Genomic DNA, 117,714 nt, shown 5'->3' on the forward strand with positions numbered 1-117,714 from the left:
TCACTGGCAAGTCTCTCAGTCATGGCTGTGCATTTTGGACCTGAGGAGCCCTCAGGTCACTTGCAAAGAAAACCAGAGCAGGATGGTTAGTCACAAGCCCACATTCACTGTGAGGGCTTTGCTCCTTGAAAGTCATCCTAGTCCCCTAGTTTTTCTCCACAGAGATTCTTTCCATGGCACCTTTAGTTCTGTGGATGAAAGGTGTGGCAAGCAGATTAAAAAATAATACACAGACACAAACAATTGGTTTGATAGGTCCATCTTTAATTTTGTCATTTTCTAGCATTCACACTTGGGTTTCTTTTAAAGGGGAGGAAAAGAGCCCTGGAGGAACTATGCCCAAAGAGGCTCTAGGACTATAGATATCACATTCCAAGAAAACCTACCTGGGGTAGATTCCGGGATGCAGTGTTTTGTGTACTTATATCTGTTTGATAAAAGGACTACTCTACTTCCTTTCCTTAAGGAACATGAACAAAAATTCTTTGTGGGGCATCTGGGTGGCTCAGTCGGTTAAGCTTCGGATTCTTGATTTCAGCTCGGGTCATGATCTCAGGGTCATGGGATCGAGCCCTGCATCAGGTTCTGCACTCAGAAAGGGGCCTGCTTGAGGTTCTCCCCTTCTTCCTCTCCCTCTGACCCTCCCCCTGTGCTTTCTCTCCCCCCTCCCCCCAATAAATAAATAAATAAACCTTTAAACAAATTCTTTGCCCAACATTCTAGTCCCTTATGATCATGGTACCCACTGACAAAAAAACTTACAAGCAATTTCCCCTACAAAATCAAGCTTGCTAACAGATCCTGCTGTGGTAAGTCAGGATTGTCATTTCCATATTCAGAAAGTGCAGAGAAGCTAGGTTTTAGAGTGACTCATTATTACTCAAAGGGGCTGAGGTAGAGGGGAGGTGAGAAGCTTCCACTCATCGGGAGAATCTGCAATGTCAGGCCTCATTACTATGGTGGTCTGGCAGGATACTTTGAAGCGTCTCTGCCTTGAGAAGATTAGGAGACAGAACTTGGGATCTGCTTTGGGGATTCCGAGAAGCAAATACGACCAAGGTTGGCTGAATCCAGATTTAAAGCAGGCAGCTATGGGTTGAATTACCGATATGAACAGTGCTACAGTTCAGGTCTTGTATATCAAGTATTCACGTTCAAAATAAGAATGTTTGGAGTCCCATAGATCCTGCTCTTTATGGTTCTGTGCTAATGGGAAAAACAGCACTCTTAAAGGAGTGAAGGTTTTAATCTTGGACTTGCTTCTTACTGAGTGATAGACGCTGCACAAGGTAATGTATTCTCTGGGCCTCGATTTCCTGAGGGGTAAGATGCCAATCCCCCGGTACATTTCCCAGGGGCTGGTGATGTTGAACTGGGAGCGAAGGCAAAGAAGTATTTAACTACAAATAGGATCCTGGAACCTGGGCTCTTGTAAATCAATCAAGCTGAAATCACGGAACCTTCTCAGAAGATAGTATCATGGGGTTTCTGGGGGGCTCAGTGGGTTAAAGCCTCTGCCGTCGGCTCAGGTCATGATCCCAGGGTCCTGGGATAAAGCCCTGCATCGGGCTCTCTGCTCAGCAGGGGGCCTGCTTCCTCCTCTCTCTCTGCCTGCCTTGTGATCTCTATCTGTCAAATAAATAAAAAAATAAAATCTTCAAAAAAGAAAAAAGAAGATAGTATCATGTATTTCTGAATTAAACAAAACAAAACTATACTTACTGGGACAGTCAGTGTGGTTTCATCAGGGACAAGTTAAACAACTTAATACATTTAGACAGGTACTATCTCAGTGACAAATGAACTATAATAATCAATTTATTTTTATAAGGTCTCAACACAAATGGGTCCAAACGACATCCCAAGGATTATAAGTCTAAGAATCTAAGTACTACTTTTTAAAAGGGTTGGGACAAAGGGGCTGGCTCAGTCAGTGGAGCGTGAGACTCTTGATCTCCAGGTGGTGAGTTTGAGCCCCACGTTGGATGTAGAGATTACTTCAAAACAAAACAAAACGAAAACATTTGAAAGGGCTGGGACACATAAAGTGAGCACCCCTAATAGTAGGTACTCCAGAAGGAGAGACAAATGATATCATTATTTGCCAAATTACACCTCAGTCACATCTGTGTACCTAAACTCAGGGTGAGGCGTGTGCCTCAAATAATTCAGGATTCAGAGAGTCAGGCCTTCTTTCTTTCTTGGCCACAGCATTTGCTGACGGGATTTAGAACGCCGCTCTATTGGAAAGTTACAAATTCTTATTGATCATATGAAGCCAATAATCCTGTGTACCAGAACTAAATGTCTCCAAGCCCATCATTTTTCATTTGGGAGGAAAGCTGCCTTTATTAATTAGGAGTGCACAGGCCTCAAGACATAACAACCTTTCTGCCATGCGGGGAAGCTTCCTATAGAAACCCCACCAATTTCTTCACCTCCTGGCACACGGGGTGGGCTAGTTCTTTGGCTTTGGTGGATCCCATCTGTAAAACCTTCTCTAGGTGGCCCCGGTCCATCTTCAGTTTCTCAATCTCCCTCTTGATGGGAGCAAACCGCTGAATCACGGCGTCGGCCACCAGCAGCTTGTAGCGAGCTGTGTCCAGGCCTGCACCCTGCTGGACCGCTTCCTCTATGGGGAGGCTGGCCACCGCTGCGTGAATGGCCACCAGGTTGGAGACCCCGGCTCGGCGAGTTGGGTCGTAGGTCACCTCCGATGTGAAGTCTGTCATAGCCTTGCGGAATTTCTGCACGATCTCCTCAGGGCTGTCTGTTATCCTGACCGTGGCCAGTTTATCAGGGTCTGATTTAGACATTTTGACAGAAGGATCACGGAGGGATTTTACCTTCTTCATGGATGCTAGAGAACAACGCCAGCAGATGCACACCGACACCAAAGCCAGAAGACAAGAACAGGATCAGAAAACATCACACCAGGAATATCAGTGTCTAGATCTTAGAAAGTGCCAAGGGGACCAAAGGGCTTTATTATTATTATTATTATTATTATTATTATTATTATTATAAACGATTATGGCTGACACACCTTGTTACTCCAATCTCAGTGTGCAACACTGATTTGACAAATTTATACATTATGTTATGTTCACCACACATGTAGCTACTGTCCATCACCTACAATGTTACCACCCTGACTATATTCCTTATGCTGTGGCTTTTATGTGCCTTTTATTCCCGTGACTTACTCATTCATAACTGGAAGCCTGTACTTTCCTCTCCCCTTCACCCATTTTGTCTAACCCCCCTCTTCCCCTCTGGCAACTATCAGTTTGCTCTCTGTTTTTACAGGTCTGATTTTGCTTTTTGTTTATTTATTCTTGCTCTTTTAAGATTCCACTCGTAAATGAGATATGATATTTGTCTTTCTCAGTCTGACTCACCCTCTAGGTCCACCCGTGTTGCCTCGGATGGCACAACCTCATCTTTTTCTATGGTTGAGCATATATGATTGAGCATGTGTCTAAATAGCACAGCTCCCTTATCCATCACCTGCTGATGGATATTTACGTTGCTTCTGTATCTTGGCTATTGTAAATCATGCTGCAATAAACACAGGGGTGCACATATCTTTTTGAGTTAGTGTTTTCATAGCCAGTAGTGGAATTACCCGATCACAGGGTATTTCTATTTCTAATTTTTTGAAGACTCTCCGTGCTGTTTCCCACAGGGGCTGCACCAGTCTGCATTCCCACCAACAGTGCTCGAGGGTTCTTCTTTCTCCACATTCCCACCAACACTTATTATTTCTTGTCATATGACCTTATTATTTTTATCTGATTATAAAAATAGGAAATACCCATTGTGAAAAATTCAAGCCATTTATATAAGCATGAAAATAAAGATCACCTGAAACATGTAATAAAACTGTTAACATTTGGTTGATCATATTTTCATGCATCTTTTAATGCTTCCATATACATACAATGTTTAATCTTAGACAAATGAAATCATTCTGTGTGTTAGCCATGCATACCTTTCTAAGAAGTCTGGTCTATGTCTTTCCTCTCCTCTCTCCTTTCCTCTCTGCTCATCCCTGTGAGCTAATTACCCTCTGCCTAGAACACTGCCCTTCCTCCCCCCAACAAATTTTAACAATCTATGGCAATCCTTTCATTTCTTTACCACAGTTATGTAAGTGTATACCAACACACACACACACACACACACACACACACACACGACTTGGTTATTGCTCTGATAGAATCAAGATGTTAAGCTGTGCTTTATAAACCAGTGTTATTAATAATTGCCTGTTTTATGGCTATGTTGAAATAGGTAAAATAATAATAGGCAAGAACATTAAACTATTACTTATTGCTAAAAGAAGCTTTATTTCAATGCATGGTAGGCCCATTTTTTGTTTGTGTGAATTACTGGAATAGCTTAGAAATTTTTACCTGCCTTATGCTTCTGAACTCATATACTGGGCCCATGTTATATGCCTATAAAATGTTGTCAGTTTAATAAAGATGGACAGCGCTTAGGCTCAATGATCTCTGCCCCTGCCACAAATCTACATCCCTACCAAAATGTTGATAGAGAAACACAGTTTCTTTCCTCCAGAACCTTCCAAACTTGTGTAGTCTCCCAGCTGCTGGTGAGGCTTCAGATCCAGTGGGGGGATTATACCTCCTATCAGTGTTGGGCATTTAAGAAAAGAGGGTGTGAGAATGATCAACTCCTTCTTGTTTTATCAACCTGGTGATTCAGCAGTTCTCCTTCTTATGACTTTTTTTTCTTGTGACTAGGGAAGGCAAGGTCCAATGGCTTTGGAATCAGATCTTTGCCATTAACTTGATATGTGACTTGGATGCAAAATTAGCCTTGCCAAGCCTTAGTTTCTCCATCCATAAAATAGGGAAGAATATATGTATATATCATATATAATTCATTATAAAGTATTGCATAGGTTACTATATTAATATTTAATATAATATTAATACATTACTTTATTAATATATATTCAATATAACATAATTTACTAAAGAAATATAATTGGTAAATTATATAATGCTTTACAATGAAAATGATTATTTTTCATTTTTAGTCTTTATAAAATATATATAAAGTATATATTTATATATATATGAAATATATAAAATATATATAAAGTCTATATAAAGTATTATATAATTTACCAATACATATACATGTGTGTGTTACATAATTTAATGAATTTGATTATTTTTCATTTTTAGTCTTTCCCATACTTTTCAAACTCTTTTGGCTATTTTATTCAATAATGTAATGAGATCTGCCTGTCCCACAGGACAGAAAAAGATGGGGATCCTAGTTCCAAATCCTGAAGCCAGTCCACAAGAAAGCCAAGTTTAGTCCCAAGGAAATTGCAAGCCCCAGTCCATTATCCAATCCCGTCTTGGAAACTGGCCTGATTTAACAGTGCTGTGTTTGTTACTTACTCAGAATGGACCTGGGCACCGGGAAGAACTCGCCATACTTCTTGTTAAACTCTCGTGCTAGCCCCTGCACAAGCTCCATGTGCTGGACTTGATCCTCCCCGACAGGAACGTGTGTGGACCTTTAATAAAAGACAGAAAAGCTCAGCAAGGCTCCTGCTTATACTGAAATGATCTTGCAAGCAGCTGCATTTCCTGTGCCTATTTCGCTGTTGGTGTTCAACAAATGTTCACCAACTACAGAGGGAATGTTGAGACCCAAGTCTTTATCTATGTATCGGACTAATGCCAAAGAGACATTTGTCTACTCTAGTTCTGTTTCTTCCATAGCAGAAGAATACAGCCATCAACACTGTGTGACAGGATCTTGCTGGGAGGGAGGAATGGTATCTCAAAGAGCATATGCTCGAAGCATAATTGTGTTTTAAAACCACTCCTCATTCCCTCACCCAGTCAGCACACATTATCCGAGCTGTGACCAGATGCTTTTTACTTCGGCGCTTGTGCTCACACTTGAAAGCCACTCCACCCCACCCTGCAAATCAAAGATGGCAGAAAGCTCTTCAGGCAAGAGTTTTTCCTCCCTGTCATAAGGGGAGTAACAAGATCTTTCTGGAAGAGGCTCCTTCGTTTTCCAGTAAATTGCAATCACAGTACAATTAATATGCCATGAGGAGCTTAAATGAACGTATTTATCAGTAAAGTACAGAGAGATCTCAAAAACAACGTTGAATGAAAAAAATATCAAGTTGTAGGAGAGAGACATGTAGAGTACACTGACACATAAACCTTAAAAGTACACAGGAAAATATATTGTTTACAGCTGCATGTGTAAGTATAATAAGATTCTGGAAGCTCCTCCCCAAATCCATGATTGTAGCCATCTCCAGAGAAGGAGGGAGGAAAATGGTTCTGGGAAAAAGAACAGAGGAGACTTGAATTTTATCCCATAATATTTTATTAAAAAATAAAGATGCGAGCCAAAAATATTAGAATATAGGAGTTCGTTTACCATTATTTTAATCTCATATATAAAATTTGTAGTGTTGGATCTCAATGAGGTACATCAAACAAGGGAAGAATTAACCATTACAGAGCAGTCTTGATGGAGAAAACTTTCTCCTGAAGTATTACTAGGGAGAGACAGGAGATTTTAAGTCTTTTATTTAAGATTTAAGATTTAAGTCTTTAATGCTTGGCTGGGGAGTTTACACTTGATTCCAAGTTTACACTTGCTAATAAAAAGAGAATAAATTGCTATCACTTCTTGATCAAAGGAGTTTAAGGTTCCTCCTGTGAAAGCAGCTGCGTGAAAGTCAACGTGAATATTTACATGAAATGGTACATTTTGAGTGGAAAAATAACAGCTTTTCAAAACAGAGAAGGAAAATTATTCTCCATTGTAATGGAGAGGAAAACCTCTTATACCCGGTTAAGGAGTGGTTCTCAAAAAACTGGCAGAGATCTTCTTATTTCCCTTGTGAATTATCGTCCACAGGCTACTGGTCTGCTTAATAAAGCTGTCTAGCATCCAAACTAGCTACTTTAATATAGTAAAACACTGGAGAGCATTTTGAAAAAATTTGAAAGATCCTTCATTATTTTGCAATTATTTTCCTTTTTGCAAATTACCTTCCAGTCTTTGTTCTTGTCTATGTGGATGTATAATTTTACATAACTGCAGTATAATATGCATACTATCTTTTATGTTAACCTAATAGATATTTCCCATGTTTCTAGGTGGTCTTCATTAACAGAATTTTTTAATAGCTGCATAAGAACATTCCTGTACTACAGTTATAGAACCTAAGGAATTTATATGATTTCATAGCAGGTTCTTTTGAATAGTCACATAGGGGGAAATTTTGATTCAAGTTTATATATTTACATTAATATTATTTGTATTCAATTTGATTCAAAATTATCTTTTATAATAACCCAGAAGTCCCGGGGAGACAAGTCTGGTGAATATATATTCAGTACTTCCTGGTCAAAAGTAAGTTATGGTTGTTAGTTAATGAAACTAATATTTGTTTGTGTCATAAAATAGTTCCATGTATATTTCCTAAGAAATGCTGATAAATGTTCTGAAGTTTAGAATAAGCAATAGGTTTAAAAGCAACTCCTTGACACTTCTTTTGTATGGAAGTAACACATTTTATTTATTAAAGAAAACCTCTGAACATTAGTTATGTTTTCATATAGCCCCTCAAATACTCATGTAGCTGGGCTGTGTGTGTGTGTGAGAGACAGAGAGAGAGAGATTGAGAGCGAGCACGAGAGATTCAGCATAGCACTCATTTAAGAGCACGGGCTTTGGGGATAGGCCAGTTTCAAATCCCAACTCTGACACTCGTTTTGTGTTACTTTGTGTAAATCATACAATTCTATCATAGGCAACTTTCTTACTGTAAAATGGGAATAATAATATTTACCCCATACTCTTGTTGTGGAGATAAACTGAGACAAGGCATGTATGGTGCTTAGCACAGTGTCTAAAATCTCATAACCCTTCAAATCACAGTAGCTAGGCAGGGAACAGAATTCTAAAATGGTATATCATTTTTCAGAAAGGTGTTCAAGGGGCGCCTGGGTCGCTCAGTCAGTTAAGCGCCCCCCCCCCCACCCCGCCTTTTTTTTAAAGATTTATTTGAGAGAGAGAGAGGGCGTGAGCATGCGGGTAGGGCAGAAGGTGAGAATCTTTCAGCAGACTCTGAGCACAGAGCCCAAGGCAGGGCTTGATCTCACAACCCAACCCCTGAGATTACAACCTGAGCTAAAACCAAGAGCGGAGGCCTGACAGCCACCTAGGTGCTCCAAGCTCCCGATTCTTGATCTCAGCTTGGGTCTTGATCTCAGGTTCCTGAGTTCAGGCCCCACACTGAACTCCGTGCTACGCATGGAGTCTACTTTAAAAAAAAAAAAAAAAAAAAAAAGGTGCTCAAGATGCATTGTCTATACAGCTAGAGGTTCATTCATTATGTGACACTGATTTCAACTCCTCTGGCCTGGAATGGTTTAGACTCTGTTAATGAGTGCCAAGTCCCTGACTCTTTGTCTTTGCTTCCTCCAACTCAGGACCAACCAGGGAAAGTCACATATACTCCCCAAACTAATCACATAAGAGTCTCCCTTCTAGTTGGCCAGCCTCCAGCCTCCCTGTGGCAACAACCTCAAATCAGAGCATACCTGAATCTTCCCTTTTGCCACCACAAAGCCTCTATGCTCCCCTGCCTGCCTTCAAGTCTCTTTGAAACATGAAACACGAAATCCAAGGGATGGTGGAGGTTTTCCCTGCTGTAGCAAGCTCTGAATAAATAGCCTCTATTTGTTCTCAGTGGGTGGTCTTCGTTAAAAGATGATCACTACTGGATTTAAACACAGAAAGCACACCTTTGGAATCATGGGAATAGGTAAAAGGAAAGAACGCTCAGTCTGTATAGCATGAGACAGACAACAAGGAATAAAAAAAAAAACCTGTCAATATTTAATGATGTGGAAAAATAGAAGACAAAACAGCAGGATATAAATTTGGGGGAAAATACATATAACCTGCACTCACGCCAAGGAGAAGCCACGGTGGTTAGAGTGGGGACTCTCGTCAGGCAGTTCTGGGGTCAGATTCCATCCTGACCAGCTGCATGTGCCCGGACAGGTTACTTGACCTCTTCACCCTTGTGTTTTCATTTTAAAACAACTGCCTACTCCTGGAGTTGTTTGAAGAGAGAATAAAATGATGCATGCAAAACTTGTAGCCTAGAGCCTTGTACGTGGAAAACAAAGAAGAGATATTAGCTTAAAAACTGATTTGAAGGAAATGCACTAAGATGTTCACAAGATCAGAAATAGTAGCAGTGATTTTTAATTCTTTTCTTGTTGAACATATGTAAGATCATTTAAACTACATTAGAACATTGAAATAAACTGTTGACTCTCTCTCTGCAAGACTATAAAGACAGTGAAATCATGTATCCTGGATAGCTTACAGGTCAAACATCTGAGGCAGGGAGTTAGGTCTGTGGAGATACTTCCTCTGGTCTACTAGAATGTTTCTCCCATACCTCTAACACCTTGGTTCCTTTATTTCGGGTCTAAGCTTAAATATCACCTCCTCAGAGAAGTGTTCCCTAAACATACTCTCCAAAGTTGGTTTCTCCCTCTTATTCTTTCCTTTTTCCCCCAACCAAGAAATCTCTACCCCCAATGCAGGGCTTGAACTCATAACCCCAAGATCAAGAGTCATATGCTGTTCTGAATGAGCCAACCAGGCACCCCTCCCTTTTATTCTTTTCCACATATCCTATTTCTTTTCTTTCTAGTATTAGTCCTAATCAAATTATTTTATTTCATTTGTTTATTTAATTGTATGTTGTTTTCTCTCCTGCTAAAAAATAAGTTTGAGAGCTTGTCTGTTTTGTTCTTAATTTCTAATCCCCACTACAGCTGCCCAGAGCTCAAGAAATATTTATTGAATAAGTAATCATTTCTTGACCTTTAGGCTAAGATCAAGTGTAAATATTTATTGAATAAGGGAATGATCTCAAGAAGAGGGCACTATGACCGGGATAGTTTTATAGCAATAGAAAAATCACAATGAAATCAGTTCGTCATCAGTTTAGAGGATCAGAGCCCAGACCCAGGAGTCAGACTACCTGAGCTTACACCACAGCTCCACCAGCTACAGGATGAGCCATCACAGGCCCAGCTTCCTACTTTTCTGAGCCTCTGTCTGGAGTTGGGGGTCATGATGATGCTTACTTTACAGGACTGTTTCAAGGATTAAATGAGATAACCAAGCAGAGTACTTGACAGTAGAGCTCAATAAACATTAGCTATTGATTAGAATATATATTCATTAATATCTGACCTGATGAAGGACAAAATAGTGAAAAACTGATCCTATCAGGGACCTCACTGTGAGGTCCACTGTGACTTTTTTTCAAACCAGGATCGTTTTCCTTTTTTGATTGGTGATTTACACCACAAACATAAATACTAATGTATAATCTCAGGGATAGTCACAGATCTCAGCAGCAATCCTGATACAGATAGAAAACATATTTGACCTATCTGATTAGGCAATCCCCAAATATGAACGGCATGTTATTAAGGAATCTGAGAACCCCTTTAATTTAAAGAAAACAGCAACAGAATAATGAATGGAAAGGGAAAAGCATAGGGGCCACCTGTATGGCTCAGTCAGCTAAGTGTCTGACTGTGGCTTTGGTTATGATCTCAGGTTCCTGGGATCGAGCCCTGCCATCAGGCTCCCTGTTTAGCGGGGAGTCTGTTTGTTTCTCTCCCTCTTCCCCTCCCCCTGCTTGCACTCATTCTCCCTCTCTCTCTCTCTCAAATAAATAAATATAATCTAAAAAAAGAAAGGAAGCAAGGAAGGAAGAAGGAAGGAAGGCAGGCAGAGCATAGGGACCATGACAACAGATCAGGAAGTGGTTTCTCTCCTTCTGAGGTCCTATATGAATTTAGGAAATTCAATATAACGAGCGTTAGGGCTTTGTCCATTGATCTCTTCCACACAGCCTGGATCAGAAGAAGGTCCCCGGCTTCATCAGTGGTAAAACCAACAATGTTCCTTTTTATGTTCCCTCAGTGCCCACAAGCCCGCATGGGCTCCTCTCTGAGGTACAGGCGCACAACCCCATCTTTTTAAGTCTCCCTCCTTTGACTGGACTCTGCTACTCCCGCCTTGTGATTCTAGTGAGGCTGACGTGCAGAGGTCACTCTGACTCCCCCAAACCAAATTAGCCAACAGGGCAGGTTAAAAAGCAATTACAGTAGCCCATAGGAAATCACAATGGACTGCAGCTAACACAGAAAAAACAATTACCATAATCAATACACTTTAGGCACATCAAAATGAATATTTCCACATGTCAAAATGGTTCCAGATCCACAAAGCAACCAAGCTAAACAGAAAACACATTTAGTTTTCATAATGACTCTACATGCATCTTTGCTTTCTGTGAGATCCTTGCCTCTTTTCTTACAATTCTGTGAGGTTTTGCCTTTTTTTAAAAAAAAAAAAAAAAAGGAGATTAAAAAATTTTAATTTTTTTCACCTGGTCCTATTGCTCGCCTTGGCTTCTTCATCTGATTTTAGTTTGTTTGTTTCTAGCCTTTCTTCCCTCTGCTCCTGCTGCTCTTTTCACCTCCTATAATTTATCTTGGCCCCTACTTCTCATCCACTGAGTTTACACTTTACATGAATTCAGCCTGTCTTTGATTCTGCTCACTTATGGGGCTTATTCTCTTCACATTTCCAACCTCTCTCCTCATCATCTTCCTTTCACTTCAAATAATTTAGAGCTGCTCTTTTAAAATTCATACCTACACAATGCTCTCCATATTAATGCCTTCTCTTTTCCCCCAGTTTTTCTTTTCTTCCCTTTTCCTTTCTTCCTCTTTTCTTTCTTTTTCTTTTTCATTTCTTACCTTTTTTTCCTTTTCTTTTCTTTCTTTTTTTTCTTATCCTGACTGTGCTTCTTTCTTAAACCCAACGGAAAACAAAAGCCTTTCATAATTTTGATTGTTATAACTTTTGTCACATAATAACGCATCTGGTCTTCTTCCTCGGTGACTAACTCCTTGTTTTCTTCTGCTTGTTTCCTTGTTCTATTCATGTTGACTTGGGATCTACCTCACCCTCCTGTAGAATTGGTGTCCAGATGAATCATCATTGCCTACATGTATCTGCTCACAGAGAGCGGGTCTCTTATTCATTCATTCATTCCTATTTTGGCTGTGTTTGTGAGTTTTCAGTGCTGCTGCCTTTAACCGGCCTGGGTTGGGTGAAGTTTGGTGCTGTTTTTCCTTTCGTGAAGGATGAACTCACCATCACTGGCTCCTTATTGGATATGCTTAATGACTCTCTAATTTAGGAATTATTTCCTGAACACCTACGATGTGCATGGCCTGTGCTAGGTCCTGTTAGAGATATAGTGAAGGTTTGTGCCCTCTAGGGAGTTACAAACTCCAGGAGTAGAGAAAACACCACACGAAGCTATAAATTCTTCTGGCTAGTCCTCTTTCAGTGTGATCTCCATGAATGGCAACAGCATCAATTCAACTGCACAAGTCAGAACGGTGGGATCACCTGAGACCTCCTTCTCATACCCATCCATCCATTATGAAGCTCTACCCCTTTTACCTCCTGCATTAGCTTACTGACTTCATCTTCACTGACACCATCATGACCCAAACAGACTAGTGAAAGAGCCTCTAGACAGCCCCAGCGGCTCTTGTCCCACTGCAAGTCATTCTCTGTATTTCAATCAGTTCCGTGTTAAACATATAAATCAGATCATCTCACTCCATCCCGAAAACCACAAAGCACTTCCCACTGCTTCCAGGATTGGGTTATCTGTGGACATCTCAGCGCCACCCTCTTCCTTCTGTGCTATTTGTCAATTTCCAGGGGCTCGCAGCCTGGAAACTACATTTCCATAGGCTTCTGGTTTACCGTAGGTTCTCACCCTCGAGCTGGAAAGTGATGGAGAGAAGACAGTCCTGCTTGGCATTTGTGGGTGAGTATGTGGATGGCGGCAGATGGCTACAATGAGGTTTGGCCAGCAGCTTTCAGGATCTCACAAAAATTTGGGACAGACCGGCCTCACAGAGAAAGGGTGTAATTCAAGAACCAGAAGTCCCTCAAGCAGTTTTAGGAACAGATGATCTCGATTGTCCTCGATGGCATTCTCAGACATTATGGTCAATTCATCTCTTCTCTGGAATTAGCAAGTGTGAAGCTTGCCAACCAGTCGTCATCCTCTCTACGCTCTGATTTTGGTTGGCTTTGGTTCTGTTTACTCACAGCTCCTGAGGCCTCTGTTTGCTCATTTTCCTACGTCATGTCAGCTTTTGCTTTCACTCTCTTCTTACCCCCTTCCCATAGTCCTCTGATTGTGTTCTCGGAGAAGAGACACTGGTTAGCCCAGGTGATCGCTCTTATGTCTGTTTGAGCAGACTCAGTAGCACTTCTCTCAAACTTCATTTCTTTATCTGTAAAATGGGGATGATATCCCTTACCTGTCTTGCAAAGCCGCTCGGAGAATCTGAATAGTTAGCTTGTGTGTAGTGCCTGACCACTATGCCCACCTCTGTTAATTCCTTCCTTCCCTTCGCTCAAGTCCATGCAGAGAGCCTTTCTCTGGATAAGCAGCACCGCAGGTACTTAACATGTATTTACTATATGTTAATAAAAACTGTGTGTGTATGTAGAGAGAGAGAGGAAGGGAGACAGAAGCCTTTACTTAATATATAGCCAGTTATTTGAAATTGGATATTCAGAAAAAGAATGCAGATGCAAAATAAAAACTTGGAGCAAATGCCATTGTTCAGTATCTTGCCCCTCTTCAAATATCTGCTATTTTATTATATTCTCAAGCCTAAGACAGTCTCAGCTTTCCATTCCTGGGTCTCATACCAAGTTCTACCAAAACAATGGAATAAATCTTTCACATGCTTATCTGGGAGGCTCTCCTTTCATTCCCTTCTCTTGTGTTTATTCTCTGGCCCACCATGTCCCACTTACTCCAGTGCTGTTATTGACAAAAGCAAACACAAAATCTACACACGGTTTGCATCAACATTTAGTAAAGAGGCTACAAAGAGGTTGGCTGGAGGGAGAAAATACAAATGTTTTTTGAATCCGTCTAACTTGCTTGTTTGTTATATTTACAACGTAAATATTCATAGACATTCCAGTTATGACCTGTTTCCAAATCTAGAACTATCTGAAACAAAAAATCAAACAAAAAATACCGCAAGTGCTTGAGCTGTGCGGTAGGGAAAACAACAGCACAGGCTAAAAACCGGACCTGGGTTTGAGTCCTGTCTCTGCTACTTAATACGAAGCAGTTAGGCATTTCTAAGCCTGGGAGGCGAAGCATAATGAAACAGGTAAGAAATGTACGTTAGCAGCATTAATGCTGCAGAAACCAGAACTGGTTTTATGGTACTTGTCTGCATACTTAGGAGGGGTCCAAAGGACAAACATGCCCAAGAAATGTGGGATACGTGTGTGGAGCAACAGCCCCCAGGGGGGCAGTCTGAAGGAGGAAGGCAGGAGAAAGGAGCCCAAAGGACCAGAGCCTACAAGCAGAGAATGTGCAGAGGCTCGAGGTCTGGCCAGAGAGCAGATAGGAGGCAAATGCAGGGTTGTTTCTCTTAAGAAAAGGAGCATGCTGTTGTCTGTTCCACACCCAGGATCTAATTATAGCGTTGCAGGTAGATGGTTGCAAGCTAAGGTAGGAGGCAGTCGTCTTGAACGTAGGTAATTACCTGGTCTTAATACTTTAAATAAATTTCTCTGCTTAATGAATTATATATAAAACATCAGAAACCTGATGGGGATACATAACAATCTGCTACCATAGCTACCTTTTAGAAAAGAGGAAAAAGAAAGGTATTGCATGGCATTCTTAGTGTATATGCTAACTACCAAATGGATCAGTAAGAGTTAAAGAAGGGATATGTATAGTATGGGAATTTCTTTGCTTCCCGGGAGTTGGCTGGGGGGTGGGGGGTAACTGAGGTTGGAAATTACCTGGGGGGCAACTTATCCTTGGAAGCATTAACTAAATGTGAGAAATAATTATCCAAAATTTCTTTTTGTAAAAGAAGACCTTCACAACCTCAGGCCTGGCTTGAAAACAGTGATCAGGAGCTACTCTTGCCGGGTGTCAGCCTCTTACAATGTTGCTTGTACTCTTGAAACATTTGTACTGAGCATATGGTAGGTGATACCAATTCATACATTCTCAATAACCCCTTGAGCTATGCCCCATTGGCTCCTAACTTTAAAGATGAAAGCAATGGTAACTTCAAAGATGAAAGCAATGGTAGGATGTTATCATTCTGCTAATTGTATTTTGGGCAATGAGCAAAAAATCAACTCATCATCCTTGTTGCTTATGTGATGATCTTGCCCCTGACTATAACTCTTGGTTCCTTAAGGAAGGTCAGCATAGGCTTCAGGAGACCATAACCAGGCCCAGATGCTCCACTGTCCACTGACTGGCTGTGCAGGTTTGCGTAAAGTGCTTACCCTCCCTGGGCTGTGTTTGTAAAGCTAGGGAACTGCAGGAGAGGACTGGCAAAGTTCCCCCCGACTCTGTGCTCCATAGTATCACAAAGGGGACAATCACTCTTGCTCAAGTTTACTCTCTTTCACAGCCCTGAGCTTAGAGGACTCTCACAGGAAAGCTCTTGAACTGTTAAGGAAATCACCTGTGCTCATGGGCTTCCGTTTCCTGGTGCTGACAAACTTCAGCCTTTGCTTCTATAAAGAAGTCCCCCAGGGGCGCCTGGATGGCTCAGTGCGTTAAGCAACTGCCTTTGGCTCAGGTCATGATCCTGGAATCCCGGGATCGAGTCTCACACTGGGCTCCCAGCTCCGTAGGAAGTCTGCTTCTCCCTCTGACCTTCTCCCTTTTCATGCTCTCTCTCATGTTCTCTCTCTTTCTCAAATAAGTAAATTAAAAAAAAAAAAATTCTGCAGGGCACCTGGGTGGCTCAGTCAGTTAAGCCTCCCACTCTTGATTTTGGCTCAGGTCATGATCTCAGGGTTAGGAGATTGAGCCCAGCTTCAGGCTCCACACTGGGTGTGGAGCCTGCTTAAGATTCTCTCTCTTCCGGGGCACCTGGGTGGCTCAGTGGGTTAAGCCTCTGCTTTTGGTTCAGGTCATGATCTCAGGGTCCTGGGACTGAGCCCCGCATTGGGCTCTCTGCTCAGCAGGAAGCCTGCTTCTCCCTCTCTCTGCCTGCCTCTCTGCCTACTTGTGATCTCTCTCTGTCAAATAAATAAATAAAATCTTAAAAAAAAAAAAAAAAAGTCTCTCTCTTCCTCTCCCTCTGCCCCTGTCTCCACTCACTCTTTCTTTAAAAAAAAAAAAAAAAAAAAAAAGGTCTCTCCTGAAAGTGAAATTTGACATAAGACTATGATCGTTAGAGACAATCATCACCAGACATGACCAAATGACAGCTCCCAGTCACAGCACTCCCTGGCCCATATTTCATTTTAATCTTTGACTAATTCTGTGCAACTATAATTAATATTCCCATTTTACAGGTGAGAAAACACACTACTTTGCTGGGAAATGTATTAGACCTTTATTAGACTTCCATTTGCTACTCCTGGAGAAAAAGATTTCCCTAGATTTATCCTAGATAAATCCTAGATTTCCAGGATAAGTCAAAAGTTACTTACTAAAAGTAATAAATGCTGCTAGGAATCCAACATTCAAATTAATACAACAAACACCACACAATCCTCATGTATATGTTTTGAGCAGAATTAAAGATAGCCTGCATGTATTAAAGGACGTTCCTGATTTGTGAAGCTAAGCACACAGTATGATGGTTGCCTCCATCATACTGGCACAAGGGCTCTGGGGTCATACGATGAGGTATCGATACTGTCATCTCCATGCTATTGTCATATTTACATGCAAAGAATTTTTTAGTTTTCCTAGGGAAGAATCACTTGCGCAGGGTTAAGGCTTCAGGGAAAAACAGACTGACAGAGTTTCTCCTTTTCCTCAGAAGTGAGGCTTGACTCTGTGAGCATGCTTATTGGGAAGCTTTATCTTTAGAAGGCTAACTGGCAGGGCAAGGGAGGTGATGTGGGGATGGCAGGAAAGGACTGGGAAAGGGATAGGGTCAGAAGTACAGATAGGGCAGGCTTCAGCATCCTCTGGTTGTAGGGTCTGAGACCTGTAAAGGGACAGCATTGGCTGACTAGAGGGATTATGGGTCCAGGAAAAGTAGGACACCCTAGCGTGTTGAAAAACTTGCTCTCAACAGCTGATCATACACAGTAGCCATCAGATCCAGGTGGCTATTTCCATTTAAATTATTAAAATTAAGTAAAATTTACAATTCAGTTCTTCTGCCAACATGTCCTGTGGCTAGCAGCTAAGGTCTTGGAAAGCACAGATTCATTTCCATAATTGCAGGCAAGTTCTATTACACAGCATTGCTTTACAATCTAGATTGCTTGAGAGAACAACACTTAAAACTCTTGAAGCTTAATTATTACCAGGGAAGTCTATACTGCAGAGTGGTTACAAGCACCACAATCTTCTACCTAAACTTTCTACACTCAGATCCTGGGCCCAAGCTCTGCTAGCTCCATGACTTTGGGCGAGTGACTAACCACTCCGTGCCTTCATTTCCTCATCTGTAAAATGCGGATGATAGTTGCGCAACTTTCCCAAGGTGGTTGTGAAGATTAATGGGGTGAATGTCTGCTAGGCACACAGACACAAACTGATTCACACAATCCTTTATATAGCTCCGTTCCCTGTGAGCCAAATCTTTTGGGGATGGGCTCGAACACTCTCTCGTCAGTATGCATATGACCCAGGGGTACACTCTGCTCCTTACTTGTACAACAGGATGTCAGCAGCCTGGAGCACTGGGTATGTGAGCAGGCCTACGGTCCCACCATGCTTCTGTGTGGCAACCTTCGCCTGGGTGGTGAAAAGAGAGGAGGGAAAGAAATCAGCTGTGAATCTAATGATACCACTACGTTAAGCAAACTTTAAAGCTACTGTACTACCATTATATCTCAGTTCCTTCTAGCAACACTGAAAGCCATGTGACTGCAGGGTTCCTGCTGCAGGCTGAGGCAGGAATAAGGGAAATCCACTTCACCACTGCCCCTGGAAGGGGTCCCACACTGCCCCTATTTCTGATGCATTTAATTAAAGCCCAGGGAGAAGAGTCTCTAGGTTCCAAATCAGAGAAACTCCATTATTAATTAATTTGACAAGTTAACATCGAAAGCTATATTGTTATAACCGTGGAAACCTCTTGAGAAGTCCCCCACGGTGCTGACAAAAATGTCATGGCACCCCAAAATCACACTTAAAAAAGGACACCAAAATACCAACAGTCATGGGATTTAAAAAATGAAACAAAGAGAAATTTTAATCGAACCAATTCTGAATTAGTCTTGATGTTCCCTCACTCAGGTACAAACTTAACTCTTCTGGTTACTTCTAGTATTTTCCGGCTTACAGCAATGAATGCTATAGGTCACTCAAAGGAAATGTGAAAGTTTGAACCCAGAATTCCTTCAGTACATCTCTTTATTGCAAAGTCCATGATAAAGCCCAGTTTGCAATCTTGGGATAAAGATAATAAAAGTTTAGTTTGGCCATGAGCAAATGGAAAAAGAACCCAATTTTTTAAAAGTACTACTGCATTAAATTTATAGTCTTTTTATATTAGAATATTTTTATATTAGAATACTTGAAATTACAAAGGAAGTGGGGAGATGTGGAGAGCATTAATATTTATTGAGTGCCTATTATGTGCCCCAGATGCCTCCCATATCTGTGTTACCCGCTGTGGAATCCTGCAATAACCATGACCTTGGTAGCCCAGATCCCACCTTTCTACTCTACTATTCCCCTCCAATCAAAACCAAGCTCTTAGATGCTCCTACAGTATGGAGACCCCTCCTTCTGATCACTTTTCACACTTCCTGATTGCTTGTGCAATTGTCTCTGCCCAAAGAGACCACAAGCCTCATGGAAGTGGCTACTTCCGTCTGTCCTACTGACGGCTGTACCTCCAGCCCTAGTGTGGTATGAGACTTGTAGAAGACATCGCCAATATTTGCTAATGAAGGGATGACCAGAGAAGGCAGTTACATGCTTTAGGATAAGGTTGGCATTTGAAATCCATGTTTTTACCCACAAATAAAATACCACAGTGGGCACCTAGGTGGCTCAGTCAGTTGAGGGACCCACTCCTGCTTTTGGCTCAGGCCATGATCTCAGGATATGAGATGAAGCCCTGCTTTGCCTCTGGGCTCAGCAGGGAGTCTGCTTCTCTCTCTCTCTTCCCCTTTCCCTCTGCCCCTCCCCCTGCTCATGCTCTGTCTCTCTAAAAAAATAATAAATAATTCGCAAAAAAAAAAATAAATAAATAAAAGAAATCACAGGCTGGTGGAAAGGCTTCCCAAGAATATAGGTTTCCCCTGCTACCTAAAACTTCTCATTACACCACTTTGCTTTTCCAAAAGACTGACATTAGTGCCCGCTTTCAGTAACTGAAAGAAAACGGAAGAGGATTTTGGCCTTTATGAAATGGTACTTGCTTCTTGGCTCTATTCCATTTCGGCTTATGAAAGGTTTCCTAGGGATGCGCAAGTTTTGGACAGTGGGGGGAAACCTGAGTTCGGGCATTCTCTAGTCACGTGTTATCAGCAGGTCCTCAGACATGATTTTAAAGTGGGAGCAATTCCCATTGAACTAGTATTCAGTTCTTCTGAAAAGGATTTTGGTATTCAACTTAGAGTATTTCTTGAAAATGAGAATGTCTTGGCTGAAACCAAAATACGGTAGAGAACATGACAGCATTTTGTTTGTAATCCCTCTGCAGCTTTACCCCTTAACCTCTTATTTCGGCACAGTCACTTTAAAACTCTTGTTTCTCTCTGCGATGGATCTGGAGGCTTCTGAATCAGCTTCTGAAGAAACCAATGGCCCTGAAAATATGCTGGAGAGAAGTTTGAAACTGAAATTCAGTGTTGACGCACTTGGGGGCTACCTACCCTCAGGTTATCCAATTGCAAAAATAAATGGAAATGAAGTACTATGAATTATCCAATTTATCTTTCTCAGTCGAACTTCCTAGAAAAAGTACAGCCTGAATTTTTCTGTGGGTTTGAACTGTTGCCTGGACTCAACTTGTTTAAATGTTAAATAAAATGTGCTGTTCCTTCTCTCCACAGTGAAAATATTTAAGCCTTACTGCCAGCTAATTACATGGGGATGGCAGGCAGCTTCAGGGTGCAGTAATCCAGAAATTGCGACTGTTTGTTAGTTATAATGTGGTAGGTCCAAGGTCATTAACAAATCTATTCAAAGGTCACTCTGATTTGGCCTACACAGATAAAATCAGTTTAAAATGTGGATATTTTTATCCTGTTTTTAAATTGGAATCCTGGTGAACCCTCTTATTTTGCATTTACTACCCTGAGGCAGAGAAACTAAGATGCTGTTCAGGCTACTGGTGAGTGACAGACCAGGGAGGCCAGTAAACTCAGGATTCCCAGAGCAGAACACGAAAATAAACAGGAGAAGGAAAAACAAAAACAAAAACAAAAACCAGTCACAAGGGGGACTTTGAATTTCTTTTTGTTTATTAATCAGATAGTTGGCATTTACCTTCCACTGGTGTAAATGCTGTAACCGGGGTAATCTGACCATGCAGGTAAGGATCCAACTTAATTGTGTGTGTTCAGACACCTAAAGAAATAAAACAGGACATTAGCGAAGGCAGTCAATGGTTTCTTACATATAAGGCAAGGCTCCACAGACAACTGGTATTACCTCAAGTGGCTGATATCACCCCAAATCAAGGTGATTTAAAAAAAAAAAATGACAGGCAAAGGGAACTGATTCTATAAGGCATGGAATTTTGGATGCAGAAGAAAATTTTAAAACTAACCAATACAATTACTATTGTAGTACTAAAATCTTCTTCCCAACATCCCTAGCAAGTGGCTGACCAGACTCTGCTTCAATCTCCTCAGGGAAGGGGTCTCATTTTGTCCTGAGGCATCTATTCCAGCTTTAAAAAGCCAAGGTAGCGATGCCTGGGTGGCTCAGTCAGTTAAGTGTCTGCCTTCATCTCAGGTCGCGATACCAGGGCCCTGGGATGGAGCCCCACATTGGGCTCCCTGCTCAGTGGGAAGTCTGTCTCTCCCTCTCCCACTCCCCCCTGTTTGTGTTCCCTCTCTTGCTGTGTCTCTCTCTGTCAAATAAATAAAATATTTTTTTTAAAGTGTAAAAAAAGAAAAAGCCAAGGTTATTAACACACGCACACGTGTGCGCGTTCACACACACTCAGACATACACACATTCAAGTTCTCTCTAAATAATTTCTAAATATATGAAAGCCACTCTAATAGCTCACATGTAAATAGTAGAGAAAGGTACTGGCCTTAAAATTAATGACTAAATCTTCTAGACCTGCAGTAATTTCCAATTTAGGAATCACTTTATCATCCTATAGAGTGTTTTGTTTTGTTTTGTTTTTCAGTTCCTATTTCTTCTCTCCCTTTTTTTTTCTTTTCTTTCTTTCTTCCCCATCCCCCCCTTCTCTTCTTCCTCTGCTTCCTCCTCCTCCTCTTTCTTCCTCTTCTTTTAAAAGGAGATCTAGTCAACAAGGAAATATAACCGTTTCTCAATCTGTTTTAACCAAATTTAATCAAGCAACCAAATCTGGCAACAGAGAGGGTGATTCTTGGGTCCAGGCCAGGTTCGAACTGATGACCTAGAATTTAAGGGCTATGTATTTCATTTCTAGACTCTGGGGATCCCAAGCCCATCATCCATCGTGGCGTTTTTGTGTGTGTGTCCATATGATTTCCTTAAAACGCAGAGACTGTTGCCAACTCTGAAAAGTGGCCCCAAATGTGTTCTTTGTGGGTTTTGCAAAGGGAACATAAAGGAACGGAGCCGAGTCAGCCCAGGCCTATTTTACTAGCAAGGAATCACCATCTGGTGTAAGATAGTTTCTCATTTTTTGACTCGAGTTGCGGAGAGGGAAGAGTTGTTTTTCACATGTTTGACAAGGAATTGCTTTTAAAGTTTTGCAAGTCGCTGGGCTGACTCTGTCATCTTTCTTCCAAGAGGCATTTGGGTTTCATTGAGAGCAGCATTGTCCATACAAATTGCTAACTGCTGCTGTAAACAAACAGCTATCAGACCAAAACAGTTACCCTGGATGGAAGCAAGAGGATTATAGTTGCTTCCAATCATCAAGCAAAACACATTTCCACTAGAATTAATAAAACAAGAGTTATTTTTTTGTCATGAAAAAAGTGGGAGAAAAATTTTTCTCTTCTTTACTGAATTAGGAAAAGGAATGAAAATATAGAAAATAACCACACATATGCAGAAAGAAAGAGACAAAATGACTCCTTCCCTTCAACTCCGGCTTACGTGCTCAGTTTCGGTGAAATGCAAGAAACCACCGTCATGTCTTCATGAAATCAAGTATTTTCCTTGGAGTAGCTTTTTATTTGAATGTAGAGAACGATACTTATTTAATATTCTGCAGAGATCTTCTTGGTATTTCCAAATAAGGGGGCATAAAACTAATCCAAATTATTCTTATGCAGAGAAAGGTAGGTAAAAAGGCAAATGTAACTTTCATAATTTATTGTTAATAATTATATAAGAAGGGATAGTATACTTCAGGATTTGGCTCTCTTAATTTATCCATATTCATGACAACTGTTTGGAAAGGTTCAGATTTCTATCTGGGGAAAAGTGAAAATGGTATCTAAATATAGTTAAACTGACTAAATGTTGCAAAACAAACAAAATAACCATAGGATCTGTTTTAGCCACAGGGGGGCAAAAAAAAAGCACGGAACATAGAAGGTGGCTTGTTGACCACCCACAAACAAGTCAGCAGTGACCGAAGATTCTGACTCCCTAACTATACCAAGTAAAGACATACACAACCTTCAGCTGTAGGCAGCTTTGCCTGGTTGGTTCACTGCAGTAAAGCAGTCTGGAACCGTGCTCAATAAATATTTGCTGAATGTATGGACAATATCAAAGGCTGCAGGAAGAAAGGTAAGGACTGAAAAGAATCCATTCGATTTAGCAACAGACATTAAAAGAAAAAAAAGATTTTATTTATTTATTAGAGAGAGAGAGAGCTTGAATGGGGTGGAGGGTTGTGGGGTGGGGAGGGGCAGAGGGAGAGGAAGAAGCAGTCTCCTAGCTGAGCAGGGAGCATGACTCAGAACTCGATTCCAGGACCCCAGGATCACAACCTGAGATGAAGGCAGACGCTTAACCGACTGAGCCACACAGGTGCTCTAACAACAGACTTGTTGGTGATCCAGGCACTCCAGGGGAGTGACTGGGAGAGAAGCTAAATTATAGGGGGTGGACTGAAGTGTGACAGGATACGAAGACTGATACACAAGAAGTACAGCAGAGCATTTCAGAGCTCTGCCTTTGGAATGAGGCTGTCTGTATCTGAATGCTAATTCTGCCATCTATGAGCTGGGTGACCCTGTGTAAGTGACTTTGCGCTGTGCCCTAGTTTTCTCACTTATAAAATGAGGTTAACAATAGTATCTACCTGGCAGTGCTTAGAACGGTACCTAGCCCACAGCAAGCAATCAATAAATGGTGGTTATTATTATAGATAACTTTTAGAAAGGCTTCTGTTTTAACTTTCTATTTTGAGATAATTGTAGATTCATGTATAGCTATAAGAAATAATACAGTGCAACCCAATATACCTTCACCCAATTTCCCCCAATGGCAAGATCTTGCATAAAAACTATTCTATAATATCACAACCAGGAAATTGAATTGGATACAATCCATCTGTCCCGGTTAGATTTCACAGTGTTACATGTGCTCATTGTGTGGGTGTATTTAGTTCCATGCAATTTTATCACATACGTAAGGAGAGAGATGGGAATAACTAGTAGGGGTTAGAGAATAAAAAAAACTTAGTTTTTTAAGGTGGGATAGACCTACTTTCTATAAGATGTCTTCCACTGAAGCAGGGGGAGGGGAAATAAATAGAGACGAGGATTTATCTTATGAGACAGGAGTGGAGAGCAGAAGTTAGAGAACTTCATATCTAATAGGCGCTGTTATCTCTGAAAATAGAGCAGATGGGTGAATAGAAACAAATAGGATGAGAAATACACTCAATGGAATTTCTGGGTTTGATAGGACAGAAGAAAAAATCTTCTGGAATTGAGTTATGTAAGGCTTGATGTTTGGTGGATGCTTTTGAGGACAGTTGAGTAATATTCCATTGTATATACAGTGACTAACACAACATAATAAAAAAAATAGAGTCTAAGACTTAAAAAAAAAGAAAGAGGACAGTTGTTCAAAATATACACTCTTGGGAAAGCACTGCTGATCTTTAAGGGAGACGAAAATGTTCTGCATAAATCATAGGTTTTTAAAAAAATTTGCAGGAAAAAAATTAAATCAGTTGGTTGCATTTGATTTCCTTGAGTCAGCACAAAATCCTAATGGGATCCAAAAAGTACTAACATAAAGCAAAAAATATTGACATATTAAATTACCACAAATTTAATAACTTCTCTTTATCAAACACCATCATTTAAAGAGGAAAAAGGCAAGTCACAGAGTGGAAGGAGATATTTGTAAACTCATACAGAATATATTGGTATACAGAATATATAAAGAATTCCTACAAACTGGGGCACCTGGGTGGCTCAGAGGGTTAAGGATCTGACTTCAGCTCAGGTCATGATCTCGGGTTCCTGAGATTGAGCCCGGCATTTAGCCCCACATGGAGCTGCTCGTCAGGCTCCATGATCAGTGGGGAGTGTGATTGTAACTCTCCTTCTCCCCTCAGCTCATGCTCTCTCTCTCTCTCTCACAAATAAAATCTTTTTTTTTTTTTAATTTAATTTATTTATTTAACAGAGAGAGAAAGATCACAAGTTGGCAGAGAGGTAGGCAGAGAGAGAGGGGGAAGCAGGCTCCCTGCTGAGCAGAGAGCTCCATGTGGGGCTCGATCCGATGACCCTGAGATCACAACCTGAGCCAAAGGCAGAGGCTTAACCCACTGAGCCATCCAGGTGCCCATCTCATAAATAAAATCTTTAAGGAAAAAAAGAATTCTTACAAATTTATTAGAAAAAAAAGCAGATAACACTATGAAAATGGGCCAAATGCATTAAGTTCAAATTAAAGTCATAATGTGATACCATAAAGAAAGATTAAAATGAAAAATACCAAGTGTGGCAAGGATATTGAGTAAATGTAATACTTATACACTACTGCGAGAATGTAAATTGGTATACCAACGTTGAAAACTGACTGTATCCACAAACATTTAACATTCATTTAACAAATGTCCCAGGTGTTTCATTTCTAGGTATCTATCTAACAAAAACGTGCACATATATACAAAGATATATGTGCAAGAATTCATTGTAACAACTCCAGATTGTAAGCAATCCAAATGTCCACCCAAGTAGAAGAGATAAATTGTGGCCTATTCATACAATGGAAAACTAGAGCAATAAGGATGAATTTCATAAACATAATGTCGAGTGAAAGAAGCCAGACACAAAAAAAATTTATACTAAATAATTCAAATTAGACCAAGTTTAAAAACAGGTTATCTTGGAGGAAGGGGTAGTTAGTGACTGGAAAGGGGCATGAAGAACTTTCTGGGTACAAGTTCACAGTGTGTTCAATTTGCGAAAATAGAATAAAAGGCTAGTAAATCTAACTACATTTGGTCTCAAATTAAAAAAAAAAATTTTTTTTCCGTGTTTAAAACAACCTGGAGGGCCCTCCGGAATGGCAGAGTAACAAGCTCTGAAAATCGACTCCTCCATAAAAGCAACGAGAAAAGTAGCAAAAAATGTCAAAGGCAGTTCTTACAGAACTCTGGGAAATTAACGAAAGGCCTGCCTAATGTGATGAGTACTTCTTTAAGAAAAATATTGGAAACTCAGAAGCAACAGCCTTTTGTGGCATTTTTTTTTTTAAGATTTTATTTATTTATTTGACAGACAGAGATCACAAGTAGGCAGAGAGGCAGGCAGAGAGAGAGGGGGAAGCAGGCTTCCCGCTGAGCAGAGAGCCCGATGCGGGGCTCGATCCCAGGACCTTGGGATCATGACCTGAGCCGAAGGCAGAGGCTTTAACCCACTGAGCCACCCAGGCGCCCCCTTTTGTGGCATTTTAACTCACCACCTTCCCATCATCCTTGCCCATGCCTGGGATAGCTATGTAAAGCAGCCTAGCAGGCCATTGGAAAGGGAAGACTGGGTTTGGAGCTTCTCAAAAAAATCATTCTCATCTGCAGAGAACTGTCACTACTTGAGCTGACAGTTCCGTAGAAAAACCCCATTTGCAGAGTGTGTTGTTAACTGACCTCACTTAGAGCACACTTGGTGGGAAAAACCCTATCCACAGGACATTTTCCAGAAGTAATCAGCAGCAGTGATTTTATATTGCAGCTGCCTGAGGTGTTGCTACCAGGAGAGGAAGGTCAGGGGCTAGCCAAAAACTTAAAAGAAAAAACTAGGAAATGATATGCCCATTGGGTGCTTTGGAAAAACCGGACATATTCGTGGGCCAGCGAAGAGGACACATACATGTCTGGGGCTATGGACGTGGCCAGGAGAGACCTGAGAAGACCCTAATCTTTCACCTCTGGTTCACCTTGAGGCCCTGTGTAAACCTCTCAGCAAAGGGTCAAAAATATAGGATTGAGGGGCACATGATGGCTCAGAGGGGTTAAGTGGCTGCCTTTGGCTCAGGTCATGATCTCAGGGTCCTGGAATCAAGCTCCACATTGGGCTTCCTGCTCAGCAGGGAGTCTGCTTCTCCCTCTCCCTCTGCCCCTCCTCCCTGCTTGTGATCTCTCTTTCTCAAATAAATAAATAAAATAAAATAAAAATTTTTTTTAAATTATAGGATCAAAAGGCATTTAGAAAAGTCTGAACACTAAGCTAACCCAACAGCCTGCAGCAGCCAGATGCAACAGCAAAGACACTTTGTATAATTTCTGCAGGAAAGTCACTAACCAATCAGCAATGACAAAAAAGAACCCTAAGTGTGTGTGGGGGGTTTCACTAGTGAATTCCAACAAACATTTAAAAAATAGATACCAATTTTTCATAATCTCTTCCAGAAAATTAAAAAAAAAAAAAAAAAGGATGGCATGCTTCCCTACTTAACCAGAGAGGCCAGTTTTACCTTGATAACAAAGCGAGGCAAAGGCATGACAACAAAAGACAGCTACAGACAAATAAATCCTTAACAAAATACTAATAAACCAAATGTGTGAACATATATAAAGAATTATATACAGCATGATCAAATGGGATTTATTCCAGAAATGCAAGCTTAGTTTAAAAGCCAAGAATCAGTCAGTGTAATAGTACAGTAGTCTAACAATGCACTATTGATATAAGGATAGAATATGTAGATCAACAGAATGGAACTGAGAGTCCAGAAATAAATCCATCCATCTACAGTCAATCCATTTTCTCTCACTTATTTGAGAGAGAGAGAGACAAGAGATAGCAACAGAGAGCACAAGCAGGGAGAGGGAGAAGCAAACTCCCCGCCGAGCAGGGAGGCCAGATGTGGGACTCGATCTCAGGACCCTGGCATCATGAGCCAAGCCGAAGGCAGATGCTTAACTGACTTAGCCACCCAGGTGCCCCCAGTCAATCCATTTTCAGCAAGGGTGCCAAGACAGTTCAATGGGGGAAGGCTCAATCTTTCAACAAATGGTGGTGAGGTAAGTGAATATCTACACGCACATATTTACATGTAGAAGGATGATGTTGGACCAGACCCCAACCTCTCACCATTTATAAAAAGTAACTCAAAATGGGTCACAGACATAAATGTATAAACTGTATTATAGCATATTATATTATAGTATAAACTATAAAATGCTTAGAAAAAAACATAGGAGTAAATTTCCATGACCTTGGGTTAAGCAACAGTTTGTTAAATATGACATCAAACGTACAAGCAACAAAAGAAAAAAAAATTAACAAATTAGACTTCATCAAAATGAAAAAACTTTTTTGTGTTTCAAAGGGCACCGTCAAGAAAGTGAAAGTCAATTCACAAAATGAAGAAGATACTTGCAAATCCTACTCATCTCATGAAGGAACTGTATCCTGAATATTAAAAAACCCTTTTTTTAAAAAAAAATATTTTATTTATTTATCAGATAGAAAGAGAGCATGAACAGAGAAATGGCAGGCAGAGGGAGAAACAGGCTCCCCACTGAGCAAGGAACTGGATGCAGGACTCAATTCCAGGACCCTGGAATAAAGATCTGGGCTGAAAGCAGATACAACTGTCAGGGCCATCCAGGCACCCCTAAAAAAAAAAAAACAAAAAACAAAAAAAACTTATAACTCAACAATTAAAGAGAGGGCATGTATCGCATGGAGCACTGGGTGTGGTGCATAAACAATGAATCTTGGAACACTGAAAAAAAATTAAATTAAAATCGAGTGCTCATGTGAAAATAACATAAAAAGCTGAACGATTCTGGGTGTTATGTGTAATAAATGTTCAATAAATGTTTTGATGAATTTCACTGAGAAAAAAATAAATTTAAAAAAAGAGAAAGAAAGCCAATTAAAATGAGCAAAGGATTTGAAAAGACATTTCTCCAAAGAAGTTATACAAATAACCAATAAGCCTACGAAAGGATGCTCAACATCATTAGTCATTAGGAAAATAGAAATCAAAACCATATTGAGATCCCATTTCACACTCACCCGAATAGCTAAAATAAAAAAAAAAAGACAGACAATAACAAGGTTTGGGAAGGGAACGGAGAACTTGGAATTCCTATACACTGGTGGTGGAACCCTCATACAAAGTGATGCAGCCACTTTCAAAACAGTTTAAAAGTCCTTCAAAATGGTAAATACAGAGTCACCATAGACCCAGCAATTTCACTCCTGGTGTATACCAAGATAACTGAAAACATACAAAAAACGTTACACAGATGTTCATGGCAGCATCATTCATGATAGCTAAAATCGGAAATAACCCAAATGTCCATTAACTGATGAACAAATGAACAAAATGTGGTCTATATATACAACAATAAAAACAAATGAAATACTGATAATGCTAAAACATGGATAAACACTGAACACATTATGGGAAATGAAAGAAGCCAATCACAAAAAGAACACTATATGATTCCATCTGTAGGAAGTGTTCAGAAAAGGCAAATCCACAAGGGACAAAGTAGATCAGTGCCTGCCAGGGAGTGGGTAGAGTAGGCAAAGACCACAGGGTTTGTTTCCGGAGTGACGAAAGTGTTCTAAAATTGATTTTGGTGAAAGATGCACCACTCTGTGGATGTACTAAAAACCAGTAAATTTACAATCTAGGTGAGTGAATTGTATGATATATCTCAATAAACAGTTTCAATAACTATCCCAGGGCATTTCATCACAAGTATGCCTTGAGACATCAGCAATTAATTATTCAGTGGCAATAAAGGGAACATCGTTTCAGGATTTTCTGATCTTTAGCATGATCTCTATTTTCCTCCACGTGTGAATTACTGGTCCTCAAGGCAAAGTCGACTCCCCATCCTTTCAAATCGGTTAGTGGGGAGAATGGCTTCACGTCAATAAAGAAAGATAAAGACAGTGGAGCTGCCACGGCGATGAGACTCCCCTCGCATCAGCCCATTCCAGTCAGGTTTTCACCTCTACCACTCCACGGCAATCGGGCACCACTGCCAGCAAGGGTAGTGGCTAGGATAAAGCATTAATATTATATTCGTGTCAATCAACATATTAGTATTGTCTTAATACTGCAGACACCCAGGTCTTTGTCCTTGATTTCTTACTGCTATTCTTTTCTCCACTCACACGTTTTGCACTTTCATCTCTTATCATGGCTTTAGATACAATCACAGCTTTAAATACACTCTATATTACTGATGAGTTTTAAATTTATAACCCCGGCCAGACCTCTTTGCTCAACTCCAGATTCATATATCCAACGATTGATGGAGCATCTTTACGTAGATACCTAGTGGACACCTCAAACTTAACACACCCCAAATTGAATCCCCACTCCTCCACTCTGAACCTGCTCTGTCCGTGCTTGTCATCCCTGTTGGTGGCAACTCCAACCTTGCAGTTACTTAGGCAAACACTTTGAAGACATTCTCACGTCTCTTTTTCTCTCACACTCCACGTTGAATCCAGCTGCAAATCTTGCTAATTCTACCTTCAAAAGATACTCAGAATCGTACTGCTTTTTACCACCTCCCCCAGCGCGCTGGCCCAGGCACCATCAACCCTTAGCTGGGTCACTGTAATAACTTGCTAACTGGGCTCCTTGTTTACACTGACTTTTCATACAGTCTATTCTCAACCTAGCAGCGGAAGTGATCCTTTAAATATGTAGGTCATGTGACTTCTCTGGTCAAAACCCTGCACTTCTTACCACCTCTAAGTAAAAGCCAAAAGACCTTACAATGGCCTGTCCGAGCAGGCACGATCACCTCCTCCAGCCAACTCTGTATTATCTGTGGTTCCAATAGCCCAACCCTCCCTCCTTGCTCCCCCTCCTCCAGCCATGCTGGCCTCCTCGTGTGCCCTCAACACACTAGGGCCTTTGCACTGGCTCTTTCTGTGGTTCAGATTCTCCTCCCCTGGATAGCCACATGGTTAACTCCTTCACCTTGTCTTTGCTCAAACACCATCTTAGTAAGGGGCTTTACCCAGACCACACTGTTTAAACCAACAATCTGTTTCCCTCAATGGCACTCCTAATATCCTTTAATTTTTTTTCTGTATTACCTATCACCATATGTTTGGCTAATTTATTATAGTTATTATTTATACTGTGTTACCCCAACAGAATATAAGTACCACGATGGCAAAGATTTTTGTCTCCTTTCTTCACTGTTACAATGTGAGTACCTAGCAGAGTATCCAAGACACAGTAAATGCCTAATAAATTTTGTTAAATGAATGCATGAATGAAATTAAAGATTTATTAATAGGGAAATGTTTAAAGTTTTCAGAAAAGTTTAAAGAAATGTTTAAAGCATTTAAAGTGTGGCATATTTATATAATAGCATACTACACAACACATGAAAGAAATGAGCTAGATTTATATGCATAAACATGAGATCACAAAAACACACTGCTGTATAAAAAAAGAAAACTGCTAAAAGGTACTCCAATATGGCATCACTTATATAATTTTTTTAAAACCACAGAAATGAAAATATTATATATTATTCATGAGATTATATGTGTAAAAAGTATCACAAATTGGCTAGACCGATATACATCAAATCCACAATTTTGGTTGCCTGGGGAGGGAGAAAAGAGACGGAGAGAGGAGGGGTACAGGTAGTAGGCACAGGGAGTGGGGGAAGGGTTAAAGAGGACTTCTCCTTCTTAATTATTTTTTATTATAATTATTTTAATATAAGAAAGTCAAGCAAATATGACAAAATGTTAACAATATTCACCCCTACTGTTGGGAACATGAGTGTTTATTATATCATTCTCTGTATTTTGCTGCATTTAAAATTTTTTTCTCAAAAAATATCTAATTAACAAAAAGAGTATGGAATATCATGATTCCCAAAACTATAGCTGCTAGATATCAATCAAACCCACTCAAGCAATTAGCTGGTTCAGTAAATACTGGATCAGTGTCTAAGATACCTTCAGTGTCCCTTACAACTTCACTACTTCCCATATAAACATTATCTTCCCAGGAGTCATGTCCTATAAATTTTGGTTAGAACACTTGGGAGACTACGCAGACTCAGAAGTTCCCATTTATCATATCTTCTTGAAATGAACGATTTCATGCTCAGTTATTTTTATTGGACTCTTTTCATCCCCATGACAAATCCCCTTAACAGAACCTTGTTTGGGGATCCGATCTTAATTAAAAGAATTATGTTATAAATAACAACCTCTCTTCTACTATCAGTATTTATGCTTGCAATGAATATCTCTGTGTACATATTTGAATTTTTCTATACTTCTTCTTAGTCCAATACTTCTAAAGCTAAATAAATAGCTTTTATCAGCCTGCTGTTGAGTTAAAAGTCACACCCATCTAAATTCTATTGCTTATTGTGTATGCTTGTGTATGTGTACGTATGTTTTTGAAAACTCTATTGCATTATATTAGTCAGCTATTTCTAAGCTACATTGAGTAACAACTCCAAATATAAATGGCTTACAGTAATGGTTTCTTTCTCATACACATTACATATTGGTAGCTGTAGGCTGGCTACAACTTTGCTTTATATACCTTCTCATTCCAAGACCCAAACCAAAGGAGTTCTCCCTCCCAGAACATGCAATTCTTGAGCTAGAGGAAAAGAGCAGCAGTTAGAACAAGCACGGAATTGCTTTTAAACATTCTGCTTAGGCATTGTGTCCAAAACGCCCTCTCACTTTCCACTGGCTAAATCAAGTCATAGGGACGAGCCCAACGTCAGTGGGATATGAAGAGACACTTCTCCCATACGATGCCCTCACAGCCACACGGCAATGGATGAGGACATGTGATCCTCATACGTGGGGGCTAGCGAATTACTGCTCACAGGCCGAATGTGGCGTGTGCATTGTTTTCATTCAGCCCATGTTTTTTACATTTTTTATTATTTTATTTTATTGATTTACTAACATATAATGTATTATTTGTTTCCGTTATTTACATTTTTAAAGGGTAGTCAAATAAAAGAGAGAGATAGAAAGAAGGAGAAGGCAAAAGAGGCATTAGAGGAGAAGAGGGGGTGGTGATAGAGACTGAATGTGGTCTGCAAAGCCTAAAATATTTACTTTCTATGCCTTTCCACAAAAGGGTGGCTGATCCCTGTTCTTACAGGAAATGAACATGGATAATTAAAATAATCACAGTCTACTAGAAAGCAACTTCCAAAACTAGCAACCTTGAGGAAGGAGAAGAGAGCTATTCTGTACAGAATTTGATGGCAGATGGTTTGTTTTTTTTTTTGTTTTTTTTTTTTTTATTTGACAGAGAGATCACAAGTAGGCAGAGAGGCAGGCAGAGAGAGGGCAGGAAGCAGGCTCCCCGCTGAGCAGAGAGCCTAATGTGGGGCTCGATCCCAGGACCCTGGGATCATGACCTGAGCAGAAGGCAGAGGCTTACCTCACTGAGCCACCCAGGCACCCCTCACCTCAAATTATTTTTTAAAAAAGGTCGGAGGTAAAGCTGGTCAGAGTTAAAAAGAAAAGCTCTGGGTTCAGATATGTTAAAATTGAGAGAAAGAGATGTCTAGAGGATAGGTAGGAGTGTAAGTCTAGAATTAAGGAGAAAGGTCGGGGCTAGTGACAAAAGTCAGGAAAGAAAATGGCTGAAACTTAGGGAAGGTGGTCAGACTTCAGGAAGGTGGAATACATAGATAGATTTTTATCTCAGGACGGAAATTCTGAGGAACTAAAGAAGAGGAGTCAATAAAGGAAACAAATGAACTCTCAGAGAAATAGAAGAAAAATGCACTACTGCTGTATCATTGAAGTCAAGAGAAAATCCTAACAGGAAGAAGCGGTCAATATATAAATGATCAGAGAAATGAAGAAGTTTAAGAATTAAGAAGAGACTAAGCCCAGGCGAAGAGGTCACATGGCCCTTCCTTAAAAACACAAGCACTTAGCACTTAGTTGTGTTCTTACTCCTGTGACAGGACACAAAGAAGTAGGAAATATGTTTGTAGGGGCTCCTGGCTGGCTCAGTCCTTGGAACCTGCCCCTCTTGATCTCGAGGTTGTTAAGTTCAAGTCACACAGTGGGTGTACAAATTATTTAAAAATAAAATCTTAAAAAAAGAAAATACATTTGTAAAAGATGGCTCTCCCTAGGTATTTTTTGTTTGTTTTGATTCGGATAAATAATGTTTAGACAAGGAAAGACATGAATTTCAAAACAAACAAAAATAATGAAAATCTTACATTATAAGAAGGTTTTCATATTCTTATTTAAGCTCTTTTTAGTTCTTGACTAAAATTTCTTGATATTCTTGGCAATTAAAGTCCTTTCAATCTAATTCAAAGCACTCTCCTAAGTAAATTTCTCTCTTTCATATTTTCCTTGGAGTGGGGTCAAAAGTTGCAACACTTGGTTTCACAGTGCTTCTGGTTGGTTTAAAATCTGTAATATTTGGGGGCACCTGGGTGGCTCAGTCAGTTAAGCATCTGCCTTCAGCTCAGGTCATGATCTCAGGGTCCTGAGATCGAGCCCCGCATTGGGCTCCGTGCTCAGTAAGGAGTCTGCTTCTTCCTCTGCCCTTCCTTGTGCTCTCCCACTCTCTCTGCCTCTAATAAATAAAATCTTTTAAAAAAATACTAAATTTTAGTAAGGCTATAAAGCAGCCCAAACTCTCATACATTTCTGGCAAGAGTATAAAATGGCAATTTCTTACAAAATTAGACATATACTTACCAAATGACCCAATAATTCCAGTGCTAGGCATTTACCCATGAGAAATTAAGACATTGTCTACAAAATGACTTGTACACAAATGCTCATAGTATTTCAGCTATAATAGCCTGAATAACCCCAAACATCCATCAACTGGTGAGTAGATAGACAGTTATAGAATATTTAGCCACTGGAATACTATTCAACGATAAAAAAGGAGTTTGTAACAACACAAAGGAGTCTCAGAAGTATTATGTTGATAGAAGCCAAGCACATTAGAGTTCATATTATATAATTATATTTATATGATATCCTAGAACAGGCAGAACAAGTCCATAATAACAGAAAACAGATCAGTGGTCTCCAGGAGCAGGGGTGAGGGATTGACTGCAAAGGGGCATGAGGGAGATTTTGGGGGACATTGAAATGTTCTCTGTCTTGATAGGTGTGATGATTACACACATGTGTGTGGATTTGTCAAAACTCAATGGACCGAGCCGCTAAAATAGGTCCATCTTACTGTGTGTAAATTATGCCTCATCAAAGTTGATGTAATGTTTTAAAAATTTTTTAAGTAACTAAGCACTTAGGATGTTGTTATTATCAAGTAGCTAAAATACTATGAGCATTTGTGTACAAGTCATTTTGTAGACAATGTCTTAATTTCTCATGGGTAAATACCTAGCACTGGAATTATTGGGTCATTTGGTAAGTATATGTTTAATTTTGTAAGAAATTGCCATTTTATACTCTTGCCAGCAATGTATGAGAGTTTGAGCTGCTTTATAGCCTCACTAAAATTTAGTACTGCCAGTATTTTTAATTTTAGTCATTAAACTAGGTGAAATGGTTTATCCCTTTGGTTTTATTTTGCATTTCTCTGATGACCATGATGTTGAACTTTTCATGTGCTTACTTCTTTATTTGTGAAATGTCTGTTCAAATATAGTGACCAATTATAAAATTAGGCTGTCTTATTATATTATTGAGATAAGAGTTCTGTATAATTTGGACACAAAGTTTTATCAGATATATGTGTTACAATATTTTCCCTTTATGGCTCACCTGTCCATCTTCTTAATGGGGTATTTTAAAGAATAGAAGCTTTATCTTTTCATGAAGTCAAATGTATCATTTTCGTTGAAGTTAAATGTTTTTTGTATACTTTCTAAGAAATCTTTGCCTACCCTCAAAGTCTGGAAGATTTCCCCCCCTGATTTCCTCTAGAAGTTTTATAGTTTTCACTTTCATATTTATTTATTTATTTATTTATTTTTAATTTTCTTTTCTTTTTTTTTTTTTAAATATTTTTTATTTATTTATTTGACAGAGAGAGATGACAAGCAGGCAGAGAGAGAGGAGGAAGCAGGCTCCCCGCTGAGCAGAGAGCCCGATGCGGGGCTCGATTCCAGGACCCTGGGATCATGACCTGAGCCGAAGGCAGCGGCTCAACCCACTGAGCCACCCAGGCGCCCCTCACTTTCATATTTAGATCCATGGTAGTTTTCAGTTGATTTGTTGCGAATGGTGTTAGGTAAGAGCCAAAGTTCATTCCCTGCCCCCACATAGAGATCCAGTTTGATACCCAACACCATTCGCTGAAAAGACTATCCTTTCCCCCAATGAAATGGTTTGACACTCCTGTTGAAAACATTTGGCTTCTGGATGTGGGTATACTTCTGGATTCCCTATTCCTTCCCGTTGATCTATTAGTCTATTTTTATATCAAGACCACACTCACGTGATTACCGTAGTGTGGCATTAAGTCTTAAAGAAAGGTGGTTTAAGTCATCCAACTGTGTTTTCTTTTTCAGCATTGTTTTGGGTACAGTATTGTTCAGTATTGTTTTCTTTTTCAAAATTCTTTTGGGTATTCTACGTACTCTCTGTATTGCCATATGCATTTCAGATCCAATTTTGTCAGCATCTACAACACTGTAATTGGATTATGATGAATTTATGGATCAAACTGGACAGAACTGACATATTAATAATGTTGAATCTTCTATGCTAGAACAAGCCTTCCACCTATGGTAATGGCTGAATAGCTCTGTATTCATCTGCTAGGGCTGCCATAACAAGACACCACAGATTGGGTGGCTTACACAACAGAAATTTATTGTCTCGCAACTTTGGAGGCTGGAAGTCCAAACTCAGGGTGTCAGGGGGGTCAGGTTCTGGTGATAACTCTTTCCCTGGTGTGCAGACAACTGCCTATCCACAAAAAAATTGGAGAAAAAACATCTAAACATTCTTTGCAGGGAATATGGATAAATTGTGATAGAGCCAGACAATGGGATACTGTAGAGCAGTCAAAATGAACAAATTTCAGCAAAGTAATGCTGAACACAAAAATATAGATGCAGGAAGTTATGTGTATGATAATGCTTATATAAAGTTTTAAAACATGCAAAATGAATAATATGGACCATTACAGCCAAATCCTATGCAATAAAAATATAAACACACACATTGGCAGGGTGCCTGGGTAGTTCAGTTGGTTAAGTATTAGACTTCAGCTCAGGTCACGATCTCAGGGTCCTGGGATGGAGTCCCACATAGGGCTCTGCGCTCAGCAGGGAGTCCGCTAGTTCCTCTATCCCTCCATCCATAGCCCGTGCTGTTTCACACTCTCTCTCACAAATAAATAAATAAAATCTTTAAAAAAAAGATAAACACATACATTGGAATGATAAGTCAAATTCTATAGTGGTTACCTCTGGGGAGGCATAACGTAGAATAGGATTAGAGAGAACCAAACAGTAAGTGTCCACTACACTCGCACAATTTTATTTCCTTTTTATAAATTAACATATAATGTATTATTTGTTTCAGGGGTACAGGTCTGTGAACCAAAGTAACCAAGTATGAAGCAAGTATGCCCAAAGGTTAGTATTTCAAAAAGCAACTGTTCATCTTTTCCTGCTTTTCTGAATATCCAAACTATTTCTTAAGAAGGTCCCCCAAAACCTTCAACAATTACCATTTCAGAAAATATTTTATTATTGAGTACAAAGGTGGGTACTGTCATTAATTTGACCTCCATTTTCCAATTCCACTCCACCCTTAAATCTTCACAGTATCAAGAAGCCTGGGTGGCTCAGCTGGTTAAGCCTCTACCTTCAGTTCAGGTCAAGATCCTAGGGTCCTGGGATCGAGACCCACATCAGATTCCTGCTCAGCGGGGAGCCTGCTTCTCCCTCTTCCTGTCCCTGCCCCCGCGTGTGCTTGCTCTCTACCCACCACCCATGTCAAATAAATAAATAAAGTCTTTTTTTTTTTTTTTTTCTTTAAAGAAGCAGCCTGGGGTGGGAGCAGTATTGTTTATAGTGGGGTAGGGATAGGGCAAGAGTGAAGGGTACTATTTACCAGTATGATATGTCACATTATTTAAATATCCATGTTAGAGATATTAGAACAGGGGTTAAGAGAACTTGCCCAGTCAAGAAGAAGTCACAGATTCAGGCCAACTATATAGGGTCACAAAACCTGTGCTTCTTTCGCTTTTGCTACGATAATAAAACAGAACTCTTCTTGAAAGTATTAGGGCAAAACTTCATCCTGTGGTCCAGGATGGAGGCAGCAAAACTACTCTAACTTGCTCATCAAGTCACATAGGATTATAGATCTAGGCAAGGAAAGTGGTGAAAACTTCTAGTGGATACTTCCTAGAGAAAGAAATACATGAGAAGTCTGGTTGTATAATGATTTTCCTAACTTCTCTTCATTATTTCTACCAGGGGCCATTCAGATCCTTTGTCTCTCCTGAGAAACTTTGGAGGAAATGCCAATTTTACAAATTGATTCTCCAAGTCCATTAATCCATGAGGACATTTGTTTGCTTCCTTTCTTTTTTTCAAAAAATTTAAAATTTATTTTTTAAGTAATCTCTATACCCAATGTGGGGCTCGAACCCACAAACTTGAGATCAAGTGTTCCATGCTCTACTACCTCAGCCAGCCAGGAGCGCCTTCTTCCTCTATTATGAGTTATACGTTGCACCTGTTGTTGGTAGCCTAAAGACTTTGAGAGTCCAACAAATATAAATCTGTACTCAGAGAAGCTTCCAAAATTACCAGGATAAGTGAAAACATGATACTGTTGGTCCAAGTTTCTGTGTTGCTGGTCTCACACCTCTGAGATAAGGGACGTGGGTCATGTACAACTTTGGTTTGTGTACTGTGAGCCAGGATTCATGCAAAAACTTGCTTACTATTTATTATTATCCATTATTGTTATTTTATTATTATTGATTAAAGTTTCCTGGAAAGCAAAGCATAACTCTAATTAGAGAATGAAGCCACCTTCTCAGGCTGAGGATTTTGTTCTCCTCCCTCAGCTCTTCCACGGACAGTTCTGGATGCCCTGTAATATGGTGTCTGGTGGTCAAAACTGTCCTTTTCTCCCAGACTTGGCATAAAGCCAGCGCCCAAAGCTACGAACTCCAGCTTTTATCTTCCATCTGTCCGGTGATTAGTTTGCAAGGAAAGTAACAACTAAAGATGTGTAGATGTGTACCTCAGAGACAGCTGTGGGAATCAGATGGGAGGTGCACTCAGGCCTGCTGGAAATAAAAGACCATTGACTTTGGCATTGGGATGGAAACCTCTGCCAAACACACACACAGGCAGGCTCTCTCTCTCTCTCTCTTTCTTAATCACCCCCCCCTCACACACACACACACACACACACACACACACACACGCACCTTTCAGAGGAGAGGCTCTGTAAAAATTCCCCACATATGGCAAACATATTTTAGGGGAAGCACCATGACTAGAGGCCAGTGGGAGAGAAAGAAAAAGAAAATAATGAGAAAAATCTTCAATAAGTCTAAATTGTTTCAGTCAGACTGCTGAGAAAGAATGCAAAGGATTGGAGATGAAAATTATTGGTAAAATAAGCATTATAACATAGCTAAATTCTTTCCCTACTTCAAATGATTGCTAGAACTTACTCTCTTGTACAACAATAGCACCTGGGGGGGAATTAGTCTTCATATTTAGCTCCAAGTACTTTGCTGAACACAACAGATACACATGAAAAGAGAACATTATACAATATAAATTTTTTTTCTCTAACTCACAATTTCAAAAATTCTTAATTTTACTTGTAAATAGCTGTGTGTGGAGCAGGGAATGCAGAGATATCTCATTTTATCTGACATTGGCTCACAACACTTTAAGTATAATTGTTTTCTGACTTCCTATCCTCTTGGTTACATTTTTTTAAAAAGATATAATTTATTTATTTTGCACAGAGAGAGACAGCAAAAGAGGGAACACAAGCAGAGGGAGTGGGAGAGGGAGAAGCAGGCTTCCTGCCAAGCAGGGAGTCTGATGGGGGACACTATCCCAGGATCCTGGGATCATGACCTGAGCTGAAGGCAGATGCCTAACGACTGAGCCACCCAGGCACCCCTCTTGGTTACATATTTAATGATCATTAAATGCTAACATGCATAACAAAACTCCCAGTAGAGAAGAACTAACAAAAAAACCATGTTAAAATGTAGACAACTGATCTCTGACTTACCCACTTCGTAAGTTAAGAACTGATTTATCATATTTTTCTCAAAATAAAAGCAGAACCACCCCCCCAACTCTTGCTTTAAAGAGTTATTAGCAAAAGTTAATTAGATTATCTGAACCAAAATAACCTCATGATTAGAAAGTGGTGGAATGGAAACAACACTGGCCTGTTGTTCTCAGGGGCATCATTTTTTTTTTTTTTCACTTAAAAATTTTAATTCTACTGTAGTTATATTAGTTTCAGGTGTACAACAGAGTGATTAAACACCTTCATACAATAGCCAGTGCTCATCATGACAAGTGCCCTCATTAACCCCATCACCCATTTCACCCATCCCCCACAGCCCTCCCCTCTGGTAACCATCAGTGTGTTCCCTATAGTTAGGAGTCTATTTCTTAGTTTGTCTCTCTCTCTCTCTCTTTTTTTACTTTGCTCATTTGTTTTGTTTCTTAAATTCCACAGGAGTGAAGTCATATGCTATTTGTCTTTCAATGACTTATTTCACTTGGCTTTATAATCTCTAGAACCATCCATGTTATTGCAAGTGGCAAGATTTCATTCTTTTTTATGGCTGACTAATATTCCACCCATTCCTCCCCCCCTTCTCTCAGGGGCCTCATTTTTTAAGGGCTTTCTAGAAATTGAGCTTAGATTTTTACCCTGAGGGTAAGGAGAGAGGTGCTGAGGTATCTGAGGTGGAAAGACGTGCATAACTACAGTGTGGGGAATGGACTGCTGCCAGGAGAGCCTGAGGCAGGAGTGAAGGGGAGAGAAGATTGTCCAGGCAAGAAATAATGAGGATCTTAAGGTTGGCTCTGGCTCTTCACTGCCTCTCTGCTGTCAGTTACTGAGGCAAAGGCCTGGTGGGAGGTAACATAGTGTTCTCTCCTAGGAGAACACCTTTTAAAAATGGTGTTTTAGGGAGAAGGAAAAAAAAAAAAAGAATCCTGGATCTGTCCCCTGGATGACCTCAGGTTAAATTAAGAAGATATATTTGTTAAGCATTTACTAAGTGCCAGGCACCATTCAGAGATGGTTTTAAGGACATTTTTATAATTTACTCAATCTTTTCATACCTCAATTTATTCATCTGTGAAAGAACAGTAATGCCTAACTCATGTGCTCTTTCGAGGATTAAAAGTGAGTTCATATACATGAAAAGGCTTTTTAGATCTTCCACATTTAAAAATGCCAGTTTTCTAATAACCACAACTTCTCATTTTTTTTTTTCTAAATCTGACAATGCTCTGAGTATTTTCTTTCCAGCCTTCATTTAGTAGAGACTCCACATACTGATCAAGACAGTTGTTAACTACTGCATGGTAAGACACAAAACATGAAAGCCATGAGAATTCTTTCCTACTAGAGCACTGCAGAGATGGGGTCAGCCATCTAGAATAATCACTGTTTCAGGGACACTAGCTTATCCGATTACACTCCTACCTGAGAACGGTTCTAAGAAGTAAATTCAGTACCTGCCTTCATATTTTCAAAATACAGCATGAGGAAGACCTTCTCAGTATCCTCCCGGAACAACTAGAAGCTTCACGGATACTCTGAAAAAAAATGATGTCTGGGCATTCTATGGGCCCTAGGCAAGCAGAGTTTCTATTCAAACCCCATCAAAAACGGGGATGACCAACTACGTGAATGGTAGTTTATGGCCACTAACCATCAGCCAATACACATGAGCATAAAGAGAAAGCAACAAAAAAACAAGGGTTATTTTTATGTTCAAAAGTGCTAATTTTATAGTAAATAAAAGAAAAGCCGATTAACATATCAAAGGCATGGAAAAGAGTGGGAGTATAAAAATCTAAGTTTTTTTTTTTTTTTTTAAGATTTTACTTATTTATTTGAGAGAGAGAGAAGAGCAGAGGGAGAGGGAGAAGCTCCCTGATCAGCAGGGAGCCCGATGTGCAGCTCAATCCCAGGACTCTGGGATCATGACCTGAGCTGAAGGCAGAAGCTTAACTGGCTGAGCCACCTAGGTGCCTCCTAAAAAACCCAAGTTTTTAATTCTTTTCAAATGCAGGATTAACTTTATGGGAAATAAAATAAAACTTGAGCAACAAACAAAAAGAAAGGAAAAAAATGTGATGTGTGTACCTTCACTGGATCATTATTTAAACAAGCCAAATATAAAAGACATTTTGGGAGAATCAGCATAACTTGAATACGCACTGGGTATGAGATGATCATATGGAATTATCATTAACTTTGTTAAGTGTGATGACAGTATTGTGGTTATGTAAGAACATTTCCTCAGTTTATAGAGAGACACACTGAAATTTTGGAGACTGAAATCCCATGATGTATGTTATCTGCCTTACAATACTTAAACCACAACCCGGGCACCTAAGTGGTACAGACAGTTAAGCATCCAACTCGGTTTTGACCCGGAGTCATGATCTCAGGATTATGAGATTGAGCTCCATGAAGAACAGCCCCCTCAAGCCTTGCACTGGGTTCCACGCTCAGCACAGAGTCTGCTTAAGACTTTCTCTCCCTCGCCCTCTGCCCCCATTCTCGTATGCACACTCTTTCTCTTTCAAATAAATAAATAAATCTTAAAAAAAATACTTCAGCAACAACAAAGAACAACATCGATGAGACAAATCACAAAATGCTAGCAAGTGATGAAGGTACAGTACGCTATTCTCCCGACTCATCCATACATTTTTAAGTATTAAGGAACGAAAACCCGATAAAATAGCCAGTCCATCCACTAAGTTGTCTTAAGGTTGGTTGCCTGAGTTAAAGCAGAAAATGGTCCAGACCAAATATGTCTTGAGGTCAGAAAGGCACCTGCAGAAGTCTTTTGTCCTGTTTTTGTGGGACAAAGTGACAAAGTGGAGACTGTGGGCAGATGAGTGCTTCACTCACGTTTTCCTGGCAGGCTACCCAAGCTCCCTGGAGGGAGCTACAGTCCGGGAAGGGAGCAGGGGACCTGTGAGATCCTGTGGAGGAGGCCTGAGGCCACCGAGGAAAACAGGCAACACCAGTGACCTGCCCTTGCTGAGCTAGACCTACAACCACCACGGGAACCAAGGAGCTCATTACATAATATAAAAAAAAATCAAAAGGAAGGGACTTCCGTGATCCCTCACGTATGAAGGAATTCTTACAGTCTCCCACACTGTGGGCGATACTTTCCATTGCTGTTTTGAACAACAAAGTACGACGTTGAAGAAGAGACCTCCATTATTGCCAATTTTAGAAGCTTGCAGAGGTCACTGCCAAAAATCCTTTATAAAGAAGGGGAAAAAATTATAATGTGGTGATCATTCCTGGGGGTATGAGCTCAAAGTGCAAGCACTGGATGTGGTTGAAAATGAGCCTTTAATTTTAAATGTCACTTAACAAAGCAGTCTGGCAACTGGTTGCTTTGTAGCGATGTAGACATTTTCGCCATCTAGAAGGATGGCAATAGGCACTGGGAATATGATTTTTAGAAATGGTATCACAGAAGGATCAAAAGGGAGCTTGTGTCAAAAACAGCTTCGATGAAGTGAAGTGATATCCAGTAATTTTACAAAGTGATTCTAATGATGATCAGCGTTATAATGTTGGAGACAGACTTGAAGCGTGTGAATAAACATTGTTTCATGAAATAGGACAGGCACATTCCTTTCAAACAGATGGCAAGAGTGCTCCTGCGGTGGGACAACCAGCTTGAAGAAGTCCTATGAGGTAAGGGCCTATAGGGTAAGGCTAATGTGGAACAATTATCTCTGAGTATATGAAGAGCAGTCCCGTGGAAGACAGAGTTGATTTACTTTGTATTTTTAGAGAGCAGAAGTCAAATGAAAGGATGGAAGTTACAGGGAGACAGGTATCAGCTCAACAGAAGCAAGTATATTTATGTATTTAAGACAATTAGATCAGTCCAAGATTGAATTTGAAAAGTTATGTGCAAGGAAAGGCTCTCTGACCAACTGTGAGGAAGGAAATGGAGGTAAATTGCCTTTATGGACATTTTAATGGTCAGATTCTATTATTTTATCATATTATTTCCAAACTAGAAACACACTTTAAGTTGATAAATATATTTATTTTTGAAGATATTCATTTCTTCCATATTTTTTTAAAGGGTCACTCTCTGGGAATCATTACACCAAGGTCTGTGGGTGATAAAACATACATAAAAATGACGATTGTCAGAAGTTTATGATCAAGGCAGGAGATACGCACATGAATAACCCATACCACGCATGCATACATGTTAACATGTAGCCAACATGTGTAACATACTGTTCCTGGGCTGTGGCTTTGTCACAAGGCTCAAGAGGGTATGTAATGAGGGCATGATCCAATTAAATTTTTCATCTTGGCTATGGAATCTCTTAAGTTCCCTGTCTCTGGTCCAGGCTATCTGCCTGTCCAAGAGTAACTGATTCATCCATAGTGACAGTATCAGTCAAATATTTTGGCTTTGTTTTGAAGCCTTTCTTGGCTTGGACTCAAGAGACTGGACAGTGTCTTCCAATTTCCCAGCTAGTTCTCTCAAGTCTTCTCAAAAGCTATTATACAAAGAAGGAACAATGGGAATGGTCCAATAGGTCTTCCAAATGCAATACCCAGTAAAGCAACAATGAAAGTACACAAAACTACTAGTTGCTAAATTCTATCCTTGATCCTGAGGAGATTAGTCAACACTATGAATTCAGCAATTTGGATGCAAACCAGTAGAGAAAACAGTATCAGATTTGTAAGTACTAAAGAGACACAACATTTTGGTATATGAAGCAAGAACAGTGGAGGAAAAGGTGAAACATACTTTTGCCCTATGATGACATTTAAAGATGTGAATATAGGGTGAATATTAAAATGAACTCACGGCATCTGATGAGGTCACTCTTGAACAATTTTCAAAGACTCACAAACAGGAGCTATATAAACTTTCATTCAAAGTTTTCCTCACATAATTTGAAAATGCAAGTTTTCTTGGTTCTAATCTGAGAAGCTGACCTGAGATTGTTGGAAAAGGATGCTCTTCTCTGGGTTTATGCCACAGGCAAGAAGAACAGCAGTCATGTCCAAGATGCTCTGCTGGAGGACAGCCGGGTCCTGGGGGACGGTGATGGAGTGTAGGTCAACAATGCTGTAGAGCACTGAGCTGTACTCTTCCTGCAACCTCACCCAGGTCTCAATGGCTCCCAGGTAATTGCCGAGGTGGGGGATTCCCGTAGGCTGAATGCCCGAGAATACTCGCTTCACAGCATCTTTCTGGAAGAGAGGAAAATAAGCATTTGCTTTCAAGGCAGACTCCATGAATCCTATGGCCATGTTACCATAGCAACAATAACTAGTTCTACTTTTTACAACTGCACTCTGACAGTCATCCTTATGCATTTATTTCGTGCCCATGCAAAGCTCTGTATCAGGTGCTACTAGGGACGGAAAAGGATATTTAAAATGTGGTTGGATTTTTCGTTGTTGTTATTATGTCCAGTTAGCCAGCATATTGTACATCATTAATTTTGATGTAGTGTCCAATGATTCATTAGTTGAGTATAACACCCAGTGCTCATCACAACACATGCCCTCCTTAAAACCCATCACCCAGTTACCCCATCCCCCCACGCCCCTCCCTTCTGTAATCCTCAGTTTGGTTCCCGGAGTTCAGAGTCTCTCATGGTCTGTCTCCCTCTCTGAGTTCTGATTTTTTTTTTTTTTTTTCACTCAGAAACGTATAAATAAAAGGCACATGAGAAAGTCTGTAACCCCAAGCAATGCAATCTAACCAGAGATAGAGGATAGGTTTACAAAGAGATACGTAACAATACAGCTTGGCAACATGATCAAAATCAGTTTGCTGACATAAATAGTGGGGTGCAGAAGGCATTCCCAAGAGGAAAAGATGACTGTGGATCTGGGGGTCACTGACAAAGACTTCAGACACAGAATCAAATTTCACTGGAGATTAAAGGGGCTTGCGGGTTTTACATGTGATTTCACTCATTTTATAGTTAAGGTAAGGAAGTCAACAGCATTAGGGCTGAAGGCTACTGCTATTTACTTAATTCAGTTTTCTTTAGAAGTCATTGCTGATATTACAACTTAGTGTGCAGGCTCTTGGGCTAGAAATTAGAAAACCTACACACTATTTCTAATATTGCTTCTTGATCAAGTTACTGAACTTTTTTGTGCTTTTTTTCCTTTTGCTTTTGTTAAATCATTCTTTCACTTCTTCAAAGGGAGTTTTTAAATTCTGTATGCCTTTTTTAAATCATAAAAACATTTTGTTAAGGGCATGTTTTCCTAGTGGTTTGTACTTTCTAATATTGAAGTGGTAGTCAGAAAATGAGAAGGAAAAAGGTAATACAGGATGAAAAAATGTTAATTTTCTCTTGAATCATTTTGCATCCTATAGCGAAACATGAAAAATGAATATATATCAGTAAATGTGCTATCATTAAGAGGTTCTGAAAGAATAAAATAAGTCATTATCATTTTTAACAATAGCAACAAAATATTAATAATGGCAGCCATAATTTGCTGACAACTATGTTGTGGTCATTTATGCTCAGGGCTTGCTATATACATCAATGTGTTTAGCCGTTACAATACCCAAAATGGCAGGCATTTTATTGCCTCCAATTTACAGATGAGATAACTGAGGCTTGCCGATCTTTAGAGATTGCCCATGGTCACACACTAGTAAGGGGTGAAGTTGGGGTATCAGGTCAGGTATCACTTACTTCAAAGCCCATGTATGTTCTTTCCACTAACTACTATCCAGTAAGGCTTTATGGCATTTGTTGTATTAATTTTGCAACTTTTTTATACACTTGCCAATTTCCAAAAAAATAACTTGAGGGGGAAAAAAAGAACATTTTTATACATGTATCTTTGTGTTCTGTGTACCAACTTTCTCTAGTGAAGATACCTAGTTGCTGGGTCCTAAGGTATGCATTATTTATCTTCAAGTGTACTACAGTGAACTAAACCCCTCCCAAGTAAGTAATATTTTGCAATTTTTACCATCAGTGTCGTTGCTCCTCATCCATATCAACCAGTATTTTTGTTTTGAGCTAATATGGTGGATACAAGGTAGAACCTCATGAGGGTTTAATAGCATTTCTTGGATTATTAAAGAAGTTGAGAACTCTTAGGGTTACTGACCATTTTTATTCCCTCTTCTGTGGAAAAGTCTACTGAAGTTATTTTGCCTCTTTTTCTCAGATTGGACTGTCTTTTTACTAATTTGGGTGTTTTTATATATCCCGGATACTAATATTTTATCAGTTATATGTACAGCCAATATAGTCTCTCATTGCGTAGCTATTTTTCTTCTTCTTCTTCTTCTTCTTTTTTAAAAGATTTTATTTATTTATTTGACAGAGATCACAAGTAGGCAGAGGCAGGCAGAGAGAGAGGGGGAAGCAGGCTCCCTGCTGAACAGAGAGCCCAGTGTGGGGCTTGATCCCAGGACCCTGAGATCATGACCTGAGCTGAAGGCAGAGGCTTAACCCACTGAGCTACCCAGGTGCCCTGCTATTTGTCTTCTTTATGTTATCTTTTGATGAAGAGATATTCTTTTTTTTTTTTAACTTTTTTTGTTTTTGTTTTTAAAGATTTTATTTATTTATTTGACAGAGAGAGATCACAAGCAGGCAGAGAGGCAGGCAGAGAGAGAGGAGGAAGCAGGCTCCCCGCTGAGCAGAGAGCCAGATACGGGGCTCGATCCCAGGACCCTGAGATCATGACCTGAGCCGAAGGCAACGGCTTAACCCACTGAGCCACCCAGGCGCCCCTGATGAAGAGATATTCTTAATTTTACCAAATATATAATTTTTGACTACAGACTTTTATGGCATACAAGAAATCTTTCAATACATTGAGGTCACGAAGACAAGAGTGTTTATACATACATACATACCTATATAAAGCATATGTATATGCATGTGTAAGTATGCTTTAAAGTTTTATCTTTCACATTTAAGTCTGTATCCATTTGGAGTTTTTTGCATATGGTGTAAGGTATGCATCCAGTTCCTTTTCTTCCTTTCCCCCTATATGGAGCTGTCGATTGTTCCAGTACCACTAATGGAAAAGGTTGGCTTTGACCATTATGCTGAAATATCACTTCTGTCATAAATCAAGCATCTCTTTATGCTTGTGTCTGTATCTTGTGTTTCTATTCTTTCCCATCGGTCTGTGTGTCTATCTCTGATCAGTACCACAGTGTCTTTTTAGTAAGTCTTGGGATGTAGTAGAGCATGTCTTTTTACTTTCGTCTTCAAGAATTATCTTAACCATGGGATGCCTGGGTGGCTCATTTGGTTGAGTTGCTGCCATTGGCTCAGGTCATGATCCTGAAGTCCTGGGATCGAGTCTTGCATTGGGCTCCCTGCTCAGCAGGGAGCCTGCTTCTTTTGCTGACTCTTCCTGCCACTCTGCCTGCTTGTGCTTGCTCTTTCCCTCTCTCTCTCTCTCTCTCTCTCTCTGACAAATAAATAAATAAACAAAATCTTTAAAAAAAAAAAAAAAGAGGAATTAGCTTATCTGTCCTTGGCTCTTTATACTTCCCTATACATTGTTTTTAAAGATTTTACTTATTTATTTATTTGTCAGAGAGAGAGAGAGGGAGAGCACAAGCAGGAGGAGTGGCAGGTGAGAGAGAGGGAGGAGCAGGGTCCATGCTGAGCAGGAGCCCGATGCGGGGCTCGATCCCCAGAACCTGGGATCATGACCTGAGCTGAAGGCAGACACTTAACTGACTGAGCCACTCAGGCATCCCTTCCCTATGTGTTTTAGATTCACCTTATCAAGTTCCAAGAGGAAAAAAAAGCACAAAAAACTGTTTGGGTTTTTGACTGAGATTGCATTGACTCTATAGATTGCTTTGAGTGTTTTTATAATATTTGGACCCCCAGTCCAGGAAATCATATAGCATATGAGGATCTAGGGTAAAGCAGGGGACTATAGTTAATAATACTGTATTGTATAAGTGGAATTTGCTAAGACAGTAGAACTTAAATATTCTCACCAAAATAACTAAATGAAGATAAACAGGTAAGGTGATGGTGTGTTAATTATCCAGGGGGAGGAAGCCCTTTCATAAGCCATAGGTATATCAAAATCACTGGGATGTACACTTTAAATATCTCACAATTTCCTTTTTTTCTTTTTTAATTTAAATTCAATTGATTAACATATATTATTGGTTTCAGACATAGACGTCAGTGATTCATCAGTCTTATATAATACCCCGTGCTCATTACATCACGTGCGCTCCTTAATGTCCATCACTCTGTTACCCCATCCCCCCACCCCCTCTACCCTCCAGCAACACTGTTTCCTAGGACTAATAGTCTCTAATGGTTTATCTCCCTCTCTGATTTCCTCTTGTTTTATTTTCTTCTCCCTTCCCCTATGATCCTCTGCTTTGCTTCTTAAATTCCACATAGGAGTGAGAGCATTTAATAAAAGCCACTAAAACAAATGAAATCTTGTGGAGCACCTGGGTCCGCTGGGTCGGTTAAGCATCTGCCTTTGGTTCAGGTCATGATCCCAAGGTCCTGGGATGGAGCCCTGAATTAGGCTCTTTGCTCAGTGGGGAGCCTGCTTCTCCCTCTCCCTCTGCCTCCCTCTCTCTGTCTCTCATGAATAAATAATCTTTAAAAAAAAATGAAATCATGAGAAAATATGGACTCTGAGAAACGAACTGGGGGTAGGGGAGGGCGTGAGGGGATGGGTTAGCACAGTGGTGGGTATTAAGGAGGGCATGTATTACATGGAGCACTGGGTGTTATCCACAAACAATGAATCATGGAACAATACATCAAAAACTAATGATGTACTGTTCGGTGAGTAACAGAACATAATTTAAAAAAGCAACAAAAAAAGAAATCTTGCCATTTGCAATGATGTAGATGGAACTAGAGATATTATGCTAAGCAAAATAAGTCTATCTTACAATTTCCTTTGTCAATTATACCTCAATATAATTGAGATATAGAAAAAAAAAGAAAGGGAACATAATAAAAAGATATACTCCTAACACTAGCTTTTAAAGGCTTTTAAAAGCTTTTAAAGGCTAATCTTCTTTAGATATGTGTGGGCCAAGGCTATTTAAGTTTTGCCTTTCCCCTTCCCCAAGAATTCTAACTCCTACAAATACAGCCTGTTTTCCCCATATCTGCTTATTTTCCTCTCTCCTTCTGAGATGACAGCTCTAAGATAAAATGCTACATTCTATTGACGCATCATTATTATACTAGATCCAAGCACTCAGGAGACCTGAAAGATCTGTGGCTCCAAGGATATGAAAAATATCTTTTAAGGAACTGAGAACAAATAAAATCTTACCTCTGAAAAACCACATGCACGTGTACACACACACACACACACACACATGGCCTTGGGATGACTAATATGACTAATTCCCCAAATCATAATTTAGAAATATTTTTGCAGAAAACAGTTTGAGGTTCTGAAGTGAAGCTGGGGGGGGTGGGGTCAGGGATGAGAGAGAAAGAGAGAGAGGGGATAGAATAAGCACATATCAGTGAGGCTTCTTTAGTACCTTGGGACCTCAATCAGCCCTGGGTTCCTGATATGGGAATAAGCAAAGGAGCTTTCAGTGAGGTAAAAAAATGATTAATGGGCTTTAGGGACTGATTGATGAAGAGAAAAAGCAAAGCAGAAAAACAAGCTCTGAACTTAATAAATGGAAGAGGAAAAAATCTATGCCATCCAGAAATACTTGACTTAGGATGAAGAGGGGCTATTTATGCTAATGTAAAGGGTTATGAAGAGTAGGAATATCAAGCTGGGAAAAAAAAAAAAAAAGACTACAGATATTTGCACATACATTCCTCCATGGTCAAACTAAGGAATTATTCCCCAGGAGAAACCAAAAAAACGTAATTCTTGAGAAAACTAAAAGAGAAAAGCACGACATAGGACAGAGTGTGGGAAAAAAAGAACTGTAACCACTGGGAACGGCCTAGACATGATCTAATATATCTTTTCCACTCTCCAGTTTCTGTGATTCTATACATCCACGCAGAGGGAATGATGTTATCAAGAAATAAGAGCGACCAGAAATGTTTTGTTCAATTTTCAAGGAGCTATTAAAAAAAATACAGCCCCTCAATGAGAGCTGGATTCCTGGTCTTAAAAATATACAGCGAGTATCCTGCTCTTCGGCGGTGAGTTTATGTTCCCATCTGGTCCCCCGGCAGGAGTCAGCAGGCAGCCTGCCGGCATGGCAGGGGGGCTCTGCCCGGTGCCGTGAAATCACAGGGCTGGAATGTGGAGTTTGGGTGGTGGGAGGACGGGGGTTCTGTGTTCAAAAGCACTAGCGCTGGAAAAGAATGAAAATGAGAGGCGCGTGGGCTTCCCAGGGGACAGGAGGCAAGCCACAAAAAAAACAGCTACAGCAGTAGCCCACTGGCCTTCACTCATGGGGACGTCTGGAGTGTCAGCCTACAGTCACATCACAGTGCGGGGGATTTAAAAAAAAAAAAAAAAAAAAAAAAGAGGAGCGCCTGGGTGGCTCAGTGGGTTAAGCCGCTGCCTTCGGCTCAGGTCATGATCTCAGGGTCCTGGGATCGAGCCCCACATCAGGCCCTCTGCTCAGCGGGGAGCCTGCTTCCCCCTCTCTCTCTGCCTACTTGTGATCTCTGTCTGTCAAATAAATAAATAAAATCTTTAAAAAAAAAGGAGCATTTTACAAAACGGGGCCCGGGTTGTATCTCAGGCGCTACTTTCTGAACAAATGCCACTTCGGTCAATATATTCATTGGCTCGTTTTGTAACAGAAACAGCATTATCAAGGGGCGACATCAGCCCCGGGGATTTGATCAATTCCAGAAGAGAGGGTAGAGGTTCAAATCAAAGGGCGAACATGCTTAGCAATCTGACAACCGACAACCGACAACCATAGCTAACACCAGTCCTGTCTTAAGGTAGGAAGCAGATCCAAAATTCACAATTACCTTCCTTTTAATTACGGCACCCAAAAGCAAGTGAAAAATCAGAAGCTGCTAATTCTAGCATGAGATGGTTTTCGTGATTAGCTAGAAAGAGCTTCTGCTTTTAATTCCAAGTGAATAAAATACATCAAAAGGAGGCTGCCTACTAGCTTTGAAACGCTTTCAGCTTGGGTTTGGTGTCAGGAAGCAAAGGTTTCAAGTACAAATTTCAAGACTCTTATTACCAAGCCTGCCTGTGACCAGATGTAACACCAACTGGGCACTCAGCTCACCTGTTGTAACTACAGTCAAAAGTGCCCCAAAGCCTTGGCTGAACAACCACTGTGTCTAATTGGTTCCATAAAGGGCATGTTCTCACAGAGTACGATTAAAAAAAAAAAAAAAAAAAAGAAAGAAACACAAAAAAACAAAACAAAACAAAACCCCCTAAAAGCCAAAACCAACATTATTAACTAATTGGGCTGAAAATCTCTTTTTGTAATTCTATGTATTTTGCTTTCATTTTATTTTATTTTATTTTTTGGCTATTTATTCTTCTAACTGTATATAAATAAAGATACATCTTCAGATTCTCACTCCTTAGCTCTCTGTCAGTGTTTCCCAATTCTATCATGTCTGTCACTCTACTATTTGGATCCTAGGCTCCTTCAGCATCTCAATGTTTGATGTTGCCGCTGTTGTTGTTTTGAAAGTGCCTTTCCTACTAGTTAGTGATTTAAGAGCTGAAACAGACTTAGCATAAAAAAACAGCACCTTGGGACGCCTGGGTGGCTCAGTTGGTTAAGCAGCTGCCTTCGGCTCAGGTCATGATCCCAGCGTCCTGGGATCGAGTCCCACATCGGGCTCCTTGCTCCACGGGGAGCCTGCTTCTCCCTCTGACTCTGCCTTCCACTCTGTCTGCCTGTGCTCGCTTTCGCTCGCGCTCTATCTCTGACAAATAAATAAATAAAATCTTTAAAAAAAACAACAACAACAAAAAAAAAAACAGCACCTCAGCCCTGGCTGGGAGGAGCCAGGTGCTTTCTCTGAAGCTTTCTTTGGCCACGGCTCAGCATTGTTCCGCCACAAGTCAGCTCTTTTCTTCCAGAAAGTACGGAGAACTCTGGGTTCTGGGGAGAAAATGCTGACTCAGCACCAAGAAAAATGGGTTCATTTCTGATTAGAAATGAAACCAGATGCTCAGACCTGGGAATCGGTAAATATTAATTCAATATAAGAGGAATTAGGTCTTCAATCGCCCCCCCACAAGAGGCAATATGTAAGCTGATAAATAAAACTGAAGGGAAAAATTATTTTAAAGAGAAAAAAATTACAAAGAAGTGACGAGCCCAGTCACTTGTGAGCCCCTTAAGGGCACAGATGAAAAACACTTAATATATATTGCTAGGCTGTGCAAGAGTTGAAAAGGGATAAACTTGACTTTTAAAAAGTTGCCTGCAGACTTATTTAAGCCTCTTCCATATCTCAGGAGCTGTGTCTATTTGTACTGTGGGCTCTGTGTGGTCCTCCGACCCTGTCATGGAAGGAAGGCTCATGCATGTATATTTCCTTCTTGTCATGAACTGCGACAGTCAGAAACACTGGCCTTACCTTCTAGGGAAGGACACTGCCCAGAGAAATCACAGGCAGGGGGCCAGCCCCTTCCTTCACACTAGGCTGCGGCCCGTTTAGAACTCGCTCTCAAGGTTGGTCTGGCATTTAAGTGCCCTCAGCCCACCAACACCTCCCCTCCCCCCACAGTCTTCTCAGAAGGTCAAAGCACATCCCAGAGACTATTTACCAAAAGGCCAAGGATACACAGCTGGCAGTAGAGCTAGGACCAGAATCCAGAACCTCAGAGCTCTGCTACAGACCACAGAACGCTCTTCCCCAGATTTGGACACTGACCATGTTCTTTTCTTCTGTAGCTATTTCCTTTGTACCTCAACATCTCTCTGGGCTTATATTCTCCAGGTCTTCTTCTTTTTTTTTTTTTTTTCCTACATGTTAAATGGCAACTCAACAAATGTTTCCCCATCAGACAGAGATAATAAAATATCAAGTCTGGGGACTTTGGCTTGCAGGAAAGATTGCCTTGTCACCTCAGGGCAGCTAAGCTATATTTAAATGCAAAGGTTATATGTAGGTTCAGCATAAACTGGCCAGTCCCTTAAGTTTTTATTGGAAAGGTGATTAAAAATAAATAAAATATTATCTGAAGATGATAGATAATTCTAACACAATGTGATATGTGGTAGGAAATATTTTAAATTCCTAATGATAACACCACTTGCTAAACCAAATCAGCAAGGGGGAAAAATTAAAAAACAAAACAAAGCAAAACCAAAGCAGCGAGGGTCAAATTTTTGACATCAACAACAACAACAAAAATTTTTTTGACATACACATCCTAACCACTACCACGTACTGTATTTTTATGTTGAATGGAGCAAGAAACCCAGGCAAGAGATCAAGAAGTACTAAACTTTTAAAAGTGTATAGAATAATCTGAAATGCTTAAGAAAAGATCAGTTTTCCCTCATAAGAAAATGCAAATGTTGATTTTAAAGTATGAGACCATCCTTGGGAGTGATGAGTTTCTCATTACCTCTTGTGCCCAACTCAAGGCTTTACCTCCTAAGTGCTGTCACTGGTTATCCAGCCACATCAGTGCCTGCCTGATGTCCCATCTGCAGCTGATTGTCCGAGAATATAATCTTTTTGCTCTCAATGGAGAGATCTAGCTACCCACACCAGAGTCCTCAGACTGTTAGGAAATGTGTGAGGACTAGATTACGGTGATTTTAAAGCCTTTCCTTTTTATTTATGTACCCTTATCCAAATGTAATATTCTTTTCTGAAAAGATTTTATTTACTTATGTGTATGTGTGGAAGACAGAGAGAGAGAGTATGAGGGGGTGAAGGTCAGAGGGAGAAGCAGACTCCACACCCCCACCTCCAGCAGGGAGCCTGATGTGGGACTCAATCCCAGGACCCTGGGATCATGACCTGAGCTGAAGGCAGGTGCTTAACCCACTGAGCCACCCAGGCACCCCTCAAATGGACTATTCTCCCTAGATATGCCCATCACGTAAAGCAGCCCAAAGAAAAGCTGTGTAAGGCGGTGACTAACAGGAGGGTGGGGAGTGCGGCCCTGTCTGCTCTTCTGCCCTCACCCCAGCCAGTCTCTGAGGGAGCTTCCCAGAGCACAGCTTTGAATACCACTGGATTCAAGACATTTTCTAATTATTAAAATTTTGTGGAAAAGAAGAGGTTGTCTTCTTCAGGGTAGTGGGAAACATACAGGAGAAGAAAGTTCTTTTAAAAAGAAGGTCTGAGGGTGCCTGGGTGGTTCAGTTGGTTAAGCGACTGCCTTCAGCTCAGGTTGTGATCCTGGAGTCCCGGGATGGAGTCCCGCATCAGGCTCCCAGCTCCATGGGGAGTCTGCTTCTCCTTCTGACCCTCCCCCTTCTCATGCTCTCTCTCTCTCTCTCTCTCTCTCTCTCATTCTCTCTCTCTCTCTCATTCTCTCTGTCTCAAATAAATAAATAAAATCTTCAAAAAAATAAATGAAAAGAAGGTCTGAGATAACAACGCAGTCTTCTCCTTTCTTCTTCTCAGTTAAGGTTTAAATTTTGTGTGGCTAGGAATGCCTTTCCCAGTCATCCTCCATCATCCTATGTGAGGAGCTGACCTTGTTACTTGCAGGTCCTGCAGAGCTCATTCCCAGTGTTCATTCAGACTGTTCCCAATGCCTTCACCCCCTTCTCTGCTGGGCAGATCCCCTGGGTCTTCAAGGTCTAACAATCTCTCCCTGATTCTAAACCGCTTAAACATATCTTCTCTTCTCCTTCTCTCCCTCTCTCCCTCTCTCCCACACACACAGAGTCAGCCCCCCTGCCTGCCTCCCCCATTCTCTTCCTCTCTCTCTCTCCTCCTGCCCCCTCCCATTCTCTGTCTCCCCTCATCCCCAGGGCAGAACAGATCCCTCCTTCATTCATTCATAACCATCACCCCTGAGATGGTTACATATTAATTCATATTGCACATATCACACTGGCAATTTGGTAAATATTTTCTTATTTGCTTAGAAAATATTTTCTCACCTAGAATATGAGCTGCTCTGGGGCAGGGGCTGCCTTTTTCATCTTTATATGCCCATATACTGCAGTGCCAAGTACATTGTGAGCACCTAATAAATGTTAGCGGAATGAATGACAAGTCTTCCCTACCCAACTTTGGCTCCAAAATGTAAAGGGCAAAATAACTATAAACAAAATGAACCAAATGTTCCGGTTTTAGTTAGTTCCTAAATCAGTTATGTTCTAAGAGTTCGTTTGAAAATTGGTTTTCTGAAACTGAAAAAACTCAATTCTTCAAATGCTGGTTAAGTTTCTGGAAGGCAGTACCCCGAAGACTCATTGAGCCCACAGTGTCCCTGACATTTCAACTCTACCTAAACACCATTCATAAAATTGTTTCTGTGGGAAAGTGAAATCCAAGTCTCACTTAGCGACACCAAAACCCTACCCAGTGGTGTGTCCGATTTTGATTGTACAAGGGGCTTAAGACGGGTGATCTGGAATAAGGGGGAGGTTGTATTTGCATTAAGGAATAGACTTTAAAGATTAGATTGCATGACGACTTGGAGGTGGGGCAGGATGCTAAGGCTTGCTCAAGCATCCATTTCCTCAGGTGGATATTGACAGCATGGGCTGCCTTCCACACAGGTGCCCTGGCCACTGCTGGGAAAGAGTAGAGCAGAGGGCAGGTGGAAAGAAGGCACTGGAGCAGATGTTGTTACCATGTGTTCCCCAGTACTGGTAACATCATCAGAATAGGGAACTTGTCATAAATGCAAACCCACCATACATGGGTCCTCACCCAGACCTCCTAACTCAGAAATGCTGAGTAGGCTTATCCCAGAAGAAAGAAGAGTTACATGATCTGGGCTTTGATAGCCTTCCAAGCGATTCTGGTGATTGTTTCAGTTTGAGAGGGATTTGGGGCCACCAATATCAAGTTTTAAAATTCACTCCAACTGCATAAAATGAAGTACAGATGAAAACGCTATGGATGAGGAGTGGGAGGAAGAAGAGAAAGAAGATACCTTCTCAGACAACAATTCCCAATCTTGGCCTCACAGTCATCACCAGGGAGCTTTAGAAAATACCCATGCCTGGTCCCATCCTCCGAGATTTGCACTTAATCAGCTTGGGATTTGGCGTGAGCACTGGGAGGTTTAAAAGCTCCCCAGGTGATTCTACTGTGTGGCCAAGATTGAAAAAAACATTGTTCAGAGCCAGCGACTACATAATTATTCTCTAAAGCTGCCAACCTGCTGGGAAACACACAAATACAGACTGTAAAAATGTTAAAAGTAAGTTCATTTGCTTATAATTTACATTTCAAGGTAATAAAACCCCTGAGATGGTTACATATTAATTCATGGTCAGAGGCCATTTGGGCATCAGGCAGTCCTGATCTCACATTTTGTAGCCAGGAAGCCTCGCAAAGCATGACAGTGTGGTTAGAGCCTCTATGTTGGTGAGAAAAGACCAGGAGTCTTTTCTGCACTAACAAGTAAGTGCACCATCTTTGATGCCTAGGAAGACTGACTTGGCAATGTCCGGGTCCATAAAGCCACATGGCTTAGAGATTCAGGAAATACAGGCAACCTGGACTTCACAGAGAAAATAATTCCACTAAGAAGGTGTTGACATCAGATTTGTAATCTATAGGAGACAAAATGATCTCTGCCTAGGATGCTCTTTTCTACCCATTCTCCTGCTGGGAAAACTCTGACTCCTTCTGATCCCTGTGAGAGAGCCTGAACTCAACACTCAAGCATTGTTGGTAGGTCTTACGGTGACTCAGCTGACCTAAACCTGGACAAGACACAGGTGGTATTGGCTACATGAAGTGGAAATGCCAGAAATTCTTAGACCCAGCACAGGAACTAATTCCATGACTAACTCAGTGTTCTGAATCTTTGAGAGAGATAGAGTGTGACTTTCTTACAAGGTATCACACTACTAATAGAGAATAAAAAATGTCTAAAGTTATTTCTCTGGCATAAAGATTGTCCCTTCCAAAAAAGAACCTCTTTGGCTATCCTGACAGCTACCAAGAGAAAGAAGTCTCACTTTCCAGTCACCCATGGGTCCCTTTCTCTTCATCCAACCTATGGACTGACAGAATTCTCTGGGTTGTTTTAAACACATTTGCTTCTGTCTACCCATAGAGTTATCTTAACTTGAGAATAAGTTAGAAAAACGACAAGGTCAAGCAGTAAAATAGGACTACAATGACTTGTTTGGTTATTAACCATGGTAACAAGCAGGCTGGCACCACATTGCCCAGGGTTAAAGTCCTAGCCCTACTACTTATATGGCCTTGAGTATCTATAAAATGGGTGATTGCGGGAGGGGACTATGGTATGTTTATTAGTGTAAAGTGCTTAGTGCCCCGCTTGTACTAAGCTCTCCATAAGTTATCTGGCCATTTACGGAGGTCAACATTTTAAGTGTTTATATATTTTGACCCAACCATTCAATAAATAGAAATCTGTCCTAAAGAAATACTTAGACACGACCCTAAGGATATCTGGCATTCCCTCCATGATTTAATAATGAATGAGCCACAAGCAACTACATGTCTATCAGTTGGAGGAACAGTAAGTAAGTCACAGTTGTATTTTTATGAAATGGAATCCTGTGGAAGAGATATGAATGTAAGAACTGGTTGTCGCACAGAGTGGGTTAAGGGCCCAACTCTGGTGCCAGACACTGAGTTCAACACCAGCTCTGCAGGGCACCCTGGATGTTTCCTGGTACAAGTCTCAGAACCATCCCAGCGGTAAAACGGGAATAATAATAGCAGCCCCCTGGCGGCTGGAGAACTATGCCTAGCCCACCAGGGTTCTATATAAATGTTTGTTAAGTAGATGAATTGACAAGGAAAGAGAATCCCTATTTAACAATAGCGGTTGTGACCCCAGGCGATGGGTGTAATGACCTCCTTTTTGATACTTCTGCATTGTTTATTTTTGAAGGGCAAGATCGGTTTCTGCAGCCAAGTTCTCAAAAGAGTTTTTGTGCATACAGCCTGATGATATTAATCAACCCGTAATTCTAAGACGCTCGTCCTAACAGGAATGAATGTCCATTAATACCATTCTCATTTTACATGATGGGAAATAAGGAAGTAAATAAAGTCAAGTGATGTATGAAGCTCACACATGAGTTATTTTAAAGATGTAACTGGATGGAAACAATGTAGTCAAACAGAAAGGGCGGGAGTTTGCAGGGTGGGGCAGTGCCAGAGCCAAATCCTTCTGCAACTCCTGTGACTTGCACCCATTATTTAATCTCTCTGAACCTCAGTTTTATTATTTGAACAATAATAATTAATGGCTAACGTGTATTCAGGGCTTATAATGTGCAAAGTACTACAGCAAGAGCTGTGGAAGCATTATCTCATTTAATCCTCACAGGATGCCCTATGAGCTAGATAATCATCTGTTTTACAGATGAAGAAACTGAGGCACAATGGGGTTCAGTGAATGGGGGATAGCCAGTGAGTGAGTAGTGGACTTGAACCTCCCTCATTCAACCTCAGCTGTATATGCTCAGAGGGAGACTGAAAATACAGTGAGGCAGCCAAGAAACTATTTGCTCTTACCCCTCTGATCCAATATACGATGCTACCTTTAGATGTATGGCCCCAAATCTGCTTGAATTTTAGGCTTTCAAGAACTTCTGAGGGGATGTGTGACTCTCTCCCCTGCACTGTTCCCTGTATAAAGAGAACTACCCGATGTACTCCCTGTTTTCATTCAGAAGTGGTGGCCCGTACCAGGGCAGGTGACAGGGACAGTGGTTCTTATTCATCTATCTGGGCAGCAGCTTCCATGCTAATTCTAAACACAGGTGGTGAGAGAGACAGCCAACAGGAAGGGGTTAGGAATCACTGCTGACATGTGCAACTGGGAAGATTGATGGTTTCCCTCCCTCTTTTTCCCCACTGTGTCGGCCTGGGGGCAGAGATGCAGGAGCTGGCGAGCCGGGACAGTAATATACACAGCGCAACGTCGACCTCGCCGCAGCGCTGATTAATGAGACTGAAATGACACAGAAAACAGGCGGCGCTTCGCAGACAGAATTCACAGGCCTTTCTTTCTTTAATGATTTCAACAAAAGCAGTTCCCAGAAACCGCTGGGTTTGAACTGGAATACCCCGTGGCTAGAGCAAGGCAAGGGGGTTACATTCGGTGGAATGCTGGAGCAAAGGCTGGGAGAGTGAGGGGGAGTTGGTCAGGAAGGAAATTGGCTCATGATCGGGTGGGGACAAACCACTCACCAATGCCTCTCCTCTTTCCGCTTGGCTGAAAAATGCCACAGAGTTCCAGGCAGGAGAGTCATTTACCTTCCCGACTTAAGGGAAAGAGGACAACAGGAGGATACGCTATCACAAAGAATTTCACCCTGTTCAAAGCGCTCTTCCTTCGTAGGAGCCGGGAGACTGGACCACTGATTTTTCCCTATCTTTCGCTACAGTTGCATACTGCATACATTAAAACGGGGTTTTCGAAAAGAAAGTAGATTGATTTTAACCCACCTAAAAGACTGGTTTTTAATGAAGATTATTCGAGTAGTTATTACAACTATCCGTTGGACATGGCCATTTGGATTTCCCACCCACAGCTCTCCCAGCTTAATATTATATGCAAAATCAAATGTACTGACTCACAACCTTCCAGTCAAATTCCCTACCCCGCCCCCCACTCCCCACTCTCTGCCCCAGACCTGCTGTGTTTCTGTATCTCAGTCCCAGCTAATGGGCTACTGACACAACCTTCTATTCAGCCTCCCGATCTCAAGAGTCACCCTCCCTTTCGTTCCCTTTGCTCCCCAGATTCTGTGGGTTAAAATCCTGGCTGCTCCCACTACTAGGCAGGTGATATTTGACAAGAAGTTGGGCCTCATCTCCATCGTCTGAAACCAAAATTTTAATAGTACTACTTCATAGGATTATTGCAAGAATTAAATAAATTGGTACATAAAAAGTGCTTAGAATGGTACCTGACACATAGAAAATGCTCAATAAATATTCACCTGTGATTGATCTTAAATGCTCTCAGCACACACAAGAAATTATAATTAATGTGAGGTGACAGATGTCTTAACTAACCTATTTTTTTAAAAAAGATTTTATTTATGTATTTGACAGAGGGAGAGACAGTGAGAAAGGGAACACACGCAGGGGGAGTGGGAGAGAGAGAATCAGGCTTCCTGATGAGCAAGAAGCCTGATGCAGGACTCGATCCCAGGAACCTGGATCATGAACTGAGCTGAAGACAGATGTTTAACAACTGAACCACCCAGGTACCCCTTACCTAACCTTGTGGTTATCTTTTCCCAGTATATACATCTATCAAATCATCATGTTGTACACCTTCAACTTATACAATGTTATATGTCAATTAATACTTTAATAAACCTGGAAAAATTAGCTATTATTAAAGGGTCTGTGGACAAAAGGACAAAACCGATACAAAGCGAAGGTCAAGCAAAGCTTTATTTCGCACCAAGCATCGAGAACCAAACCGACTGGCCGGTGCCGCCTCTTACAGAGAAGGCGACCCCTCCCTGCCTCACAGACTAACTTGTATAGAGCAAAGGCCATGTGGTTGAGCCTGGCCACACGCAGGTGGCCAATGAGATTGTAACACACAGAGAAAGCTGCACAGTCATACTAAGTCACACAGGGGTGGCCAATTGAATTACAATTCACCCCATAGTAGCTATTTGAACTAGCCTATTACCTTGGTCAGAACTGGCACCCAAAAGGCACCCAAGAGGCGGGGCCCACATTCTTTGGTGGTCAGGGAGACAGTATCCGCGCTCTACTGATTGGACGTCTCCACCTGGCCTGACTTGTCCTTGCATTCTGGGCTCTGTTATCTCTCCCTGACCTGACACGTCCTGGTATCTGGGCACTTTTATCAGGGGCTGGTCGGCCATATTTTACTGGTTTCCCAGACCCGTTTCTAAGAGGGTTCCTCTGGGGGGCAGGGCCAATCTAAGTTCACAGCATGAACAACAAAATGGCTGTTCTACCGAGGTGGGGCTGCTCAGGCTAAGTAGGCCCTTACATTATTATTATTATTATTATCATCTAATCAGTTACTAAGTCATCGGGATGTTACCCAATACAATTTTACTTCCCCAACTCCATCAATGTGGTCTAAATCCCACTCATCTCATCTGTTCGGTAGCTTTGATCAGACCACTTGAAATATCTTCTTGAAATAGTGAATCTCCACTGGTTTTTCCTTTCCTACGGGGTCAAATCCAAACACCTGAATTTGGTGTACAAAATCCTTCATAAGTGGACTTCACACACATGTAAATTACATCAACATGGTAGAGGCACATATCTCCATGAATGAGCCTTAATCAAGCATGTGAAAAAATCCTATGAGAAATTTTGGTTTAATGTTTAAATTTAACATTTTAAGACAAGTTATTTTTCACTAATTACCCTGGCACTAGAAGCCAATATCACATTCAACTGAAACTACAAGAATAATCTTTAGTATTTATAATTTAAAACCCAAAATGCAAAAAAAAAAAAAAAAAAAAAAAAAAAGTGACAATTGACATTATTCTAGATAAGATTAAATGTATAGTATTTCCATTGCTTGGTGTCATGGGTTGAATATATCTCCCTAAAACTCATGTCCACCTGAACTTCAGAATGTGACCTTATTTAGAAATGGATGTTTTCAGAAATAGTCAATTAAGAAGAAGTCATACTGGATTAGAGTAGGCCCTAAATCCTATGACTGATGTCCTTATAAGAAGAGAAGAGAAATGGGGAAAAGCCTATGTGACATGGGAGACAAAGACTGGAGAGATGGAGGGATGTAGCTACAAGTCAAAGAATGCCAAGGACTGCCCAGAGCCCCTGGAAGTTGGAAGAGTCATGGAAGGATCCTTCCCTAGACCTTCAGAAGGAGCGTGGCCCTGTAGACATCTTGATTTCATGCCAGACTTGTGAGAGAATGAATTTCTGTTGAACTGACCTGGTGAGTCTTTCAGGATCTGTAATCGGCGGGGGTTGGGGGTGGGGTGGGGTGCGGAGAGCAGGACCGACAAGGCAGAGTAGAACACAAGCTTTTACCATTGGCTATTGAGACGGATCAGACCCCAGCAAGCTGTGCGCAGGGAGTGGTGCTGAGATGCAGGACAAATTTTTGCATAGATCACGACAAACAAATGAATGAAGTTGCCCTTACTCTGTTCTGGAAAAACCAAAGTTCTAGGATCATACTTGCATTGATTTTGTACAATTATTGTGCAGGGTTGGCTCTGCTCCATTTATTTCTTACAGTTGAACGGTAGCTCTGAAACTTTCACCACTCTGTAATCACTCCAAAAAGGCAAATTTAAACTTAGCACATACTATTTTCCTTGGTAAAAATATGCTGTACCGTTTATCTGATTAAGGAGCATGACATGCGCTATTGAGCTGCTATGATCTGCTGTTTCCGCTGCAAGACTTTTTTATCCCCCTTTGAAACCTTAAGAGATTGGTTTTTGTTGTAATTACCCTAGCCCAAATGGTTCTGAGATACAGATTTTCTTAGATCATAAGCAATGAACTATTACTTTTACTTTCAAGGACAAAGTGAACACGTCCATGATTTCTCTTTGAAGCTGTTTAGAAAAAAATTCTTAAAATGCTTTGAATGGAATAAATAAATATGGAGAAAAAGAGGGAAATTTTCACATTTGGATGTCAGTGTCAGCCAATCATTAATTCACTATCCCTCTTTATGGTTGAAAGATTGTTATGATAATCTCTAGAAGCCCTTGATGACAGCCCATAATGGGAGAGAACAAATAGTCCAACATATTTTTGACATCCCACATGGCTTTCTGAATGTCCCAGCTTTCAGCCTCTTAAAGAAGTTTTTATTTTTGAAAGATTTCATTAAGTAATCTCTGTACCTAATGTGGGGCTCAAACTCACAACCCCAACACCCAGAGTCACATGCTCCCCTGACTGAGCCAGCCAGGTACCTCCTCTCTCTTAAACAAGGTTTGAAAAAATTGGCAATCTGTATGTAGATGCAAGGGTGTGGTGTCAAAGACGTGTGGGTACTGGGGGCATTTCAGAGTTCTCATTCCTCCACTCACCAATAAACCTTAGACTTTCACATAATCAAGTACTTAGCTCCTCCTCTAAAACTTTGCCACCACATTTAATTTTCTACTCATGTTTAGTGGCCCAATCATGGTTCTGATTTGCATTTACTCTTTGCTTGTGTGTGTATAAAATAACTCTCCATTCCTTAGTCATTTGTCTCCTGATGCCTATTAAATTCAAGAATATTTCTTTAATCAAGATAGCCTTTCCTTTCCTGATTGTTTATACAAATTGATGACATTGTTTTCAATCTGTTATTAAATTGTCTCATCATGTGTTATTGCATAAGCTGAAGAAACATGTATCTCATTTATACAATAATGCAGTTAACTGCAACAAAATGCGGTTTTGTTTCCAAGTCCTATGATTTCATTTGGAATTTGTGCATTCTTAAGGTAATCAAGCTGTAAATGTATAAACCAAAATAATTATTCTCTTTTATATTTTAACTTCATTTCCAACAATTCCAAAAACCTGCCTTTACTCACCAACATGTATTGCTCAAGTCTCTTTTGCCGTGAACACTGTTCTCCAATAAACTTTTAACTCTTCTTTTTATATATTTTTATGTATTTTTACATACTGTATATTTTTATATGGATATATTTTACTTTTGTAAATATGCTTTGAGCCAAAATGATAGTTTTCAATAGCTTCACCACAAAATCAGTACTCATGCTCAAACTGGAATGATGTGAAATGCAATTTACTTCTGAGTGTTTGGGACTCCTCTCCCCTCTCCAATTGGGAATTTTTTCTGTTGGACATAGTTCCCCTCTATGACCGAATTCTCCTGGGTAAAATAATCAGTGTAAACAATAGACTATTACTCTAATTTTCAATAATTTCAATCACATGATTTGAAAGTATACTTTGAAGTGTACTTTTTTTCTCATCTATTTACACAATCAATTACTGTATGCTGAGGAATTATTCATGATAAAATATTTGGTACCAACAAGTAACATGACTGCTTGCCAAAACTGGTAAACTCTGACATTTTTGTGAAAAATAACACTGACTTTTGCTTTGATATTACCATCAAAAAACATAGTTACTGAGAAAGTAACTGCAAATATTCATGCCTGAACCATCAAATAGGGAAGAGTGAGAAATGTATATACCAAGAGGAACAGGGAGCTATTTTGTGTAGACAGGAAGAAGCACCCCCCCAACCCCTGGTAAAGATGATGCTGTTGCAATGTCATTGACTGCTTTCCACAAAAGGGATTTTGTCTCTTTTCAATCTGGATGAGAATTAAAAAAGAGAAAAACAGTGTTGCAGAAAAAACTGCCCAGTCACCTCTCAGATGATTTATGTAACAAACTCAAGGGATTTTTGCAAGTTCTCTCTTGTTACCAGCAATTTTACCTTTTTTGCTGGCCCCCACCCCACCAGCACTCTGAGTTGGTGAGCCCAGGTCTACTTAATCAGCTTTATCCTTCCACCGTTCCATTCCATGAGGTGCAGATTCCTCTCTGCGCCCTGGAGAAGCCCTCCTCTTTCTAGAGACGCTAAGCCTCTGCACTTCTGTTCTCTCTGCCTTGCTGTGCCTTCCTCCACCTGACACATTTCAATTTCTCTTTTAAGACCCAGTTCAGATATCACCACATTTGTGAAGTGTTCTCCACCTTTCCAAGGCAAGGCGAGTTACTTGCCTGCTAGAAGCGCTGAAAATTTTCCGGTCTCCCTTGGTTGTAGCTCACGGTTGTATGTAATCTGCTTTTCCTACACATCTACTCCCCTCGCCAGCCAGTGAAATCCTCCAGGGCAAGAACCAGGTTTTTATCCCCAGCAGCAACAAAGTGGTGGTTCAGTACACACATTTTAATGAAGTAGAAGTGAACCCTAACTATATGAAGTTTATAGAAGGCAGGAGTCGAAAGTCTGGCGTTAAGTTCCTCTGCACTCGGTAGCGCCAGGGAGAGGACAATGAGAGGACCTTCGCAACAGTTCTCCAAATTCTCAACATACTGCAGTTTTGGTTGAATCTATAATGAAATACTCAGGATAAGATGTGCTGAAAATATTGTTCAACTCTCCTTAGAGTGCAGGCGATCTTATCTTCAGGTTTAGAGGGGATTTTATGTGGTAATGTCCTGATATTTTGTTTTAACAATGCACCACTGAAGAAGATTCCCAAGTAGACAGAGAGCTCAGAGTATGAATCCAGTTGGGTTTCTGAGTAGATATGCCTTAGGTCCTCAGGTTGAGTGTGTCCACCCTACAACCTAGCGCAACCTCCCCTTTTCTGGAAGAGGAGCAGTGCGTGCCCCCCATCAGGCACCCAGAAGAACATCTATCTGGCAGGGGCAGAAACACAGCAGAACACTGCCGGATCGGGGATGTTTTGGCTTGACTTAAGGGACAAGATTCATAAGAAAAACAAGTAGAAATATGTTTATGGGTTTTTGGGGTTTTTTTAATCTGAATCTTTCAAAAGGATAAGTTAAGAATCTCAAAATCAATATCAGATGTTGTGTGACGACTTCCCCATGACAAACAACCTCTTAAAATATTTTGAAACCGAGTTCCTCAGCCACTCAGCGGCTACAGCAATGGCTCAAGGGACGAGGCCTTCCTCTGTGACAGTTCCTAACCAGCAATAGCAACAGGGAGAAAAATGCTTTGGTCTGACTAGCGGACTAGTGTCCACAGTAATAATGAAAAAAAAAAAAAGAAGAAGAAACAGCCAACGCCTGAAGTGAACTGGTAAGGTGAGGGGAAATACAGGCTTTGGAATCAGGATCATTTCAACAACCCTTTGTTAGACAATAATCACTTCAGAGTGTTAGTTTACGGATTTAAAACCAAAACAATTGGGGCGCCTGGGTGGCTCAGTGGGTTAAGCCACTGCCTTCGGCTCAGGTCATGATCTCAGGGTCCTGGGATCGAGTCCCACATCAGGCTCTCTGCTCGGCAGGGAGCCTGCTTCCCTCTCTCTCTCTCTCTCTCTGCCTGCCTCTCCATCTACTTGTGATTTCTCTCTGTCAAATAAATAAATAAAATCTTTAAAAAAAAAAAAAAAAAAAACAAGCAGGACTGGGAGGCTCAGTGGGTTGAATCTCTGCATTCAGCTCAGGTCATGATCTCAGGGTCCTGGGATCGAGCCTCACATCAGGCTCTCTGCTCAGTGGGGAGCCTGCTTCCCCCTCTCTCTCTCTGCCTGCCTCTCTGCCTACTTGTGATCTCTGTCTGTCAAATAAATAAATAAAATATTTAAAAATAAATAAAATAAAACTGAAAGACAACCACGCTATTTTTTTTTTTTTTAAATAAAGGATAACCAAAAACTTTTCCCAGTAAATGAGTTGCAATTTACTAGCCTCATCTTAAGGAGACGTCCTCTGCATACTACGGGTGTTCAGTATAGAATTATTGGGTGAGTTAGAGTTTTATCATGGTTCCTTTTTATCTCACAGAAAAATAAAAGAGTGGAAGTCTTCTTTTTCAAGCAGTCTCTGTCCTCCTTTCTCTTCAAAGTCTTTTACCAAAGATAAGGCATATGCCATTGAATCTGGAATCTTAAGGTTCACTTAACAATCTGATACAGGATTCCTAACACAGGTTCCCAAGCCTCTCCAACACACACACTAGTAATTGAGTTTTAAACAGGGATATCTGAACTCTCTCAAAGTTACTGGAACATTCAGATGAGAATGCAAAAGCAGGAAGATCCAGGTTCCTCGGGGGGCTGCAAATATGAGCCCAAATATGGCATTTCTGAACTTGAGCCAGATTCCAGAGCCAAAAGCAGCAGAATAATGTGTGCTAGGTGTAACAACTCTCCCTTTCAGCCATACTGCTAAAGCAAAATACCACTGTTAACCCTCATCCTGCAGAAAGCCAACACACAAAATTCGGGGTGTAAAAAGGGGTACCTTTTATTTAATTCAGTCCTGTTTCCAAACTGTAGACTATTAGGTAGGCTTTGTTTAATGATGTTTAATGATTATATTTAATTTCCCCTAGGGATTAGGGATCAAGTGTATTTTAATTCAATAAAATAAACTTTCAATAAGCACATACTACATATCAGACCATCCATCCATCCATCCATTAAAATATTTATTGAGCACTAATCATGCACCAAACATTGTGCTGAGCAGTGGGGATACAAGAGTAATAAAACACAGTGTCTGCCCTTGAAAACTCTACAGCCCAATGAGGACTGTGCCAAACCCAGCTAATGCACTGATCCTTTTTCCTTAGAGTGAATTTTAAATCTCCAGTCCACGTAAGCCCTCAGGAGTTTCCCTTTTATCAGATGATCTTGGTTCTTGCTTTACTGAGTTTGGAATGTAATATATCTTCTCTACTCTGTATCTCCAAATATTTCCATGTAGATAGCCATCTTCTCTCTTCTTTTGTTTTGAAGGGAAATATCCATCTGAGACTAGCCCTTTCCCACAGCACTGATTCTGTCCTTTCTCGTGTTCTGCAGACTATTTCTCCATCAAGTTTTCTTTTTCTGTTTTCCACTTTTAACCTTTACACAGTCTTTCCTACTCTGTAGAAATAGAAAGAGGCCTGCCCCTACCTGGAGTTATTTCTCGCTTTATTCTACTCCTCCCAAATATTGCTATGAGAACTCTATTCTCTCCACCACCACTTTTATTTCCCATAATCTACCCTCTCTATAATTTCCCCCATAATCTGTGTTCTCAACCACCAAGTCACTAAAACTTCTCTAAACCCAGTAATGGTCCCCTAATCCTTTAATCTGATGGCATTTTCAGTCTTGTTGCTGTTCAATGATCTCTTTGAATCTGTCAACTGACACTGTTAATCATCATCCTTTCAAACACCCTCCTTTGATTTTCATGAAGCTGCATTGCCTTGTTTGTTATTTTAGCCTCTTGTTTCTCCAATTGTTTCCCTGTTTTTCCTGATCTTCTATTCTCACTCACCCCATAGCAGCAGTTTCCAACCTCTTGGCTGCTATGACAAGTAATGTTCGCTGAAAGGGGAACCTCCTTTCTTCCCCTGTTCTCATTCTCCACCTGGATCAAAGAACTTGTTGAATTAACTTCAAGGACCAAAACTGGGCCAGGTTTGTTACTAGACAAATCTTACCCTTTCTCCCTTCCCTCCAAGACTCTCAGAGCCAGGCCTGGCTCTCTAGACTCTCTTGCCTTTATTCAGGAGAAGATGTCCATCTCTGGCACCCTACCTCAGGCAGCTGGTAACTCACATCCCCACGTTGGGGTCCGAGTTTAGGGCAAGAGTCTTGGTCTAATCAAGGTTACCAGAACGATACATTGGGGTATCGGGCCTATGCTGAGTTGATAATAAAATAGTATTTTAATTCTCATATGCCACTGTCTTTGATATCTATCTAACCATCCATCCATCTATCTGTGTCCATTGGAATCTCCTAGAGACAGAAACCTGAAGTTTGAAGAAAAATTGATGCACTCCTGGACCTCAGACCATAATGTTGTCTTTTATTCCTCCTTGTCACTTTATTATATTTTTAAACAGTCAAATCACATAGAGATATATAAAGAAGGAAGTTAAAAAAATTCTTTCCTTCTTCATGTTACACCCAACTAAAGGAATCATCATTAAGACTCTGGGGTATATACACACATAGCTTTATAAAAAAATATGAAAAATTTTACATATGTAGGGTACATTTTTAAGCAAAATTGGGATCATATAACATATTACTCTGACTTTGCTTTTATTGCCACTTCAAAATATGCCATAGTCAATGTAAGTATCTGTAACAAATTTCTATCAATATTTTAATACTTATAATATTAGTATCCTTTCCCCTTCACAATTATATTTTTATAACATTTCTGCTGGTGTCCTTCTGTCTACTCTCTTCTTGAAAATCCCAGGACTTAGGAATATTAAAAATCATTAAGTCAAACAGCAACATTTTTTTAAAGACCTTATTCATCCATTTGACAGAGAGAGAGAGGGAGAGAGAGAACATTTAAATAGGGGGAGCAACAGGCAGAGGGAGAGGAAGAAGCAGGTTTCCCACTGAACAAGGAGCCCGGATACGGGCTTTGATCTCAGGACCCTGGGATCATGACCCGAGCCGAAGGCAGATGCTTAACTGACTGAGCCACCCAGGCACGCTGGTGAATCATTTTTCTGATGTATTGTTGGATTCTGTTTGCTAGTATTTTGTTGAGGATTTTGCATCTATGTTCATCAGAGATATTGACATGCCGTCTTCTTTTTTGTAGTGTCTTTATCTGGTTTTGGTATTATGGCAATGGCCTCATAGAATGAATTTGGAAGCTTCCCTTCCTCTTCTATTTTTTGGAATGGTTTGAGAATAATAGGTATTAACTCTTCTTTAAATGTTTGATAGAATTCACTGTGAAGCCACCAGGTCCTGGACTTTCATTTGTTGGGAGTTTCTTGATACTGATTCAATTTCTTTACTGATCATAGGTCTGTTCCAGTTTTCTATTTCTTCATGATTCAAATTTGGGAGGTTACTGGTTTCTAGGAATTATTCTAGGTTGTCCAGTTCATTGGCATATAGGTTTCTATTTCTGTAGTGTTAGTTGTCACTCCTCTTTCTTTTCTGATTTTATTTGAGTCCTCTCTTTCTCCACCCCCCACTTTTTTTTGGATAAGTCTGGCTTAAGATTTATTAATTTTATTGACCTTTTCAAAGAATCAGGTCCTGGTTTCATTGTTATGTTCTACTGGTATTTTAGTTTCTATTTCATTCATATCTGCTCTAAGCTTTATACTTCCTTCCTTCTACTGGTTTGGGGTTTTGTTTGTTCTTGTTTTACTAGCTCCTTTAGGTATAAGGTTAGGTAGATTATTTGAGATTATTCTTGCTTCTTAAGGTAGGCCTGCCTTACTATAAAAATCAATATACAGAAATCTGATGCATTTCTATATACTAACAATGAAACAGCAGAAAGAGAAGTTAAGAAAAAATATCCCATTTACAACCGCACCAAAAATAATAAAACACCTAGGAATAAACTGAACCAAGGTGAAAGGTCTGTACTCTGAAAACTATAAACCACTGATGAAAGAAATTCAAGACAGCACAAACAAATGGGAAGTTCACATTCCATGTGAATGGTTTGGGAGAACAAAGACTGTTCAAAGGTCTGTCTTACCCAAAGCAATCCATACATTTAATGCAATCCCTATCAAAATACCAACAGTATTTCTCACAGAACTATAACAAACAATCTTAAAATTTGTATGGAATCACAAAGGACACTGAATAGCCAAAGCAATCCTGAGAAAGAAAAAACAAAACTGGAGGTATCCCAATCCTAGATTTCAAGATACACTACAAACATATAGTAATCAAAACGGTATGGTACTGGCACAAAAATACACACAAAGATCAATGGAACAGAACAGAGAGCCCAGAAATAAACCTACGATTATATGGTTAATCTTTGACAAAGGCAAGAATATGCAATGGGAAAAAGACAATCTTTTCAGCAGATGGTTTTTGGAAAACTGGACAGCAACATGCAAAAGAATGAAACTAGACCACTTTCGTACACCCCATACACAAAAATCAATTCAAAATGGACTAAACACCTAAATGTGATACCTGAAGCCATAAAAATCCTAGAAGAGAACACAGACAGTATTTTCTCTAACATGAGCCATAGCAACATCTTTCCAGATAGGTCTCTTGAGGCAAGAGAAACAAAAGCAAAAACAAACTATTGAGACTACATTAAAATTAAAAGCTTCTGCACAATAAAGGAAACAATCAACAAAACAAAAAGACAACCTACTGAATAGAAGAAGATATTTGCAAATGACATATTTGATAAAGAGTTAGTACCCAAAATATTTATGGAACTTCTACAAGTCAACACCAAACCCCCCAAAAAATCCAATTAGAAATGAGCAGAAGACATGAACAGACATTTCTCCAAAGAAGAAATATAGATTGCCAATGGATACATGAAAAGATGCTTGAAATCATTAATCATCAGGGAAATGCAAATCAAAGCCATAAGACCTGTCAAAATGGCTAAAATAAAAAACAGCCAGAAACAATAAGGGTTGGTGAGGATGTGGAGAAAATGGAAAACTCTTGCACTGTCGGTGGGAATGTAAACTGGTGCAGCCACTGGAAAACCTGGAGGTTCCTCAAGAGTTAAAAATAGTTACCATACAATCCAGTAATCCTACTACTGGGTATTTACCCAAAGAATAAAAACTTAATTCAAAAACGTGGAGTACCTGGGTGGCTCAGTTGTTAAGCATCTGCCTTTAGCTTAGGTCATGATTCCAGGGTCCTGGGATCAAGCCCCGCATTGGGCTCCCTGCTCAGGGGGAAGCCTGCTTCTCCCTTACCCACTCCTCCTACTTGTATTCCCTCTCTCGCTATCTCTCTCTGTGTCAAATAAATAAATAAAATCTTAAAAAAAAGAAAAAGATGTGCACTTCTCTGTTTATTGGAGCATTATTTGCATTATTATAAGCAGCCAGCCCAAGTGTTGGTCAGTAGATGAATGGATGAAGAAGATATGGTCTATATTAATATATATAATGGAATATTATTCAGCCATCAAAAGGAATGAAATCTTGCTACTTGCAACATGGATGGAGCTAGAGTATGATGCTAAGTAAAATAAGTCAAAGACAAATACCATATAATTTCAGTCATATGTGGAATTTAAGAAATAAAACAAATAAACAAAGGAAAAAAGACACAGACCAAAAAACCAAAACACTCAGACTCTTAACTATAGAGAACAAACTGGTGGTTACCAGAGGGGAGATGGGATGGGTGCAATAGGTGAAGGGGATTATCATGATGAGCATGGAGTAATGTACAGAATTGCTGAATTACTATATTGTACACCTGAAGCTAATATAACTGCATGTTATCTATACTGGAATTTTAAAAATTACTTAAGAAAAAGGAAGGAGGGGGACACCTGGGTAACTCAGTGGGTTAAAGCCTCTGCCTTTGGCTCAGGTCATGATCTCAGGGTCTGGGATGGAGCCCCGCAGCAGGCTCTCTACTCGGTGGGGAGTCTGCTTCCTCCCCTCTCTCTGCTGCCTCTCTGCCTACTTGTGATCTCTCTCTCTCTGTCAAATAAATAAATAAAATATTAGGGGGGGGGAAAAAAAAGAAAGAAAGAAAGAAAAAGGAAGGAGGGGCACCTGGGTGGCTCAGTCGGTTAAGTGTCTGCCTTCAGCTCAGGTCATGATCTCAGGGTCCTAGGATTGAGCCCACTGTTGGGTTCCCTGCTCAGTGGGGAGTCTGCTGTCCCTCTCCCTCTGCCTCTCACCCCTGCTCATGCTCTCCCTTTTGCTCTGTTCTTTCTCTCTGAAATAAATAAATAAATATCTTAAAAAAAAAAAAAAAAAAAGGAATGGGACACCTGGGTGGCTCAGTCAGTTAAGTGGCTGCCTTTGGCTCAGGTCATGATCCCAGTATCCTGGGACTGAATCCCGCATTGGGCTCCTTTCTCTGCAGAAGCCTGCTTCTCTCTCTGCCTCTGCCTGCCTCTCTACCTACTTGTGATCTCTCTCTCTCTGACAAATAAATAAATAAATCTTTAAAAAAAATCAAAAATTAAAAAAAAGGAAGGAGTGACATGATCAGATTTTCATTTATAAAGGATTATTCTGGCCTCTGGATCAAGAAGGGATAGAAGGTGATCAAGAAGGGAAGCAGGAAAATCTCAGAAGGCACAGAGGTAAGCAGTGAGGGTAAGCAGTAAGGGTATTGGCAGGCAAATGGGAGAGATGTGGACAGATTTGACAAATATCTGGAAAGGAATTTCAATAAGTCTTGCTGATGGAATGGGTGTACGGTTGAAGAAAAGGGTTGTACTGGTAGCTGGGGCCATTTTTTTTGGCATTGTTTTGGACAAGTCAAGTTTAAGATCCTTACTTGTCTTCTACGTGCATATGCTAATTGGGTGGATGGATACAAATGTGAGGCCCAGGGGAGAGCTAGAACTGTAACTCTGGGAATCAGGAGCATATGCATGGAATCAGAAGGCACAACACTGTACAAGCTCACTCAGAAAGAGTGTGGGGAACTCAGGAAGTAGCTCAGGGGCCTCGAACACACAGAGGTCAGGGACAAGTGTAAGAGGACCCGGGATATGTGACTAACAAGGTACATCCAAGGAGACAGTAGTAAAATCAGGAGTGTGTGTCCTGAAAGCCAACATATAAAGTAAGTGTTTCATAAAGAAAGGAGGAATTCAGCTGTGTCAAACACTACTGACTGGTCAAGCAAAAGGATTACTAAAAATTGACCACTGATTTGGCAAGGTTACTGAAGACTTCAACAAGAACAATTAGATCAGGGAGGTAGACTAGACTCCACCTTGTACTAGGCTGTTTGGGGAGGTCGAGACAGCAAGTACTGACAATTTTGGAGGGAAGGTCTACCATGAAAGGGAGCAGAGAAGTGGGGCAGCAGTTAAAGGGAGTTACCAGGTCAAGACATGTGCTTTTAAGATGGAAAATAACAGAGCATGTTGTATGGTAACAGGATGTATCCAGAGGGGGAAACATTTATGACACAGGAGATGAGAGAGAGAATATAGAAACAGGTGAGTAGAGGGAACCAGGGCCCAGATGCACTGAGGAGCCGGAACATAATTTCCACTGCGATGTGAGACAACAGAAAACGTGGGCGTAGATGGCAAAACAAAAATAGGGAGTGTGTGTTTTGTTCTGTGTTCTTCATGAAGTAGGAAGTGAGAACCTTATGGGTTTGCCCGGAGGCAAGGTAAGGTTCGGGAGTAGAAATAACACAGACCCTCCGACAGTCTGCCCTTCAGAAAGGCCAACCAATTTACTAGAGAAACACAGTTACCAGGCAATAATAAGTGCCTGTTTGAAGACTTTGGCCAGGAATGTAAAGGTGAAGTGAGTAGCCCACTATGTAATATTCTGCAGCCACGCTGGCTGCTTGGGGATAAGTGAGAAGAAAGTCAAGAGTAGGCCGGGTTTCGCTGAGTACACGCAGCAGAGGGAGAGACTGCAAAGGAACTGAGAATATTTGCCAAGGAGCAATTTATGATGACAGTGGAGTGGAGTGGTGGATGGCGAGAAAGGAGTCAGGTCCATGGGCTGGGGAACACGTTGGGGTTGGAACACAGTTGGCGTGTGAGTGCCCGACGAAGCGAGCTGGGGGTCGGAGAGTAGAGCGCTTCAAATGTGAGGTTTTGCAACTATGCAACTGCCAGTGAGGACGAGATCTAGAGCTGAAGCCTTGACTGTGAGCAGCACACTGACTTAAGCTGACTAAAGTTAAAGGGACTAGTGAGCAGGAACAAGCCAGATAGGATGTTGCCACTGCCCCTGCATACTGGGTGGGGAGAAGGGGCTTATCCCTCTACCCCTTGCTCTTTTAGCCTCACCTCTGTAAGATTCAAAGCCGGGGCAGGTGAGTCCCACCTAGTGCTGGAGCTCAGGTCCTGTGCCTTTTCTTATTCATTCTAGAAATGGAGGAACCCCTCCTCGGGCTTCCTTAGGGATGGGCGTGGTCCTGCCTTCCACTGAGCTCACAGAGGGGATTCTCTAAAACTAAGAAGGGGTCTGGATAGATAATATCAGTGAAAGAAAAGAAATTTTTTTTAAGAACAAAAGGTAGAAGATAAATTTGTTGCTGTTGTTTTTTAATTGTGTAAGTCTGTGAAGGACTGAACTGCAGAGGAGACAGCCAGGCATTGTTCTAGATACTGGTGAGATGAAGGTGCAGGAACAGGTCCAACCCCTGCTCTCTGGGAGCTCATCTTCTAGTAGGGGATCTTTGTCCCTCCCAATGCCTGTTGCTATAGTCTTTCCTGCCGGCTAACCCCTAAATTCTTCCCGTAGAACTCACACTCTTTTCACCACAATAAATAATAAAGGGCTTAAAATGTTAAATAATTAGTTGAGGTAAAAAGAACCAAACCTATTTATACTAAAATAGACCCAATAATACCAACAGCTGTGGTAAATACAAATTAAGCACCCTGCTATGCCAGGCTCTTCCCGATCCTTCCTTTACTGTCACAACACATCTAGAACGTGGACACTATTACTAGTTGCACTTCCATGCATAGGTGACCAAAGCACTAAGGTGTTAAGTCACGTGGGGAGGAGGCAGCAGGGCCTGGAAGTCTGGCTCTGATAATGTCTTTGTACCACAGCCTTTCCTCTGTTGTTTCCAGTTTGTGTGGTTAAGTCGGGGAGGAGATCTGAAAGCAGGAAAACCCTACAGGACAGGCAAGCCACTGAGTGCAGAAAGGGAGAGGGTACCCTAAAAGGGGCCAGGGAGATAGAAGCCATGAGTATATGCCCAGAGCTCAGAGGGATAAGGTGGTCTGCCAAGAATCAGCAACCTTGTTTTGCCTGATTTATGGTTTGGAGGAGAGTCTTTGTTTCTTTCTTTCTTCCTTCCTTTCTTTCTTTCTTTCGAGGAGATTCTTTCTTTCTTCCTTCCTTTCTTCCCTCCTTCCTTCCTTCCTTCCTTCCTTCCTTTCTTTCTTTTGAGAGAGTAAGAGCGGGGATTGGGGAGGAAGCAGAGGGAGAAAGAGAGAGAGAGAGAATCTTAGGCAGGCTCCACACCCAGCTGCATGAGCTCGACGCAAGGCTTCATCTCACAACCCCGAGATCACAACCTAAGCCAAAATCAAGAGAAGAATCCTTAACCTGCTCAGCCACCCAGGCACCCCTTGTTTGTTTTTCTTAACCTAGAAGAACTACTTGCTATTCTCAGTATCAGGAGATCTGAAGGGAAAGACAGAAGAACAGAAAGATTCTGAGAGGAGAGTCCCTGAATGATAAGACTGGAGTGTGGACAGTTTGTACAGTTTGGAGCAGAATAAATAATAACTTTGGATCTACTGGATAAACTGAACAAGGTACAAAACCAGAGTGCTGCTTGTCCATGATGCCCCTTCAGTAAGCTGGCTGGACCCCAGCAAGGGCTTCTCCAGCTGTCAGCGCGAGAGACTTGGAAGCTGCGCTAGTCCGTAGGTTGCAGCATGGGGACCATTCCTGTCCACAGGAAGAGTCATGTCTGTGGTTAGGGTTTGGCAGCTCTTCCTACCCTCCCTTCCCAGGGTAAGAGACAGAATGGCAGCTGTCCTACAATTTTTCCCTATTGCACAAGCCATAAATTCATCCCTAAGTACATCCTGCAAAGATTCAAACCAAAGCTTGCTTTATCGGCGCTTAGAGTTAGATGGCCTTGAGCTACCTTAAAACACAGCCATATGCTCCCTGATATTACAGGTCCTATTATGCAAGGCTCCTCCCCAATCCCAGAGGAGACCAAACGACATGCCATTGCTCGCTGTTGCTTCCTATTCACATTTTTAAATAACAGAATAAAAAGAAAAAAAAAAAAAACCCAGCCACAATTGGCTCCAGTTGGTGTGAATAATGAGATGTGTTTGTCAGATTCCTGGAAAGCCGCCAGTATGGTCATTAGCTGGCCGATAGCAGGCCCACTTAGAAACAGGATAAGGAGTACAACGTTAAATGAGGTCAATTTTAAGGAGGCGTCAAGTTTGGCGTTTGGGTGTGGGACGAAACAATCTATGAATTAAAACCCTCCTTTCATGAAGTGCCCTCCCTCCCTAAGAAAAGGGGATAGACTGGGATGAGATGGGGCTTCCTCAAACCGAGTTTGCCCAATTAAAATCTGGTCCGTTTTTGAAGTCTCTGGTGGAAGAATCCTAGCTTTGACAAGTTGGCAGTAATCCTTGTGATCTATTTTACTGGGATATATATTGTCACTGCAAAACTCAAACATTCTACAAAACTGGAGAGCAGACCTGCCCTGTGATCATTAGACAGACTGGACCAAGGGCCTCAAGCCTTTGATGCCCCTGACATATTATTTTCTGGATGGTGTCCAGCAACCCAATGCAGAATAGCTTTTTCTCTACTGTATCCAGATGGCAAATGGAAGAGATCAAATTCAACAGTTTCAGAGCTAACCTTAATGGATGTGAAAGGCTGGATTCTCTACTAGCTGTTCAGAGATCTATGATATCCCCCCCCCCAAAAAAAAAGCCTTTGAACAAAGAGACAAATAATTGGCTTTTTTTCTCTCTCTCTTCAAAACTAAACCATGGATGTGGTAATCTGGTTCAAATCCATCTTCTGGTTGAAAAGGACAGCCAAATATCTGATCAGTTCTAATCACTGACACTCTCATGACACTTTCTGTGAAGTTCGGATGACTGTTGTTCTTAACCTTGTGGACATTTTTTTTTTTTCTGCCCTTCAAGCAGATATTTTCAATCTTGTTCTATTTCCTCCAAAACTTTAAGAAAATATATCTATCCTAAATGTATAAGCAGCAGCTTCTTAGAGTAAGATTCTCACACCCCCAGTAAAGACTGAATTGCAGAACTGGCTAGCGTGAGCCTTACATGTTGGTTACTGCATACATTAGAAGTTCACTTATAAAGCCATTCATACAGAAAGGAATAAGGTATGAAGGTCAACCTCACTCTCCAGACAAGAGGCTTTATGGATTGAAGTACCACAAACACTTCATGAGAAACCATTGCACATAAAAACCCAATGGCGTAGATCATAAGACCAGCTTTGTAACTGGTTAGAGGCAGCGAAGGCAAGGAGGAAAGCTCACTATTTGAAAGGAAGGAAGTCTACCTTTTGTGAGTTAAAGTAGGAGTTTTTAACCACGGTTTATGGGCTTCTGAAATGGCACACAAAGTTTTGAGAGTTTATGGACATATTTTTCTTGGTAGAAGGTCCACATTTTAATCAAAGGAAATAGTGACCTCCCCCACAAAAAGTATAAGAACTCTGAGGACAAGACTTAATAGAAACAGGATGAGATACATTAACATATCTAAAGAAAGACTATGTCCCCTGGAGGGCAGAAGCTTAGAAAAGCAGCTCTCTTGGGAAAACCTTGGCCCTGTGTTTTATTTTTATTTTTATTTTTTTTTAAAGATTTTATTTATTTATTTGACAGACAGAGATCACAAGCAGGCAGAGAGGCAGGCAGAGAGAGAGGGGAGGAAGCAGGCTCCCTGCGGAGCAGAGAGCCCGATGCGGGGCTGGATCCCAGGACCCTGGGATCATGACCTGAGCCGAAGGCAGAGGCTTTAACCCACTGAGCCACCAGGCGCCCCGGCCCGGTGTTTTAAAGAGTTGTCCATGGGAAATGGTGCTGTGAAAGAGAACAAGAATATGTTGCTCAAGGAGCAGGTATGTCCCATAATGGAGATGACTTGATTACACTAGCCAAAAAGGTGATCTAATGAACTCTCCTTGTTTTGATTCCCCACCCATCAAGCTACCTTATTTAATAATCTGGTTTTCTAATTAAATTTGCCTGCAAGTAGAGACTATGGTAATCAGTAAACAAAAGTGACTGGTACTCTCTCATTCTAAATTCACAGATGATATGTGGTCTGCGTGTGGGTATGTGCATGGACTTGAGTGTGTGTGTGCACATGTGCACGTGCATTGGTCTATGAAACATTTTCCTCATTTGGCTTGTGGGCAGTCACCTTTTCCTACTTTTCCTTCCACGCATCTGGATACTACTGTCTTGGTTGGTTCTTCTCATTATTCTAATCTCTTAATGTTGCAATGCCCACAGGCTTAGTACTTGGAACATTTCTCTTCTCTTTCTACAAACACTAGGTAAGTGATCACATCCAGTCTTAGAGCTTTAAGCGCCCAGTCTCTGTACCAAAATCTCACATACTTTCAGCCCCATCTAGACCTGACCCTTGAGCTTCGGTCTCATGAATCTTAACTGCTTACCTGACATCTCCACTTCGATGTTCCCTAGGCATCTAAATTCCACATATCTAAAACTCAACTCATCTGCGCCCCTAAGATTTGTTCTACTTATAGTCTTTACCATCTTAGTAAGTGACAAATTCATTTTTCCGCTTGCTCTAGCCAAAAGCCTTGAAATTGGTCTTGACTCTGTTCTGGCTTTCATCCTACATCTACTCAGAAAATTTTACTGGCTTTACCTCCTTCAAAATAAATATCCAGAATCTGACCAGTTCTCATGAAACCATTTGTACCACTCACCCAAGTTCGAGCCATCACTGTCTCTTGCTTGGATCTTGGATCTAGCCACCTAACTGGTCTCCTTGCTTCTATCCTTGCTTCTCTGCATTCTATTTTTAACTTAGCAGTAAGAGGAAGCTTTAAAACCTTCATCAGATCATAACATTCCTCTAAACCAAGTCCTCCAGTGGCTTTCCAACTCAACCCATGTAAAAGACAGTCATCATAATTGCTTCTGAGGTTCTACATAATTGAATCCCCACTTCTGTCTATTAGCCATCTGACTTCATGTCCTTCTCCTATTTTGGGCAGCATAATTGAACCCAAGGTTAGAACCCTTGCTCCCTCTCCTTTTTGGCTATGTGCATTTTGTTGCTCCTGTAACGAGTTACTTAACATCTATTTTTTAGATCCTCATCTGTCAGCACCAGCACTGGGTTTATACAGGACTGTTACGAGAACTACATGACTTAATATTTGCAAAGTATTTAGAGAAGTATCCAACACATACTAAGTACTCTATAATATTTGCTAAACGAAGGAAACACTCATTTTTCTTCAGCCATATGAGCTTGCTTGCTGGTCTCCAAACATGCCAGATTAGCCCGCTTCCATTCTCGTTTGCTCCACGTGGCATGCTCTCACCCCAGATACACACTTCATACATGCTCTTACCACCTCTGTGTCTTTCCTCAAATGTCACCCTTTTGGAAGCCTTCACTGACCACCTAATCTCAAACTGTACTTACCATCTCCTGTCTCTGCTTTATTTTTTTCTTCCATATCACTTTTTATCACCTAACACATTATATATTTTAATTACTTATTATTTGTTTCTGCCTCTGAAATGTAAGATTTTTGTTTATGTTCTCCAATGGTCTGTCTCCAACACCTTGCACATTTTAAACGTTCAATATTTGTTGAATACATCAATACAAATAAAATACTCATGACTTTATTACTCCCATGAATTAGAGATGAGGACACAGTTCACCAGGTGACAAATCCAAGTAATATTCCACTGAATAGTCTTTTAATAGTTCAGGAGACATTGGGCATAAATGGACCAAAATGTCTTACACGGCTACAAAACTCAGAGATTAACTGTTTACACATATTCAGCCCTTTGTTGTTAGGCTCCCACCTCTTGAATCCTCTCCTCCCATCAATTAAAGGCTTAGGAAGCTGGCTCTCTTTCTTCCCTAACTTCCGTTATCCGAGAGAGTTCAAGGATCAGGTACAGTATCCATGCAATACACAAGATTCGATACATCCGTTTGGTCTCTTCAGCTTCAAGCACCTACTCTTACAGTTAGCTACTGGACCTTGTCATCCCCCATGACTCCTCCCTTTTTGAAATAATAAATGTCAATATTCCACTCAGTCTGAAATCTTCTACCTTTCAACTCTTCATGCTTTTATTTCTCTTATACCTGCTCCCAAAGCTCGGTTAGGACTCAGAGCCTCTGATTTGCCTATTTTTTTTCCTGGTGCAGCAGTCCCTATTCGTCCTCTCCTCTCCCCTACCCAGCCCCGCTCCAAGGTCAATCATTTGGACTCTGGTCTCTTTGTAACCCTAACTGCTCTTGCCATTAAGTCTCAGTAGCCACATAAAAGGCCAACCCTGGATCAAGGCTAGAAAGCTTGTTCTTCACTTCTACACCTTGTTAGCTGAGCACTTTTGGTGAAAAATCTCAAAGCAATGCAGAATTTACCTATTAAATTTAATCTATGGTTTCTTATCTCATTTAGGCTCTCAACTCTCAACACTGCTTATTGAATCCTTTTTCTAAACTCATATAGCCCTCACAATATGCCCTGTACTGTTCTAGACACTTATAATAACTCATTTAATCCTCACAGTGGTCCTCTGAGGTAGATACTATTATTTTCTCTGTTTTACAGAGGAAGAGATTAAGGCACAGAAAGGTTAATACTTGCCACGCACTTAATGCTAGTTAGGGACTTAAGTGGTGGAGCTTACTAGCTCTGAACCCTAGAAGTCTGACCACAGAATTCAAGATTTTAACTTACAAGATGAAGAAAATGAGACACAGAGAGGTTCAGTAACTTGCCCATGGACATGTAGTTATCAAGTAGTAGAACTTGGATTTGAACCCAGTCAGACTTTAGAGTTCATACAGTAAACCACTAACCTATCTCACCTCCTCGGCTAAGCCCTCGGAGAATTATACCCCACAGGTTTTGAAGTCCCTGATTTCCCATCCTATTCCCAGAAAACTGATCTAGACACACAGTCAACTTTCCTTCAGTCTCGGGGTTGATCTGTCTCTCCTAGTGTGTTTAATCATTTCCTCTGGATTGCATTTCTTGTTTCTTTCCATCTCTTTCCTGTATCTTCAACCTCTCCCTTCTTACTGGTTCCTATAATCATGCTCAAGTCATTTCCATCTTAAAAGGCCCTACCACCAAAAACTTTGTTTGCTCAGACCATTCTTTATAGCTCTCTTCCCCCTCTCTGACACTTCCTTCTCACTCGGGATCCACAAAACAACAATCCCTACTTCCTTACTTCTTGTCTCACTGAAATTAATCTTTGGCACCAATAACTCTTCGGAAGCTGTGCTTGATTATATCTTTAGTGACATACCAATTGTACATGCCAGTGAATAATTTTTTTAAACTATTTTTTTAAAGATTTTATTTATTTATTTGACAGAGATCACAAGTAAGCAGAGAGGCCAGCAGAGAGAGAGGAGGAAGCAGGCTCCCTGTTGAGCTGAGCGCCCGATGTGGGGCTCGATCCGGGGCTCGATCCTAGGACCCTAAGATCATGGCCTGAGCCGAAGGCAGAGGCTTTAACCCAATGAGCCACCCAGGTGCCCAACCAGTGAATAATTTTTATTCGTTACTGGACCACACCACTATCTCGCTCTTTATTGCATCTTTGAAATCTTCTACCTCCTTGAAATCCCTAGATCCACACTCACCCTCCAGCAACTCTTCTCCTATCTCTGTTCAGCTTCATCAACTCTAGGCTCTCTCCTAGAGTTTGAGCCTACGGAGGGTTAAAAACCCTTGCTTTTTAAAAATTAGTTTTCCCACTTTACAGGCTTTTGAATCTTGATGATTTCACTAAAGAAGACACAAATTTAAGTGCTATTCATCTGGCAGTAATCCTAACAGCAGTCATGGCTTTGTTACTCCTTTTTGAAGATCCACTCCTTTTTCTCTCCCCATCCCTCCTAACATGTGGTCCAGATGGAAGCTGGATGACCCTATCTCCAATTCTAAAGGTGGGTATTTGGCCCTCAAGAAGACAGGTATCATGGGAGTCTGACTCCCAAGTCTCCTATTTAGACGTTAAGACTAGAGCATACGCTGTGTCTCTAGTTGAGTCATAGACATGTTAATATATTCCCAATCAAAATTAAGGACACATGTCTGCTAAAGAATTTTTCTTCCATTTTAGAATGTGAAAAACAATGTGGGAGATGTCATATGGATGCTGAAACACTGGAATTTGCAAGACATTTTAAAAGATTTATGGGTATAACCGGTCCCTGATTTAACAAGATGTCTGGCCACTGTAGTCACAGACTTTATCTGGAAGATACTGCAGTCAGGACAATGATTATGCTGGGTTGATTTAAGGTTTTAGTAAACATGTCAAGGATAAATTGGTAACAAATATAACAATAAAACTTTCCTTATCAACTACTAAAATACTACTGGCCACTTTAAAAAGAAGAGAATATAAGCTCTTTGTATTATAGATTTAAATTCTGCTTGAATCACACTGCTGTACTCTTAGTACGGTGCAAAGAAAAATAAATAGCATTAAACTGTAAGCTTACCAATGACTTCACTGTCTACATAGTATAACAGGACAGTGGGACCTAGGGCTATTTATCTATGAAGGGCATACCAAGACCAATAGAGCAAAGGTACTAGGCATAGTTTGACAGGTTGCTTTAAAGGGACTAAGGACGGACAATTAAGAAAAGAAGGTGATGTTGATATAATAAATGAGCTTTTTATTTCCTTCATGAGTTACATGAACTCTTGATTTATAATATTAGAAAACAAAACATCAGTTGTTGTATTAATAATACAGGACATTTATTGAACCAGACAGTATTCTGAGGCAAAACTATGCTCCAAATAAAAGGTTCTCATCTTAATCCTGTGTGTGTGTGTGTATACTCTTCTATATACAGAGGCAGCAAAATTTAAAATGATATGCATAGCAAACTGCAGTATAATAAGCTATGTCTATGAAAATAAATTTAGAGCTAGAGGAGCAATAAAAGTCGGTTATAGCAACAAGTTGGAAATGACAGCAGCCTTCTTGGAAAATCACTGAAAATAAAGTTGGTATCATCTTCCAATCACTTATAAATATCTGGATACTTAGGGCAATAATAAGATCATTTATGAACTGCAGCAAACACTGAACATCTTCTAAAATTAGATACATAGAAATATACATAAAATTGTATGGTTTAAATTCAACAATATGCTAAATGCCAGCGGTGTGCCCTTTCTCTCATCTGACCTCCTTGGCTTTACTTTTCACTGAATTCATTCAGTGAAATAATTATTGAGCTCTTTTTGTTACAGGAATCATTACGCCAAAGATTTAAGTAATAACTCATTTTCTCACACATATAATTATCATAGCCGAGGCTCAACAGGAAGAATCCTTCCCTCCCCAGCTTTTATGACTGGTGGAGGTCTCCATGAATTTACTTCTGGTAAGATCTGCCTGCTGAGTAGCAGCCTAAGGCTGCACCTGTGGAATCCTGGTATTAATTATAAGCCATTTCCTGCTGGAGTGTTCATAAAAGGTCTAAATAAAAAAAGAGCACACTCTCCATCTGTCCTAAAGCAAATGCTTATAAACAGAGACAGAATATAAGGAAGGATGTGTTAATTTCTATAAGGAAAGTACAAAGTCCTATAAAACTTCAAAATGGGAGCAACCATTTCCAACTTCAGAACAAAGTTTCCTGGAACCAATATAGAAGTTCTGTTTTTGTTGTTGTTGTTGTTGTTGTAAATTCCAGTTAGTTAACATACAGGCTAATATTAGTTTCAGATGTATAATATAGTGATTCAACACTTCCATACATCACTTGGTGCTCATCATGACAAGTGCCTCCCTTAATCCCCACCACCTATTTTATTCAATATCCTCCAACCCCCACTCCCATTAACCATCAGTTTGTTCTCTATAGTTAAGAGTCAGTTTCTTAGTTTGTCTTTGTCTCTCTTTTTCCCTTTGCTCATTTGTTTTGTTTCTTAAATTCCACATATGAGTGAAATCATATCTTTGTCTTTCTCCGACTGACTTCTTTTGCTTAGCATGATACATTCTAGCTCCATCCATGTCATTGCATTCTTTTTGATGGTTGAGTAATATTCCACATCATATATCTATTTTATACATATATATGTGTGTGTGTGTGTGTGTGTGTGTGTGTGTGTGTGTGTGTGTGAGAGAGAGAGAGACCTCTTCTTTATCCATTCATCATTTGGTGGACACAGGCTATTTCCAGAATTTGTCTACTGGAAATAATGCTACTATAAACATTATGGTGCATGTACCCCTTTGAATTACTGTTTTTGTATTCTTTGGGTAAATAGCTACTAGTGCAATTGCTGGTTGTAGGGTAGTTCCATTTTTAACTTTTTGAGGCACTTCCATACTGTTTTCCAGAGTGGCTGCACCAGTTTGCATTCCCACCAACAGTGTAAGAGCGTTCCCCTTTCTCTATATCCTCACCAGCACTTGTTTTTTGCATTGTTGATTTTGACCATTCTGACAGATGTCAGATTTGATTTGTATTTCCTTGGTGATCAGTGACATTGAGTATCTTTTCATGTGTTTGTTGGCCATCTATATGTATCTTTTGGAAAAATGTTTATTGATGTCTTCTGCCCATTTTTTAAATTGGATTATTTTAGAGATGTTGAGTTCAATAAGTTCTTTATATATTTTGGATACTAACTCTTTAACAGAAATTCCATTTCAAAATATCTTCTAGTTGAAGGTTGCCTTTTATTTTTGTTGATTGTTTCCTTTGCTGTGCAGAAACTTTTTTCTTGATGAAGCCCCAATAGTTTAATTTTGCTTTTGTTTCCCTTGCCTCAGGAGCCATACCTAGAAAAAGTTGCTATAGTCAATGTCAAAAAGGTTACTGCCTGTGTTCTCTAGGATTTTTATGGTTTCAGGTCTCACATTTAGTTCTTTAATTCATTTTGAATGTATTTTTGTGTATGGTGTAAGAAAGTGGTCCACTTTCTTTCTTTCTTCCTTCCTTCCTTCTTTTTTTTTACATGCTGCTGTCCAGTTTTCCCACTACCATTTGTTGAAGAGACTATCTTTTTTCCTTTGGATTATTCTCTCTTGTTTTGTCAAAGACTGACCATATAGTTGCGGATTCATTTCTGGGTTTTCTGTTCTGTTCCATTGGTCTATGTGTCTATTTTTGTGCCAGTACCATATTGTTTTGATTGATATAGTTTTGTAATATAACTTGAAGTCTGGAATTGTGTATTTCTGTTTCATTTTTTTTTTAAATGGTGGAATACAGACAAATAAGAATGGGAAGAAAGGCCTTTCCATGAAGAGACAGTGGCATTAACAAAGAAGTAACAGGGAAGAGCTCTGTGCAAACTTAGAAATTCTATGAACACCAAGACAAAGGATCCATGTAATGTAAGGCAGCAATGGCCTAGAGAAGTGTTTTGGATCCAGACTGTGGAAAGTCTTGTATGTGGAGCTCTAAGGGGACTAAATTTCATTAGAGGCCCCCAAAGGTTGCTGAGCAAGGGGAGAAGCCATAATTAGAATGCTGCTTTAAGGGGATTAATCTGGGAGAATGATTTGGGGGATGGGGAATGGAAGGGTAGGAAAGTATGGTGATGGGGGAATCAAAGGATTATTAAGATTGATAAGGGTAGAGGAGAGAAAGTTCACTGAGTAGAATTATATGTTATTGAAGAAATCATCATCATCCAGCATAAATGACCCACTAGGTTCTATGCACTGGCAAAAAGACTTTTGCGAAGAGCCATATATATATATATATGGCAGGAACTCGGATCCACATATTCCTATAAGCATTATTATGAGTACCTTACAGATGAGAAAACTAAAGTTTAGTGAGATTAGATAATTTGCGTGGCATCACAGAACTGGTACAACCAGGCCTAACTTGATCCCAAGAGTCACGTACCTTCTGCTTTATTGCACTTCCTCTTGAGAAGGGGCCAGTAAACTTTAAAATGACAAGTATAATGTTCATGTGATTGCTTATTCTCTAGACATTTGCTTCTCTAGGTCACTGAGTTTCACAGCTTGCTGGCATGGGGTTGGCTGGCCAGCCATTGGAGAAGCCAAAGTTGCCTGCCTGGAGAGAAGGATCTTCCTTCACAACCAAGATGGCCAGGTAACTAGTATCCTATGGAAGGCCAACCTGGCTCTCTCCCCGGAACTGGCAAGAGCTTCCACATAGCCTGGTCCTTAACATCTCCCTTCGGACACCTTTATGCCGCACACTTAGCCTCTGCTTAAGAGACCTCTTTTCTCTTCTAGCAAATTTATGGAATGGCTGCTTAGCTCATTCTCCCCATGGGAGGACAGGAATCCAAATCAGGGATTTGGGTAAACAGCTCCATATCCCTTTTCCATTACATTCTCCAGCTTCCTGAAAGGGGCCCAAGGTAACATAGTGAGTAAAGTGTGGGCCTGAACGACTATAAAGTAGAATGGCCCATGCAGTCTTTGTTCATGGGGAGTATTAGGAAAAGGTTATGAGGAGTCTTTTATTTGGCGTGTAAAATAAATTGTTCAATGTCGCTCATTTTAAAACCTCAACAGCGACCTAATTAATGTACTAACGAGAAACAATTCACTTTAATTCATTCACTGAATTAGAGGCCCCTTTAAAAGCTCCTTGGAATGAGGATTCCTTAGCATAACATTTTTACTTATCACTTGCAGAAATGGTCCACACCACTAATTACTTTCATCTCTCCTGTTTTCCCACTTTGCACCTCTCCTACTTTTGAAGAAAGTACTCTTGCCATAAATCCCAACTAGACCCTAGATAGTGGTCCCTTGGTCATCCATCAGCTTCAGCACTCACCACCTCCCCTCCGCCTGCAGTGCTGTGCGCAGTTTGACCTTTTAGCTATAGACTGTGTGTAAACAGAGCTTCCTACATGCACCTTGGGACTCATGTGTTTAAAGCCCTGATTTTATACACAGAAATTTTAGTGGCAGTAGCCAAATAGAGACATGGAGATAAATTCACAAGACACCTTTGCTCCTTCATCATAATTCATTGAGTCAAACAAGAGTGTAGAAGCAGTGACAACAAAGGATGATTTATAATTCTGCTCTACATGTCACCATGGCAAGATATATAAGTGGCTTTCATGAAACGGATTTAAAAGTTGCAAGGCAGTTATCAGAATGGTACCATGGGTAATTTGTTCCAAACTTTAATGGCATTTTATTACAGTTAGGGTACAGACTTTGGAATCAGGCTACCAGGGTTTATATCTTGGCTCTAACATTTGCTAGCTATGTGACCTTGGGTGAGTCATTTAACCTCTTACTATTCTCATCGACAAAACGGGGTTCATATTAGCACAAACCTCCCTGGATTAAATAAGCTAATGGATGTCAAGTGCTTAAAATCATGCTTGGTACATGGTAAACATAGATGTGTGCTAGGATCACCTCTACCATCACTATTGTTTATATGGTGTTTGTTAATAATGCTAAAGGATTTCAACACAAATATGAAAATAACATCCATTTAACCAAAACCTTAAAGAACACCGATATTTACTTAGATTCATCGTTATTACAATTGTTTAAAAAAAATTAGAAGATGAGAATGTAATCAGTGAGTCAAAATTTTAGGTGATTAAATAGTGAAACTTGGTATGCTGCACTCAGGATTAAAGAATATGTGAAGCATTTTGGAGACTACAAAGTGTTACGTTAGAACAGGATATTACAGAAGATAAGAGATTCCACTTGAAAATTTTTTGCAAGGTGAGATTTGTTATTTTATTTTAAGCTTTCACATACCCTTAATGAAAAATCTACAACTTATCATCCTAAAAACCTGGGATAAGCAGCAATGGAACCAAAGTCATTCATTTAGGACTCTAACCACAGTGGACTTGCCTGGCCCTATAGTGAGTCCCAGTCAGAGCATCAGGGCAGGAATGCAGAGAGACTGACAGCCCTGCATGCTGGCTCCTGTCCTAGCCTAGAGGGCAAGGGATTGAGAAGCAGAAGCAATGAGAATCTGCATTGGTTAGAAATCAGGGTGGCTTAACTCTGCCTTTTATTTATTTATTTTTAAAGATTTTATTTATTTATTTGACAGAGAGAGGGAATACAAGCAGGGGGAGTAGAAGAGGGAGAAGCAGGGTCCCTGCTGAGCAGGGAGCCCGATGTGGGGCTTGATCCCAAGACCGGGAGATCATGACCTGAGCTGAAGGCAGACACCCAGTGAATGAGCCACCCAGGAGCCCTTAACTCTGCCTTTTAGGAGACATAGTGGGCAGTCAAAAGGCAGTTCCTTAACCAACCAGAAGTACATTCAAAAGATGCCAGGATGACTGTGTGCCATTAAAAAAAGAAAGCTGGAGATGAATTTTGATAAATGGCTAGAGGCCCAACAGAACTCAGATGTCAGGGTGGTGTGAAAACCTTGACATGATCTTGACTCATCCAGTAAGCAGGGACGTTAAGAGAAAGTGTTATGCCTCCTATTGGGAATAAAAGATACGGTATTGCTAAGAAATGATATATAGAGAAAACTGTAAATGCTCAGACAGAGTTAAATTAAGTCAAGCTGGAGTCCATGTAGCACCTCTGTGCCTATAAATTATCTCTCTGCATCCAGTGTCTCACACCAGCAGAGCAGTGGCCACCCTCCATGAGTAAATGTCTCCTGTGGAAATTCAAAAAGACGCCTTAGGCCTCATGTTGCAGTCTCTGAGAAATTCCTGAACCCTGGAATCAAGAATGGAATCAAGAGCAGAGCTGGATAACCGTTCTTTATGAGGAGGCTAGAGGCTAGAGGCCGGGTTAGTTATAATAATGACTGAGGGAATCCAGAGAACCATCTTTGTGTACAATGATCAGCGTACTACGCAGAGGTAAGCTGGGTTTAGAAAGAAGGAAGGAAGGAGAGAGAGAAGAAGAAAAATCAACTACTATTATCTTTAGTGCCTGTGCAGCTTAAAATAAATGGAACATACGTTGCATTTTATTGATAAAATACACACATATCAAAGTGAATACTCTCAAACTACTTATTTTCTGTGCAGCTCCTAGAACACAATTCATCCATCATATGTGGTCCTCAGCCAGCAAACTTACTTGGATATGTTAGGAAGCTGAAGTATTTTTCAAATGTCATCATAAGAAATTTAAGATTGTGTGGCCTCATCTCCCAGGTCCTTGTTTATGTGTGGGGGGAGGAGATGGTTTGGGGAGTGGAGGTAGTGAGGTCAAGGAAGCAGGGCTCTAGCTACTCCTCTACTCCTGAAATCAGAAAAACTCTGCTTTTATGTTTTATCTAACAGGAATTGATACAAAATCTTATTTGGTAAGAGAAAAGACGACTGGACCGGTGGAAAAAGCATATATGAGGCTGAATTTGAATCCTGGTGCTGCCATTTACTAGCTCTGACCTAGGAAAGTTACCTAATCTTTCCAAGCCTTAGTTTCCTCTTCTATAAAATGGATACAATATTATTTGCCCAAGATAAAGTATGTATAGCACATAGCACAGGGACTTAGCACATAGAAAGTGCTAGCTACATATCCATTCTTTTTCTGAAAGACAGGATTTTGTATGGATATAGGCTTAAGTATATATATTTGGGTAAGTCTCTGCAGACAGTTCTTCTGTAACTTGCAGCCATGCAAAAGACTGAGAAAGATCTCAGGGAGCAGCCTTTACTCTCTTTAGCAATTCCTGGCTGTGGATGCCAAGAACAGTTACTACCAAAAATCCTCAGCATCTACTTACTATTCCTCCTCTTTGTTTTCATCAGTTACCATCAATAGTTTCCACTGTCTACTCAAATATACTTTTAAAAATTATTTCTAATAAGCTAAGTCAGTTCGCAAGGAAAACCAATCTAAAAAGGTTTCTCTCTCTCACTCTCTCTCTCTCAAATAAATAAAATTTAAAAAAAAAAAAATCTTAAAAAAAATAAAAGGGCACCTGGGTGGCTAAGTTGGTTAGGCGGCTGCCTTCAGCTCAGGTCAGGATCCTGGAGTCCTGCTCTGCAGGGAGTCTGTTTCTCCCTCTGACTCTCCCCCTTCTCATGCTCTCCCTTTCACTCTCACTCTCTGTCTCTCTCTCAAATAAATAAATTAAAAAAAAAAAAATCTTTAAAAAGGATTTTAAGTGAATGGACTCCTAGGCGAATTAAGCTTAAAAGGGCCATTCGAGTGGGTCCATGCAAGACCATTTAAGAAAAGCACAGAGATGAAATAGCCCCCATCAAACCAGCTCAGTTATTGTCTTGCAAAATGATGTCTATAGAAGCTCCTTAGAGCTATCCAAGCTGATTAGCTCTTGTTGCAAGTTGGATGAACAAAACAGAGCAGAGACAAGCTAAGGGAAAAGTCACTGGGAAAGCTACCCCATTTTAATGTCATTAAGATCACAGAAACCTACAACAAATATTAATTGCAAAATTAATAGGAAGGAAATCCCAATAGTAAATCTTACCATCCTAATTCCACAATTAATCAGCGTTGTGATTTTAAGCAAGTTACTTAACTAAAGTCAGTTTCCTCATGATTTAAAATAAGGTGTTAACACCTGCCTTAAAGCCTTGTTATGAACAGTTTCTTTTTGGTGGTATTCTTGCCAAAGACCTATAACCTAATCATGAGAAAACATCAAACTAGTAAATAATTAACCAATCCTCTTCAAAAGTGCCAAGGTCATGAAAGAGTGAGGAAGTGCCATAAATTGGAGGAGACATGCCAGCTAAATGCAACATGGGATCCTGGATTTGATCCCAGACCAGGACCTGTAAGACTAGTGGAAAAACTGGTGAAATTTGAAATGTGTCTTTAGCTAGTATTGTACCAAACTTATTTCTTGGCTTTGATCATTGTATTATGATTATGTAAAAGGAAGCTTAGTGAAGGAGGTAAATTTTGCTAATTTTGCAACTTGGTAAATCTGAAATCATTTAAAAGAAAAAAAGTTTAAAAAGTAGCAATTGTTTGAAAAGCCTAGTCATGAGAACTGAATACAAGAAAAATAATTTAATACATTGCCTTTTTTTTCTTTTTCTTTCTTTTTTTTTTTTTTTTTTTTTTTGCAGGCATGATTGCTTCATCTAATGGCTAAACTTGGTAGCCATTAACATTAGGAATGGTCTGTTAATACTGGCCACACCCTGCTTCGGACAGCTAAGAGTGAGGCTTGTTGTTCAACTGCAGCAAAATGTGGACATTTTACACTGAATGACTCCAGATATTCTTGCAAAAGTCTACTATCCATCAATATTTCACTCTTGGTACAACACCATCATAAGTTAAGGCTTCAAGAAGTGTGGATTCTGTATTTGGCCAACGATGACAGGCTTAAATTTACCTAATGCAATCACTATTTAAACGTAGCATGTCAAATCTTCATTCCTCTGACTCTGCGACTACTCTCATCTTGTCAAACATCAACAGTTTTTTGTGAGGTCACACCTGGCAAAATAAACAGCTTTCACATAAATTGTAGACAACTCACAATGAGTATGGCTTGAAACACTGTTATTCCCGGTTTCTTTCTATTTTTTATTTGAAACTTGAGTCTATCTCTAGACTTGAGGGGCAAAAGCCTGCCTTTGAGGTAACCAAAGGTCCTAGAAGCCAACCTTATTACTCAAGATTTTGTTTTTTAAAGAAAACATTGAAACAACCTAAGAATCAAAATACTTTATCAGTCATAGTTTCCAAAACAGCGCTGCCTTGGCTCACTCACTTTGGCCTCTTACCTCAGGGAGTAACTAGGTAACCAAACTAGTAACCAGCAACTTGGCTATTTCTTAGTTTCTGATAGAATCATCCATATGATAAAAACGTAGTTTCTATTAGACTATTCTCTTGCAAAATAATTTTTGTTTTCTACAAAGGTTATGAGATATCGTAAAAATGTCCAATACATCTGGTTTAAGAATCTAATTCTTCCTTCACATATTTCTGCATCTGTTCACAAAAATCGCTTTGACTTCAAAGGAAGCTTTTCAAGAGAAAAAGAAGATACATACAGGAAAAGTGGCCATAAATTTCTATTCCTTTTCTAAAGCCATTTTAATAATAGCACTGTGGGACAAGTATCTATTTAGGTTTTTAGAGATCTAAAATATCACAGATGATATTAATGACTATGCATTTATATGGAGATTTACGCTTTAACACTTTATTCTCAGTCTAAAAGTGATATATCTTCAATTTTGAACATGTGGAAAATATAGAAAGTCTAAAGAAAACTTAAGTGATTTTTAATCCACTATTTAGGAAGACCAAAGCAAAACAAAAAAGTTAAGACTGGTTGTTTCCTTCCAGTCTTTTTTGTGTGTGCATATATTTAATAAATAGTTACTTACAAACAATATTATAATTACACTATGAAAACATTTTTGTATCTTTTCTCAGTTGGTTTTTCAAAAGACTACATTAGCTTTTCAAACCATCATAGTTAATGACTGAAAATCACATGTAGATTTATACTTTAAAAAAGAAATGCTCTTGCTTACAATTAATTCTTAGTCTACTCAAAGATAAATTAAAGGTTTGGAAACACTGATCTGTTCTGGAAATTCTGCATTTTTGAAACTATCTAGATTAGTAGTTGATTAACCTTAAGATAACCATACTCCTTAATTCCACTGAAACAATACCAGAGGTTTAAGAACTTTTCTCTTAGCATTTATAATAACTTAGTGCCCTAAAACTCCCTGGGTAATCATTAGTGGGCTCTAGCTTATTTTCCTTTTCTCTCTGATTTTCTATTTCTCATGACATCCTCACCTCTTCGGTTTGGAAAGAGGAAGTTTGGAGCTAAGGTTTAGTTACTTTGGTACCACAGGTTTTAACACGCTGTTAGCTAGCTATAAAATAGTAATCAACCAATTCTGGTTCTGCAGAATCAAACCCTCAAACTTCAAAGAGAGGAGTACTGAATGGATTTATCTAATTTTGAATCAATTCTTACCTAAAAGTGCTGCCTGAAATGTAAAATAACACTTAAGTAGCTGTTTCGTTGACAACGAATGGTATTTGGTTGACAACAAATGGCATTTGGTATCTGGTATTTCCTTTATCCTTAAACTAATCTGGTGAGGCCCATCTCAAGGAGGAAAACTTAACTAAAGAACATTAAGTAATTTATGAGATGACTGGAAAAACAAGTTAAACTCAAATCTTGGTTTTCATAATTCATCACGTTGCCTTCCTTTGGTTTCATAATCATGGAGCCACAGATTTTCCAAAGCTTGAAGGAACATTAATGGGTCAATCAGTCCCACCCTTCCTCCACCCATTTTATTAAAGAAAATAAATCCGGGGAGATTGACTTGTCCTGCCACAGAACTAGCGAGTGGCAGACAAATCTCTTGAACTTCGATTTCTTAATTTCAGGTCTAGTGCTCTTTTCCAATACACCAGTTCCCACACAAAATCCGCACACCTATGCATTTTAACCACGAATATGCGAGGATGCCAAGAAATCATCTGATAACCACTGAATCTCAATTTTCTTCACAGCTCCCTGAAGATATGTCCCAAGAGATGTACAACAAAGTGCCTACCACCAAGATCGTACTTGTAAGACATTTAGTAAATGTCTGAATGAGTGAAGTAAGTATCTGAATGAATGAAAGGTGATATATATATATATAACCAGATATATAATATCACCTTTCACTCATTCAGATACTCCACTCATTCATTTACTAAATGTCTGAATATATATATATATATATATATATATATATATATATATATACACTGTATAATATATATATATATTTCCCTCCTCCCCCAAGAGGGTAAAATTGGAAATACTGACGGGGTGGGTTGAAGCTGGTGTTCATGCTCTCAGCACGACAGGGTAACGAAAACAGCAACTTTGGCAACTAATAATTTCCTTACAGAGCCTGCTCCATGCAGGTGTGCCTTGGGGAATGCGGAACCCGAGAGGAAGACGCATGGACACGTGACACTGATAGGCCGCCCTGCCAGAACGAAGATGTCAAGTGGGCGCTCCGACTTAAACCGCCCAATTCCTAACAAAACCTCCTCTAATTTCTCCACTGGCCCCTCAGTAAGAAGGGTGAAATAGTAATGGGACCGTGAGAAGGGGGGCAGCTGGGGAAAGACCCGCCTTCCGGTCTGTGAACTTCACAGAGGACCAGGCTTCCCGCGTTGCCCGGCAACAGCGGAACAGGGAAAGAGGCAGAGGCCAAGCAGGCTAGCGGACGCGCGCTCCTGCCCTCCACGGCGGGTGACGTCATCGCGCATCCGTGCGACGTCGCCGCGTTCCAAGTAGGAAGGCAGTCTTCGGAGAGCGGACCTTAGGAGAAAAGCGGCTCGGTATTCTCCAGTGGAAACGCGGGGAGAGAAACCAGTGGAGGGAGGGGAGACAAGAAGGGCCTAGTCGAATCGGAAGCTGGCGGGAGAAAGGCCAGCTATGGTTACCTGGGGAGTCTGAGCAGCTTCGGGTCCTTTATGAAGTGCCCGGATGCAGCTCCAGCACCCACGCGCCTTCCACATTGAGCGCATCGCCATCTTGAGAGGGGAGGAGCCGTAGTGACTTGAGTGACGTCTGCCCAGAGAGCCAGTCCCAGAGTTGCGGCTGTTTGGCTTGCTGCGTAAGCGCCCCGGTCTTCCGGGCGTACTGGAGTCCCGTCTTTGCCCAGCAGGTGGGGACAGGAACGGGGCGGGGCTTGGCTTTTTAGTGTTTTCCCTGGAGACCTGGTCTTGGTGCAGGCTTCCTGGTGGGAGAATGTCTTTCGGGGATTTTAGTAGCAGCATTTCAGATTGAAAGTCAAATAAATTGCCTTTGGGCTTCTAGCCATGCAGAGGCAGCTTTTAAGAAGTGTCTCTACGAATGTGGCCTACCCAGTGTGGTTAGAGTGCATTAAGTGGTCCTATGAGACTTCTGTGGCCTCATTGATGCATTCTGTCTACAAATCTTTGTTAAACCCATCTACAGACCTTTGTTAAACCCTACCATCTGCTGGCTACTGAAGGTGCAAAACACCTATGTTACATGGCCTAGTGCATAGCAGGCAAATAACGCACTGTTTCAAGTGTTATAGAAGCAAACCCCAAGACTGGGGAAGAGGGATAGTTATAATTGTGGCGCTTAAGCCTGGTCCAGGGAGGGCTTCAGAAGGTGATACCTGATGGAAGAAATTGTTTGCATTTTGGGTTAAATTATGAGAAGAATCCACACTGCATTCCTGCTTCTGCTCATGCCCTCAAAAAGCTCCCAGACAGAAAAGAACCTATCAATAAACATGTAGCAAGAAGAGATTAGTCAGAGTTCCTTTATGTGTTTTCTTGTATTTATCTATTGAACAAATACTGAAAATTACCACATTTCCACAGGGAGAGGTACAAGATAAATGGAATAAGGATGCCCATACTCTTAAAGCAACTGAAATCTTAACAGGTTAAGACAAAGTTTGTGAATTAAAACCATACATTAAGATCTCTTAAGAGTGGTACGAAGTACTGGTGAAATTTAAGAGCAATTGGTGTAATGTAGAAAGAAGCAGGGAAGGAATTGGAATGATGAAGGCCAAAAAAACAAAAACCCTAAGAAAATCAAGTGTTATTCTTAAATCAGTTGAGTTTGGTTTTGTCTCATAAATTTGAGATGTGTGCTTTAGTTCCGAATGTGATGACTATTAAATAGGTCAGGAGGTCAGGAGAGAGAGCCAAACTACAAAACGGATGGTAATTAAAAGTATGGAACTCTTTGAGACCACCAGGTAGAATCTGTGGAATAGAAGTGCTCAGATGATGGAAATGAGAAGAAGTAAGTAGTCAAAAGATATTTACAACCCCAAAAATGTGGTGGTTACTGAAACTGAGCTAAGAGGCTTGCCAGTGAAAGGGATGATTGATCATTACAAAGATGCACAGTATCCCTTGTAAACATTCAGTTTTATAAATGCCTAAACATTAAAATACTGTTTTTTACAGATATGTTATTAATTAAATTAAATGACCCTAGGAATTAGTAAGGTTAGACTTCTGACATGTTCAGCCATCTGGATTAGAAGATAAAACCTAGCAATAAAAGGAGGGTTACAGCAGAAAGCTGTCACAGGCCTGCCCACTTTATTTCCTCAAGCAGTAATTTCAGTCTTTTATCTGCAAAGACTCAACGTGACTGATAATATTTCCATGGGAGATACTTCCAAGGCATATTCCCATTGAAGAGGGTATATCTGAACACAAATGGAACAACTTCAATATCTATTTTTTTAAAGTACCTGAAACTTAGAGTAATAAATAAACTAAGCGTAGAGTAGTAAATTGTTTCCCATCACAGTAGTGACTTGATGACTCTTGAGTGTCACTCAGCCAGCCAGGTTGCTCCTTGAACAAGGACTAGGTTTTATATTTTTTAAATTTCTCCCGGCACCTAGTATAATACTTTGCACAGAGCAGGCACATATTTTAAATCTAAGTTTTACTTCGACAAAGTATGTAACTAATTTTCAGAGGTTGGTATGTTTTTAATGGCCGGGAGGGAAAGCTGACAGTAGAAAAGACACTAGTCTTAATTTAAAGCAAAGCTAGTTTCGTCTGCTTTTGTTCTCTTACAACCACATTCTGAAATCTTTTGGCATTGGGAAAGTAGCATGAAAAGCTCAACATTGTGTAAGGTCACCATTTTCTGCTCCTCTAAGAAGTGCACTAGTCAACATATTTTAATGAGAATTTTAAATTTTAATGAGTCTCAAAGTATCTAATTTTGTTTCTCCAATTCTAAGTGTCAGGTTGGTATTAGATATTGATCAAAGTTAATCCTGCATCTTCAGGAAAATTATTATTCAGTGTATCTTTTAATGAAAAATTGTATAATACACTTTTGAAATGTTTGCATACGAAGTGATTAACATTTTACAAGCTTGCATAATGCAGGAGTAGTTCGGTTACATGAGAAGTTCACTTGTGGAATAGTTCATTGTCCAACAGTGTTTTTAAATGAAGCATCACTGTATTTACTGGCACTATTTCACCACTGCTATTATTTTGGTTTGTTGGTAAGCCAACGAACTTTAGTAAAATGATATATAAATGTTGTACTCAAAGCAGACTTTAGATACAGTTAAAAACTTGTATAGTCCTATACTTTTGGCATACACTGTATGTCTACAGATGTTTGTGCCTACAACTTTGAAAACTTGTTTAAAATTTGATTTCTCATCAACATTTTTATTTTATAATAAGTTCTGGTAATTCTGCTCTTTCCTTAACAGTCCCTGCAAATCTTGTCTTGCTTGAAACAATAGATTAAAACCAGACTGGCAGTTGGGGAACGCTTTCTATTGCAACCATGTGTGTCAGAAGAAAGGATTAGGTTTCCTTGTCCAAGAACATCAAGGGGAACCTCCACCTCTGCAGACACACCTTTATTCCTCGGTAATGGAGAGTTTATATCTAGTTAGATTTAAATGGGATAAGGAAAGAGTTTAAATCCACTCTTAGCTCTAGTAGTGTAATCAGCCCTCCAGTCTCAAAGTATCTAATTTTGTTTCTCTAATTTAATTCTAAGTGTCAGGTTGGTATTAGATGCTGATCAAGGTAATGGAGAGTTGCCCTACATATTTATTCACTTAAGGAAGAATTTTGCAGACTGCAAAGACTAGATGGCATCTATGTTCAAAACTTACTTAAAGCACAACCCATTCACCTCTGACCTTTCCTTTATATTAAATACGTTTTTCAAATATGGAGGAGGAGATTCCATAGTGGAGGTGAACCTTGCTCTTCATAAGTTGGGGTAGGGCCATGCCATCTTATATTGGACTCAGATTCTAAGGACCTAAATCAAAGTGATACAGAGTCCACCTTTCTGTGAGATCACTTCTGAGTGTCACTGAAGTATGCGGGAAACTGTAACAATGACTGGGGGATTGCCTTCCCCCCACCACCATCTTTGGCTTAATTCTAGTTCTGCCCCTCGTTTCATAGCGATGAAAGTAATCCAAAGATACTAAGTACCTTGACAAAAATCACACAATGAATAAGAGTAGGATAGAAAGAACCACAATCTCCAGACAAGGTCTGCATTAAGTGACACCAGTATAAAGTGAAGTAGCTAAGGCTAGGGCTGATCCAAAGGCAAGGTTTCACCTAAAGACACATATTTGTGTCACGTGTCCAAGTCGAGGCAACTAAATGATTTTTAAAGGGTTGATGTACTCATCTCTGACCCCTAACATTAAAAGATGCTGTCTTTCCCTAGCAGTCTGTGGTGAAGTGCATATTATACCATCTTCTTTGTGTAAGGATAATAAGCGGGGGCTTATCTGGTCTTTGGGAGAATGGCTTAGGAGGCTTAAGGGAGACTTTACTATCACTTTCCTGGAAGATGCCATCTAGCAAAATTAAAGAAGTGTCTCTGTGATGTGGGTAGCAAAATAGAATTTTTCTCAGAGCACCTTTCCCTTAAAATTAAGAGCCAATGCATAGTTTCATCCAGATTCAACTTTTTTTTTTTTTTTTACCTTAAAAACCATCTTTCCCACTTCACAACTGGGACTGGGAAAAGGTGGCAAGGGTGGAAAGAGAGCAGACATAAGTGGATAATTTGCATGTGCTGATCTTCAGAGAAATGACTCCATTACTTGTAGAATCCTTAGCGTGGGGTGCCAGGAAGAGGACTGATTATATGGGGATGGTACAGGCCCTGGAACTTTTGTTCATACTTAATCTTTTCTCTATATATGTTTTTCAAACTGCTGTTTCCACATCAGAGTACAGCTCTTCAAAGAAGACAGAGAATTGCTCCTGTAAGTATGGATCCAGAATGGGGAAAACAATTTTCTAGAAATGTAGGAGACTACTTTCAGTATTTTCTATTCCCATTGTTCAGTCTTAAGATACATGTTCCATGGAAGAAATGGAGCTTAGAAATCAGCAAATTAAAGTTTTGGAAGAGCATTTTACTTTGTTCTCTCTCTTTGCATGCCGTATCTGTCCCAGAAGGTACGGCCCTGAAGACAAAACCTATATGTTACCAGAACACTCATTCTGTATTAAAATCACCCTTTGCTCCCAGCTACTTCATAATGGGTGAATAGGCTTCCCACTTCTGAGTCTATGTTTTACAAAAAGAACTAGGTCTCAACAGAGTTTCTTGGAGTGTTTTTTAAATAGGCTCCTTTCTATTTTGTCTAGTAATCAAACTCTATTAGATCCTTTCCCATATTCTATCTCTGTGGTGTGATGCTAGGAACGACTGAAAGTGAGACACCATGGTTAGATCGTGATCTTTCTTAAAAAACAACATGAAAAGATAATCTTGATCTCCCTGAAGCAGGGAGAGTGTTAAACCTCACTGCCTCAGTCAAATCCCATCTTAACCAGTTAGATCTGGAAAAGTTAGATTTTTCCAAAATCCACTGACAGTTGCAATCAGCTGTCATTTTCTTTACTTTTTGTCCTTAATAAGTAGAAGTGAGCATGAACTCGGAGAAAATTTGTATGCTGACCCCATTACTGATCTCAGTGAACCATTTAACCTTCATGTGCCTCTTTTTTCATATCTGTAAAGTGAGTAAAAATAGGATGGATACAAAGAAAATGAAAACACTAATTTGAAAAGATCTTCTGTACCCCTATGTTTATTATAGTATTATTTATAATAGTCAAGATATGGAAGCAACGTGTCACCTGGTAGACAAGTGATTAAGGAAGATCTCTCACACACACGTGTGCATGCCTATGTGTGCACACACAGAGAATATTATGCAGCCATGAAAAGGATAAGATCATGCCATTTGAGACAGCATGGATGGAACTAAGGAGGTATTGTGCTAAGTGAAATAAGTCAGACTGGGAAAGACAAATACCATATGATTTCTCTCATGTAGAATCTAAAAAAGCAAATGAGTAAAGAAAAAAAATAATCAGATCTATAAATACTTAACTACAGCTACTCTCCACCAGATAAAATGGGCCCTACTTGTCATCCTGTCACAGCCAGGTTAGATTTATGAAAAACGGAATATTAAACTTTTCTCACCTAACTGTGGCCATGAGATGGCTTTCCACATATCTTTTTTTTTTTTTTTTCTAAGAGAGCATGCATGTGTGAGTGTGGGGAAGGGCAGCAGGAGAGGGGGAATCATAAGCAGGCTCCATGCTCAGTGTGGAGCCTGACATGGGGCTTGATCTCACACTCTGAGATCATGACCTGAACCAGAATCAAGAGATCAAGAGTTGGATGCTTAACTGACTGAGCCACCCAGGTGCCCCCTCCACATAGCTTTTCAAAGAGTAAAACAAGAAAGGGTATCTGACCCATTTTCATTTTTTCTAGCTGTCTTAGGTGGCAGTTCACATAGTTCCCAATCGTTTGCTTTTGTTATTTCTCAGAAATATATTCATTATTTTGTAATTGACATTCACAGTGATTTATATGACTGAAGAGCTGCTAACCCAAGAGTTCTCGAAGAGGGTTATCTAGCAGGTGCTGTGATCTTAGGAGAGGAAGGTAGCCAATAGCCACCCATAGCCTGGCAGGTGTGGGGAATGAGATGACGGGGGTGATGGCATGGGGTGATAGCCCTGCCTCTCTCTCCTCTCATTCTCTGAGCTGATCTTTTGGTTCCTCCCATTTGCTGAATCTTGGGTCAAAGGAACATGATTTATCCGGTCCATAAAAGTCAGTCCTTGTACCCTATCCCCCATCTCCCAGAAGGCCAGAATAGGCTGAAAAATGATAACGGTGGATCTGGAAGGCCAAATGGAAATATTCACTACAGAGCTACTATCCACCTACAGAACGAGAAATACAACTCTGAAAAAACTAGATCTTATTAAGATAACTTTCTAACCAGACATTGCATTTGAAGGCAAGGCTATGTTTTCATCTCTGACCTATCAGACTACTTGGGATGTCAGAGGGGGGCTCAGTAAATATTGGCAGATTGATTAAATGGACAAATGAACACATGTGAGGAAGAAGAGGGAGGTGTGCAGTGGGATATTTTAAAGATAATGCAGGGAATTGGGGGGGAAATTTAAAGCCTAGAATAAGCCCTGGAAGCATTTTAAAAATCTCTGATATATGTCTGCTTTCTTGTGGTTTGCTTTTTCCACTAAAAAGCAGAATGCATAAAATATTCTGATTAGTTGAGGGTGATTACTTAGGTTCCAACTAATGTTTTATATATAAATCTAAATTACTGCTTTTCCTCCATTCTGCTTCTCTTTCTGTTCTGTCAAATCCCTGTGGGAGGGAGAAACATTCCTGTGGTGGGTAAAATAATTTCTATGGAAATTATTCAAAATGCAATTTCTGTAAACACTATGTGAAGATATGATTTATTTCTGGATTCAGCCCTTGTGCTTGCATCATCTCACTATTTATCATCAGGCTCTCTGTTTGCCAGCATCTCTTAAGGATCTGTCCATATCAGTTCTGCATCTAAGTTGATGAACTTCCATCAGGAGGGTTAAAGCATTGGGAAACAAGAGAGAAGAAATTGTGTCCCAGTAGGAAATGGGTGTACTGAAAAGAACACTGGATTTTATACCGAGTTCTGACCCTGCTAAAACAAGCAAGGTGATATTGGAAAGTCCTTAACCTCTCAGGCTGCTTTTTACCTGGAAAAAAAAAATTGTGAGTGGTTGAACCAGCTAATTCTCAAGGTTTCTTCCAGCCCTTAACTCAATAAGCTTATGCTAACACAGGGATCTCATTTTTTTTGACCCAGCAATTGCACTATTGGGTATTTACCCTAAAGATACAAGATGGGATTGGGAGGGAGACAAACCATAAGGGATCTCATTTTTAACCAAGGCTCTCCTCTTACTTTGGCTGATAGAATGAAATATGCTCCCGTTTTGACAGATGACCCAGCTGGGACCTCATGATTTCTTACCTATTAATTATTATGTTATTAAAATTAATCATGCCACTACCACTAATTATTATAACTACTAATTATTATCCTGCACTGTTCATGTGTGGAAGACCTAGAAACTGTCTTGGACAACCTGTTGGATGAATGGAGCCAAAATGTGACTAACTTGAAGAACATGTTGTTAGGAAATCATTTTGAGAGTAAATTCAAAGGAAAGGTGAAATAACGGGTCTTCTAATATGATGTGCATCTCTGGAGTGGGGCAGGTTGGCAGCTAGTGCCTGGGGGGAGAGAGCCTGGAGGTGGAGCAAGAGCTGGAGGAGAGGGGGAACCAGTTACTCTCAAGTTCACCCGGTCAAGGGCACCATTACTCTGTTCACACTATTTACTCATTTACCGCTTGCTTACTGCAGGCTCGTAGAACTGAAGGACCAAAAAGGCAATCTTGTGTTACCATAGGCACCACATACAATACTTCTTAGTTACCACCTGTATCACCTTCTTTTCTTGGCTAGGGTTTCCTAGTTCCCACTCTGAAAACTTAAGAGACAGAAGGACCTGGAAAGCTGGCGTTCCTTCCTTCCTCCCACCCATCTCCCATCCTTCCTCCTTCTTTCCCATACTTCATCAACCACCTACTATTAACCTGAAACTATCTAAAGTACTGGGATCCACGGAGGAGAAAGATGAGGATCCCACCTTGGGAAAGCTGAGTACTGCAGGGAAGATTTGTCAACTTGTTAAAATACAACAGGGTAGATGCCGTTCTAAAGAATACACGTGGTAGTGGGAACTCAAGTCTCCCATTTAAAGAAAACATGAGCGGGCGCCTGGATGGCTCAGTGGGTTAAAGCCTCTGCCTTCAGCTCAGGTCATGATCCCATGATCCCAGGGGATGGAGCCCCGTGTCGGGCTCTCTGCTCAGCCTGCTTCCCTTCCTCTCTCTCTCTCTCTGCCTGCCTCTCTGCCTACTTGTGGTCTCTGTCTGTCAGATAAATAAGTAAAATCTTAAAAAAAAGAAAAAAGAAAACATGAGCAACTAGGTAACTTAGTGTGAGTCCACAGGGTCACTTACAGAACAGGGATGCACTTCTTAGGGCCTGTCTGCCATTCAACACGTTGCACAGCTCCTACACCAGCCCTGGTTACACTTAGCAATTACCTTGTCACTGTCAGTTTCCCCCGCAGTAAGAGCAAGACGTCCATGCCAAGGGCACAGAAGTTCACATGCAGTAGGACTGCCTTCTACTTATTCTTCTCATCCTAGAATTTCTTGGGGATCAAGGAAGGAAGGAAAAAGAAAGGGTCTCTACACCGACCTTTACTGTGTTAAGAAGATCCCACTCCACACCTTTTGTTAGAATAATAAGGCCTCATTTCCTAGAACACTGCACTTAGCTCTTATAGATTTGGACCTTCCCAGTTGTCTGACATTTAACACTGTGAGGCAGTGGGCTGCAGTGGGGTGGGGAGGTACAATGCTTACAACATAAAACCACAGACTCTTGAGGGCTTGACATTCTTTTATGTCCACATAAGCAAATACTTTTTGGGGTCTATCCTGTACCAGGCCCCATGCTAGAGGCCAAGTATACAATGCTGAAAATGATGACCTCTGCACTCTTCAAAATCCCAGTTTAATGAGGGAAATGACAAGCAACAAAAGCATTTCAGGGAAAACGTCTTTGTATAAAGACTTTTTCATTTTCTTTGACTCCGACTTCAGGGGCAGTCCTGGCTCTTCCCCTTGCTCTTTGTATGGACCTGGCCAGGCTTTTGAATGTCCTGGGCCGCTGTTCCCTCCTCTGGAGATGGCAAAGGAAAACAAATTCCCTGAGTGCGCTTACAGCTCTGAGGTGAGAACTGAGCGGTTCCTGAAGGAGGGACTGAATGGAATTTCGAATTGGAAAGAGGACCAGGGTGCCCTTAGAAGGGGTAGCTGCAAAGGAAGCATGGCTGTGCGCCTGAATGAGGCATCCTGACAGAGGAAGTTGAAGAGAATAAGCTGTGAACACCTCTCTGCCTGCTTCCTCCTTTAAACCCTTCAGTCTGCTCCTAATTAGCAGCTGGAATAACCCATTAAAATGTATGTCAGATTATGGTCACCCACTCTCCTCATAACCCTGCATATACACACACTTAGAGCTCAAGAGGGGTGACAAGCGAACAGAGGATTGCCCTACAGAAAGCAAGTGCCCGCAGGGGGCAGTCAGGGCTTTGATGGAGCCCCAGAGGGAGCATCTAACCTTGCCTGGAGGACAGCCTCGGTGGGGGGTAGGGGATGCATAGGGGAGAGCAAGTAGAGAATCCCAAAACTAACATCTCAGTTGAGTGGTCCAGTTGTTACCAAGGTTTGGGCCCTGTGGTCTTGTCTGTGTCCGGCCGTGCCTATTTTGTTAAACAGAGCCAGCCATTCTGTCAATGCCCTATCCCCCAGTCCTGGTGTCCACACCTGGTCCCTTCTGTGTCCCACGCCCTGGCATGACACAGCATTTTCAGACCTTTCCCAGGAATCTATTTAGAGCCAATATCCTGTGCAGCTCACGAGGAGTCAAGGCCATGATGAGATAAGGGAGGGGCTTATGATGAACACAGACAAAGCCAAGGGATGAATATGCATGCTTTCATCCGCCTTCCCCAGACAGGATGCTTTCACACCACTTTCTATAATTCAAACAGTATGTTTCTCCTTAACATACTGTGAAGATGTGATGGCTATCTATTTCCAAGCCACACAAGACATATTCTTCTCCCAAGATGGGGTTAGCACCCCTCCTGTTGCTCCCTTGGTTGGCACACTGTGCTCCCATGTATTACAGGGTCTTTCACGCCCTATCCCATCTCCTGACTGTGCTCCATGGACCCCTCAGACCCTTCTAGAGCAGCAACCGGTCTTGCTTGAGACATTGAACATAAAAGAAAATTCCTGAACTACACACACTTAGAGCTAAATAGGGGTGACAAGTGACAAGTGATAAGTGGGACACCCTCAGCACACAGAGTACTTAATAATCGCTTCATTGAACTGAATAGTATATGATGTAGGCACTAGTTTGGGCAAATTTTGAAACATCTGAAGTCACTCTCATTCAGGAAGGCTGGAAAATGGTTTTCCAATTTAATTGATGATTGCGAAGCAAAAAAAAAAAAAAAAAATGCTCTGGCAATCCTCAAATAAATATTCACCAATAATGTTTCAGCCTGATTTGACAGGCTGAGCAGGGATGCAAGTTGAGTACGTAACAAAAACCATATTTGAGTTGCTCTCTTCCTTGTGGTTGTATAGGAGAAAGAGCACAGGAGAGACGAGGGAAAAATGCTTTGAAAACTCTGAAGTGGGTTGCAGATGTTAGGTTTGCTTTCCCACAGCTGCAGCAGAATCTGCCGCTGTGCTCAGTCACTAGCTGATTCAGTGCACATCAGTGGACATCACTGGATGGGACTCGGGAATGGTAAGGAGGAGCGGTGACTTGTTGCCTACAGCATTCAGCTGTCCTGGGCCTAGCCAGGGTACAGATGGCTTTCCACGTCTGGAATTGCTAAAGGTTGGTGACAGAAGGACTTGGGCCCTGCTTTCACTTAATCAGTGATACAGTTTCCAGAAATCTTGGCCCAGTAACACTGTTCAGGTACCTACTCAAGGAAATCAACTGCTGATTGATTTTTTTTTTTTTTAATGCAAACCAAACAAGTGACAGTGACACATCCTGGTACCATTTCATACCATTCCTGACTTCTCAGAAGCAGTCAACACCAGTTGCCTTTTCTGGCAGGGGTCAGCTAGCCCAAGGAGCCTGCAGTTCTCCAGAGGAATTGCAAAATACTCCTAAATATTCTAAAAATGAAATTAAATATTCATTTGATTTCAATTTACATATGCCTAGTTCTAGAAGATGTCAGGACTGTGGAAGGACATGGTCAACCATCACATGCAGCAACTCTGAGACACAGCTGTGAATTCTCAGACTACGGTCCTGATGTCCTGCCTTCCAATGCGTCCAATGTCTGTCTGATTTTCATCCTGCCCAACTATGCGGGTTAGCCAGTACTTTTCTCCCTGTGTGCCTGGGAAATTTTTGCAGGTCCAGGATGGTCAGATACTATTATTTCATAAAGCTTTCCTTAGTCTAGTCTGCTCTAGTAATTCTTGATCTTTCTCAAGTAAGTATCAATCAAGTATTCCCCAATAACAAAGTAACTAAGTATCTACATTTTCCGATTGAAATGCAGTTTTGGTATGAGGACACTGTTTCCTGGTCTCCAGGATTTAGCAAGTAAACGTAACAATTAGGAATGCTAGCTAGCATCATGGTCTGGGAGGGAGAGGGTCTGCACTTCTCCATCCCAAGTGCCTCACTTGGAATTTCTTGCTCTTTTCCTTTTTGCTTAAGCATTCCTTGGTGTGTTGCCTGGGAAGTTAAATGTGTTGTTAGAACATAATGAGGAATTACAGAAGACAAAGCCCAACTCACTTTTCTTTTCCCTACTGGTTCTGCTGTACCTTAGACAAAACTCAACCATTCTCTTTCATGATGTAGAATGGCTATTGCAAAGGAAGGAGGCAGAAAAAAGAAAATGTTCAGGGGACAGTGGGAAACAAATGCATTATGTTTTACTTAACAGGGAACTGTAAGTAGGAGTTATGTCCAAGAACATGAAAATTGCTTATTTAAAATACTTTTTCAATTTTTCTTTTCTTTGTTTTTCTTCTTTTTTCCCCCAGAAGAGCTATAGGAATAAGTTATATATATTTTCTGCTTTTAAAAATTAAGATATAATTGACATTCAGTGTTACATTAGTTTCAGGTACACAGTAGCAGTTCTTTACATTTCTCAGCGCTCAAGATAAGTGTACTCTTTACCCCTTTTACCTACTTCACCCATTCCCCACCTACCTCCCCTTTGGCAACCACCAGTTTGTTCTCTGTATTTAAAAGTCTATTTAAAAAAAAAAAAAAAGATTTTATTTATTTATTTGAGAGAGAGAGAGAGGGAGGGAGAGTGCACAAGCAGGGGGAGGGGGAGGGGAGAGGAACAAGCAGACTCCCCACTGAGCAGGGAGTCCATCACAGGGCTTGATTCCAGGACCCTGAGATCATGACCTGAACCGAAGGCAGACAGTTAACTGACTGAGATACCCAGGCACTCCTAAGAGTCTATTTTTTGTTTGTCTCTTTTTTCTTTGTTCATTTGTTTTGTTTATGAAATCTCACATATGTGTGAAATCATATGGTATTTTTCTTTCTCTGACTGACTTATTTCACTTAGCATTATACTCTAGGCCTATCCATGTTGTAGCAAATGCCATTCTTTTTATAGCTGAGTAATATTATAATATTTAATTATATATAGATAGATAGACAGATGTATATCTATATACCTGCTGGATGTATATCTATCTATCCATTTATCTATCTCACATCTTCTTTATCCATTCATCTATGGATGGGCCTTTGGGTTGCTTGTATATCTTGGCTCTTATAAATAATACTGCAATAAACATAGGGTTGCACATATCTTAACCCACTGAGTCACCCAGGTGCCCCTAGGGTTGCACATATCTTTTTGAGTTAGTGTTTTTATTTTCTTTGGGTAAATACCCAGTAGTGGAATTGTTGGATCATGTGGTATTTATATTTTTATTATATATATATTTATATTTATATTTATATTTTTAATTTTGGGGGGACTCTTCATACTGTTTTCCACAGTGACTGCACCAATTTACATTCCCATCAACAGTGCATGAGGGTTCCTTTTTCTTCACATCCTCACCAACACTTGTTATTTCTTGTGTCCTTGATTTTTAGCCATTCCAGCAGGTGTGAGGTGATAGCTTATTGTGGTTTTAGTCTACATTTCCCTGATGATCCTGTTGAGCATGTTTTCACGTGTCTGTTGGCCATCTGGATGTCTTCTGGAAAAGTGTCTATTCATGTCCTCTGCTCATTTTAATCAAATTATTTTTTTATGTTGTTGTTGTTGCTGTTGTTGAGTTGTATGAGTTCTCTCTATATTTTGGATATTAACCCTTTATTTTATATGTCATTTTCAAATATCTTCTCCCATTTGAGAGGTTGCCTTTTTGTTTTGTGGATCATTTCCTTCACTTTGTAAAAACTTTTTGTTTGGGTATAATCCCAATAGCTTAATTTTGCTTTTGTTTCCCTTGCCTTAGGAGATTTATCTAGAAAAATGTTTCTATGCCAGATGTCAAAGAAATTACTGCCTATGTTTTCTTCTATGAGTTTTGTGGTTTCAGGTCTCACGTTTAGATCTTTAATCCATTTTGAGTTTATTTTTGTGTATACTGTAAGAAAGTGGCCCAGTTCCATTCTTTTGCATTTAGCTGTCCCGTTTTCCTAGCACCATTTGTTGAAAAGACTGTCTTTTCAATATTGTGTATTCCTGCTTCCTTTGTTGTGGATTAATTGACCAAGTAAGTGTGTGTTTATTTCTGGGCTCTCTATTCTGTTTCATTGATCTCTATATCTATTTTTGTTCCAGTATCATTTTAAAAAGAACACATGAACATGCTAATGGAAAAGAAAAATCTAAATGTAAAGGAAAATACAAAACGAAAGTAAATGTTCTGTTTTCCAACATCCCACCCCAAGTCCCTAGGGTCCAAAGAAACACTGTTAGCCATTGGTTTTGCATCCCTCCTGAAGAATTCTATGCATATTACAAAAAGGTCACAAACATGCTGTCTTTCTGTACAGGTCCCACAACTTGATGCTTTTCCCTTATTGTGTCTTAAACATCTTTAATTATCAGTAAAATTTTGTATCTTGGTTTAAAAGAAAATTACAAGTTTGATAGTATTCCATTGAGTGAAAGTATCATTGTTTGCTTATATAATCTCTTTTGGATTGTTTTTTTCATCATTACTATTGTAAGCAATACTTCAGTGAACACTTTTATAAATATATACTTGTGCACAAAAGAAAAATAAATCTAGTATCTTCAGGGTAAACTTCTAAAAGTGGAATGGCTAATTCTGAGATTACATGCATTTGCATCTTGATAATTATCTCCTAATTTAGCCTCCAACTTGTTAACCAATGTATACACTCAGCAACAATGCATGAGAGTGTGTTTCTCAACTGTTCCCATCCCTGGAAATTTGTTATCTCTGGGTTCAGGGAAATACTTTAACTTTTTACTTTCATAGACATCTGTACTATATCAACAGGATATAAGAGGATGTTTCCTTTTATAATTAAGAAAGATTAAAGAGATTTAGAGCACTTGTTTGTAACTGTTCGGGAATAAGATTCTATTTGCAAATTATAGCCCAGAAGAGAAGACCATTCATCAAAAGAAGACCACAGGAGGGGGAAGTTAGAAACAGAGCTCTGATAAGAGCAGACTCACAGAGGGGAAGGGAATACGTCTTACTGGCTACCTACTGTTGAACACTGAGGGAGGTAACAAGATGCAGAAGGCTAGAGATAGCTATAAATCTCTAACAATGTTACTATCTCCCCCATGAGATCATAGCCCTAACATGAGAATTGATTTTTACAGGATATAACAAAGCAGGAACAATGGTCAAGTATTGCCCTTCATTCTCCTCTCTTGTACCCTAAGGACAGTACAATCTGGACTTCTCATTTTAAATTCTTCTAGAATGAAATGTGCTCAGTTCCTCTTTTTCTCACACAGGCTGGAACACTTGGATCTATGCCCACACGAAGACATATTCCTTAATACCGCACCCTCAGAATTATAACTGTAGAGAAGTTTTTCTGGGCAGGAATTTTTTGCAAAACAATATCCAGATTCAAGGGGGCAGGGGGAACTTAGTCACAAGAATGTAAAGTCCTGTCTGGTCTACTACAAAAGATATTTCAATAACATCCAGTATCTCATATGCAATCAGTAAATAGGAAATTAATGTCAGTATTAGATGGAATCTGTGGAACTCAAACATGGTTATCCTGGGCAAGGGCAGCGGGAATAGGAAGAATAAAACTATAACCTTCAGTATGAAAGGAAAAACTTCTAGGGTGCCCATTGCTACGCAGTAGTTCTTTCCAGATATTTTAAGAAATTTAAAAAATAAGTACTTAATTGCTAATGGTAGTACAGAATTGTATAAACCCAATGAAGTGGAATTTGACAATTCTAGCATTTACTCTTGGTTATGGGCTGAACTGTGTCCCCTCCCAAATTCATTTATGCTCAGTGCCTCAGAAGGTGATTTGTATTTGCAGATAGGACCTCTAAAGAGGTAATTAAGGCAAAATGAAGTTCTATGTGTGCTTCCTATTTCAATCAGACTGGTGTCCTTATAAGAAGGGAGATTTGGACATGGACAATACACAGTAAAAGAAAAGACCATGTCCGCACACAGCAAGCAGATGACCATCTGCAAGCCACGGGGAGAGGCCTCAGAAGAAATTAAACTTGCTGGCACCTTGGTTTTGGATAGTCTCTAGAACTATGAAAAACTAAATTTCTGTTGTTTAAGCTACCTAGTCTACAGTATTTAGCTACAGTAGCCCTAGCAAGCTAATACACTCTTGGACACATAAAAAGGAAACAGCAACAACAAAGAGGAACCAATATAATTAACATTATTCATTGTGATAATATTTATGAGAGCAACTAAAATGGAAACAATCTAATTTCCTTCCTGTGGAGACTAGTCAGCTATGGTATAGTCGTGCATTGGGATGTGATGAAGCCATGAAAGACAGTGAGGAAGACTTCTGTGACCCAATATGAAGTGATTTTTGGGATATGCTCTTAAGTGAAAAAAGCAAGATGCAACAGAGTTTATGGAATATGTTAACTTTTGTGTTAGAAAGAAGGAAAAATAAAAATATTTTTGCAAAAAATAGAAACACAGGAAGGACAAATCCAAAATGATAGGTTACCCACCTGTAACCTTAGGTGGGATAAGGGGCAGGTAATGAGCTAGATAAGATGGAGCTGGGGGCAAGGTGTCCCTGGGTTTATCTTTTTATGTAATATGAATTTTTGAGTATGTAAATGTTTTACAAATTCAAAACTAAATTGAATTGAAAAGACTGAAAGAAGCAAACCCTGAAAGTGAATACAACCAAGAAAAAAAAATAAACCTAACCATTTCTCAAATTGATACTATAACACGCAGGTTAACAGAATTAAAGTAAATTTTGGACACAGTAACCTGAACAGGATATTGTCTAAGGATCAAAAGATTTGTAACAAACTCTGGAATTTAGGTTTGTTGTTAGGATTGGTTTGGAGTACTGAAATTACTTTATTTATAATGTAGGATAGAGCAAAAAGAGAAAATACGTTGAGATGGTTAAGAGCTCGTGTCTTCCTGTTTAAGATAAATGTACAATAGGGAAGGGTGAGGAAGGATGTGGAAATTGGAGGATTCCATTATGAACTCTGTCAGTAGCAGTAAGTACACCTGGAAATTAGGTCTTGGTTCCTAAATACTGTTCCTTACTAAAAACAACTGGGCTCTCTGGGAAAGTGGCCAGTTCGAAGTTTGGAGCAGAAGAAGCACAAGATGTACCCAAAATAGGTAGTACCAGAAATCAAATCAAGGGAGTGTTCAAAGACTAAAGAAGTCATGTCTAAAGGACACAGGCAGTTCTGAAGGGGCTGCCAATGGCAAAATTTGAGACAATTTGAGCAACACAAAGAATAACGTATATTGACATATATATCATGTAATAACATATAACACTTTAATAATATATTGTATTAAATATTATAATAATATAATAGCATGACAAATTGAACTTTTTTAAAAAAGATTTTATTTATTTATTGACAGACAGAGATTACAAGTAGGTGGAGAGGCAGGCAGAGAGAGAGGGAAACAGGCTCCCCACTGAGCAGAGAGCCCAATGCAGGGCTCGATCCCACAACCCTTGGACCATGACCCGAGCTGAAGGCAGAGGCTTAACCCACTGAGCCATCCAGGTGCCCCAACAAATTGAACTTTTAAAGGTCCCTGTGTCCATGGTGATACTAAAAAAAATAATAATAAAAAAATAAAGCAAGGCAGGAGGAAGAAGGAAATCTCTTCTTTATTGAAGAATGTCAACTAATACATATAGAAGAGATGTTAAAATTATAAATTTACCATTTTTCAACAACCAATGGAAGAACTGATTCAGGTAAAGATCTTTTTTTTTTTTTTTTTTTTTAAAGATTTTACTTATTTGACACAGAGAGAGGGAGAGAGAAAGAGATCACAAGTAGGCAAAGAGGCAGGCAGAGAAAGAGAGAAAGAGGGGGAAGCAGGCTCGCTGCCAATCCCAGGACTCTGGGATCATGACTTGAGCCAAAGGCAGAGGCTTAACCAACTGAGCCACCCTGACACCCCAGGTAGAGATCTTCAATACTGGCTGTTAACTAGACTTACTTTGAGGATCATTTCACAGTACATACATATGTTGAATAATTATGTTGTACACCTGAAACTAATATAATGTTATATGTCAATTATATCTCAATTTTAAAATAGAAGACTGAAAAAGTATTGTTAATGGTGAACTGTTATTGGAGAGCACAGTATTCATATATCTCAAAATATCACATCATAGATTACTTATTAATTACAAAGACAAAAGATATCTTTACAATGAATAAATTTAGCAGATGCCACTCAACCAAAGAATTAAACTTAGCTTCACCAGTGCAGCAAATGACATTAGCTGATAGGTACGGTGATACAACGGGAAATGTGTGACATCACTTAACGTAATATACTTGTCAAAGATATTTAACCTGCATCAGAACTTGAGGAACCAATATGAGAATCCAGATTGTTAAACATCCTTCAAGACTACTGGCATGGACTTTTGAAAAATGTCCATGTCATGAAATTATTTAAAGACTTGGGAGAGGGGGACTATTTGAGAATATAGGAGATAAAGAGACATGGAAGTTTAATGCAATCATAATCCTTGGTTTGATCCTACATAAAATAAAATAACAAGAAAAGGATATAACCACATCAATGGAGAAGATCTGAATATGGATTCTATATGAGATAATATTTTATCAGTGTTAACGTTACTGGTATGATAACAGTAACATGGAAAGATAGTAATTTTTCAGATACATGCTGAAGTACTCAGGGTTGAAATGTCATGATATCTGTAACTTACATCAGATGGTTCGACAAATAATTTCTTATAGTTTTATAATTTTAGATTTCACATTTTGATGTATAGTCTTTATTGAGTTAATTTTCAGTATCCGTGTGAGTTATGGATCAAAGTTAACTTCTTCGCATATGAATTATAAAATTGTGCCAGCACTATTTCTAGAAAGACTTTCTTTTCTGTTCTTAATTGCCTTTGCACCTTGGCCAAAAATGAAGGGACCATACATGGGGCACCTGGGTGACCCAGTTGGTTAAACGACTGACTCTTGATTTCAGTTCAGGTCACGAGCTCAGAATCCTGAGATCGAGCCCTGCATTGGGCTCTGTGCCCACGGGGATTCTGCTGGAAGTTTCTCTCTTTCCCTCGGCTCCTCCCCCCTCAAATAAATAAATAAATAAATAAATCTTTAAAATAAAATCAATGGACGATATGTGTGTGGGTCTAGCTCTGGCCTCCTTGTTCTGTTCCAGAGATCTATTTGTTTTCCTTGACTCTGATACCACAACATCTTGATCACTGTGGCTTTATGGTATGTCCTACAATTAGGGTTAAGTTCTCCTTTGTCCTGCCACTTCCAAGTGTTTTAAGTATTCTCGAGTCTTGTCATTTTCATATAAATTTTCAAATCATCTTGTCAAATTCTACAAAAAACCTGGGGGTATTCTGACTGGGAAAGCATCAAATCTATCAATTTGGAGAGAACTGACATGCTGACAATATTGAAACTTCTGATTCATGAATGCAGTATATTGCTCCATTTACAGGTCTTTTCAAGTTTCCTTCAGTGCTATTCTGTAGCTCGCAGTATAGAAATATTAAACACCTTTTGTCAGGTTTATCCCTAAGTAATTTCGTATTTTTGACGCTATTATAAATAGCATTTTAAAGTTTCTAATTGTTGATGGCATATAGAAATGCGATTGTATTTTGTGTATTGATCTTCTGTCTTCCAAGCTTACTAACCTCACTAATTAGTTCTAGTAGCTTTTTTGTAGCTTCCTTAGGATTTTCTACATAGACAATGTCATCCATGAATAAAGACAGTTTTACTTCTCTCGTCCCAATTGGACACCTTTTATTTCTTTTCCTTCCCTCTGTACTGGCTAGAACCTCCAGTATAATGTTCAGGAGAAGTGATGGAGCAGAGAGCTTTGACTTATTCCTGATTTTGAAGGCAAAGCATTTAGTCTTTCACCATTAAGCATGATTTCTGAGCTATAGGTTTTTTTGTTGGTGCTATGTATCAAGTTGAGAAAGTTTTCTTCTATTCTTAGTTTGCTGAGACTTTTCTTTTTCTCTTCTCCACCCCCCCAACCCAAAAATCAGGACTGGATATGGGAATTTGTCAAATGCTTTTTCCTCTGTCTATTGGGAGGATCACAAGCAGACCGTTTTTTAGTTTAAGTCTGTTTTCTGTGAGTACTTTAAAGCGATTCAACACTAGCTTCTCGCTTGCATAGTATCTGACAAAACTCTGTGTCATCCTTACTTCTATAACTGTGTGTGAAATATCATTCTCAGACTTCTAAGATTTCCCCTTTATCACTAGTTTTAAGTCATTTGATTATGATGTGCCTTAGGGTCATTTTCTTCATATTCCTTTGGCTTGAAATCCATTGAGTTTCTCAGAACTATGGGTTTATACTTTTTAGTGAGTCTGAAAATACTGCAGACATTCGTTTTTCAAATATTTGGTATCTCCCCCTGCCCCAAGTTTCCTTTCCCAGCTCCAATTTCACACATATTTGGCTGCTTGAAGTTGTCCCATGGTTCAATAACACTTTCTCGCTTGTTCCTCTTCTTCTTTTTAATCTTTTCTGCTTCAATTTGGATAGTTTCTATTCCTGTGTCTCACATTCACTCGTCTTTGTTTCCATGATGTCTCATCTGCTGTTAATCCCATCCAATGTATTTTTCATTTTAGACATCTTTGTTGTCAACTGTAGAAGTTCTGTTTAATAAAATTAAACTTCAATTTAAAAATCTTTCATATCTTTTTTAATATGTTGATATTCTAATTTTTTGAACATATGGTATACACATATCTGAACAGTTTTCCTGTCCTTATTTAGTAATGCTAGGTCATTTGGGGATACATTTTAATTGTTTGTGTTTTTTTTCTCCTCATTATGGGTTTTATTTTTCTGATTCTTGGCATACCTGGTCATTTTTTATTAGATGACCAACATTATGAGTTTTATCTTATGAGATGGGGGATATTTTTATATTCTTAAAAATATTATAAAACTTTGTTCTGGAATATGGCCAAATTATCTGAAAGCAGTTTGATAACCCTTGGGCATTGCTTTTAGGCTGTGTTTGGTGGGACCAGAGCAATATCTAGCCTAGGGTTAGTTCTTCTCCACTGCTGAGGTAGGAACCTTTTCATTACTAACCTTGGCCTCATGAATCATGAGGTTTTCCACGCTGGAGGATAGGAATGGCTGCTGTCCTGGCTCTGTATGAACCCTGGGACAGCTTGTTCTTTGTCTATAAAGTGATTTGTTCTGTAGTCTCAGGTAGTTTCCCTACTCCCATGATTAATCAGTTATGGACTGAAACCATGAAGAGGGCCCAATGTAGATCTCAGGTCTCTCTGCAATTTTTTCATCTCCCCTTCTCTACGATGAGCACTCTAGCCATGTTGGCTTACCTGGATGCCCAGCTCCATCTCCTCAAGTCAGGGAGACCACCACGTCCTTCTCTCTGTGTCACGGACTGGCAACATTCTTCAGACAAGCTAGGCACTCCTAGGGCTCACCTTTTTAGTTTTCCATCTCTCAGAGACCATTGGCCATCATTGCTGGTTTCTAATCATCTTGAGAGCTACTGTTTCATGTATTTGTCCAGGTTTTTATTTTTGGTAAATCTAGTCCCTGATACTCCGTCTCAGCCAGAAGCAGAAGTCACATTATTGTTTTTTCTTTTTTCTTTTTTTAAAAGATTTTATTTATTTATTTGACAGAGAGAGATCACAAGTAGGCAGAGAGGCAGGCAGAGAGAGAGAAGGGGAAGCAGGCTCCCTGCTGAGTAGAGAGCCCGATGCGGGGCTCCATTCCTCATGACCCAAGCTGAAGGCAGAGGCTTAACCCACTGAGCCACCCAGGTGCCCCACATTATTGTTTTTATGTATCTTTAAATTTCCCCTGAGGCAGCCTCCCGCTGATCTGCTTTTCTGGGCTTCTCTCCCACATCATCAATACTGGTTTTGTTAGTGGTCTGGTTACAAAGTTGAATATGTTTTTCTCCATTTTCCTTCCATTAGAACATGTAATTTTTTGGTATGCAGTGTTTCTGAGGAGTAAGTATATTGTGGAAGAGCAGTTATAACCTGCACAATTCAAGA

At 40.2% G+C, this 117,714-nt stretch overlaps 1 protein-coding gene and 1 long non-coding RNA gene across 3 annotated transcripts; one reads left to right on the forward strand and one right to left on the reverse strand.

Moving 5' to 3' along the window:
• Nucleotides 1-243: 243 nt before the first annotated feature.
• Nucleotides 244-95,950, reverse strand: WARS2 (tryptophanyl tRNA synthetase 2, mitochondrial). 2 transcript variants are annotated; one of them, XM_059136710.1, is made up of 6 exons: nt 95,825-95,950; nt 44,935-45,192; nt 20,636-20,716; nt 17,841-17,926; nt 5,442-5,560; nt 244-2,860 (listed from the first exon to the last, which is right to left on the reverse strand). In XM_059136710.1, the coding sequence occupies exons 1-6, from the start codon at nt 95,912-95,914 to the stop codon at nt 2,412-2,414; spliced, it is 1,083 nt and encodes a 360-aa protein (XP_058992693.1). In that variant the 5' UTR covers nt 95,915-95,950; the 3' UTR covers nt 244-2,411. The 2 variants fall into 2 exon arrangements, with proteins under 2 accessions (XP_058992693.1, XP_058992694.1); XM_059136711.1 differs by lacking the exon at nt 244-2,860 and adding an exon at nt 2,881-4,653.
• LOC131809534 (uncharacterized) lies at nt 95,909-100,540 on the forward strand. The gene is made up of 3 exons (XR_009345218.1): nt 95,909-96,048; nt 98,626-98,788; nt 100,126-100,540. It is a non-coding gene; the product is annotated as an uncharacterized LOC131809534 (long non-coding RNA).
• Nucleotides 100,541-117,714: the final 17,174 nt, after the last annotated feature.

Source organism: Mustela lutreola, chromosome 10 (genome assembly GCF_030435805.1).
Source record: "Mustela lutreola isolate mMusLut2 chromosome 10, mMusLut2.pri, whole genome shotgun sequence".
Classification (NCBI taxonomy): Eukaryota; Metazoa; Chordata; class Mammalia; order Carnivora; family Mustelidae; genus Mustela; species Mustela lutreola.

Bases quoted from the DNA above. Each gene is read 5' to 3' on its own strand.
- WARS2 (XM_059136710.1), bottom strand. From the start codon at position 95,914: ATGGCGATGCGCTCAATGTGGAAGGCGCGTGGGTGCTGGAGCTGCATC. The intron at 45,193-95,824 runs GTAACCATAGCT...CCTCTCTTCCAG, and splicing joins AAGCTGCTCAGACTCCCCAG to AAAGATGCTGTGAAGCGAGT. The intron at 17,927-20,635 runs GTAAATGCCAAC...TTCACCACCCAG, and splicing joins AGCATTTACACCAGTGGAAG to GCGAAGGTTGCCACACAGAA.